Source organism: Lissotriton helveticus, chromosome 2_1 (assembly GCF_964261635.1).
Source record: "Lissotriton helveticus chromosome 2_1, aLisHel1.1, whole genome shotgun sequence".
Taxonomy (NCBI): Eukaryota; Metazoa; Chordata; class Amphibia; order Caudata; family Salamandridae; genus Lissotriton; species Lissotriton helveticus.
The window spans coordinates 1,833,115,349-1,833,259,527 of record NC_136059.1 but is presented as its reverse complement, the minus strand read 5'-3'; the positions used below and the strand labels follow the sequence as shown (position 1 = coordinate 1,833,259,527).

Genomic DNA, 144,179 nt, shown 5'->3' with positions numbered 1-144,179 from the left:
GACCCTACCGGATAGCCAATAAAGAATTCAGGCACCCATGCAAAAAGGAGGGTCTGTTAGGTTTGAACCTACCGTTCTTGCAACACACTTGTTTCATGCTATATTTAATTAGAAGTGTGTGGCTAATAGATGCTATTTGTATTCATGTTATGCAACCCACTGAGTTATCCCCGTAATGTGCAGGCTTCAGTTAGCGAGTGTGACTCCATTTTTGCATTTTGTGATCCCTATTAGGCTGCTTAGATTGTGCCTGAACTCGGCCTCATTACTCGTATTCCTTGTCTCAGCGGAACACTGTATTTCGTTATTATTTTCCATCCTGTTCAAGGCTGTTTCCCGACTTACTAATGAATAGACCATTTTGCCTCCGCATACTTATCCGACTGTATAATTCTGCTCCCACCTTAGGAGACACTTATGCTCAGCACGATAAACTTGAATTGTCAATAACATGTAACCATCTTTCAGGTGGTAGCTCATCTCTCTGTACCCTCTTTGTTCATGTTCGGCCCAGGCCGGTAACTTTCCACTGTGGACGTGGTTGGAGGTTATTGGAAAGATTAATTATGTGTTGTAGACTGTTGGGGGGCCAGTCCCTCTGCAGACATTTTAGGGTGCAGGTCAGGAAAGACTCCTCTGCAGAGTATTACTAATAAAATGTAAGTTTGTATTCTCTAATGTCTGACCGACTCTTCATTCTTGGGAAGGCATAGCAGGTGGTTGTAAGTAACCCGGTGACCCCTAAGGGCCACTTCCATCATCCGCATTCATAATGAGAAAGTTTACTAGCCCCCCATTACCTTCTTATTCTTGCCTCTAGAGAGTTCGCTAATTCTAATCTTGCCTTCTGTAATTGATCTTCTGCTTTGATCAAGGTAGGGGAGTCAAGGGCATTCTCAACCACTCAGAGTGAGGTGTGTATTGAAGATTCGAGAAGGGAGATGTAATTCCTTACTCTCTAATTTTGGGCTGCCGTTTGGCCCAATATGATACCTTTTAAATAGGCTTTATATGTGTCCAAGACCATGTGTAGCAAGGTGGACATTTTATTAAAATATAAAAACTCCCTTATTGCCTCTTTCAATGTCTCTATTAACTGTGAATCTAAAAGAAGTGTTTGATTAAGAGTCCATCTCTGAGTAGCAGGATTACATTCTAACATGACCTCTAAACTTACAGCAGAGTGGTCAGAAAGATGATCCGAGATATGAATTACCTCAGTATTTTTCTTGCTGGTAATAATATCTAACAGAAAAACATCTTTTCTAGATCGGTCCACATATTTTTTGTTATGGAACGTATATCTTCCCCCTGAGCCCCCTCCCCCAAACTTTCCTTCAACCTGCATATATATCCACCAGACCTATGTCATCCATCATCTTGGTCAGCAAATCCCTCACATTAGGAAGATTTGCATTTCCTCTCATGGAGATTGTATCCACCAAGGGGCTATTATTATATTTGAGTCCCAAACTAAAACAATGGGGAGATTAAAATCTAATAGTTGATAGTATAAACCGTGGAGTGAGGTGGGGTCGTCTGAGTTTAGGCCATAATAACCAACCAGGACTATCCAAGCGCCATGAATTTTCACCTTTGAAAGTGCCCACCTTCCTACTGGAACAACCGTGCATTCCCCCAAAATAGCTTCTTAAAAGTAAGTGCCACCCCCTTTACATAACATGCCTTAGAAGTACTAACTGAATGTTCAATCCATCTCTGGCTTTTTAAGATATCGTCCCACTCTTCTAATCGGTGGTTTTCCTGTAAGAGAATGGTATCGCTGTTTGAGAGCCTAAAGTATTCTAAGATTCTTCTCCTTCTCGGGGTGACCCTAAGACCATTGGCATTCCATGTTAAAACCGGAAGGGGTTTACCTTCACCTAAATCCAACATCAATGAAGCTTGGTGGCCTAGGCGGACCTGTGAGAGGCCATATATTTAGCTTACCTGCGTGCTTAACTAATTAGGACTCTTTTTTTTTACCCACGTGCTCCCACACCCAGTGACTAATAGACTTATAATTTTATGTACATTTTTCATACAAGTGACCCTTACAACCCTCCATGTTAGCTTTAGGTATTCTGAAAGACTACCTAGTCAAGCTCATCCTTTGTTCCAAAGGCTTCTAATAATTCCGCTATTTCTGTTGTGCTTTAATTTGATTGACTAATGCTTTAACTTCCTTGGGGTCTCTAAAGTTGTGCATTTTATTGTTCTCCATCACTTTTAGAGAGGCAGAAAATCAGGTATGTGCTGTGGCTCCCGGTTCTCAGAGCGCCTAAATTAATTTACTGAGTTCCCACTGCCTATTGTGTGTGGTTTCGGAGACGTCTGATCTAATGCGCAGTAACCAATCACCCTTCTTATAATAACCTGCTTTAAGAGCGGCTGAAAGAATCTCCTCCTTAAGGGAATAGGTTTTAAAGTTGACCAGAATTCATCTTGGCGTTTTTCTAGCAGCTCCTCTAGTAAATGAACGACCCTCTGTATGTCCTCTTCCATTTTAGATTTATTTAGATCTGGGATAACTTCTTTCAAGAGACCAATTGTGAGTATTTTAGTGTTGTTGCCCTCGAGAACTGCGGGTACACTCAAAATCCTAAGGTTGTTGCTTCTTGCATTATTCTCGAGGGATTCAAGTTTGTCTCTTAATTCCTTATCCCCACCTTTCAGTATTTGTATTACTTTTTGATTTATCTCTATCTCTTTCATTAGTTCTAGGAGAGATGTTTCCAATGTCCTCACTCTGACCATTAGAAAGTCAATCTTTGCTTCAAGGACCTCGCATGTGTCTTGAATGTTTTGCTGGCTTTTCTCAGAGATAGTGAACTTCTCCCTGACCTCAGTTATCAGTGTGAATAACAGTTTCTCAGTCCCTAACTGAGCTGGGACCTTAGGTCTTGGAGTGAGGGTTGTGGGGCTGATGCCGTTATGGGCTCTTGAGCCTTGACCCGGTCACTCCACTACCGCACGGCCCCCGTGTGCCCGGATTCTGCTGCCGCTGCCTGCTTGGACCTCTTGCTGCCGCCTCTCCTTAGGGCCCCTGCTCTTCAGGCTTGCCCTCGCTCTCCAGGCTTGCCCAGGCTTGCCTTCGCTCTCCAGGCTTGCCCAGGCTTGCCCTCCCTCTCCCCCACTCTGCTTTCCCGCTCTTTCCAACCCCCCCTCTGCTCCCCGCCGCTGCTCTCCTGCGGCCCTGCCCCTTCTCCTGTCTCCTGCTCCCCATTCGCCGCCCCGCTCCCGCCTCCCAGCTGCTCCTCCCTCCCACTTCGCTATAAATGGCAGGGAGCGCGCGTACGCGCAGCGGACATGCGCAGCGGGCGCGCCGATTGCGTACCTAAGGCGCGCCAAAGGCAACCCCATTGACACCCGTCAACTCCGGGACCGAGCCCAGCGCCAGAACCCCTGGACCCGCCAGAGCCAGCCAACCCAACTGAGCTACGACGCCGCCACCCTCCACGCACTCAACACCGGCGGATATCCAGCCTGCTACCAAGCCACCTCAAAACGCACCCACGGAGCCTTCAGCTGCCACGTCTGCTACTTCACCTGCACTCGGTCCTGCACCGCGCCAGCCAAAACAGCCGCCAACAACAACCACCTCAAGTGCATCCTGCTCAACACCCGCTACATCCACAGGCATGCAGTCGAACTATGGGACCTCCTGGACAAAACGGCACCAGACGTCGCCTTCTTCTCGGAAACCTGGATGAACGCCTCCTCAGCCCCCGACATCGCCATTGCCATCCCGGACGGCTACAAGATCATCCGGAAGGATCGCGTCAACCAGACCGGAGGAGGTATCGCCATCGCCCACAGAAACACTATCCGCATCACGACCAACACCGACGACACCCTCGCCACCGCAGAGCACCTGCACTTCCAGATTCACACCAACCCCAAGACCACCCTCAGAGGAACCCTCATCTACAGACCCCCGGGACCACGCTCACACTTCAGCGAGGCCATCACAGACTTCATCAGCCCGCTCGCCCTCGCCTCCCCCAACTACATCCTCCTAGGAGACCTCAACTTTCAACTGGAGAACGACCAGGACAACAACACCACCGCCCTACTAGACAACCTCGCCAACCTCGGATTCAAGCAACTGGTCAACACCCCCACCCATTACGCCGGCCACACGCTCGACCCCGTCTTCTCCTCCAGCAACTACATCTCCTTCAGCCACACCACCGAGCTCCACTGGACCGACCACAGCTGCGTACACTTCAACTTCAGGAAAACAACGACCCACCACCGCCCTCAACAAACCCCCCGAAGATGCTGCAGCAAGATCACCACTGACCGACTCACCACCTCCTTGAGCCTAAACCCTCCCACCAACACCACGGACCCCAACGAAGGAGCCCGCAACCTCACACAGTGGATCACCAACTGCGCCGACACCCTTGCTCCACTGAAAAACCCTCCCAGCAACCTCAACAGCAAGAAAGCCGCATGGTTCACCAACGATCTCAAAGACTCCAAGAAATCCTGCCGTGACCTCGAGAAAGCCTGGCGCCACAATCAGTCAAAGGAAAACATGACAGGCCTCAAGAACGCCACCCGCAAACACCACCAGCTGATCCGCACCACCAAAAGGTCATCCTTCAGAGAACGACTGGACAACAACACCCACAACAGCAAGGAACTCTTCAACGTCGTGAAAGAGCTCTCCAACCCCAACGCCAGCAACAACAACATCACGCCTTCTCAAGACCTCTGCAACTCTCTGGCCACCCACCACCGAACCTACACCCCCCACCACCACCCTGTGCGCCTGGACTCAGGTCAGCAAGGAAGATACCACCCACACGATGAACACCATCCACTCGGGCTCCCCAGCCGATCCCTGCCCACACCACATCTTCAACAAGGCCGACTCCATCATCGCACCCAAACTTCGGGACATCATGAACAGCTCCTTCATATCCGCCACCTTCCCGGAGAGCTGGAAGCACGCAGAGATCAGCGCCCTCCTGAAGAAACCCACCGCAGACCCCTCAGACCTCAAGAACTTCCGCCCCGTCTCGCTCCTCCCCTTCCCTGCAAAAGTCATCGAGAAAACCATCAACAAACAGCTGACAGCCTTCCTGGAGATGAACGGCTCCCTCGACCCATTGCAGTCCCGATTCCGAGCAAAACACAGCACCGAGACCGCCCTCATCACGGCCACCGACGACATCCGGACCCTGCTGGACAACGGAGAAACCGCCGCCCTCATCCTGCTCGACCTTTCGGCCGCGTTCGACACGGTCTGCCACCGCACCCTGACAACCCGCCTCCGCCACGCCGGGATCCAAGGAAAGGCCCTGGAATGGATCACCTCCTTCCTCTCCGACAGAATCCAAAGAGTCCGTCTCCCGCCCTTCCTCACAGAAGCCACCAAGATTATCTGCGGCGTACCTCAAGGCTCTTGCTTCAAAGTCTACATGAACCCCCTAGCAGCCATTGCATGCAAGCACAACCTCAACATCATCTCCTACACCGACGACACCCAACTGATCCTCTCCCTCACCAGCGACCCCACCTCCGCCAGAGCCAGCTTCCAGGACGGAATGAAAGACATCGCAGACTGGATGAAGCTCAGCTGCCTGAAACTGAACTCAGACAAGACGGAAGTCCTCATCCTCGGCCCATCCATCTCCGCCTGGGACGACTCCTGGTGGCCTCCTGCTCTGGCCCCCCCACCCAAGCCCACGGACCACGCACGCAACCTGAGCTTCATCCTTGACTCCTCCCTCACGATGGCCAGGCAAGTTAACGCCGTTACCTTCTCCTGCTTCAACACACTCCGCATGCTCCGTAAGATCTTCCGCTGGATCCCCACTGGAACCAGGAAAATGGTCACCCAGGCCCTCGTCACCAGCCGTCTGGACTACGGGAACGCCCTCTACGCTGGGACCACCGCCAAACTACAGAAAAAACTCCAGCGCATCCAGAACGCCTCAGCACGACTCGTATTGGACATCCCTCGACACAGCCACATCTCCGCCCACCTGAGGGACCTGCACTGGCTCCCCGTCAGCAAGAGGATCACGTTCAGACTCCTCACCCACGCACACAAGGCTCTCCACGACTTGGGCCCCGAATACCTCAACAACCGCCTCACGTTCTACACGCCAACCCGCCAGCTCCGCTCCGCCAGCCTCGCCCTCGCCACCGTCCCACGGATCCGCAGAACCAACACCGGCAGAAGATCCTTCACCTACCTGGCGTCCAAGACCTGGAACACCCTCCCCACCCACCTACGACTCACCCAGGACCATCTCTCCTTCAGGAAGCAACTTTAAGACCTGGCTTTTTGAGCAGTAGCAGCCCCCCCCCCCACCCCCAGCGCCTTGAGACCCTAGCGAGTGAGTAGCGCACTTTACAAATGTTCTTGATTGATTGATTGATTGATCCTGTCTCAAGTTGCCCTCTTCCACTAACACTTAGAATCTGTTCTCGGAAGCATGTCTCTTTGAGCCCTAGAGTCTCCATTTTATTACTACTTTTCTGCAAATTAGATGTAAGATCGGCTTCAGGGTGCAACAAGGAGAGTGGGGAGTGGGAGGTGGGAGCAATGACGTCAGTTCTTCTTTCGCTTGGACCTTAAAATAGGAGCGCAGGGAAGGGATAATTTTAACCTGTTCTGCCCTCTTTACCCTCTTTCGCCCTGCCAATTTCACTACTGATTGTGCAGCTGATATATTCTGGGAACAGGTAGAGCCAGGCAGGGAAAGTTTGGCCTCCTCTGCCCTAATTAACCCCTCTGACTAAGCCTTCATGGTGACTAAAAAAATGTTTTTCAGGCGGGTAAGGAGTTAGCTGAGGTGAAATTCCAGAGACCCCCTTCTCCCAGACTCACCAACTCCTTAGCACATATCTATTGCGTGGCTGCACTAGAGAGGACTGAGGAGGTAGATATGCCAGCCCTACCACCAGGCCCTTTATTGTTACCTTTCGCAGATGAGCCTTTTGAACTGACCTATTTATACAGTGATCTTGTGTCTTACAGATCTCCCTCTCAGCTGTCCCCTTCCTTTCGTTCCCTCTCTCAATCTTTCCATCTGTCTGTGTAATAACAACAACCAGCAGTTGGGAAGACTGGGCGGTGGACCCACTTGAGCATTGCCTTGGTCCTGAGGAGTTTGTCTAGCTGACACTAGTAGTAAAAAACACCAATATTCATGTTTAACTACTGTAACTCCAATATCTCCCAGTGGGAAACATTGCGTTACCTTATTATATTTAATAAGTGCTAACGTTTGATTGCAACCAGATAGGGATGTCAATTTATCACTTAAATTAATTGAATTTTTGAATCCTCTTTAATGGTAAGGTAAAATTTTAAGTCACAATTCCGAAAATGTTACTTTTACAAAGTTGGCATTTTCTTGTCCTAACTGTTTGATGCCAGTATCCTGGGTCATATGATTGTGAATAGCGGTGCAGTTGGCCTTTGTGTATTCCTTCCAGACAGTGAGACAAAGGGTGAATAATTGTTGACAGGATGAGCTATTCTACCAGGATAAGTGGGACAGAGCTGCTTCCTGCCCCATTTGCATTTCAAACGGCTGCCTCCAACACACTCACAAAGGAACTTGGCACTAATCTTTTGTCATCTTAGACTATTTAGAGCCTGGGCAGGGGAAGAGATGAAATTACCATAAGCAGATGTCAGGGTAGCACAGACGTTTCCCCCATTTCAATGGATAGCACCAGGTATAAATATTGGACCCTCTGCTCTGAACCACTCTTCAGTACACTCCTGGACCTGTGAAAGAGTCTAAAGGGCTTCCATATACTTCAGAGAGCTGCTGTGCTGCTTAAGGATTGCTTTGTTTCTCAGAGGACTGCCCTGCTGCTACCAGATAACTGCCCTGCTGCTTGAGGTATTCCTTTAACTCAGGACTACCAGAGTGACTCCAAGAGTCAGTTGGCTGACCGCCTGTTCTGAGCTACAGGGACACAACAAGAAGTCTCCCTGCAACTGCCCAGCTGAACTGCTGCAACTGAACCTGCCTCATCACTGCTGGCCTCTGCTAGAGTAAGTCCCTGATCTCCAAAAGGTATATCTCCATTGCCTGGAACAATGTCTTGCATCAGAGTATACTTCTCTCTAAAGAAAAGGAATAATCTGACGTTTTGGGCTCTTCGCGACCGTGGACAGGCCCATTGGTGCCCAGACTCTGCTGCCAGCGATGACCACCAATGCAAAGCTGTAGTGAGAGCACCTCAACGTGCTACAGCAACATCTAGCGATGACTGGAAAACAAGATCTGTCCTTCACACTTCAGCAATGACAGACTGCACTGACAGCCAATACAAAGCTCCAGCAATGACCATCCAAGATGTCCGAATTGATCTTCACACTATAGCAATGACTGTCTGCTAAACCAGTCCTGCTCTCTCTGCTCCTTACGGTCTCCTCCATCGCAAACTAGACTCTTCGTGCCAGAATTTAAGAAGGTAACTTATTCAACAGGACTAACCTTGTCCTTTTATCTGCCCCACATGCCATCATAGTCGGCGTGAAATTGTGACTTTCCCCTGGTCTAGATGACCGCAAGTGGATTTTGTGCTTTTACTTGCGATAATAACCTACAACTTTGAAATGTCATAGCTCTTGGTTTTATTGATAAGATTTTGGTTGCTATGCTCTCATTTTATTTATTAAAGTGTTCTCTATTTTTCTAAATTAGTTTGGGATTTTTTCTAGTGTTGTGTTTTCACTTTATTGCTGTTTATTTGCTGTATAAATATATCCCACATTGCCTATTATTTAAGCCTGGCTGCTTTTGTGCCAATCTACTAGAGGGTTAAGCAAAGGTTAAGCCAGTGACTGTAATGGTTCACCCTTACACGGATTGTGGTTGCTGCTTGAGAAGGGTTTGTACCACCTTAACCAAAAACCCAAAGTTTTAACATATGACAGATATTCCATCTGCTGTATTACAAGTGCATTATAGGCAGGCAACAGCACTTACCGTAATCTAAATACCATGAAACATTTCTTTCTTTATTTTATTTTTTTCATTTAAAATATGTAGCTCAACAAGTAATCTGTGTGCCGGGCCACAGCACAGTCAATAAAAGAGATTCATTTCCAGTAAAAACACAAAATTAGACAGCAAGAAAGACACATGCACTACATGAAAAAAACATATAGAACGGGAAGTTAAATGCGAGTCTAGCAAACATATAGGTCACAGATACATCAGGGAAGGTGGTAAATTCATTAATTATGATAACTACCACTTAATTATTTTCAAGATCACACCACCAACCCACCAGATTTTCAAACATCTAATAAAAAAGTACCCATCTTTTAAGCAATAAATTAATCCCTTCTTTAATCCAAACCAAATTTTTTGCCTTGAAATGTCTTTATTGGATCCTCTCTCTAATATGCATCTCTTTTTTCAAATAAAATAGCTTACTGATATTAAAAACACAGGGGCATATTATCAAGGGGCTTTATCTCCGCTTTTTTGGCTTTAAAAGCCAAGAAAGCGGAGATAAAATTATCTCCCTATTACCAAGCTGTCGCTAACACCAGTTAGCGACAGCTAATAGGAGATAGTGACCATCTTGGGCCCCGCTTTGCATGTCAGTGATATTTATCACTAATGACATGCAAAGTGGGCGTGCCAAGATGTTAGCGACTGAAAACAGTCGCTAACATCGCTATCTCCTATTACCAACTTTTGGAGATATTCGCGCTAAGCGCGAATATCTCCAAAAGCTAACACTTGCCCAGGAGCAGTTCTTAGCCATGTTATCCAATGGGAGGTGGATAACATGGCTAAGAGCATTTGCTCGATAATGCATGAATATCGCTGACTTTTCAGCGATATTCATGCATTGCGGCCGTTTTTTATCGCATTTGCGATAAACCTTGCTAATAGCAAGGTTTATCTGCGATAAAAATCGCCGATTTGCGGCGATAATTTTTGTCTCTAAACAAGTTAGAGACAAAAATGATCTCTATTGGTTGGTAATATGCCCCACAATGCTATGAGTGACATTTTGTTCAAAATTCTAACATAGACCTGCGACTCAGACTGCTGCCTACCCCATCTTGCAAATGAGGTAAGTGGCTCTGCAAGTGTGATTTACCGAGGAATGTAGAAATATATCCAAGGACCACCTTACAACCTCAAGTTATGCAAATTCAAGATACTGAAAAGGCCACTTCCAAATAATATGGCTAAGCAACACAAGTTATCAAATGAGACAGCAGTCACTTAGGGGCATAGTACCAACCAATAGAGATAATTTTTGTCTCTAACTTATTTAGAGACAAAAATTATCGCCGCAAATCGGCGATTTTTATCGCAGATAAACCTTGCTATTAGCAAGGTTTATCTCAAATGCGATAAAAAACGGCCGCAATGCATGAATATCGCTGAAAAGTCAGCGATATTCATGCATTATCGAGCAAATGCTCTTAGCCATGTTATCCACCTCCCATTGGAAAACATGGCTAAGAACTGCTCCTGGGCAAGTGTTAGCTTTTGGAGATATTCGCGTTTAGCGCGAATATCTCCAAAAGTTGGTAATAGGAGATAGCGATGTTAGCGACTGTTTTCAGTCGCTAACATCTTGGCACGCCCACTTTGCATGTCATTAGTGATAAATATCACTGACATGCAAAGCGGGGCCCAAGATGGTCACTATCTCCTATTAGCTGTCGCTAACTGGTGTTAGCGACAGCTTGGTAATAGGGAGATAATTTTATCTCCGCTTTCTTGGCTTTTAAAGCCAAAAAAGCGGAGATAAAGCCCCTTGATAATATGCCCCTTTGTTTTCTGGTACTTGCCTACCAAATCAGCAAAGTGTGTGAAATGGTGATGGATACAATGATAATAATGATCTTATCACAATTAGGCTTGCTGATTTTGCTTCAATATTATTTTATATATTTAGGAACAATAGAAAGGTCTCCTTTGTAAACAAAGAACTATTTAATAATTCACTTTCAGTTATGAATAAACCTTTTCACATGTCCATAACTGTTACACTTTTTAATATTTGGAAGGTCTACTAATAATTAGAAAATGGACATTGTTTGTTTTGTTCTGGGGTTTTTTTGCGATGCCCATCGAACCTAGGGCCATATGTATCAAGCAAATTCGCATTCGCAAAGGCCGAAATTCGTAGAATTTCGACCTTTGCGAATGCGAATTTGCTACATGGTATGTATTAAGCAAAATCTGGTGCAAAATAAGGAATCGCAAAATTTGCGAATTCTTATTTTGCAATTGCATTTAAGGAATTGCAAATTTTGCGATTCCTTAAATGCAATGTATGAAGCTAAAACAAAATTGCTAAATGTCCTTAAGGGATCGCAAATTACCACAACTTCTAGTTCGAGTGCCATGTGACGCACATACATGCCCTTGGGGTATGTATGTGCGCCACATGTGGACCCATGCATATTTCAGGGGTGCAACAGGGTGTCCTTTGGACACCCCTGCACCCTTGAAATTATTCTCAATTTGCGATTAGCAAATTGCGATTCGCAAATTGAGAATAATTTCCCATTCTTTCATATGGGCCTCCTGGCCCATAGAAATGAATGGGAAAGTATTCCTTAATTGCGATTCGCAATTTGCTAATCGTAATTAAGGAATTTTAAGAAATTGCTAAAAAAATACGATTGTGTACATACATACCTATTTGCGATTCTCAAATAGCGATTTCTTTAAATTCGCTATTTGAGAATCACAAATGGGTATCTTGATACATATGGCCCCTAGAGATTAAGGGCCCGATGTAGGTAATCCCAGAATACCGATTCTTAAATACCGAACCATACCGATTCGGTATTTAAGAACTGGCAATCGGGATGTAGGTATTTTTACCGATTCAATTACCAAATCGGTAAAAATCGGTAATTACCGAATCGGTATTTACAGATTCGGTAATTGGCATTGATTCCTATGGGCCTTGAGGCCCATTGGAATCAATGGCAATTACCGAATCAGTAAATACCGATTTGGTAACATTACCGAATTTACAAGGAGGACAGGGTGTCACTTTGACACCCTGTTGCACCCCAGATTCTGGCTTGTGTGCAATGTGACATACATACATGCCCTTAGGGCATGTATGTGTGCCACATGGCACCGGTGTACATGCACAGATGTGCATGTACACAGAAATTCATAATTTACCACCAAATATTATTTGGTGGTAAATTATGAATCGGTAATGGCCTGTGGCACTGTTTAAAGTGCCACCTACATCTTGATTTACCGATTAGGTAACTTTACCGACTCGCTATTTTACCGAATCGGTAAATTTACCAAATCGGTACAATTCCAGCCACCTACATGTCCAATCCCAAATACCGGTCGGTATCGGCCGAAATCGTCCGTTACCGACCGGTATTTGGCGACCTACATCTAAGTGAGGCAAAAATCTGCCTTCCCACCAGGATTGTCATTTTCACTAATGTTGCAAGTGCAGCTGCACTGGGGTCTAGTGGTCAAAACAGTACACAACATCTGAAGTATGGCTGTTGTTTGCTTTCCAGAGGGGCAGGGTGTTCCTGTAGAAACCCATTTCCATTGCCTACTACAGGCTCCAAGGCACCCTTGCCACTCCACAGACTCCAAACACTCTAGTGATCAGACTATTTAGAAGTGTTTTCTCAAATTTGGGAAGCTAGATTTCCATGCTGACAAACTTCCATTCCAAACAGCAGGTTTGGATGGTCCAGGACTAGTAATGAGAAAGCCCTTGATTCAGAATTGGAGGCATTTTTTAGTGACAGGGGGAGAGATGAGGGAAGCAACGCAGAATGGATGTAGGGCCAGTCAGGCCTTTTCTTCCACTGGCATTTCCCCAGTGGGCTGAAGCCCTTGGAGATCGGTTTTGTTAAGGTAGGACCACTCCTGAGGCCTTTGCAGAGCTGGATTGGTAAGGTAGGCACTTGGGCAATGTACCATGGTCCGGTTTCTGAGTTGCAGCTGTGTGCCACTTTTCTGGCCAGCGTGGTAGCCGATTTGGGCTGTCTGTGCTGTCCAGATGCTGCCACCGGGCCAGAGGGGGCCTGAGCAGCCTTCTGGAGGCAGAAGGACCTCTGTTGCCTGCCTTTTACCAACAGGGCAGCGGTGCCATTCTCAGTCTCTTGTTGGGCAGTCCCATTAATATATGCAGATTGAGCAGGAGCAGGTGTGCCTGAGCAGAAGTAGCCTCACTTATATCAGATGTGGTTCACCAGTGCGTACTAATCTGGGCACAAAGAGTGCAGGCAACATTTTTTTTTAGCTCAGTGAAGTTAAGAAAACATGCCTCTTAAACCCCCCCCTCCCCCACCTTCTATTAGGAAAATTTAAAACACTAACAGCCTGATTCATCAAGCTGAATTGCGCTCGCAAAGGGCCAGAATCTGAGAATCTGGCCCTTTGCGAGCGCAATTTTTGCATTTGGGATTCATCATCCCAAATGCAAAAATCGGTAATTGCTAATTCGCTAAATTGCGAGGAATTACATTTAAGGAATCTCTATTTGAGATTCCTTAAATGCAATTCATCAACCATTTTTAAATTGCGAAAATGCAATTTTGGGCCGCTATTTACCGGGAGGTCAGACCTCTCGGTAAATAGCAAAAACTTAGAAAAATGCTTTTAAAAGCAAAGGCTGTAAGGCACTGTTTTGTGGGAAAGCGCAATCCGCAAATGTGGGCCACTTTTTTTTGCATGCCCGGGCCTATTTTTTTATCCCAATCCAGCCCTGGTGCTTTGACACTTTCTGCAGCAGGCACAAAGAGAGGGAGGGAGGGCAGAGGCAGAGAGATAGTGACAAGACAGGGAGAAGAGAAAGCAGAGAGAAGGAGAGAGAGAGAGAGAATGGTTACATCGAAAGAGAGAGGGTGTGCAAGAAGACGAAGGGAGCGGGCTGGATTGGGCATTTTTGCCAGGACTGCTTTTGCTTCCCCAGTAGAGCCCCGGCTAAACTAGCAAAGTTCAAAGAATATATTAGTGGGAGTCTCAGAAAGTATGACGCAAACGTCTGTATCTGTAATCTTCACGCATTAAAGATTGAAGATGCTTGCCTTCCCCCTCACTACATGCTCAATCTTACGCCAGTACATCTCTTTCTTTTATTTTGCAGTTAGGCAAGGAACATCGCGTTTGTATTTGAGCTGTCTCAGGAACACATACGGGTCACTATGCCTCAACGTGTCTGCATTAGGCAGCTTTCTGCCAATTTCATCTCAGAGGTGTTTCATTTTTCTTTGTACTTCCATTTAGTTCAGTCTTGAAGATCTAGCGGGCTTGACAAGCAGGGGAAGGAACAAAACCTCTCAAAGCCATCCTCTGTTCAGCTGCTAAGCAGCAGACATTTTAGACAGAGATCAGTGAGGTGTCTGCTAAATCAAAAGAGCCATGATCAAAATCGAAATGAAGAAAAACAGAGCTGGTGCTACAAGACAGACAGTATAGAAAAGTATAAAATGCCAGCAAAAGGCACAGTCAGTGATTTGCAAAAACACATAAGGATGGTGGATTTCTGCTCAACCCACAATTCCTGGAAACATTTTCTCACTTCACGGGTCAGTGAGAGCCTGCTTGTAATTATTTTTGCCTTTCCTATTTTCAGACGAGCAATGTGATCTGTAAAACTTTCACTGCGATTGCATTGGACTGCTGTAGCCAATGAAAGCGCGTTGGTCAGGTGCTTGTAACTTGCCTTTCCAGTTTTCAGTATCAGCATTAGTCATAAGAGAAAGAAAGGTGGCGCACGACATTTTAATAAATAGATTACGGAATGACAGCTGGGGTTGTAAAGGAAAGAGAAAACGCATTTTTAATTAAGTTGGTTAAAACTTCATCAGAGGTTATGAGCATTTTATGTTGTATACGTTAATTGTTTATTGACACTTGAAAGATCTAATGAATATTATTTTACTTCAAAAGAAGGTAGGACTAAATCAATAACAAAAACATGAGAGAGAGGTTTTGTATACATGCATTTGAATATTTCTAAGTATACAAAGGGCCTCATTTATGAAGCCCTTTGCGCCATGGGAACGTCACTTTTTTGTGACGTTCCGTTGCGCAGGAGCCTGTTGTATATTTACGAGGCAGCACTAAGCCACTTTTTTAGGCTTAATGCTGCCTCGTGAATATTGTCCTCCCCTTTAACACAGTTTTCTTCCTTAAAGGGGCGTGCAATGGGTGTTGCTGGGGGCGTTCCCCGAAACATCCATGACATTTTGACATCGCACCAGATTTACGAGAAATCATAAATCTGAGGCTGTGCAAAAACTTAAGTGAGGCACAACGAGGAGAAATCTCTTTATTTCTCTCTGTTTTTCCTTTTTCTATGTGTGCTGCAATTTCAGGAACACATAGAACAAGCATTGGCATAGCCAATAGGTCTCGCTTTTGGGACCTTATACGTATTTAGTTATGCAGCACAATATCCTTGATGCAACATCAACTGTTGCATGGCTAAACACTTATAAAGTCCCAAATGCGAGGCACATAGGCTATGCCAATGCTTGTTTCTCTGGATGTCCCTTCTCTTTTTTGAAACTCAGGAGCAGCAACATTGTTGTGGTGTTACCAGGGCTGTAAATGGAAGCTTTTTCAATAGTATATACAAGCCAAAGTTGTTGCTTATTTATCAAATAACGACCATTGACAAAGCCAATAGTCCTGACTTGTTGCAGGTATGTTGTTACTTGTTGTATCATATATCTGGATGCAATGACAGAAACAGCAAAATACAAGTCGGGCGGCACACTATGCTAAACACAGATTTTTAGCTTACGTGATTTAAGCCATGCCCTTAAATACATTGGCCACGCACCTTTGAGAGACCCCACAGTTTTTTCATCCCACTTAAAGCCCTGGGTGGACGGACTGATGTTGTAAGTTATATGTTCATGGAGTATTCTGTATGATGTTGTGTACTGTTTTTGTTGACTGTGAATCAGTGCTGGAATTGGGGAAGGAAATACTCTGGGAACCCATAAACTAGGGGTCAAGGAATGGCAAAGGGGGTGGAGGGACAGAATCATGAAAAACAGAGTGAGACTGTCAACTTATACATATATTTTTCAAATATGTGCTGCGAAAAAATTAGCATCTAGGACAAATGCGACAGTACATCTGGTCGCGTTTGCCAGGATGCGCAGAAGTCATCCACAATGTTTTGTTCTTGAAAAGTTGATGTGAAGATTCAAGAACAGCGGGAAATGAAGCACAAGAAAGAAGAGCGCGAGAAACTAGCCTGCCTCGCGCTTGAACGATGCTTCTCGGTATTCTCTCCGCCCAAGAAGCTAATAGTATTACACGTGGAAAGCGCTGGAGAGCTTGGAGCTGCCCCCAGCACACGTTCATATTTCAGCGGTAGGAAATGGGAGCTGCCTGTCGATTCTCGCTGGCAGGGACGTCTCTCCCGTCTGCTGCCAGATAAAGGTGATGGTGACAGACGAGTTCGCAAGAGAATCAATAAAGAAAGCTCTTGATGACCTCGGCAGCAATCGCTCGTCACACCGCGGCCAGAGCAGTGGAATTGACTCTGATGGTGCTAAGGGACCTGGGTCAGAATCGAGTGGCGGAGGATCTGAAGCGCGGTGGCTACATGGCGAGGTGAGGAGGCTGGAGGGCATCGGAGGGGAGCGGAGGACTGGCCAGATCATGTTTGGGTAACAGTAAATCGGAGTAGTGAACTGTAGTGGGGGGACTGAAGTATAGAATTGAGGTGCTTTAAAGTACCTGTAGGCAGGGCACAAGTCCTATAACGAGCTCATGCTGCAGCAGGGGGAGGGGGAAGGAGTCTGTGCGATTCCCTTGTGGGAGCATGCGACAATATGGCGCCGCGCACTCCCGCAAGGAAGGCAATGGAACGCCTGCACATGTTTGGCTGAAAAGCCGAAGTGATAGCAATAGGTCATTTTGCCTATGCAACGCATGCGTGCTGAGTAGGCGAGACCCAAAAAGGAAAAAGCCTCTTATGATTGTTTTTGTACAGAGAAACAATCAGCCCCTCGACATAGGCACCCTTGCACCACAGTGCAAAGGTGCCTGCGTTGGCGCACGGCAGTCCATTGTGCGCTGGCGCATGGGAAAAGGACAGGAATGCGCTGTATCTCATAGATACAACGCATTCCTTCCCTTTTCTTTTGTCTTGATGCAGTGCAGCAGGAAGGCCAGCTGCGCTGCTCTGAAGGAAAAACACATAAATGAGGCCCAAAGTATTATAGTATTTATTTTCACAGTTTAAAGTAAAAGCATAATTCCTATACATTTTTCAGTCGCTGGGCTGGCAGGGGAGTGTATTCCATGTCCCCCTTATGCCATAGGAAGAAGTGGGACAAAGGCAGGCGGCCAGGCAGAGCTCTACTTCCTGCTGCATTTTCCGTCTGGTAATGTTTTCCACCTAGGGATACCACTCCACCCCACATGTAATCAGCACCTTGGAGTTCATGTGGTCCATGATGTTAACATAGTTCAGTGATGTCAACATACTTGTTTGAGACTCTTGCCTTACTCCGTAAACAAATGTGTGGAAGTAACACTATGGAGATACAAGTGACACATTGTACAATATTGGATTGCTCTCTTGTTGCTCTGCCCATTCTCAGGTAAATCAACGTGTGGGCAATGATTCATTCTATCTAAATGCTAAGGGCCTTATTTCTGGCTAAGTCATGCAGTGCTACAGAAAGTCATCTTGCTGCACTGTGTGACAAGGAAAGTGTGGGAATGCTGCATATTTCAGTCAATACAATGCATTTCTGCCTTTTCCTCTGTGCTGGTGCCCTTACAGCGCCAACACAGGTACCCTTGAACGATGGTGCAAAGGTGCTTGCACTGTAAGGAGTATTGTTTTTGTGCAGGAAGGGTCACCTTCCTGCACAAAAACAATCCCCTGAGGCTTTTTCCTCTCTATGTGTGCTGTAAAATGCAGCACACATAGAAAAAGGAAAAATCAAGGAGAAATAAACATATTTCTCCTCGTTATTCCTCACTTGGTAGGTTTTTGGCGCATTTCCAGGTCTATCATCTTTGGTAAATCTGGGAATGCATCAAAATCAATGGGTGGTTGTGCGGCAACACCAACACAATGCCCATGGAAATGGCTTCCTGGTTCAGAGTAATGCAATGCAGCGATTTGAGCTGTGTTGCATTACTCAGGATTTATGAAGCCACTCAGGGCCACGCAAGGTGGCCTTGTGTGTCTTCATAAATCTAATTTTTCATTTATGTCGATCTTGCATTATGTCTTGTGGTGTAAGAGTGATGCAAATGGGCTCGTAAATATGACCCTAAGGCTCTCATTTCTAGCTGTATTGAAGGAGTTTACTTAAGGTACAAACTTCATGAAATTTGAAAAGTAATTGAAATTGATACATAATTAGAATGAAAAACAAGCAAAGTTTCAATTATACAACAATATAGCAAATACCATCTAATAGATGTTTAAGATGCCTGGAACAAGCAATTAGGACATTCAATGTAAAGAAGGCATCAATATGGATGGTCAAGTTGAAGTGTCATAAATAGGCCATTTCTAATTTCCCAATCCTAGACTAAGTGCAGCAAACCTCATAAATAGCAAATTTAAAGAAAGGATAGAGCAGAAAAGAAAGAGAAAAAGGGGTAGAGCCCGAGACCATGTGTCGATAGCATAACGATTATTAAGGATGAAAATACTATTGGAGAGACCTTGTTCAAGGTGTTTACTGAGTTTTAATAAAAGAATCAAGTGGCGTCCAAATATCTGAGAGATTTTGGGATTACCACTCACTAGCACTTGTGACAAATGGGTGCTCCTTAAACAGGTTCCCCAGCCACACCAAGTGTGGTGCTAGATGTGGTTAAATGTTATCAATCCATGTGGATAACCTTTATAGCAATGGTCAGTAACAGGTAAAGGAGTTCCAAGTCTAAATCAGACAGCTAGGTGGAAATGTTGGAAACATTGGAGGCCAGTAAAACTATAGGGAAATTAAACACAATGTTTTCACCTAGTTGAGTCCGACTTTTGTCCCAGTAAGATGTGAGCAGGTCACATTTGAATAACATATGTTCTGAGTCACCACTTTATTTTTTACTAGACCAACATGTATCGGAATCCTGGAGGTGTGCTTTGGAATGCTCAACCAGGATCCAATAAAGATGATGTAATCTGGTTTGGATTAAAGAAGGGATTCATTTATTGCTTAAGAGATGAGAACACATTTTATTCCATGTTTGAAAGTCTGCTGGGTGGTGGTGTGGTCTTGAAAGTAAGTATTCCATTGTGCTTAGATTGGCAGGGGAGGGGGTACATATCACATTATGTATTTTGGAGGCAAGAACCAGATTTTAAAAATATGGCCAGAAAGTCAATGAGAGCCTGTGGGTGTAGAGTAGAGATTGGAGGAACTCGCAGAGATTCACCACGTGAAATTCCGTAGAGTTACCTGAAAAATCTGCGAGATGCTGCAGAGTTCCGTGAGCAGGCCGAAATTGGCATGTTGTGCACCGTGGAGACAGCTTCTTTGCTGCCACTCAAGTACATTTTCTACTAGAGCAGCAGTGTTCTCACCGTGAACAGTTGTGACCATCCGTGTTGAGAAAAGTACCCTCCTAGTGCCCAGAAATGGTGCTAGGGGAGTCAAATCCTTGCTTGTAAACTTACCGCTGTCAAACCACATGCAGGAGAAAACTCTGCCACTTGGAGGTTGACAGAGTTTAGCCGGAACTCCACATTACACGACAATGCAGAGTGGACAAAACTCCACAAACTCCACCTGCAGAGTGGAATTTATCAGCCACCCTTGCGTCCACAGCCCAATTTGGGTCTTTGAGATTTTAAATCTAAGAATTTGTAGAAGTTTATATTGGTTAGGGATAACTTTTGTTGAAGAGATGTGAATGAGAGTGGTTCATTTTCAGAGTAGGGATCACAAACCATGTGAATACCATTAGTGGGCCAGGTATGACTTATTTCTGCAGACAAACCTGAGACTAGTTTTTTGTTATACCATAGTGACAGCTGGGTGGAATTTAAAAAGTCACTATTTAGTTGTTTGCCTTCTAGTTTCAGGGCATTCCCAGTGTCCAGAAAGATATGACTAGATTGTGTCTAGGGTAACAATGTCATTGGAAGAGGCACCGGCAAAGAAGAAGGGTGGCATGAGTGTTGTTCAATAAGTAGCCAAGATGGGCGTCTTGTGAAGCAGAAGAAATGGTAAGTGCCTCGAGTAGCGTAGAATGCTGTTTGATAATTAACGCTGCTGGGAAGTTTGCAGACACCCACCATGAAGTCCAATCTAAGTTACTTAAGGAGAATTCTGGATTTTGCTATCAAAAGGAATTCAGTAGCAAGTTTATCCAGGGAGGAGAAGAATGCTTTAGAGAGTCTTAAACATAGAAGACGCAATTAAAAAGCCTTCAATGACGTTATCATCATTTTCAATTATTCTAATTCCCCCCCATGAGATATGTTTAGGAGACCGGGCTGATATTAAACAGTTGATTGTATTTAGAGTATTTTGTTCATTGAAGTATAGGGTTTCTAAAACATCAGTCTTAAAATATATGCCCAGTTATTATATGCAATTTGAATGCCACAAAATGCCCGATGAACCCATGCAGTACCGTAGGCAATGAACATTAACTTGTAAGATATCTGTCTTCTCTCCATTTAGTGTACAGACAGAATAGCAAACGAAATTCAATATAATATCCGGAATAGCTGGAATGGCTGGGTCAGGATCCTAAGAAAAACTAGAAGGGCAGCTGTTTTAAAGTAAGAAGCTGAAGCCTTTAATGTTGGGTGAGCCATTCAACATGTGTAATAAAGGATCTACGGCAAGTAAGAAAAGAATGGGGGACACTGGACAACCCTGTCTTGGGCCCTGCATCAAGTAAAAAGGCATAGATAAAGAGCCATTAATTTTGTTCCTTGCTATAGGGGCGGCGTACAGTGCCTCAACTTTGTTAGGAAAAGAAGTTCCCAAATTCCCGAAGTAAAACTGCTTCTGAAAAAGGCCAAGAAATCTTATCAAAGGCCCTTTTAGTATCTAGTGCAATTACAGCAGACGCTGAGGAATGGCAGCTTGTGGCTTTTACAATGATGTGACAGAAGGTGTGCACATTGTCCACAGCCAATCTTCCTTTAACAAAGCCAAATTGGGATGAAAGGATCAAGTTAATACTGAGTAGTTCAGGCCATTTGGCGGGGGTTTTTGCATATATTTTCCTTCCATATTGGGAGAAATAGTGCCCTTGCTATCCTTCAGAATAACTTCATTAGTAGCTTCAGCAGCCATGCCAGAAACTTTGCCAGCAGCAGTTCTCTTGCATGAGAAAGAAGACTGTTCAATAAAGCCTTTTTATTGAAAACGCCCGTCTCACTATTTCTCTGCAACTCTGCAGAACGAAGCATGCACGATTGACTGAGTGAAATACTTATCGATTGTTTCCGCGACTCTGAGAGATACATGTTTATGCGTTTGACAGAAACTAATCCATTCTTGTGTATTCAAGAAAGTTTCTAGTGACCTCTGAGCTAGCTGGCACTCACAATTAAGTTTAGTATATTCGATAGAGACCTAGTCGACATAAGTCCTACGTCGAATCTATAGGATATATTATTCCAATGCGCAGAGCCTATTGGGAATATAGGAACTACACTACATGGCAACCAACATTTGGTAAAGCACTAATTTAACGCTAGATAGTAACTCAGTCGTGCTTTTCTCAGAGACCCCTTTTTCCCGTAAAATACTCCAACAGAAGTCTGGAGGGGGTAAAGGGATAATATCCGCCATAACTAAGTAGGACAAAAATCCTATGTATTCGTTTTTGGTTTGTTCAACGTTGAAGGATACAATGTTCTAAAATATTGTGCACCATATCTTTGTTTCCTTGAAACTTGCTGGACTGTTACCATGAGGCACAGGGGCAGACTGATTTGCATATGGCCATGTCTGAACTGGGGTGGTGGAGTGAGCTGAAGAATGATGATGGATTAAACCCAGATCACTTGACTGGGGGTGAGTGTTTGATTTGCTCAAACGCTCCTTCCATCATCCCCTTTGGGAGAGCCACTGGCAGCATGGCTCGCACTAGCCGCGGTCCGGACGCAGACGGGCGCAGACGGGCTTGCCTTACACACAGGGGAGGTGATGTTTTGGGTCCTTATTGGCAGGGGAGATGATGCGTTATTTTTCAGAAATGCGGCCTCAGTTCCTTACTGCAGTGCTGTGTCAATGAAGAGTCAGTGTTGAGGGGTGATGCTTCGAAAATCCAGATGCTCTGTCTCAATGAAGCAGCGTCGATCCAGGCGCTGCATCGATTCTTCAGCAGTGAGGAGTTGCTGCGTTGGATTCAGAGTGCCGGTGACACAGTGCCTGGGACTCATGCTGCAGTAATTCTTCTGACGTGCTGTGAAGCCAAGCTGGGTAGTGCGGTAAAAGCCGTGGTAGATGCTTCAAGCAGGAACCTATCTTCGGTGCAGGTAGCAGTGATACATAATTTTTTTTAAGCGATGCATCGAGAAAACAGGTGCTAAGAGTTGATGCATGAATTTTCTCCTGAAGATCAGAAGGTTACACTTCCAATGGCCCAGCAGTTGGATTTGGCACCACTTAGCTAATCAGGACTCTCAGAAGAAGAGCCCAGGCACTGGAGGTTGAAGACGTTGATGGCCCTGAGATTTCTTTACAGGAGGAAAGCACGAACAAGCCCTTGGAGATCCTTGGAAGTAGGATGTAGAAAGCAAAGTCCACTCCTTTCTCTGGTAGGACAGAGGCAGCAAGCAGTAGGTCAGCACAACAAAGCAACAGGTAGAGTGGCAGTACCTCCTACAGCATCCATGTCTACTTCCTGGCAGAATGTCCTCAGTCCAGAAGTGTTCTCATTTTGGAGTGTCAGAGTTCCAATACATATACCCATTGCTGCCTTTGAAGTAGGCTTACTTCAAAAAGGAAAGTCTTTGTAGGGCACAAAACCCAGCCTTTCCCTGACTTGGCTCCAGTAACACTACAGGGGATGGAGACAGCTTTGGGTGAGGACAGGCATAGCCATATTCAGGTGTCAGTGACAACTCCTTCCAACACTCTAGCTCAGGAAGGCCCATCAGTCTAGTGATGGCCCATCAGCATATGCAAAGCACACCTAAGTTCCCTTTGTGTGACTGTCTAGAGTGGATGTACAACAGCCAAACTCTCAGCCAACCTAGAGATATATTCTACAGACAGGCAGAGGTACAGAATGGTTAAGCAAGAAAATGCCCATTTTCAAAAAAGAGGAATTTTATAACATGCCATTTAAAAAAGAACTTCACCAGTAGATTTATTTTTACATTTTGAGGTCAGAGACCCCAAGTACACTTAAAAGATGTTTCAAGGCAACCCCTATGTTACCCATGGGAGAGTTACTCCTTTAAATAATGAAATATTAAAGTAGAAGTATTTCACTATTAAGACATGTTAAACACACCAGTACATGTCCTACCTTTTAAATATACAGCACCCTGCCCCTGGGGTGGCCATGGGCCTAACTTAGGTGTGACATACATGTAGTAAAAGGGACAGTTTGAGCCTGGCAACTAGGTGCACTTGCCAGGTCGAAATGGCAGTTTACAATTGCACTCACAGACACTGTGGTGGCAGGTCTGAGACATGTTTGCTGGGCTACTAATGTGGGTGGCACAATCAGTGCCGCAGGCCCACTAGTAGCCTTTGATTTACAGGCCTGGGACACCCCTAGTGTACTGTACTAGGGACTTATTAGTAAATCACATATCCCAATCATGGAGAAAACAATCACCAATACAATTTAGACAGAGAGCATATGCACTTTACCACTGGTTAGCAGTGGTAAAGTGCCCAGAGTCCTAAAGCCAACACAAACAGCTCAGAAAAAATAGGAGAAAGAAGGCAGAATGTTTGGGGATAACCCTGAAAACATTGCCATGTCCAACATGTCAGATATGACAATAGGCTCAATAGTTGACTCTCTTGAAGTTTGGAGCAGGAATGAGTCAACTAAAAGGTAGGCAAATCTAGAGAAAGCGTTATGTGGAGAGGAGAAAAAGGAGAAGTCACTGCACGTGGGATTACGTAATCTGCAAACATCTGAGAGATAGTGAGTGAGGTGTATTTGTAGATACATGCAGCTTGTCTGTCTATAGTGGGATCCATAGGTAAATTGAAATCACCCCAATATTATAATAGCATCATTTGGCACAAGGTTTATTTTACCTGACAAAGATTATCAAAATTGAGCGATATCAGCAGTCGGTGCAGAAATATTTATGCACTTATCTTAGAAGAACCACACTGTAGACAAGAGATCAACCATCTTTACTCATCATAATGTTCAGAGGAGATAATCGGCAAATGTGAAGAGCAAGAAATCAGGGTAAGTACCCAATTCGTACTTGCTGTAGAGCAAGTTAAGCCATCAAACCATCTGTGTCTCATAGAAATGGTTTGTTTATAGCCTATTATGGTTTCCTGAAAAGACATTAGGACGCCCACAGGGATTTACAGTAATCATGAATTTTCTTATATTTGACATAGTGATTCAAGCCTTCGGTGTTTAGAGATATTTTTAGGATGGACATATGGAATAGATTTGTACTTGTGGGATGTGTATTAAGGTGAAATCTTATGCACAATAAGCAGCCAAAAGTGCAAATATCAAGCCACATGGATACGAAGGAAAAGAGAAACCTGGTAGTAGATGAATAATATGGAGAGATAGTAAGATGGTATTTGCATCGCAACCAATCCCAGGCAGAGGGACAGAAAAGATAATAAAATAATACAAAACCCACTTAATGGACATAAGTGAGAAAGTCCCTGAGAGACGAGGAAAGGTTGGAATGAATGGGTGACAAGCCGCAAGCGGTAAGGGATCTAGGAACGAAAAAACAGAGATCGACAGAGATCAAAAGACTCCAAGAATCTGGGAGACATCCCAACAGGATAAAGTTACAACAAGTCAACAGTAATACTAGTTGGGTCTTAGCACAAGTTTATTGCAACACTGGAACTGTGAGTCAAACAGAAGTACAACTGTAATAACACATTTTGTAACAGTGATTATTTCACCCGGGATCATATACTCAGAAAAAGTACTGGATTTTTTAAATTTCAGGAGAAGCTAGAGAAGTATGACTGCTTTTTTCATGTAAGTTCCCATTCCAAATCTGAAACTAGCAATGGCCCTTATAAGGTACAGCAATATTGGCAAAGAGGAAGTTCCCCCAAAAAAGGTAGCAGTAAGCCATATTCTAATAAATGACGAAAGGGGCAAGAATTGGATTGCAAGACAATGGCAGGTTTTCAACATGAGGAGTTACAACATGTGGAGCCCAAGGGAGCGATAGAGAAATGCAACCTAGTTCGGTCATGCACAATGCCTGCATATCACGCTCTCATCAGGGCCATGCCAGCAAAACAGGTAGGAGTATTTATAATTAGCTCTCTCGCTCGCCCAGAATTTCATTGGAATTCATTATTGAATTGTTTGCATGCTGACAATTTCTACAGATCGATTGGTGCACCTTAGTGTTCATGAGGCTAAAGTAGGGAATGCCTGGGGAGATATGCAATGCTCAAACTGTTTCAACAGAAGTAACAAATCAAGTGGGGAAGTAGAGAATGGACTAAATAAAAAATGAAATAAGCATTGGCAAAGCCGACAGATCTGGCAGTGCTGTTGTATGGCCTTTTAGGGTACGAGTCAATTTTCCCGATTCATACCCTTATAAAGGTACAATTCACATTGCCGTAATATAGGCATAGAAATCATTCCCTTATTTAGATATAGCCCATGCAGACCAAATACAGGCATAGCTACTTTCACCCGTACCAAAAAGTCATAATGATTTCTTGAAAAATCGGCTTACGCAGTCAGGGACCTTCCCTTGCTTGAATAATAATTTGTCCAAGAACTCATGTACTTTACAAAGAACTACTATTCCCTTGGGATTCTTTCCTGATGTTATTATGCCCAACTTCACGTCAAACTAGACACCTTCAAGATATAAATATGCCTTCACTTGCTCTAGCGAGACACTGTGGTTCGGAGCAGTTCGACTATCTACTTGCCCGACACAGCTCGCTACAGCAAGTGCCGAAGGAAGCCGACTCTCCAGCAGATGCACTGATTAAGAGACTGCCCTTCTTCTGCCGAGAATCCAGCTCCAGTGTTTCCAAGCTCCCCTTGTGGGGTGTTGGGAAATCAAGTCCTGAGACAGAGATACCAGACCTCCTTTATTCTACACAAAGGTATGGAGCTGATTAGAAACTAGAGAAACCTTTGGTAGAATCTTGGCAAAAACAACTAAAACCTATGCTACATAATACTTCGTCCCTCGTACTAGACTTAGGTTAGGTACATTGGGGTAGGCGTATTTTAGAAGCACCAGTTGAGTTTTTTAGTCTATGTTATTTATGTATGTATTTTTAGATGGCTTAGAAACCATACAATGCTATTACAGTATTATTTAATATTACTGTTTACGCTGTACGCATTATACTTTGCAGTCTGCATAACGATTGCAGCAGTTCACCTCTCTTGCATGAGAAAGAAGACTGTTCAATAAAGCCTTTTTATTGAAAACGCCCGTCTCACTATTTCTCTGCAACTCTGTAGAAACGAAGCATGCACGATTGACTGAGTGAAATACTTATCTGTTGTTTTCGCGACTCTGATGGATACATTTCTTATTTTTGGGAAACAAAGTTGTCGTGTTTATGCGGTTGTCAGAAACTAATCCCTTCTTGTGTATTCAAGAAAGTTTCCAGTGACCTCTGAGCTAGCTGGCACTCGCAATTAAGTTTGGTATATTCGATAGAGACCCAGTCGACATAAGTCCTACGTCGAATCTATAGGGTATATTATTCCAATGCGTAGAGCCTATTGGGAATATAGGAACTACACTACAGTGCCTGCCCAGCTATTGGCATTTCCAATTTCTGTTTCCTTTCAATGGGTTTTATCAAAGTGTAACAAAAACCATTCAAGGATGGGCGCCAGTGTATGCATGCAGATGTGCAGGTAGCTATCTTGGAATCATTTTTGTATTAAAGATTTAAAGATGGACAGTACTTGTAGTGTATGTGTGGGATGGGTTCCAATGCAAATGGCAACATAAGTTTGGTAACATTGTCTGAGGAGCTTGCAGGTCTTCACAAAAATAAAACAAGTATTCGCTAAAATAACAGCTTTGACATTTGCATGATGGATGCAGTGAGACACTAGCAAAAGTTACATATTATCCAAGCCCACATTGACAGTGCGGCCAACTTTTGGAAAACATTGAACTCAACACATTTTCATGCGAAGTCCAAATCCTAAAGGTAGGCGTGAATGGAGTCTGCAAGCCTTCACATACTTGTATATATATCAGCTAATTTGCCTGGCCTTTGTTTAATGAAAGTGCACTGATTTAATATGATTTGCTATTTTGTGTGTGTGGGTTATCTATTCAACCATCTACCAGTTAGACATGCTTGAAAGCTAACACAATCAATATTTTAGACCCTTTTGGTTGAAATAAGAAAAGTATCTCTATTGTCTTGTTTGCAAATAATGAAACAATGGGCTGTTCGTTTCATGCCTGTTCAATATTTCCTCAATCATGCTGTCTGTGTGCATAATGTTTATGCCACATTTATGGCTAAAAAGAAAATAATGGTTTGTTTGTGTTTGTTTGTTTTTTTGCCGTTTTTATATAGCGCTAAGTCGCCAGAGAAGTATTGGAGCGCGTTATATGAGCACCAGTTACATTACACATGTAACACAGTTATATGTTGTTAATAATCCTGCACGACTCACCCTTTCTGTTGACTTTTTACTGTGTTGGGGGGGGGGCAGCATAAAGCAACCACAGTCTATGGGGGTAAAAAATAAACTCATACGCATTAATGAAAAACAATTACAAACAGTAACAAAATGAATAAAATGAAAGTGTTTCACTCAACACATTTTAGAAGCTTGGAACGGTAAACCTTGCATTGATTACCCTTTTAGGAAAAAAAGGATTCATGCTTTCTTGCTCATCACTTTTTGACATCTCAATTTCGAGTATCAGAAATTCTGCTGTAATTCAATGGAGTACTATGGAGAACCAGGAACCGCTAGCAGGTCACACTAAAATTGTGAGCCAGGCCCTGGTCACTAGTAGTTTTTAAATCTGTGAAACACATACTATGACTAAATTGTCACTAAAATATACTGGGAACCATATGACAATGTTAATGCACATTAATTAAGATAACATGATCAAATGTTCACTTCAGGTGCTACTCAAAGGCAACTTGAACTGCATTGATTTAATACTTATCTCCGACAATGGAATGAATGTGACATCCGGGTAACATGCCAACACCGACAGGCACTCCATTAACAGACCACTGCACTGCTTCCCACACAAATGTGTAAATTGCAAGTGGCAACATAAAATACAATTTACTATAACTGAGATAGAAGTACAAATGTGTTTCATCAAACTATTTCTATAGCTTGTGGAACTTTTTACCAAACTGTATGAATTCCATTTTTCTTTTTAGAAAGCATTACATTTTCAGTATCTTGTCTACTTTCTTGAGGAAGTCTTCTGTGTTAGACAGTGGGAGCATGGTTAGCATGTGGTTGACCATCGGTGTGAGCATCATTTTTATGGCTTCTACCCTTCCCCACCATGTTGTGTATTTGGGGGACCACCCATCTACTTTATCCGTAATCTTCTGGATTGTTGATTGCTCATTGTGTTCCAGTGTCGTTCTTAGATCTCTCTCAAAGAGGATGCCTAGATACTTTATGGGTTTCTGCTGCCATGATAGGCCTGACGTCCCTAGTACCGTTCTTGTTGTGTGGATGTTTAAGGGTTTACACTCTGATTTATCTTTGTTAAGTTTGTACCCCGAGACCTGGGCGTATTTTTCGATGGTGTCCGTCAGTGCTTTAATGGATCTCTCTGGGTCTTCTGTCAATATTAGTACGTCGTCTGCGTATGCCGCTAGCTTGAAGGTTTCCCCCCCTATTGGTATCCCCTGAACAACTTCTTGTGGAGAGGGAAAAAGGCCAGAATAAGCCTACACAAGCTGAGACTCTCAAAAGAGCAGGGCGGTCTGAACATAACAAACTTCAAATGATTCCAGGTAGCGTGTATAGCCAGGCAGGGGCTACATTGGCTGGACCCTAGACAGGAATACACCCCAGCTTGGCTAACACTCGAGAGAGGGCTACTAAAAGGCATGAACCCCATCACCCTACTCACCGCCACCCGACACCCAGCAGTCAAGGACAACCCCATCCTGAGGAACACGAAAACAGCTCTCCTGAAGGTAGACAAACTACTGACAACAAGTATCAAGGGAAGTCAATTTGACTCCATCTGGCACAACCCCACTGTAAGATACAGGGATAAGGTTCTAGACATGCGCGAATGGTACGGCCATGGTATCTCCACTGCCCGAGACCTTCAGGAACAGGGCGCAGACATAACATTTGACACCCTAAAGGAAGCACACAACTTACACAGCATAGAACTCTACAACTTCCTGAAAATCAAAGTGGCAATAAGGAAGGCAAACCTTAACAGCCGGACACCATTGCTCATACAACTTGCAGCCAGTCTCAACACACTAGGACACCAAGTAGCACACCTATACAAAGCCCTCCGCCCCAAAAACACAAAACTCAACGATAAGATCACAAATTTCTGGGGAGCCTTAGCAGGGAAGGAACTAAGTGAGGACGAGAAAGCAGAACTATGGAGATCTACCTCTAGGAAAAAGATAACGGCAATGCTGAACCAAACCAAATGTTGGCTAGTGCACAAGGCATACTGGACACCGGCCCGTCTGGCCTCCTTGGGAATCCGAGGGAGTGATGCATGCTGGAATTGTGACAAAGGGAAGGGAGACTTAGAACACCTTCTGTTCAGCTGCCCTAAGATTAGGGATTTCTGGGGAAGAATTGGTACAATCATCAATGAGATCACAGGAGTAGCCATACAAATAGACTTCCCAAGTCTAGCCCTAGGTTTTGCATCCTCTTCCATCACAACGCCAGAGGATCGTGACCTCATTGACCTACTGTTAACAGCCGCAGTCAAAATAGTCCTAAGTAATTGGAAGGACACGTCGAAAGCTGCGCCCAAGGCATGGCTCAACTGGGTCACGTTCCTAAGGGGGGCAGACAACATCACAGCGAAACACTCGCCGAAAACTCACAGGCAGTCAAACATGTGGGGACCCCTAGACCTCTTCCTATCATCGCACAAACCACCATAGACGCAGAACTCAGACAACGACGAGGGGCACACTGGGCACATCCACGCGCTAACAGAAAGTGAACCAGCTTGCAAGGCGCTTCACCTCTTTCACTTCTGACTTCTATCCTTCTCTGTTCCCTCTATGGTCCGGGGCACGACAGGAAACCAGCTTAGCATCGAGAAGGGGGGCAGCAGGATACAACGACAAGCAAGGCTTGGGAAGCTGACATCCAAACTTTTCGAACTTGACTGTCGAACTATCGGACCACCTCAAGACACGGAAGACCAGCGGATCACTTCCCCCCCCCCCCCCCCCGCGTCCCCTTTTTTTTTTCTTCCTTCCTTTTCCCTTCTTCCTCCACTCATGTATATTCCGTGCTCCATGTAAATATATATTTTTTATACACAATAAAGAAATACAGAAATCAAAAAAAAAGAAAGCATTACATTTTCTCAAAATCAGATTTCAGCATTGAATGGCATCTTTAATAACTATTACAAAGAGATGTTTAATTATTTTTCTAGGTAATGCTATTCCTGAGATATAATATTGAGATTTTAATCTGTATTCTGTGTTTCTAAATAAGACAGCTCGGCATGCCACCATGAAAAATAGCTTTAAAGTGCTAGTCACTGTAAGGACATGACATTAAATTTCTACATGTTTTACGTAGGGGGCAGATTTAGAAGAAGTGACACATAGCTGCGTTAAAGTAGTGATTTGTCAGTTTTCTTGCGCCTGCGGGAGAAAATCTTGCGCCACCATGGATGCACCATATTTACAATATGGCACACAATGAAGCAGGGTTTTTTGGTGCATTGCTGGAGTTGTCATGAAAGCTGATGCAACTCAAGCAATGTGTCAAAATTAGAGGCGATGCATCAAGTTTTAACTGAAGCACCGACTACTGAATGGGTACCAATGTGTTGGAGTGTAAAAAGGTGACAAAGTCACTTCGCACTCAAACATATTGGTTCTGGATGTGATGTATACAAGTGGGCAATGTGTCAACTTGTATGTGTGACATCAACACATAATGTCACACGTTGTGACATTACGTGCATATACTTACCTAAGGTGGCCCACTTTCCTCTAGGGATGTATGATGTTACAACTCATACTTTTACAACGCATGCCATTACAACGAATTTTTTACAACGCAAAAACTTTTACAACGCATGTATTTACAACGCATGTTTTTACAACGCAGGTACCTTTACAACGCATACCATTACAACGTAAGTATTGGTAAGTATATATTATTCTTTTTTTATTTAAAATAATTGAAAATAATATAATTTAATTTAATTTAATTTAATTTAATTTAATTTAATTTAATTTAATTTAATTTAATTTAATTTAATTTAATTTAATGTTATTGTATTTAATTGATTTAATTTAAATTTAATTTTATTTTATTTTTACCTTCTACCCCTGTACCCCAAAAACCCAAAACTGACCCTGAACCCTAAAAATACCCCTGTACCCCAAAAACCCAAAACTGACTCTGAACCCTAAAAATTCCCCTTTACCCAAAAACCCAAAACTGACCCTGAACCCTAAAAATACCCCTGTACCCCAAAAACCCCAAACTGACCCTGAACCCTAAAAATACCCCTTTACCCAAAAACCCCAAACTGACCCTGAACCCTAAAAATACCCCTTTACCCAAAAACTGAAAACTGACCCTGAACCCTAAAAATACCCCTTTACCCAAAAACTGAAAACTGACCCTGAACCCTAAAAATACCCCTTTACCCAAAAACTGAAAACTGACCCTGAACCCTAAAAATACCCCTTTACCCAAAAACTAAAAACTGACCCTGAACCCTAAAAATACCCCTTTACCCAAAAACTTAAAACTGACCCTGAACCCTAAAAATACCCCTTTACCCAAAAACTGAAAACTGACCCTGAACCCTAAAAATACCCCTTTACCCAAAAACTGAAAACTGACCCTGAACCCTAAAAATACCCCTTTACCCAAAAACTAAAAACTGACCCTGAACCCTAAAAATGCCCCTTTACCCAAAAACTGAAAACTGACCCTGAACCCTAAAAATACCCCTTAAAAAACCCAAACATATAAAATGTAAAATATAATTATATACTTACCAATACTTACGTTGTAATGGTATGCGTTGTAAAGGTACCTGCGTTGTAAAAACATGAGTTGTAAATACATGCGTTGTAATGGTTTTGCGTTGTAAAAGTTTCGTTGTAATGGTAGTGCGTTGTAAAAGTTGCGTTGTAATGGTTGTTTCCCTCCTCAAGTGGCCCATATTGCAATCAAGTCACTACAGCTGGTGTGGTCCCTTGGGCACAGCCAGCGCATCATCCCCACACCTGGGTTTGGCAGCGGTAGGGATTGTAATGCATTGGCAGCGCAGTTAAAGGCTGCACCATAAAAATAAAAGGTTGTAAATACCATTGCGGCATTTTCAAGGTAGCTGTTTCCGACGGAACGCCTATCTTGCAGGAATTAAAATCTGAGGTGGGGCAGGCGATTTTCACACAGGTGAAAACCGACGTAACCTGTAGAAAAGTGACGCATTTGCATTCATGTAAATGTGGATCAGATGCAGCGCCGGCATTGCGTCAAAAAAAGTGAGACAATGGCGGTGCAAGGAGGCGCAAAGGGCTTGTAAATCTGCCCCAAAGTATTTAAAAGGGAGTTTTTTACCTGTCAAGTTTTTCAAGGGTTTATTTATAGAGGCTTATCTGCTTGAACTACAGTTTTTACACAGCTCCAGTCAGGCTACACAAAGTAGGTCTGAAGCCATGTTTGAACTACCACTGTAGTGGATTGCACAATAGGTGATGCAGTCCTCTAGTGACGTTTAACTTACATGCTTTGGGTACCCCTTGTGCCATATACTAGAGACTTAGAGGTTAGTTAAATATACCAATTAAGAGTAGGTCAATTCAACCATGTTTAAAGGGGAGCACGGGTAGTTTACTACTGGTTAGAAGGGGTAAAGTGCACAGATTTCTAATGCCAGCAAAGATCAAGTCCAGCAAAAGGGAAAAGATCCAGGGTGATCACGCAAAATGCTGATTTCCTACACTTTCACTCACCCACTTTTTTATCAGAAGACTCATAAAGCAAGTTTTCATCTGTCTGCATGGACACTGAGATTCCCATTGCCTTTGTTTTCACAGGACAGCAGTGTTTTTGACATTTCTTTTATAGGGAACTTGGATAGCATTCCTTAAATGTTTTAAGACATCCGGATGTCCCAGCATGAGGCTGGGGCTAGACATAGTACAAGTAGAAAAGAGACAAAAGTAAAAAGCATCCATGACAAAAACAGTGACTCTCTTGGAACAAATTAGTGTCAATTAAGATCAACATTTATGAACTGTGAGGTTAGTGTTTAAAAAAAGTAAAAGCATGGACTTATCAAACAATAAATTAGTACCTTTAAAAACAGATATTTATGAATCATATCAAGTGTAGTTTGTATATATACCCAGTAGCCAATGACTTCTGTCAAAGGAAAAAGTACTGATTCAAGTGGCAGAACTACTCAGACTAGGGCAGCCATCTTGGTTTGGGCACTCTAATGAAAAGGGAGTAATGATGTTGTTTGCTCCTGAACGACCAAGCCCTGCATAGGAGGCTACGTGTGGAGGCTGCGATACAGTCTTTCCTCCAGTCATGCAACACAAGAAACTATTGGTATTACAAATGCTTTGGGGGAAAATGACAGCTTGGCACAGAAAACAAGGAGCTGAAAGTCGGTGTACATTGTGTCTGACATCCTGTGCTTAGGAGGGCATATATAGGATACATCCGATATCTCCAAGATCTGGAGGAAGCGCATTATGGTGCCCACGGCTACCTCTCCTTCTCCCACTCTCTTGGGTCCCTGCAGACCAAAAGGAGATCGGATAATGGGGGTTCATGTTCTACCACCATCAGCCTGTTTCCCTTACTTACCCCAGGTCCGTAGAAACCCACAGCAGACAGGGAATTTCTCTCTGTGATGGGTACAGCAGTGAGAGAGTCAGTCACAGGCCACCACCTCTCTCTGCTCTCTCGATGAGAGCAGAGAGAATGGGCTGGGAAAGTGTCCGATGGCCAAGAGCGAAATGACTAGTTTGGCAGATACACTTATAATTTGGGTGTTTGATACCCTCGATTCTTATGGCTCGTGTGTCCATGAAAGAAATACATCAGATTCTCTTATTTGTTTGCATATCCAATAAATAGTTCAAAATATTTCTTCAAAATATGCCTTTTGGTAGCTCTTGGTTTTCACCTGGGATGGAACGTGTTCACCGAGTGACCACGCTGAAGAACTATGTATTGAAAGAATAACAATTAAACAACTTCTCAAAATATATGAGAGTCATGTGTTTCATGGACACAAGGGCAGTAAAAATTAGGGACCTCAAACACACTATGTAGTTCTGCAGGTGAAATCAGAAAAGATAGAAAAAATACACCATAAAACAAACTGGAATCTACTATAACAATGAGCATTTAAACAATGCCATAACCCAGTCATAAACTAAATAACATATGGTGAAACCAAGGGTCATAGGGAATTATTTAAAGACCAACCCAGGATGAAATCCCCAAACACACAATCTACTTACAAAAAACAAACTGGGGGTCTAGAAGGGAGCTAATTAGTGATCCCTAGGTACACTAAACTCCTATAAAAGTGAGCAAGTGTGTAAGGTACTAGATCAAGCTTACTACCTATAACAAAGATGGAAATACAACCTCACAGTCATATGACCCACTGCGATTGCTTGAACAGACCCATACAGAGCAAAATAGGATTTCCATCAACAAAGTGTGTAGATCAAATGTTTATCATTTGGTCATCCTAATGGGGCTGGCATGTCTCTTGATCAGTAAGACCATGCCATGCCTTAAACTCATCCGGGTCAAACCCTCAATCGCCGTGATGACCATAGAACTATGATCTAGATGGGAACAGTGCAGTGCAAAAAGGAAAAAGTGGTGTATTTAAAAAAGGATAGAGAAACAATAAGAACAAACTTTAATCAGCATTGTTCTCTCCCTTATTAAAAACAAGCAAGTGAAGCAGTTTAACCAAATAGCTGCATGTCAAAAGGCCAACATGTTTCAGCCAAACTGGACTAATTCCAATGGCTTTCGTCAGGGCCACAGTTCTAAATACTTGCTACTGCATTTCAAAGGTGCAACAAAAAAAGGATATCAGTATGCAAACAAAGATTAGTTTTCCTCTGTATCAACTTGGTGTATCATCCATCCGCATTTTACAGAGAATATGCCTCACCTCTCCTGGAAACCTTGCTCAGGAATAGAAGGAGGTCCCGCTCTGTCCGTCGCGACCCCTTTGCGCTCATCTGAACTCAGTGGGAGGCCCAGTCATAACCTGCAACCTACTTAAAGAAAGGAGAAATGTAGATGGTGAAACAATGCCAACTATATGCCATATTTGCATATTTTTAAAGTAGAGAGGAGAGATGGCTCAGTGACTTGAATGCACATGTTTGACATTTCCAGGTGACCTGGACAAGTTAAAATCCTGAGAAGTCCAGCTTAGCTTTCCATCCTGTTGTGGTTGGTAATCTGAGTATCATTACATTGGTTAACAGTAACACCTCTTATTTGAAAAATCTTAAATTGGCTGTACGATTTAACATAAAATATAGTTACTAATATTTTCATAAATAAATAAATGTTATTTTTTAGCATACTTTATGATAGGGAGACTGTTTAGTCAGGATGGATATCTTCATCTTTTAAATTATAGGGAACAATACAAAAATGTTTCTTAAACTTGGAAAAAGTCAGTAAAAATATATTTATTTTTAAATATTAATTTTAATTATTTGTAGGAATTTATTCTAAATGTAAATCAAGCTAAAATGTTGCAGTATTATTAACATATTTTACTACGTTTGTAATTAATTTAAATATTTGACATTAAATTAAAATTATTTTCTGAAGATTAAATTAAAAAATAAATTTCCACCTAAAATAAAATATTTATTTTACTATGCATTAATAGTTATTAAAAGTGATGCATAATTTTAATTATAATTTATTTAATTATATATTAATAAAAAATGTTGTTACAGGACTGTTTATCTTCAAAAAGATTATTAATATATGTTAAAATTAGATAATACATAACTACTGTTTCTTATTATTTTAACAATAAATGTTATTTATTTATAAATTATCTACTTGAAATAATTTAACATTATTTTCTGTGGTCTTCTCATTTAAGTGCCTATCTCCATATTTTTCATGGAAGGATGTTCCACAGTGGCTGGCCGTGAGTGGTGCTGGCTTCTAGGCTTACTACTGTTTCTTTTTTGGCTGTAGTAGCTTATACTCATAAGTTTGGCCCCACTCACTTTTTCCAGGGATAGAGACATTTAGATCTACACTTTTTGGCTAACTCTCACATTTGGATTTTGTGAATAGTCAAAAATCAGTAAAGTTACTCTAAAGTTTAAGAGTATACTGCATGTGTAAATTACTCACAAGTGTAAGTTAACTTTGTGAATAGCCCTGAAAGTACTGTACTTTTGATTTAAATATTCAAATGGGAGCGAGAATGGGGACAGGCATATAGTGGATGAATTGCACAATGTGCTACTAGGAAACCTGATCTAAATCCTGGCTTCCCAGTTTGACCACATTGTGTGATCCTGGGCAGTTACTTTACTTCATTGAGACTCCTTTTCCTTAAATGTCACCTGCTATTTCTTGTGATACGTGCAGAATCCAAATGTAACATGTTGGTACTAAAGTGCTCTGTTGCCATGTTGATTCAGCAGGTGTGGCTGGGGCCGGACAGTGAGCTGAGTCACAGCACACTAGAGTGGGATAACAGTCCTGGGAGCATAACCAAATAAAAGTGCCTTGAATGCTGTTGTGAGCCTATGTGTGTTCATGCATGTCTGAGTGTGTGTATATGCCCCCACCCCTCGGCCACAGGTCCACAAGCAGTGGGACACTTGGAGGGGGGTAGAAGGAGAAGGCAAGATGGAAGTTGCTCCTTTGCATGATTTCAGGAGCCCCCTGGCTGGGCTTTTCACAGTCTGTCACCCATAATATCCATTTTCTTTAACAAGATTACTAAGATAAGAAGCACCATCAAAATTCCCTTCCAGTGACTTCTGCCGCAGTGCTCACATTCCAACTTAAGTATTATTGATTCCTCAGGTGGGATTGAATCATCGACAAACACACCATTAGGCTTAAAAGATCAAATAGTCTCCCTATTCCTGCCTGTATTGGATGATTTGGGGAGTGCCCTCAGGGAAGATTTGAAAACATGACAACAGAGACCGTGTCACAAATTGTGAGGGCCTGAGGAGAACGTGGGTAGCCTTCAAAGTATTTTGTGTGTGCGTGCTTGTTGCAAGACACTATTGACAAGGCATAACTAATGGTGCATGCATGATTGGGTATTGTCTTTCCATTACTATATATGTGTCTAAGATCTCATGAGCATACAATATAGGAGAGGATAGCAGGCTGCCATACCTCCATTTATGTGTATGTGGGAGCTCTCTCCACACACATTCCTTCCACACTGTGTCCACCAAAGCCACTTAAAGTTTGTCTTTACTTGGTCGTTTAAACTTCACATTCTGGATGTGATCAGAGATAAAGGAACATATGGGAGAGGACATGTTTAGCAGGTTTTTGGGAAATGAGAGTTAGAGAACCACTTTATTTTATTTATTTTTTATTTTGAAAGTTTTATATAGCGCGAACAAGATCTTTGCAGATATCAGAGCGCTTTACAAAGCAGGGAATACCAAACCAGAGAGTGAATACGTGAGGGAGCATAATAGTACAGGTAAATCAATAATGCAAGTAAATAGTCAGGTAAGTGAAACAATAATACAGGTACAACACATATTCGTAGGGATCTAGCAGAATAATTCAGGAAAAACACATAGTCGTCGGGATCGAGCTGGGTAATATAGGTCGGTGCAGATACTTTACAGATCCAAGTTAAAAGCTCAAGTGTATTTGGCCATGAGAAGAGCTTTTACTTCTTTCTTAAAAAGTGTGATTGAGGGGATGAGCCTTGTTTCAGGAGGGAGTGAGTTCCAGATCCTGGGTGCCATTCCTGAGAAAGAGCGCTTATACGTTTTTTCCTTCCTGAATCTTCGAGGTTTTAGCAGCAGATTGTTTGTGCCTCTAGTGTATCTAGAGCCACCAGAGATTGACAGCTTCTGATTGAGGTATCCGGGAGAGCTGTACACATTGCTTGGGAGAGAGGACATGTGTGTATGATGTGGTGTTCTCTCTTCTTGCAGTGTTACTGGCACATTTTCATTTTTCACAAAGTATGTTAAGAGTCATGTCTAGCATGACACTTTTTATTATTATTCTCTGGTGGCAATAGCCATTACTGGTAAGAAGAAAATGTTGAGGGTTTGTGCACCTGTTGCAAAATGCATTCGGGCACGTGGTTAGTGCTTTCTTTTGAATTAATCTAATGAAACCAATACCATTGAGATTATTTGAAACAAACTGTAATGCTTTTTAATGACACTGTCAAGCTACAGAACATTGAAAAAAGTGCTATATTAAAAAAAGTTATTGGTTGCTGTTTGTTCAGTTCCTCACCAGGATGTGGTTTGTTTCAACTAAGGCAAATGTGTTTCTACAAAAGGGAAACAATTATTTAAATACAGATTAAAACTGGTGATGTATTTGACTGTAATCACACTGGTGTGAAAGCAGTGCTGCACTGACTACACATGAACCTCAATTTACAGAGGATCAATAATATTTCTTCTATATAGCATTTTGTAGTAAACATTTGATATTTCTAAACATACTTCTTACTAATAAACACATTTATGAAAATATGAATCTCCCATTCCAACTCCTACAAACTGTATAGAAAATCTCTGAAGCAGGTGCTCGGCATGTGCCAAGCTTAAAAGACTTATTGAGCTGAGTTCCAGAGTCCTGGCCCCAGATATACTTGTGGGGCATTCACTACCTGTTCGACCAAGCATCCCTGGCTTGGTTCCCCCTAACTTTTTGCCTTCAGACGTCTGGTTTTTGCAGACTTCATTTTGAATGGCCTTAGGACTCTGCACACTTTACAACTGCTAACCAGTGCTAAAGTGGGTGTGCTCTCTTTTCAAAACATGCTAGCTTTGACTTATACCTAATTAGCATATTTAATTTACTTATAGGTCCCTGATAAAGTGCACTACATATTCCCAGGGCTAGTATATCAAAGACTACGAGTGGGCTTGCAGCCACCCACCTAACTAGTCCTTTAAACATGTCTCAGACCTGCCATTGCAGAGCCTGTGTGTGCAGTTTTTACCTACCATGTCGACCTGCAAAATAAATCATTTGTTAGGCCCAAACCTTCCTTTATAACCCCTAAGGTAGGTCCTGGATAGCCCAGAGGTCAGCATGCAATGTGTTTAAAAAGTAGGACAAGTACATTTAAGTAGTACATGTCCTGGAAGTGAAAAAGTCTTACACTGGTTTTCACTACCACAAGCCTATCTCTCCCGTAGGATAACATTGGAGTTGCCTTATTACATTTTAAAAGTGTAGTTTCCAAATGGGAAGAGATCACTGGTTCATTTTTGGTATATTTGGAATCTTAATGTAAGATCCTAATTTATGGTGGAGTAAGATTTTAAATTAAAATTCTGAAAATGCCACTTTTAGAAAGTTGGCATTTTCTTGACTTAGCAAATTAGTGCCTTCAGCTTGTCTCTGATCTCATATCGGTGTAGGTGGCAGTTGGGCTTTATGTATTCCTCCTAGACAGCCACACAAGTTGGAAGATTAGGTATGACTAGATGGGCCATCACTGGCAGGATGGAAGGGAGGAGCTGGGTCCAGCCTCACTTATACCTGATTAGGCTGTGTCCTGTCTCCACACAAAGGGTTGCACACCCACTGAAGTTAGTCTAGAGCTAGGGAAGGGAAGATAGAACATCTGTGAAATTCAAAGTCATTCCTCCAGAAGCTTCTCCCAACTTCAAAGGCGCAACTGTGTATAAAAGAAGGACCTAAGACACCACCATTTCAGTACACTTCTGAACCTGTGGATACTCTGCCAGGAAGAAGGACTGCTGTGCTCCTGAAGAACTGCTACATTGCTGGATGGCGCTCTGATGGACTCCTGCTTTACTGACCTGCGGCCCTCTTGCCTGGGTGAGAAGGACTGGACCTTCATCTCTTGAATACAGAATCCAGAATGACTCCAAGGGCTACTTGTCTGGCCTCCTGATCTGAAGCCTCAGGGAAATAACATGCTTCCTACAACCTTGAATCAGCACCTGGACACTGACATCTGTGATTCTACCCTGCCAATGGTGCCACCCCAGTCTAGAGCATTGGAAGTGGGCTTGCGTTGTTTTACCAGTGTCTGTGGATCCAGCAGAATCGATGCATCTCCTCTGCTGCGTGGCGCAACCCTGAGCAGAACTGATTCATATATATTTTTTTATAGAGTTTTATATAGCGCGAATTTGACCCGAATCGGATATCAGACGCTTTACATAGCACCAGTTGCATTACATGAGGACACATTCATTTTTGTTAGACACAGGGAGAATATGTGATTTGCCCAGAATCACAGGATATTCAGCGTCATTGCCGAGACTCGAACCCCGTTCCCCAGATTCGAGGCCGACTGCCCTAGTCGTTAGGCCAACTCCTCTACCCATATATGCTTCTGCCTGGATTGGACCCATCGCAAAGACCCACATTACCACTATGACCCACGATACCTTTGGAACCACCACTGAGTGATGCATCCTCAGCAGAGGCCCTCACTTCCCACATCAAAGGCAACCTCAACCACGACACCGGACTCCGAATCACAGCTTCACAAGTTTTTGGAACCAACGCATCGCCTTGACAGCATGCCGCATTCTCTGCGCCGGACTTTGAATCGCAAGACCCTATGATAGCATCTTTAATGACGATGCAGGCCCACGCATTACAGCCTCACCACATCTCAGAACCGATGCAAGGCTTTGACTGTGCAACTCATCTTCACTGTGGATCCTTGCAACGCTCCGCAAACCGGCATTTGAGTTACATAGTTCAGCTGGCCTAACGGGGTTCATGTAGCACTGCTTAACTCAAATATCACTAGCCACTGATGCACACCAAGAAAATTGTGATGTCATTATTGGCGTTCTTCATAGCCATGCCCCAGGCCATGCTCGAGCCACCTCTCTAGGCCAATCATACTAAATTTAGAGAGTACCCACAATGTTTTCTCACTTAAAATACTTTCTAATGTTTGAGCGAGAAAGAAGAGCAATGGTTAAAGATATATACTTTTTTAATAGTATTTATCATATTTTACGTGGTGTTTGTTTCACGATTTTTATGCTTGCTAATTATTGTGCTCTGGCATTTAGAGCTAAAGCAGACCCTTGCTGTTTTGCCCACCTCTCGGCGAAATACTGTGAATGAGGGAATGAAACATAAATGCCAGATTTTAGAGAGAAAGTGTGGAGGTAATGGTGCTGTGAAGAGCATGCTGACAAGCAGTGAAGTAATGCAAATGATGGGACCCCGTGCAGAATGTGATGAAGGCCTACTAAGTCTCCCATATCTTGCACATATACATTCGTTTTTGGCTGAAATGGGGCCCCTTGAAGTAAGGGGGTCTTTGAAATGTTACCTAACCCACCAAACAAAATGCAGGCAGTTGGGAGGGAAGTGGGCTTTTTAAGATTGTATGAGTTGAAAATTTGGGGAATGTCTAGAGAAAACAGGGGTGCTAGAGGTCTAATGGTGAGATTTAAGGGAGCACTGCCGATTGAATGATTGTATTGTGTTGTAATTGCATTTATATTATACTTACTACCCCTGACGAGGCTTCAGAGCGCTTTTTCGGCGAGTAGCACGCTACTCTGGAACCCATGAAGGAATAGTATTGAATTAGTATTGTGAAATATGAAAGTAATTTGAGTGGTGGATATGTTAGTCAGTTATTTGGATTGAGATGGGTAGAAGAGAGAAAAAGGTTTGCATTTATATATCGCTTGTTACCCCTGATGGGGTGTTGAAGCACTATTTTGGTGAGTAGCACACTACTCTGGAACCCATAAAGGATGAGTGGTGATTTAGTATAGTGAAATATAACATTTGAAAAGTGGGCATGTTAGTCTGTTATTTTGATTGAAAATGATAGTGGCGGGATAGAAGAGTGAAGGACTTAGCTTTCTTTTTAAAGTGCTTAGCAGTAGGAGGAGGCTTGGGATGAGGAAAAAGGGATGTGGAGTGGAGAGGTAAGAGTTGAGAAAGGCTTGTTTTGGGGATTGGTATAGTAAAAGAGGTGTCAGATGATGCAAGAAGGGCTACAGTAGTGGAGAGTCTAGAAAGGGTTATTTTTGGGATCATATTTGTGGTATGGGGTTTGGGATGAATGAGAGAGTAGATGTAGAAGATAGATTGATAGAGGTATAGGGTGAGAATAGGGTAGTGCATTGGAAAGAGTAATAGAAAGAGGTTTGAGATGAGTCATAGAGTTGAGGTAGAAGATATATTGAGCAAGGCATAGGGTGAGAAATAGGGTAGTGCATTGGATATGCAGAATTAGTAGAAAGTAATAAATCAATAGATTCATAAATTCACGGAAAGTATATAGATGCATAAACAAAGTACCTATATGTAGATTAAAGATATTAATATAGGTATACAGTGAGAAATGGGGTAGTGCATTAAATATGCTTTTTTTAGGAGAAAAGTAATAAATATATAGATCCAAGTACATGGAAGTTATATAGATGCATGAAGGAAGTAAGTATATGTAGATTAAAGATGCATTAGATAAACTCTGGTTTTCAAGTGCTGTTGTACTTAAAAAAAAAAAAAAATTCTAAACATAATTATTCTACATGCTTATTCAAAGCAATACACATATATAGGTACATATCTATAGTACAAACAAAATGCTTAACAACAGAGTGATATGCTGTATATTTCTGTTTGCGTGTGGTACTTATGTGGGGAAGGGCCAATTCTTCAGTAGTTTTCTGAAGATAAGGTGGTTGTCTGTGGATCTTATGTTGGGGTTAAAGAGCGCCATAGTTTGGCTGCTTGAATAGAGAAGGACGATGGTTTTTTACTTGTGTGTTGGGATTTTGAGGCGAGGTGCCACTCTAGAGTGGAGGTTCCTTGGTTGAATGTGCTTGGTGATTTTATTCCTGATGAAGAGTGGTCCCATTCCATGTATCGCTTTGTGGGTGATACACAGAAGCTTGAACATGGATCTTCTGGCAACTGGTACCCAATACAGGGCTTTCAAGGCACGGGAGATGTGGTATCGCGGTTTGATATGCAAGAGTAGTCTGGCAGCCGAGTTCTGAATCCGTTGTAGTCTTTTCATGGTCATTAAAGCTGATCTGTGATAGAGGCTATTATCATAATCGGGTTTGGACAGAACAAGGGAGATGGTAGCTAGGACCTTGTGTGGAAATCCCAAATGGGGGAAGATTTGTTGCAGGGTTTTTATAGTACCAAAGCTTGTTCTTGCTAGTTTGTCCACTTGGGCATTCATTGATAGCTTGGAGTCCATAGTCATTCCGAGGTGTCTTACTTTCTTCAATACTTTAGGCGGTGATCCCAGTTCATCAGGCCAGGCGGTAAGCGGGTCATTGTGTTTCCAATCGCCAAACGTGAGTATTTGCATTTTGGAAGCATTCAATTTGAGATGGCTCCAAGTCATCCACTGCTCTGAGACAATTGAAAACTGGTGAGTTTTTGAATGTCTTTGAGGCATTCCAGTTGAAGGAGTATTTGTGTATCATCTGCATAGTTATAGCAAGTAAGGTGAAAATGATTAGTCAGTACTAGTAATGACTTCATGTAGATGTTGAAAAGCATGAGCGAGATGATAGAGTCGTGAGGGACCTCTGCTTTTGTGGAGTATGGTTTGGACGAGAAAGGTGGGGTATGGATGACATTAGTTCTGTTTCAAAGGTAGGACGTGATCCAGTCTAGAGCAGTCCCCTCTATGCCGGGGTTATAGAGTCTTCATATCAGAGTGTTATGGTCAACGGTGTCAAAGGTAACTGAGAGGTCCAAGAGGAGAAGCGCAGCAACCCCGTTGCAATCAACTGTGTCCTTCAGGTCAGCCCAGATGGCAAGGAGGGCAGATTCTGTGCCTCTTCCCGAACTGAATCTTGTTTGGAATTCAGAAAGTATGGCATTCTCTTTAATGAATTGTGATATCTGGGTGAACGCTGCTCTTTTGTTTCAGTTTGCCCAGGAATGGTCCATTTGTAATGGGTCTGTAGTTGTCAGGGTTCAGCAGGTCCAAATTTGTTTTCTTCACTAAAGTGGAGAGGTGTGGCGCCAGGGTGACTGAGGCTGGACACTGGGGATCATGGTTTGATCCCCGGCTCCGGCAGCAGGAGTCTGCCCAGCACCATTCGACTCTGGGCAATAGCTCTTTTAATCTTCCCAGGGCCGAGATACCCCTTTGGGGGTGATTCATGCGCTATTCAAGTACTGGATTTTGTTTTTTTAGTTCCTCTGGAAATATTCTGGTAGTTAAGGAATCTTTGATGATTCTTCTTACTGGAGTGGCAGCAGAGGTTGTTAGAGGAATTGTCTTGAAAGTTTGTGGTGGACACGTGTCAGAAGGGCTGGTGGCAGGCCTGCTTGCTTTGACGAGGTGCATAAATTCATTGTGTGAAATGTGCTGGAAGGAGTGGAGTGGCGTGGCAGGGTTAGAGTATTCTTGGATTGTTGTTTAGTAAAAGGGTTAGTGTTGGTGCTTTGTCTCTGTTTTAAATATGAGTCCAACGTGTCTGCTTTGTTCGTGTAATGATTTTCCAGTTTGTCTGTGAAATCTTGAGCGATGGGATGAGTTCCTTCTAGGCAATTTGGTTTATAAAATTCATTGAGTATTTTATAGAATTCTTCATTTGCACATTTAGCATTTTTAATTCTGTCTGAATAGTAAATTTTCTTTGCTTTTTTGATAGCCGACTTGTATAATCTGTTAATTTTCTGCAGACGAAGTTTGTCTTGTTTGCCGTTTGTTTTGAGCCAGGCACATTGTAGCTTTCTAATTTGTGTTTTATGTCTTTTATTTCTGTATTTATCCAAGGTGCTTGTTTTTTTTTATTCTGTTGTGTGGTTCTGAGTGGTATCAGGATATCAGGATATCAAAAGCTTCCTGTAGCCACTCATATAGTTTTTTAAAAGAATGCATTGTTTATAGATCTGTACTGGATGTTAGTTGTGTTTCTAAGTCTTCCAAATTGAGTTTGTTCCACGGTCGATAGGTGGATGCATGTAAGGTGGTTTTAAATGAGTCGCTTAGTGTTGGTTTATGTTGGAAAGCAAGCAAATTATGGTCTGGCCATGTGATTGGAGTTATAGTTTGAAAGGTAACTAATTTGGTATTAGCAAAAATGACATCTAGGATGTGTCCAGTGTTGTGAGTGGGTTTGTGGATGATCTGATGCAGGTTCAGTGTGTCTAGGCCAGTTATTATTGTTTTTGGATGGGGCACAAAATGCATAGGTTGAAGTGTGTCTGGGAATGTCGCCTTGATAGGTGGACATCTGTAAAGGAGCAGGGACTTACAGGAGGAAGACAGTGTAGGTTTGCATCTGGTGAAAAGAACCTCACAATTCTTTATGGAGATGTCATCAACTTTAGTGATATGTAATGTTTGCCTGAACACAACAGCTAGGCCACCTCCTTTTTTGCCTATACAATTGTGGGTGATTGTTTGATAGCGTAGAGGAACGGCTTCATGCAGGACTGGAGCCATATCATCTCCCAACCATGATTCAGTTATGTATAGTGTGTCTGATTTTGCGTCAGTGAGAAGGTCATAGATGTGATGATTGTTTATAGAGAGCGATTGAGCATTTATTAGTAGACAGTTTAGAGAATGTGCTTTGGTGACAGTGAGACTTTGTTTTGTAGAAGAGTGATCAGTATTGTGTGGGTTTGTAGCAGGTGCGTTTTTAGTGCTAGTGTTAGCTGTAATAGGATAGCAATTGTGTAGCTGTTCTGTAACATGGTCCATCGCCCAGCAGGTTAAGAAGGCATTTTGATGGGTCTGTGTGCATAGGTGGTAGAGACGGTGTTTGAGAGTAAGTTAGTATGCTGTGTTATTTTTGTGTTGTGACCTTATTGTGCAGCAGACATGGAGAAGCAAGGTGGTGATGGGTGGCACGTTGCTTATATTATTTGCGTGTTTTTAGGGTGGAAGGTGTATGAGTTGGGGGTGGTGGTGCAGCATGTGGGTCATGTAGTAAGGTTCTAAATTGTCCAAAGGATGAGAGGTGGTTAGAAGAGAGTTAGGTGTGGTGGAAGAGAGAAAGCTTGGCATTGTAGTTTGTTCATTTGTGTAGTTTGAAAGGTGGGTGTATGATTGTATTTTGTGACAGTATTATCAGGTGTTGTGCTTGAGAGATTTTGCCATGCTGGTGTGCATGATATGTTTTGTTTTTGAGTAGGAGTGAAAATAGGTGAATGAATGAATGAATGAATAAAGTATTTAATAAAGCGCACGGTGGCCTAACGGCTTCCTGGCGCTGGGGACCTGTTCAGAGCTCAGCAGAGGGAACCCAAGGAGGTTTAGGAGGGGAATGCCTGAGAGAAAAGAAAAGTTTTAAGAGCTTTTCGGAAGTGGGTGTAGATGGGAATGGAACGGATAGAGAGAGGGAGACTGTTCCAGAACTGGGGGGCCAGGACTGAAAACCGGGTGCCCCCCGCTCTGGATTTACAGAAGCGAGGGATGTGGAGAAGAGAAAGAGAAGAAGAGCGGAGAGTGCGGGCCGGGGCATGAGAAGAAACAAGAGAAGTGATGAACAGGGGCGCAGAACGGAAATGAGCCCGAAAAGCTAAACAGGCCAGTTTGAAAAAAGATCTAAAGTGAACTGGAAGCCAATGAAGTGATTTGAGAACCGGGGTGATGTGAGAAGATTTGGGGAGGGAAAGGATAAGACGAGCAGCTTGATTTTGAATGGCCTGTAGGCGGCGGGATTCGTAAGCCGGTATGCCCACGTACAGGCCATTCCCATAGTCAAGGCGGGAGATGACCAGGGCCATGACTATGGATTTAAGTGCATCTGTGGAGAAAAAGCGTGAAATTTTCCGGATTAAGCAAAGAGAGAGAAAGCAAGAAGACACGACGGAGCTGATCTGACTATGCATGGATAAGTCATGGCTGACTTTAATACCAAGAGTGCGAACAGAAGAGGCGGGCACCGGGGGGGGGCCAAAAGAGAGGGGCCAATGTGCAGGGGACCAAGGGTTGGAGGGGCCACCCGTGAGAACAAGTTCCGTCTTGTCTGGATTGAGCTTCAGATGGTTAGCGCTCATCCAGTCAGAGATGAAAACTAGAGTGGAGCAGAACTTGGGAAGAGAGTCAGGGGAAGAGGAGAGATCAAAGACGAGCTGGAGGTCATCTGCGTAGTTGTACACCGAGACCCCCAGCTCAAGGAGAGAGGTGATAAGGGGGTAAATGTAAAGATTGAAAAGGAGGGGGGAGAGAGAGGAACCTTGGGGAACACCGCAAGTGACAGGGCGGGGGGGGGCAGAAAAACCGGGGAGATGGACTGCCTGGGACCTGTCCCGCAGGAAGGACGCCAGCCAGGAGAAGGCCGCGCCCCGGATGCCCGCTGCGCTGACACGGTCGAGAAGGATGGAATGGTCAACCGTGTCAAACGCAGCGGACAGATCGAGAAGGACCAGGGCTTGGGGGAGTTTCGGCCTTCCCCTTGAGCTCGTCCAAGACTGCGAGGACCACCATCTCCGTGGAATGGCCCGGGCGGAATCCCGCCTGGTGGGATGCAAGGAGGCCGTTCTCCTCTATGTAAGTAGAGAGGCAGGAAGTGACATGAGCTTCAAGGATCTTGCCGAGGTAGGGAAGAAGAGAAATGGGGCGGAAATTGGAAGGAAGAGAGGGATCTAGGCCAGTTTTTTTTAGGATGGGAAGAACTATAGCGGACTTGAAGGAAGAAGGGACGGATCCAAAAGCCAAAGAGGAATTAAGAAGAGCAAGAGGGGGGGCAGGACAGTTGGTGAAAAGAGTTTTGAGAATGCGTGCTGGCGCGCAATCCGCAGGAGAACCGGACTTGGTTTTGACCAAAAGTTGTAAAAATAAATTGGTGGAGATGGGAGGGAAAAGGGCGAAAGGGGAAGAGGGACAGATAGGGGAGCAGTTGGGACGGGGTTGGGGCACTGTGGGAATGTTGGCTTTAATCTTCACGATCTTGTCGATAAAAAAGTCGTTAAGTGAAGAACAGAGGGACTGTGAGGGAACTAAACTAGGAGTGGAGTGATCGGAGGTGGCAAGATTGTGGACCAAGGAGAAGATTTCACGGGGTTTGTTAGCCGCGAGAGCTACTCTCTCGGTGAAGTATGCGGTTTTAGCCGCTAGGATCGCTTTCTTATATTTGGTGAGGAGTGATTTGTATTTGACGCGCAAAGAGGGGCAGTAGGTCCGTCTCCAGTGGCGTTTAGACCACCTAAGATCGAGTTTAAGTGTTTTAAGTTCTGGGGAGAACCATTTGTGCGCGTCATATGGACGGACCGCCTTGATCTTTCTAAGCGGGGCGACTAGATCGCACGAAGAGGAGAGCCATGTGTTGATAGCGTTAACCTGGGATTCAAGAGCGAGATTAGTGAGGTTAGGGGCAGAGGAGGCCAAAGTGAGCGAGAGGGAGTCAAGGTCGGTCCGATTCCAATTGCGAGCTAAGATGTTTTTCGGACGGGGAGACTTATCAACCGCTCCCAGATGGATAGAGAAGGAGATGTTAAAATGATCCGACCACACGCATGGGGATATGAGGGGGGGTGAAACAATGGGACGTGAGGACCAAATTTGGTCCAAGATATGACCCTGGGTGTGAGTAGGGACTGAGACGTGAGAAGTGAGGTTTAGACATTGAAGAGTGCCCGAAAAGTCTTTGGAAGGGAGGTCTTCCATGGGGTCGCCCGGCCAATAATTAAAATCGCCGAGCAGAAGGACGGAGGTGCTGATGTATTTGTTTGTATAGTATTGTTTGTGAGCAGAAGTTGTAAGGAAAATGGGGTGGTAATGTGTTTGTGAATAGAGTGTATGTTGAGCGTAAGAGGGGATAAACTAGAGTTAAGACTGTTTGTCTTAGACTTGATTGCTGCAAGAAGTAATATGTGTGGTGCTGTGGAGTGTAAGTGCTGTGTTGTGTTATTGTGGTAGAAAGAAGAGGTGGGTGTTGGTTGGACAAATGATGGAAGGCTGAGCATAGGTTTGTGAGTGATAAAAGGGAGTCTTTTAGGAGTAATTAGAGTGGGGAGTGTGTGTCTGGATGGGTTATAATTAAGTATGGTATGGATTTTGGTTGTGTTAGTGATGAGTGGATTGGTTAGTGGTATAAAATAGAGTTGTGTACTGTTTGTAGGTGAAGGTGGAAATATGTGGTAGCTGGGATAGAAGGGTTTATAGGTGTGGTTTATGTGGGTTTGTAGTGTGTACTGGTGTATTGATTTGTGCATGGGTTGATTTATTGTAAATGTGTGGAGTACATTTGGTGTGAGTGTGTTACTCTGATCATGGGTGGGGTGGGGTGGGGTGGGGTGTGTGCTGATGAATGTGAAAATAGACAGCATTTCTGGTCCTGGTCCTGACCAGTCTCAAACAGGCACTCACCTTTGTCCTCTCTACCCTTAGCCTCGATGCCCGGGCTGAGACACCCTAAACCCTGGCCTTTTATAGCTCTAGTAATCATGTGACCCCTTCAGCCAATGGGCACTATAGACCTAACCCTAACCAGTCACAACACTAGCCCTAATATCTAGAACCAATTGGAGACCAAGACCTTACAGCCAACCATGTCCCTAGTTCAAGCACACAATCAGACTGGATAAAGGCAGAGAGAATAGAACAGGCGACTGGGTGAATACTCAACAAGTAAATGAACTGTAAGAGGGCGGTACTAATAGGCAATCCACTGTTCAGCAGGCATTTTCCCAGGAGTGCAAGGTCAGAGCATTTTGCACCAATGCAAAATGCCCCATGGAAAGAAGGAAATGCTGGTGTGTTTGGGTGGGAGCATCTATCTGCAAGATTTATCAGCTGGGGTCTGCTGGGACGAGATAAGTAAGGAGGCAGATAGGTAAAGGAAGGCCTCGGGTAAAATAGAAGAGACAGCAGTGGTAAAATCTGATGATAGAGTTATTATGTATCCAATTCGCCATATACTGAGGTATAGAGTTGCCTCACAGAACTGCTGCTAATAAAATAAGCAAGTCAGGACTGCCGACTTTGAAACTGTGTAACCAAGTTTGAGTCTCAACATCTGCTCAAATCCTATTATTGAGGACAAATCATTTACTCTCCCTGTGCCTAAAACAAGACAAAAATGAATGTGACCTTCGTTAATGTAACTGGTGGTCATGTAAAGTGCTCCAATAATTTCGGGCTGAGTCTGCACTACATAAAAACTGCAAACAAAACATGGAGAAGGAGCAGGAAGTGCCAATGCAGAAACCTTTCACAAAATAGTGCCAATTTAGGAGCATAGTCATGCTTTTGATGGAGCAAGGGTTCGCACCTGAAGGGACTTGTTCGTATTCATGAACCTCAAATAACGTTAATAAAGTAACCAACATGTTTGTCTTACTAATTTTGCATATTTTACATCAACATTGGGTGTCCGAGTGAAGCTTGCTTATGTGTTTACTAATCCTAATACGCTTGCATCTAATATGGCTGCTGCTATGCGACGGTTTCTATTGCGCATGCGTCTGTCATACTCACGTGACATGACGTATTCTTTGCTTTGGAGAGAAACTTTTCGCTTCTGCGCACTAGTGTTAATATGGCTGCTCTATGTTCTCACATGCGAGAAGCTTGCACTGCTGCTTTCGCCAAGCTGTTCGTTCTGCTTAATCCTAATGCTATAGTTAAAATTAAGATAATGGGTATAGAGTAGAAATACATGGTATACAGTGTATTCATTTATTCTGTGTTCTAAAACTGTTTCTTTTCCATTTCATGTCGCACTTTGAAAACTGGCCTGGCTTATAACGCTGTACTCCATATTTGTTGAAACTGCGACTGCGCGAAAATCTCAAGTCTCTGGAACAGTGACCTTTGGACTATGGCCAAGGAACTGACTGACTAGAAGATGTTCATTGGAACGAGGACTTGTGAACCCAAATGTATACAATGTTAAACAATGTATTTGCCAATAGAACATCCATTGTTGGGTGGAATAAAACCTCATGAGAACCTGAATTTGATGGGCGGGAACATAAATTTGAGATGGTAAAAGTCTCAAATTTGGTGTGGTGTGACGACCTCTCCTCCTCTTTTGTCCAATCGAAATTGGGGATCCCCTTACACTTGCAACATTGCGGGGTGGTACACTGACCTGGAAAATAGTATAATTAGTGTAGGTTTACCCAGAGAAATTGTCCGACTTGTCCGAATAGCTGACCTGTCACTGACCCAACGCACTCAATAGGTGATCGATAACAGAGGTGCAGCAGAGCACTCTGTCAGAAGATTCGCTGACCCAATCGGGGTCCGGGAAGCTGAGGTGCTGGCAGAGCACTTTGTCGGTGAAATCGATAACCCAATCGGGGTTCTGACTGTTAGCCGCAGCGAGGGAGTAGCGCAGGCGTTGCAACTGAACTGCGGGTGCTGGTCTTAACCTTTGGTGGTCCGGTCCTGATCCAATCTGGTTTATCCTGTCCTGATTCTGATCTGCACCTGCCAGCCTACTGGCAACTGCAACTTTTGGGGTTTCTGTCCTTAACTGACCCATGACCAGGGTTGGTCTTAACACCATTCTAGGTAAATATAAATCTGTGTGGGTATCGTCATTATATTTCTGTGTGTCCTTCTCTTTACCTTCCTTAAACCGATTAAAGCTTTGATTGCATATGCTCCTTTTCTTACCCTTCCCTTTGTAATGATCAATTTGTCATTTGATTTAATAGTGTGTTCCATTTTCTTACCTTCCCTATAGTCATATGCTCAAATTGTTTTCGTGATTGCATATTATGTTCCCTCTTCATACCCATCCTTTGATAATTGCTTAAAACTTAGCATGTTCCTCCTTTTTCCCACCCGTAGACAAATTGTGTAAGTCTGTTTTAATTTTAAATAGCATGTTCCTTGTTCTTACCTTCCCTTTAAATTGCTAAATGATTGGCATAATATATCTTTTGCATAGCTATACATTATTTCTGATTTTCGTTATTGAGAGTCTAATCGTGTTCAATCTGTGGATCATGACCATTTATGAAGTTTAGATAAAGAGTTTAAAACTTTCCTGAGTATGTGGTTATTATATGAGTGCATATGTTATTTGCTACCTAATTTGAACTAACTCCCTGATCCAATAGGTTAGAGGTACCAGTGACAAGGATTGGTAAGTCAATGGCATAGGACCTAGTAGGTAAAATATCTGGTAGTTAGAGCGTAGGTTACCTGATTTAAGAAATGTGTAATTGATTATGGGCCCAGGTGAGTATGGGAAATTTATAGTCGGGTGACCTGCGCGCTCTATCACTTTCTCCAATCAAAATAATGGTGCTGTGATGTAAAGGCTGATTTGCTGCCGCCCAAAAGGGTCACAAATACTTACATACTGCAATAACGGTAATAACACAGGGGAACACGTCCACGCCACCCATCAAGCCCTTTTATCACTCAGATAGCTCTTAAAGTGCTCTATGTCAGGGGTGAGAGACACAAATGGGAGGTATTTACTGTGCATTAAAGCAGGGTACAAGTCCTCAAAAAAAGAAGCAGGAAGACTAACCAAGTTAGGCAGTAGGCATGTGACATCATGGGACATGACATCACAGCGCGCGCCATCACCACATGTGACATAACAGCACATGACATCACCCTTGGCACCACCAGATGTGGATCCCAACCCATGACCTCACAGGAAGTGACATCACAAGAAGTGACATGAGGTCTTAAAATCTCAGACTTATGTTTAGTAGTTCCACCATACACACATTTGAGCGCATTATGAGATTTGACAAGTGAGACTTGCATCAGGGTTGTGCCAAAAAACAGTGGCACAGCCCTGTTGCAAAATCTGGGCCTTGACTTACACATTCATTTTTTTTTAACTCAGCCACTAACAAAATTGAAAGCAAGGAGAAATGTGGCAGTAAATCTGTTCTGCTTAATTTACTACAAAGTCTGCATTTTGAAATATCTTAAGGAGTTCAGGAATCTGCTGCAGAGATCCTTGTCTGCCCAGTGAATCTCAGGGAATAATAATAATGATAAGATAACTCTGGAGATTAACATATTGCTGGAGAGATTTGTGTTTTATCTAGTAACAGTTTTTTTTAATCCAAGTAGCTTTGAGGGTTAATATGTCTCCTGCAATGCACATCATTGAACATGCAGATGGACGATTTAAATTTTATGTAGCTAGGTATGTGGGTTTAAGAAAACAGGCCTTTCCGGAGGATCCTCCATGCTTTTTTCTTCAGTGCTGGTGTTTTTTTACTCTGAAAATGCACTGGAGCCTGTTAGCCAGGCCCCAGTGCCTCTGTGTTCTCCCTTAAAAATGATGTGTGTGAATTGGCAACCCTAATTGGCCCGGACTTTAACCCCCTTATAAGTTCCTGGTAAGTGGTACCAGTGGTACCCATAGCATTGGAGTTAAATGGTCTCCAGGACCTGAAGCACTGATTGTGCCACCCTGAGTGACCCAAGCAAACAGATGACATCGGGGCTTCCATTGAAGACTGCAGAAGCAGTCAAACTGCTCCAACTTAACTGTGCTCTCAGATTTCAGATTTTAATGTCTTTATTTCGATAATAAAATCATAAAAGACAAATTAAACACGTTAACAAATACAATTCATAAAAATCTCCACAGTTTTACAAAATCATTAAGAACGGAGTGTATCTATATATTAAATAGGGTATGTAAAAATATGGCAAAATATCCCTCGGTTAAGACATTATTAAACTATGTTTTCGAAAAACCAGACATTATAAAGATTTCATCAGCAAGATAAAAACAGCCAATACGTTGGAAACACAATTTACACATGATACATTATAGACGGGAGACAGTTGCAATCCTTCTAGCTCTTATTGCCCAAGCCCACCCTAAAAACTTGGCAAGACATATCACAATCAGGTTAGAAGTGTTTGTTTTTAGGGCCCATATAGCTTCCGAGGCTTTCCTGCAGGACAGATGTTTAAAAATGGGTTTTAACCATTTTGAACGGGGTGCACGATATTGGGGACAAGCAAACAAAAAATGACCCTCAGTTTCCCTACAACCTGAACAAAATATACATATGTTAGAAAATGATTTATCCCAGGATGTGGTAAAGGAATTCAGGGGTAGGGACCCCACCCGAAATTGATGGTAAAGCTTTTTGTCCATTGGTCTGGTGATAAGGTCCCAGTATGTTTCACGGGCAGAGTCCTGTTTAAAGCTTAGAAAACGACCCGTCAAGTTCACCAAACTGGAAGCTTGGACCAGGTACATACGGGTTGAGGCCCAAAATAAACACTTAAATTCCTTCTTTGATGGAAAGTTGTTAATACCTGGGGAAACCCATAAATGACTAAGCCCCATTTCACACAGGCTAATTTTCACTGAGCGAAGCCACGGGATGCGTTCCGAGCCCCCCATAGCTTTTACCTCGGCTAGCTCCTTTGCGAAAAGCTCCAAGTCCTCGGATGTCCATATTCGCCTCCACAATGACACTACTCTAAATCTGGCCGTGTCGGTTATTGGTGGACAGCCCATGTCGTGACAGAGTGGGATCAGTGGGGATGATTGGGGCAGCCCCACCAGATTACGTAGGAACCTACACTGAATTCTATATAGTCTAGTGAGGTCCTTATGGCCCCAGAGCTCTGCCCCATAAAGTGTAGCTGTGTTGATTTTGACATCATAAATTTGGAGGGCAGGGGCTACCCTTTTTGTGATAGTTTTCTTTTGCTCGCGCAAAAGGCAGCCAGTCATTTGGGCGAGTTTTAATTGTTGGGTCTCTATTTGTGGGTCCCAAGACAGGCGAGAATCCAAGGTGACCCCCAGGTACGTCATTTTATCGACTTGTTCCAGGTTGGCCCCGTTCAGTTGAACACTACTACGTATAGGTTTTTTCCTAGAAAAAACCATGAACTTGGTTTTCCCCACATTGATTAGGAGACCATTGTTATTACAAAATTCCTCAAAATGATTTAAAGCCTGCTGTAACCCTCCCCTGGTCTTAGACAAGAGGAGGGTGTCATCGGCGAAAATCAACATTGGGAATTTCGTTCCCGCCAGGGATGGTGCATCGGTGTTGATCAATTTAAAAAATTTGACAACCTGGTCTATATAGAGTAGGAAGAGGGTAGGGGCAAGAACGCACCCCTGGCGCACTCCTCGTGATACCGGAAATGCGTCTGTGGTTTGCCCCTTGGCCCCCCATCTCACCCTCGCAAAATTGTCTTGGTGTAATCTGATGATCATTTCGACCAAGTCCCCCGGCATACCAAGGTCCCTCAATACCTGCCATAGTTTCCCCCTCGGCACAAGGTCAAAAGCCGATTTCAAATCTATGAAAGCGGCATAGATGGTACCCCCGCCAAGTAAAACGACTTTCCAGAAAATCATGCAAAGCCGTAAAACCTGGTCAATAGTACTTATGCCATATCTGAATCCCGCCTGTAGAGGAGACAGTATTCCCTCCGATTCCATCCACCCATGTACCCTTGCCAGGAGAATGCGAGCAAATACCTTCTGGAAACAATCAATTAAGCTGATCGGGCGGTAGTTCCCTGGGATAGATTTATCGCCCTTTTTATGTATTGGGAGAATCTCCGCCCCCTTCCAAGTCTGTGGGATGCGTGCACCTCTGGCTATAGCATTTGCAATGCGGGTTAAGTAGGGTACCCAGAGGCCTGTATTTGCTTTAAAAAGATCTACTGGAATTGCATCCAGTCCTGGGGCCTTCCCCCGCTTCGTTAACCCTAATGCAATCTCAGTTTCCCATCAGTGGCATAGTCACAGTATTATTTTAAATATATGTCAGTCACCCCTCATGTAGGCCTCCTGCATCCAGGAGGCTGGGAGTATTATATGAAAGGTGTGGACATATAAGTGCAAGCTTATATATCCCTAAAGCAGCCTTTTGCTATTAAGGTCTACTATATGTGTTCAGGGGCCAAAGGATAATATGGGCTGGCACTCTGGAACCCGAGGTTGCCAGCTTTATTATGCTCCCACTGAAAAGTTTTATTTTTGGTATTGAATGACTTGTCTCATCAAACCTGACATGATTCCATGTCGGATTTGATGTGACATGCACTCATGTGGCTATCTTAGAGGTTGCCTCCCTGGTTGCACTTACCTTTCCTGGGCCCTGGCTGACAGCCTGCAGCTACTGCCGTCAAGACACGAATCTGACCCCCTGCCAGGAGTAGCGCATACCCCCAGGAGTAAGAACTAAAGGCCTGCCTAGGTGGGATGTGTCACCTCCCTACCTGGCAGGATGGCTAGTGAAGTGGCACATCAAGACGGTGAGATTCAAAGCTTCCATCGCCTCTGATATGCAACCAGTCTACCTTCCAAAGGAGGAAATAGCCAGCCCCCAGGCACATTTTCACCCAGGCATGCTGGAAAAATAGGTGGGCAGGAGGTGTACATGCTCGGAAGGCTAACCACGCCCCTAGAGTGGCCTATCTGGTCTGTAGAACCATTGATGGTATCTGACGTTTTTAAAAGAGGCAGAATAAAGGGTTCTGGGTCAAAAAGGTGGCACTCACACCCAAATGTGGTTACCTCAGCTGCACATTGCTCGCTGGCACTAGTAGCCCCTGGCCTACTTGCACCAACTCCTCTAACACCCCTAAATGTAGGATTTAAGGAGCACCCGTGGCACCAGAACCTCAGGACCAAGGACAAAGAAGAGACTTGTGACTGTGACTTCAAGACCGGCACAAAGCAAAGGCATGATAAACTGCACCTGAGGCAACCACCTTGCAACTGTACTACCATGACTTGTCCTGGACCGTGGATAAGCTCCAAAGGAATGAGGAACTTCTTTGCAAGCCAAATGCAACTCCAGAGCTTTGTTGGACTAGAGGTACTAGTTCCCTGCAGCCTAAATCTCACTCCCAAAAACAAAGAATCAATGGCCATCAGACCTGCTGAGGGATTGTCCAAAAGTAAATGATCTAGTACTTTGTGGGAAATGTAGTTCTGTCCTCCAGCTAGATTCAGGTAGCTGTCGTTTTCCCCTCTCCTCCAAGACGTCAAAGTAACTCAAGGCTGAGCTTACCGCTGCCAAGGCTTGTTGGGGGCCGGTCTGACTACCACTACCTTTGTTTGACACTGTGCCTCGTGGGAACTCCGCAGCACCTTCAACCTGTCACCGCTCCGGCCCTGTTTTTGAGATTTTGCATCCGTTTCCACACCAGTACCGTCTAAGCGGTAAAACCAGGAAACTCGCAGCTTCCGTTTCAGCATCAGGGACAGCCAGGACAACTCTGCACCTGGGCCCTACAAGCAGTGCTTTAAATGGGCCGGTACTCACCGGTACTGAGTACCGGCACTTCTTAGTTTTATCACTCTGAGTACCGGCACTTCTCTAGTGCTGAGGAGAGTACCGGTACTCATGAAGCCCTGGTGCTGGTGCTGGCGGCCTGCGTCTGACGGCCAAGGCACATCTGTACACCTAAGCCGAGCCCCCGTTGAACTATTCAGCTTGTGCTCATCTGCATACCTCTGGTTGTTCTCCACCATGCTGTGTTGCAAACACAGAAATCGAGGCAGCCCGGTGACCGAAAGCTGTGGGAGGTAACCAGGTTCAAATGGCTTTAATTCCACCTTATTCTTTTGTGTAAGTGTCTGCTATTGTTTGTCTGCTTGCCTGTGATTGTTTTTGTGTGAGAGAAACACGAGAGACGGGGAGAGAATAGACACACTCTTTGAAGGCTTATTAAATGAAATATGTGGAATCCTTGTGTATGCACGTCTGCTTGTTTCTTTCTGTTATTTACAACAAGGGGTGGTGATGGACAGAGTCTCTGAATTAAGCAGAGTACTCTCACCCAGTCAAGAGATCAGGGCTAGATCCAACACCGTTTTTTAGCTCATTGCACCATCCCAGTTTCAGAACCTGGCTGTATGCAAATTAGTCTGTCCCTGGCCCAGTGCATCATGGGAACAGGGCAGACCAGACTACAAAAGCCAATTCTTACACTGGGAAGGAAACAAGCTTCCGGGGACCGGTTTCTGCCATTTCAGGCGTCTTCGGCCCGGTTTGCTTGAATCCTGATGGTGCAATGAGCAAGGGACTCACATCTGAGTATACCCTTCCACGCTTAGGGTGGACAAAATTATTTACAACAAGGGGTGGTGATGGACAGAGTCTCTGAATTAAGCAGAGTACTCTCACCCAGTCAAGAGATCAGGGCTAGATCCAACACCGTTTTTTAGCTCATTGCACCATCCCAGTTTCAGAACCTGGCTGTATGCAAATTAGTCTGTCCCTGGCCCAGTGCATCATGGGAACAGGGCAGACCAGACTACAAAAGCCAATTCTTGCAAATTCGTTTTATTCATTTATTTCGGTACTTACCTCTAATGTTCCATATCCCGCATTATACAAACCCCCACCCTGACCCTCCCCTGCTTGACGTCACCGCCCCAGTATAAAGCCCTGCACCGTCCGTGCCTGTCTTTGTGCAAGAGTTAAATGCACTGATCTTTTTTCCTTTAAAAACCCATAAATCCAGTTATACTTTTCTGATTGTCTTTGCTTTGGCATCTAGAATTATATAAAAATCTGCTCTATTTCTATAAATTGGTGTCTGATTTCTTTTGAATCATGTCAGTTACTTATCGGCCATGTTGCTACTCTGAAATGCTTAACACAGGCACCTCTAGTAGAGCCTGACTTCTCTGTGCTGTAGCAGGGTTTCTGTTCTCCCACAGAACTGTGCACAGAGGATTGGAACCTCAGTGAATTAGGGTGACCCAAAACTCACCTTAGTACCCAACAAACCCCTTACCGAGCTAGCTACAGTGTCTCATTGGTCATAACAAACTCCCAATGTTTAGACAAACCAGAACATGAGCTTACAATACCTCAGGTTACGTGGAACACATGAGCACTCTTTCGTTATACAATCATTTCAAACCAGAACGTGGAGTCAAGAAGAACACGTGAACATTTGAAATATTTATTTACTAATGTCGTCTTCTCAGGTGCAGTATCTTAGATAATACAAGGAAACATATTATCAAAAGCAAAGTTATCAGCATAGCTACTAGTCCATAAAAAGCAAATGGTGACAGCATGTTAACATGCTGTAAATGAATAAGGGTTAACAACACTTATTTCTCACCCTCCCTAACTCACATATTATATTAATAGCTAAGAAGGTCTCTTTGGGTTGAATTAGGGCGGGCCCATACCTCAGGATCCTAGAATGAAGAGATCACATCAGCATACAACCAGGCGCGCAACACCCATTGGGCTCACGGGGCTTCAGCCCCCCCCGTCGTGTGTGTCAGCCCAGGCTGACACAGTTTCACGGGTTGGGGCTGGCGAGCATCTAATTGCAGCCGCACCCGAGTAGTTAACAGGTCTTTAAAAGACCATTTACTTGTAAATGAGGCTTTTGAGAAAGAAACCAGACGCAGACCTGCTTACATAGTGCAGCTCTCTTACAATTAGGAAATGACGTGGGTTAGGCACGCTCTGCCATAAAAGTGGACTTGTACATTTGGTGAGCTAAACGCACAGTGACGATTTCCTCCTTGAATATGCAGCATATCTTGGTAAATATTTGATGGCGCTTTGGTTTCACTATAGTAGAAGGGCTGACATAGTTTCCTTCGGTAACTGTTTTGTCTTTGGGGCATTTTAATTGAAAGACGTGGGGGATAGGACCATAGATATAAGGTGTAAATAAATGACGGTATAATCTGTGCTTTGCCTGCCAAAACATGACATGCGCGCAGGAATGTAAAACTTGCAATCTTAGTGGCTGTACTAGATGAGGCAAAGCCTTTGCATTCATATTATATGTGAAGTGTTTGGAGCCTTAACCATGACATGATATTGGAAGTAAGAATAGCTCTTGTTTGCAGTTAGAGTGCTACAACGTGGGAATTATGGAATGTATTTCTTATTTATTTTTTAATTTCCTGCAGCATGAACCAGGCCGTTAGGTATCAGAGCTCTACTACTATTTACACAAGATGACATCATTGTGCCTTGGGGGCCTGTTTCTTGCCGTTGTTGTGCCCAGGCAGTTAAGTGTTCGAAAATAAAACTGCAACATCAAGGCCGCTATTAGATGTCTGGATACAGAACGTCACAGGCAGGAGCGGGTGAATTACCACCAGCATCACCAGAAGTGACACAACATATCTGAGGAGGGTCTGTAGCAGTGAGACATTATTCACTCAGATGATGGGGTCCATGTCCTGTACCACAGTTGTGCACATCCAAGTTCACGAGGAGTGGACACGCTAGCAGTGGATAGTAACATTTCTGAGTCTTCCACGCAGTGCTCAAACATTTCCCGCTCTGACAACATGGAGGGACTGCTCTTCTATAGCACACACTGCATATTAAGTCACATCTCGGCCATTCTTATTTGTATAATAAAATATTTAAGAAAACATTGGCTGAGAGAAGCGACGTATTGATCTGTTAAAGGTTTCCGTAGTGCGCCCTGATGGGTTCGGCCTGGCTCGCTGACTGGTCTGTGTGATGTATTCACAAGGCCCCGTGGCAGCAGAAGGAGCCTCGTATGTCACCTGAACATAATATAAGGACATTGGCATTGAAAGAGATCTCTCCTTGAGGAGAAATTGACAAGTTAGCAGGGCTTATACATTGCCTTGCTTCTTCTCCCTATTGCTACGACTATCTACAGCACTCCAATGCCTTACTAAATAAATGCACAAAACAGAAGAGCTTTACAATGAACTAAACAAGGATTTCGTGATATGATGTTCTCCTTTCTCATAAGGGGTCAGGTCATTCCATATTGTGATTGAATGTGGTATCTCTCGCTGCTTGAATCCTGCCTACCTATCAGGCCACTTCTCACACAGGCACTTCTACAAAGGGGACTCTTTGTGCGGGTCTTATGTGGGGCCGTAACACCAAAATATGTGTTTTTAGTGCCTTCTTAAAGCAAGTCAAGTTGGACGGATATCTCAGCAATTCTCTGAGAGAGTTCCAGATCATACTGACCGAGTTGATTGGCACTGTCACTCTCCTCAGAGCGTTGCAACACTGCTTACTGAAGTAGCTGTGGGCGCTTTATATATGGTCTCAATCAATCAATCAGATAGATGGGCCTGGGGCAGAAAAATCTCTGAAGCCTTAATTTTAAAGTTGACTTGTGGGACTTTCAAAAACAATTTATCCTGATTTACTAGATTTTTTATGTTACAGTCGAGTGAGATTCTGCTGGATAGATAGAGGAGGACCAAGTACATATATTCATCCTACAGCAGTGTATACATGTATACATCCAGCAGTCAAGTTTGAATAGGATTCCATCTTATAACTGGTAACCAGTGAAGGGATTTAGAGCTGCTGCTGTACCATGATCGCTTCTACCCAACGCTGAGACAGGTGAGACACTCTGGGCCATCTGCAACCGATTGAGCCGTGAAGCTGGAGGGCCATTGTAGATGCAGTTATATTAATACAGTCTCAAGTTAATAACAGCCCCCGCAACTTCAAGGCAGAAGAGAGTGAGTGCATGACGTGTCTCACCTTTGCTTGTTGGTAGCAGCAACTCTTAATTACAAGCCCTTGCTTACCTAGAGGCATGATCTGCGTCACATTTTGGCCTTAGATACTGTCTCTGTCTTTTGCACACTGACTGTTTGGGGAACTTGCGAAGAGGGTGGCTCTCTCCTTGGTTCCAATTAGGATTATAAATGTCTGGGGATAGATGGAGTTCACAAAGAATTCACAGCTTTAATGTTCCTTAGTACTAATATACTACATATTTAGGTGCTTTTATTACACAGAATGCAGTAGTATACGAACCCATATTTCACAGGGATTGCCATTGAATATAGATTTCATCATCAAAATGATATCCCCCAAACCACTCTGCGGAGCTTTACATTGTGAAGAATATTGAGAGTGTGGCTTGGAGGACCACATTATGCAGCAAGGTTATCTAATTTGTGTCTAACAAATTGCAATTTAGGTGGCACATTATATATATATATATATTTTTAAAATTTTAGAGTTTTATATAGCACAAACTAGACCCGAGACATCGAGTATCAGAGCGCTTTACATGAGCACCAGTTTTGTTACAGATGTACACATTCATTTTTGTTAGGCACTGGGAAATTAAGTGATTTGCCCAGAATCACAGGATGTTGAGCATCGTTGCCGAGACTCGAACCCGGTTCCCCAGGTCCAAGGTCCACCGCTCTAGCCGCAAGGCTACATCATCATTAGCTAGAAGCAACATTCTTTGTTAATTCTAAAGAATAGGTAGTAAAATGATATGGCAACTGTGGTAAATCTATACTTATGTGGTAAACCCTGAAGCCATTGTATCACATAAATCCGAAGTCCCTCACCATTGCCCACTGTTATATCAACAATTTATTCATGCAAGTATATAAAACCTAAACATTTTAAAAAGGGTTTTCAAGCTAACTACCCAACACAAAGATGTAATATAAAACTACATAACACTAATGTGTAATATGTAGCCATCTCTGGGCTCTCTCCAGGCGGGCAACGCCCATTGGTCTCAAAGGGCGCCAGCCCCTCCCCCCTGTCGTGTGTGTCAGCCCTGCTGAGACAGCGTCCCGGGCACAAACACAGCCACACCCGAGTACTACACATGTCTTTAAAAGACCATTTGCTTGTTAATGAGGCTTTGTTGTTTTTTCACCCCTTTTTAGAGAGCCCCTGCATCTCCACTCTGCATACTGCTGGAAGAATTAGCCCCACCCGAAATTTTTTCTTAGCCCCCCCCGAAATTTGTCTCTAGTTGCGCCTCTGCATACAACAGCTCTCTCTGCATGCGAACAGCATCAAGTGTGTTATGTGTGCCTCAAGCAAAGCAATATAAAACCCGCCTTAAAGCCAAAGTTGGCAGAAGCTGCACTTATGTTATGTCTATGAAGGCGCGAAGATCAGACCTCATAACAATTCAGTATCTTGTTGTTCCTGAAGCTTCAGCACTCTCTGTACAGACATAGTTTATTGAGCAAAGCTGATATCAGAGTAATAACATATTATTCTCAAGTAAATCACAACGAACTACTAGGTTGAAAGCTAAATCAACAATTAAGTGTTGTGTGCAGAAGTAGCAAAAGGAAAAATGGCGTTTAAACATGTAATGTGCCTATGCTAACTTAACGCATTATAAAGATACATAGTAGCTATATGACAGTGCCACACTACCAGGACTGAGCTAGGGATTTATTAGTGTGAATCCATATGTCCTATTTAGGGTAGCATGAAGGTATTGCATAGTGAACCAGCTTCACTACATAATACCCCACTTTCCTACAGTGGGTTACTGCTTTTTAACACAAAGATCCTTTTGTTACTTGTAGTTCCTAAATTGTAATCCTCCTAATTTAGAATAGTAATCTATGAAGAAGTCCTACACCTTGTAACCCTGCCCTATGTAACACATCCTGTACATTGATTACACACATATGGTTCATTGTCAATGTAGAATGTGAATGTGTTAAGTAGAGTGCTCTGGCACCGTTCATTGGGACGATTAGCACTATAAAAGAAAACAAAATGAAGGTATTTCAATTGTTATTTGTGTAAATACTGGGAGAGACCAACACATCTGACCATCTTAGAGTATATCCATTTGTATCTCCTCCTTGTGTGACTTTACATCTTGTACATTTGCAATTTTTTTCTGTTTGTATCCTCTATGTAACGCATGTAATCCTAAATCCTTATGTTTTTCAACTGGTCCTTATGTAAAGCACTCTGACACCTTCGGGTAAAGTTCGCGCTATATAAAATCGCATAAAAAAATAAATAAATAAATAAATAAATCTGACATTCTTACAATACATGCATATCTCTTACATACAGGAAATGAAATAAGTCAAAACATGCCTTGCTTAAGTACCTGCGAATTGATAAGAAACTTACACTGCGACGACTTTAGCATATTTTAGTGGTGCTCAACTTGTTGGCAGGGTGAACGGCGTCCACCCTGTGGAATTGGTGGGTGAACGCCCCCATCTACCCGCGTGCACCCCCGACTTGCGCCCTGTATTAAAGACTATTATGAAGGCAACCTAAAAAAATATCAATATGCGATGTTAAAACGGGGACCGTATAAGCAAGCATACATGTCTGACAGCCAGCAACTTGAGAACTCTGCAGAATACAACAAAAACCACTCTTCTACACTAGGACACGGCGGTTTCGCCAGTTTATCACCCTGACTTTAAATGCTTTATTTGTGTTACATTTGTTTATGACCATAAAGCAACGGGAGATGTAATGTAATCCCTTTCAGTTTACTTTCAAAATTAGGTGTCCAGTTCTCCTTTCTGAAGAGAGCCCCGGGCGGAGAGCGTTCTGTATTGAGGCGCATAAGGCGTCTGATGTGGTTAGAGGAATAGAGTGGCGGCCTGCATAGCTGATTCGTCGCGCCTCCCTGGGGGTCATGCTCGGCCTTCCTCTGTCGTACCCAGGAGCTATCAGAGGCAGGAGAGCGCGGCCTCCCGTGGGGAGGACGAGGACAAGCAGTGCTGGTGGTAACCCCTTCATTTTAATGAAAGAGAGCGGCTGGCTGCAGGCTTGGAGCGAGAGATGACACAGAGACCGTCTCTGCAGGGGCTCCGGGAGCCCTCGGGTCATTATTCAGCCTCAGTGCCGTTTATCGACCTTTGACCCCACGAACCCTGACCTCCAGGATCACATGCTGTTAGTCACTCTTTCTAAACCTCCCTGCGCGCACCCTGGTCTCTCTGAACCCCCGCGCGCAGAGAGCCTCTTCCATCTCCTAGAATCTTCGACACATAAACTGTTTAGATAGGCAGTGCAAACAGTGGCATCCCTGGTTTGTGTCAGAGAGTCGCGAGCAGACCCTCCGGGGAGCCCTCCTAACCCCTCCTTCCCTGGTATAACCCACCAGGCCCCGGCTGCATCGACCCCAAGTGCAGCGCCTCCTCGGCTGCTGCTGCGACGCCCAGCGCCTCTTATTTACAACTGTAATCGCGCCATTGATCCCCGTAATCTTTCCCTTAGTGAGAGTGGATATTAATTCTCTCGCAGGCAGGATCTCCTTTTTTGTTAACCCAGATAATTAAAATTAAGCCAAGTAATGGCACTCCAGAGAGTCGGAGAGGCGGCCCAGCTTCACAGGAGGCTGCAAGGAGCAGGAAGCGAGTGTGCCACGAGGTGCCGCGAAGATTTATTGACGACCCCGCGACACATATGGAGGAATTACGATGCCTGCTTAATTAAAAGAGTTTACAATCTAAAATGAGAGCGTGCAATATTGGGAGTACTTCAGGACGTGTGACAGTGCGAGGACACCCGAACTAACTTGTTTCAACGTGCATATGGTGTTCACTGCCCACGGCGAGGTGCGGGGCTACTTTTCCATTTTTTTTAATTTTTTTTTAAATAAGCGCGTCATGTTTTGACTGTGAATGCCACACAAGCAACTAGAGCATTTTCCTTCGTCGAGATGAGCGCCAAATAAAGCTCGTTTAAAGCTTGCTGGGTGGCAAGGGTAACACATTTTCACTTTAAAGACAAGAAAGTATAAGCTTTGGTCGCGTTTGGGAGGTCTGTGTGAGTGTGTTTTGGTGAAAGTAGGAGCAGAAATTGCTGATTGGACTGTATGTTCATTTACAGAGGCGACCGCAGGAAGAAAGTGTTCTTTAAACAAAAATGTGTTTGTGCAGTGTGTCTTTGCCTGCAAGCATCCGTGTATACAACTCTGTATACTTATATACATATATGTGTTTATAAATATATAACTGCGTGAATGTACTTGCGTGTGCATCTCTGTAAGAATATTTACATATATGTGCAAATCTGTATGTAGCTCTGTGTGTGCATATATGTCTCTGCAACTATTTATCTGTATGTATGTACAAATGTATGTATCCATGCATACAATTGTGCACTGCTATAATTTAGCTCTACATGTGTGTACCTGCGTCCCTTAAAGTGTGCGATTGCCTGTGTGTATCTTTTTGTGAGCATGTGGGCTTCAGTTTGAATTGTTGCATTGCTCTATCTGGGTGTTGCTGTGTGCACCAGTGGAGCGGACGTCACTTTGAAGTAGTGCTTCTCTGTGTGCGTGTTTTTTTTTTGCAGAGTTTTATATAGCGCGAACTAGAACCGAACCGAACCCAATCAGTTATCAGAGCGCTTTACATAGCACCAGTTACGTTACATGAGGAGACACTTTCATATTAGGCACGGGGAGATTAAGTGATTTGCCCAGAATCACAGGGTGTTTTTGGCGTCGTTACCGTTACCGAGACTCGAACCAAGTTCCCCAGGTCCGAGGTCGAGCGCCTTAGCCGTTAGGCCAAACCCTCTGTTGTTTGTGCTGCTCCGGTGTTTTAATGTGGGTGTGTGGGGGCAGATGTGGAACACGGCTAACTTCCTCGTGCTTCACCAGGTGGCAGCGCCCCAGAGCCCACCGCGCTCACTGTAAACACATAGATGGGCACAGCTCGCGAATCAAGGTGCCAGCCGCCTGGCATGATATCACAGCCGGATGTTACGAATGATACAGCTCGCATTCGGATGTTTAATTCATGTTGCATTACTTTGCTCAGAGCATCGCAAAAAGATCCATAAATCATTTTCTGGTCCTTGTTTTGTCTACGTGCAATTTGTCGTGTTGAATTAGAGGGCTGCCTCTGATCGTCGGGCCTCTTAATTCGCGGGTTTCAGTTTAACAAGTCGCTCGGGCTGGCTGTTGGAAGTTCACACCGTGGGCTGCGGGTCACAAACCCATGGGGCGCCGGGGGCGCGCGCAGGGAAGGGCAGGGCTGTGGTCGCTGCACTGGGAGGTACTGAAGCCATGTGATTGGCAGACGTTGCTCTGGGATGTGCCCTGTCAGGCATGGGGTGTGCACTGGAAGTTGGTATAGTCACTATTCGCGCAGGGACGTGCACTGGAAGGCCTGTGCTGTGCGTTGGCTGTTTGCAATGTGCAGTACGTGGTGTGCACACTTGGCCCAGTGCTGTGCACTGGTGCTGTGCACTGGAAGCACTTCACTGGAAGGTCTGGGGTGTGCCCAATCTGCCCAGGAACGTGCAATGAAAGCCGTTATGGACGCTAAGAGTCCTTGGAAATGAAGTGGCAGCCCTGGGACTGGCAGTCCTGGGATGTGCCCATCACAGAAGCCCCGATATGGGCGCGGACAGTCCTGGGATATGAAGTGCCTGTCCTGTGATGGGCAGCCTGTGGTGTGCCCATCACAGAAGCCCTGTTATAGGCGCTGACATTCTTTGCATGTACATGGCACCCCTGAGACATGCGCTGGCACCCCTGTAATGTGCACTGGCCTTCGGCCTGCGATGGGCACCTGCATGTTCACAGACAACCTTGAAAAGTGCAGTGGCACCCCTCAGCTGTTCTTCGGCAGCCCTGGCTATGCACGATGTGCACGGCGCTTGCTTAGTACCGGAGAATTTGGCATGCTGGGTGCTGCGGCGCTACTGGCGTGCCCTCGGTGCCCTGCCATGCCCCGGCGACTGCACTGCAATAAGAGTTGCTATCTCAGTTCCGCTCCTGCTGCAGAGAGAGCAGCTTTGGAGACCCGAAGATCCATTTCTTCATCCGAGTGAGCAGGCTGCAGCTGGCAGAGCACGCGGCGTTTAAAGATGCATCAAGGCCACCGGGGCCACGAAGAGCTGCCTGATGGGAAAGGCCGGCTCCTCTGCTGCAAATGAAACCGCCATTCTATACGCGAACTGCAGTTAATTAATTAATATTCAGTCCAATTATATCTGCGTTGCGGTGCTTTTCTTTTGTGTTTGTCTAGTGCGGGACAGAAACGAAACCCGGGCAGTTATGAAAAGGGTTTTCATGCCCTGTCAGATAGTGTGAGGAAAAAGTGGTCAATGGGCAGAAAAGGGGCAACAGGGCTTCTGTAGGAAGGCCATTGAATGCAAACAATTCGGGGCGTGCACTAGGAGTAGGCTGCATGACATGTTTGGGTGCACAGAACTGGGTTTGACAGTCAATCACTGTCCTTGCACAAGAAAAGGACATTTCCAAAAATTGTAAATTAGGGTGGAGTTTGAATGCGTGCCATATTTTCCTCTCCTCGGTGCAAACGTGGGGTGCAATAGTCAGAGATGTCAGGAAAGTACGACTGTGATTCCTTCCCCTTCAAGCCAGTGGGCGGTAATACATTCTCCCAGCAGACCGCACACCGTACGCCCTCCGTAGGAGGAGGACGTGAAAAAAATAAAAATAAATGCCATGTACGGATGACTAATAGCAGCACCCACAGTCAAAAGTACACTTTGCACACGCCATATGCAGATAAACAAATGCGCGCCGTTGGCACCTCACGCCCAATTCGCATTCACACTGAAAGACAAGGAAGGTGGCATTTGCATGTCAAACGAGCAGGCGCTGCCAACTACACACACTGTACGGGGACACAACGAGCAAAATTGACAGTCGTGTGGAGGAAAGAAACAACGGGATCACGATCGTGATCATCATTAAAACACGTTTTAATTGGAAAAGCATGACCATCCTGCTTTCAGGATGCTGCTTTTTTCTAGGCGAGAAAAAATACACTGGCCCATGTTGATTTTTCACATCCCCTTCAGAAAGGGGTGTGTGAATAGGGTAGTTTCATCCACATCAGAGTCCGGCATGTTTTCCTTAGTCATTTAAAAGACCACCCCAGGTGTTAATGAGTGGAGCCCTTGAGGTCCTCGGGACGGTTGTGTCGTCATAAGAAGAGCATTTGTTGCCGGACTGGTGCCCTGCAGGGGTTGGCCCCCTCCCCCAATTCTGCATCTACGTTCGAACGACAGCTTTCCCTGACGAGGGGTCAGTGCGCTTCATGGCGCAGCCCGCGAGTCACACGGACAACTATTAGGGTGAGTGCACGATACCAGAATAGACGCAGCCGAACCCGCTCTGCTCCGCCCCAGTAGCTCTGGGGTCTATGGAGGGGAACAAACGAGCAAAGAGAAAACAAATCACATCAAAGCCGACCTCGCAGAGCAATCAGAGAAAAAACGACACTAGATTTATAGAGACAGTCAAGCGTGACTCCTCGCTGTGCCATGGGTCCTTGAAAAGAGGAGAAAAAAATCATCTGACCACAGGTACATATTAGATCGTCTGGAGAAACAACGCGAACGTCCCACAAATAATGCGCCGAGTCTTGAACCATGCACCCGCTCCGTCCAGCGTGCCCTACTGCATCTTGAAAGCTGCTGTGTGATTTAGACCCCCATTTCTCGGGAGTACTCGGGGACTCCTACAGAAAATAAAGGTTTTTCACACGCGTTTTCGTCCGACCTGAAATGCGCCTGGAAGACGCTAGGGGGAGCTTGCAGCCAACAATTGGAAGCAAGCTTGCAGCCAGTGAATAATGAGCGGTTGGCGGGCACCGCTCGGAGATCATACCCAGGCACGGCTTCCACCTCAGCCAGCCACCATATCCGTCTGCTGACCCGTCTGCAGAGGTCTGTGCCATTCACCTCTAGCTAAGCGTTGTGTACAGATGCAATCAGTATGAATGTCTGGAAACTCGAGAGATCAACGTCTGATCTCATTACACATTAAATGCTTTACACCCGATTGTTTCTATGGCGCGTTTAGCAAACTAGAAAAGCAAACCTGCGCCACTCGAACAATCAGTGACACGAACAGTCTTACTTCCTACGCGTGTCTAATTTATGTTTACATGTTATGCGTTTTAAGGAAGGGGTCTAGCCAGAGTGACGTGGGCAGTGGACATATTTTTTATGCAAAGTATCACACATTAGGGCGTATGGTAATTCAATAAAACAATTCAATATTTAAAAATCGCTAGCATTTTTTATTATTACTAGGATGTGGCTGTTTAACATGAAGCAGCGCCGGCGGCGGGCCGCTGGGCACGGGTTCTCCGACGTGCTGTGTGACCTACTGCCAGACCTGTGCGCTGATTTATATGAAGTGTCTTCCAGGCTGGACGTGCTGTGCTCGGGCAGAGCCTCGCCTCCTGCTCAGCGCAGCAGCTGAGGGCCATTTTCTGCTGCTTCTTCCTCGGCTGTCAGATAGGTCCGCCCAGAGTACGGAGATGGAGTTTTAATAAAGTGCGGCTCGGCCGGCGAGACGCGGGCAGACAGGGAGCGCCGCCGCGTACGTGCCAGAGGAGCGGCGGCGCGGGCCAGGGCTTTGCCCAGCTAGAGATGTCCCTCTGAACGCCCCACGTTCAGCACATACATGCACACATATATTCACAGACCGAGGGTGGAGGCGTATTTTGTTTGCTGCTCCGTGGCTGGCAGTGGAGGGTTAAAGGCTGTGGGGGTGCGGGGGAGGGTCGATGAAGCATGTTGCGTGGGTAGGGAGGGGCGCAGGGGCTGGAAGGTGAGCTGGCACGAACACATGGGCAGTGCGTGGAGGGCACGGATCCAGCTCACACGGACCGACTGGACAGCTCCTAGCCGCCCTATGAGCGAAAACGGGACCTACAGAGGCAGTCGCAGTGAAGCAAACCACCCCCGCGACGACTGCCCACACAGCTCCAGTGGCAGGCTGCGAATACATTATAGGCTCTTAATGTAAAGAACTATAAAAGGGCTGCGACTGCTGTGAGGGCCGCCCTCCCGCTGTTCAGGTGAGCGGGGAGCTCGACGCATGCTCGGCTCCCCGGGTCCCGACACCACACACTGCGGTCCTAGGCGGGCTCCGGCGCCGGGGCGCAGACTGGCGCGCCGGTGCAGCTCCGGAGGGAGCACCTCGGCTTTCACGGCGGAATCCCTCAGCCAACTTCTTGAATCAGAACCCTGGCCAGCTCCCGGCCGGCCCGCCCACCCCTTGACGTTGGAGAGCGGCTCTCTGAGTGGCGGTGTCCACCCCTGGCTCCGCCCCCGAGGGCGGCACCGCCCCCCATTGGCCGCTCGGAAGAGGGCGCTGCGCAAAAACAGCTGAGCCGCGCGCACGCAGCCCACAAGCTGCCAGCCGCCGCCGGAGCCGCGCAGTCGGGACAGGAGCACTGAGAGCAGCCAGCCACAACGGGACAGTGAGCATAAAGAGGCGGACCGCCAGCTACGGACACTGACGGGAGGGTGCAGGGATCAGCAGCATTGCCACAGCCTCCCCGGAGCACAGCACCCACCCTGACCCGCCGCAGCACCTATCCCCTCCCAGCAGGCTTCCCCGGCTTCAGCGTCGTCTCACCTAGCAGGGCAGTGCCTTTCTGAAACCTGGTCACGGGCACCTGCTTCTCCGTATCTGGGATTTGGCTCTTTCATTTTCATGCACATACTTCTCCACAAGCTTTGGAATAAACTGAAACGGATTCATGGACGTTTGAAAACACATTGGGTTTTAAATTGCATTGGATTATTGCAAAATGCATTGGACTAAACATGGACTGGACTGAAAAAAATGAACAAAAACGTGTTTTTAAACATATAACAATTTGAGAACTGGGCATGAAGGTGGATTTAGTCTGGATGGTCGTGACTTGGCTGCCCTGTGTGCGAAGGATGCTGTACGCTTCCCATTGCCTTCCTCTGCTGCGCGAAGTGATGCGGGTCCCACAGCAGGACCAGTGAAGCCCCCCCACCCCCCAGTCCCGTTCTCTGCTCTGCCCTCCCGTGCTCCGGAGATGCCTCTCTTCCCCTCACTCCTCTCCATCCTGCTGCTGCTGTGCGTGGGCTCGGTTCGCCCCCAGCTGCACTACACCGTGCAGGAGGAGCAGCCACCGGGCACCTTCGTGGGGAACATCGCCGAGGACCTGGGTCTGGACGTCACCAAGCTGTCCGCGCGGCGCTTCCAGGAAGTGCCCGCCTCGCGCTCGCCCTACCTGACGCTGGACCTGGAGACCGGCGTGCTGCACGTGGCCGAGCCCATGGACCGCGAGCGCATCTGCCGCCAGAGCGCCTCGTGCCTGCTGCACCTGGAGGTCTTCCTCGAGGGCCCGCTCGAGCTCTTCCGCGTGGAGGTGGAGGTGCTCGACCTCAACGACCACGCGCCCGCCTTCCCGCGCGCCGACCTGCAGCTGGAGATCTCGGAGAGCGCGGCCCCAGGGGCGCGCTTCCCGCTCGAGAGCGCGCAGGACCCGGACGCCGGCACCAACGGGCTGCGCACCTACGAGCTCACGCCCAATGCGTACTTCACGCTGGACGTCCAGACCCAAGGCGGGGGCGGGGCGGCGGTGCCCGGGGGCGGGGCGTCCGAAGGCGGGAAGTTCGCCGAGCTGGTGCTGGTGCAGCCCCTTGACCGCGAATCGCAGGCTTTGCACCGCTACGTGCTCACCGCGGTGGACGGGGGCACGCCCCCGCGCACTGGCACCGCCCTGCTTAGCATCCGCGTCCTTGACTCCAATGACAACGCGCCCGCCTTCGCCCAGCCCGTCTACGCGGTGTCCCTCCCCGAGAACGCGCCCCCTGGCACCCTGGTGCTCCAGCTCAACGCCTCCGACCCGGACGAGGGCCCCAACGGCGAGGTGTCCTACGCCTTCAGCGGCCACGGGCCGGCCAGGGCCCGCGAGCTCTTCACCCTGGACGCCACCACGGGGCGGCTGGAGGTCGCCGGGGTGCTGGACTTCGAGGAGAGTGCCACCCAGCAGGTGTACGTGCAAGCACGCGACCTGGGCCCCAACGCCGTGCCCGCGCACTGCAAAGTGCTGGTGCGCCTGGTGGACGTGAACGACAACACGCCCGAAGTGACTTTCAGCACCGTGAAGGAGGCGGTGAGCGAGGCGGCGGCGCCGGGCACCGTGGTCGCCCTCTTCAGCGTGTCCGACCGCGACTCGGAAGAGAACGGGCAAGTTCACTGCGAGCTCCTGCCAGCCGACCCCCCGGCGCCCTTCCGCCTCAAGTCCTCCTTCAAGAACTACTACACCATAGTGACCGACGGGGCGCTGGACCGCGAGGCCGCGCGAGACTACACTCTGACTGTCCTGGCCCGCGATCGTGGCACCCCCTCCCTGAGTGCCACCAGTTCCATTCGTGTGCGTGTGGCAGACGTGAATGACAACGCCCCGCGGTTCTCACGCACCACCTACGATGTGTATGTGACCGAGAACAACGTGCCCGGAGCCTACATCTTTGCTGTCAGCGCAGCAGACGCAGACGAGGAGCGCAATGCGGAGCTGAGATACACCATCCTGGAGTGTGACATCCAGGGCATGTCTGTGTCCACCTACGTGTCCATCAATCCGGAGAACGGCTTCCTGTATGCACTGCGAAGCTTTGACTACGAGCAGCTGCGGCGCTTCAGTTTTGCCGTGGAAGCACGTGATGCTGGAGTCCCACCACTTAGTGCCAACGCGACCGTCTCCATCATCATACTGGACCAGAACGACAACGCCCCCGCTATCACTTTTCCACCTCCCGGTTCTGCACAAGGACCTGCGCAGCACCAACACTCAGGCCCTGGGCCCCGCGCTAATGGCTCTTGGGCAAGAGAGGCCCTGCTGCCACGGACTGCTGAGCCTGGGTACCTTGTGGCACGGGTGGAGGCTACAGATGCAGACGAGGGTGAGAATGCAAGGTTGACATACAGCATCTTGAGTGGCAATGAACATAGCATCTTCCGCATGGACTGGCGAAATGGTGAACTGCGTACTGCCCGTAGGGTGCCTGCACAGGCCAAGGCTCTCACGGCCTATGAGCTGCTGGTGGAGGTGCGGGACCACGGCCAGCCACCACTCAACTCAACTGCTTGGCTTCGTGTGGCGCTTGTGGATGGTTCTGTGGCAAGGACAGGCATTGGCGAGCAGCGGCCTAGTCGTGGTGCTGCTGCCGAGAGCTCACTGGACCTGACTTTGATTCTGATCATCGCCCTGGGCTCTGTGTCCTTTGTCTTCCTTCTGGCCATGATCCTGTTGGCTGTGCGCTGCCAGAAGGAGAAGAAGCTGAACCTGTACAGTTGCTTGGCTGCTGATGGCTGCCCGTGCTGCTGCTGCCCACCTGGCCGCCGGGCTCGGGCACGCAAGAAGAAACTGAGCAAGTCGGACATCATGCTGGTGCAGAGCTCGGCCTCTGCACTGCCAAGCGCACCGCCGGGAGGCCCACCTCCAGAGGACACCGGCTCCTTCGGCTCTCACCACCATAACCAGAACTACTGCTACCAGGTCTGCCTGACCCCCGAGTCTGCGAAGACTGACCTCATGTTCCTCAAGCCCTGCAGTCCCACTCGTGGCGGGGAGTCCGAGCTGAGCCCCTGTGGAGGGGCCCTTGTGACCGGCTACAGCGACCAGCAGCCTGACATTATCTCCAATGGCAGCATCTTGTCGGGAGAGGTGAGGTGATAGTGGGCTTAAGGGGGCTAACTCAGGGCATTAATGGTTAAATGGACATCCTGTCTCCTTTAGGAAGAACAGAGTGGCTAGCTCCTGCATGTAAATGTGTCATTAACCTAGACAGAAAGCAGCAGAGGGCTGAACCTCCTGCATTGAATGTACTGAATGGCAAAAATAATAATAATTTAAAAAATGTACTGAATGGAGTATTAAGTGCCACACAACCCCACTCATCTACATGAGTGGGGGTGTGTGGCAGGGGGTAACCTGCAACCACCCTCATCCATTGGAGCCTGCATCAGGGTGGATCATGGGACCATAGCTCATACATGAGCATTATGGGCACAGGGGGATCTGTTTCATGCACATGAGATTCAGTAATGGGGATGGAATCTTGAACAGAAGCCGGGAGCTTCTATGTTGAGTTGGGTTTGTTGAATAGCACCTCTTGTTTGGTGATGTACTGAAGAAGGCTGTGGTGGGGGGGGGGGGGGGCTGGGGGGCAAGCGATGGGCCTGTCAGGGACTTCAATCTCCTGCCTGATGAGTGACTGAAGGAGGTCACGGGCGCTTGAGAAAATGTAGTGAAAGGATCCAGTCGTCCAATGGAGGCACATTTCAGGTTTTTTTTAAGGAGAGCGGCAAGGTTTTTTTTTTTTCGCCAGCAGTGGCAATTAGTCATGGCACACTGACTTCAGTGACGCGCCAGACGCTTTGAATGTGTATTCAGAGGGGCTTGGACCTTGTGTATAAGTGAGAGAGACAGGCTTGTGGGGTGTATCAGACTATGTGGGGTTCAGGTGCACTCCAAGCACGGGTGGGGCATCCCTGTGAAGAAGGGTCGGGGCATCTGCTCACCTTTGGAGCCGGCTGGGGGTGGCGCGGGTCGAGTCTGAGCGCCCGGGGGCTCTGGTTTTATCAAAGGGGACAGCAAGAAGGTGGGGTCGTCAGGCAACAATTAGAAGCCCACCTGCCTCCGCAGGAGTTCTTGGGGGATCTGAGAGCAGGAGTGTAACCCTTCGGAGCAGTGTGACCCCGGGGATTTTGTTCCCCCTTTCCGTGGGGGGCGGGGTGGCATCGCTGCGCACTGATTACAAATACATGCTCTCTGTCTCCGGCTAAGCCTTTTTAAATGACTTAAGCGTTTTACGTTTTGTTTCCTCCTGAAAGCAGATGTCCCTGATCCCCTGTTATCTGCAAATCCCCCGCAGCTTATTTACTGCATCCCGAGCTTACGTTCCCGCTCCCCTCACGCAGAGCCGCTGTCCAGCACGACCTCCCCCTCAGCCTCCCCCAAGGTTGCCAGACTAGCTCGCCCTCCTGTGAAATACACACCCCCGAGCATCCCCGCCTGCAATGGGCCCCAGCACTGGCTGGACCTCGAGTTCAGGAGCATTGAATCCCTGCACAGAACCCAGCAGTTGGTGGCACGACGAGAAAACAAATCTGCAGCTAAACGCCTACATGGCGTGCATGCAAATGAAGTCTGCTTGGCACCAGCCACTGTGGCACTGATGCTGGAGGCGAAGCTACCTGTGAGCAGAGCTTGCCAGCCAAGATCGCTCCCCTTTTTAAGCACCCCCACCCGCTGCTTCCCTTTCTTTACATGTAGACATTTGTCCACGTATGTTCATACATATATGTATATTCCCAATAACATACTACTTGGGGCAATAGTGCTAATAACCGCACATCCTCGCTTTTAGTACCACGGTATAAAAAATCTGGCTTGAGAAAACAGTTTATTGCCATATAGATTGCATTTTACAGCTTCACCCGGGGAATCCGCTGTGTTAGTAGCCTTTTCAATTCTGTTTTACTTCAGAGCACAAATGTAATCCATCCTTCTTTTGGCTAAATATGTTTAAAACAAATCTATATGAAAAACTGCAGGATATAAACCATACATGCAATTACAGAGTGTAATATGCTGTTTATTACCATTATTGATGAGCGGGAGGGCTGTCATTACCAATTCCGTGCTTCATCTCTCGTGAGTCATGGCCCTTTCCCAAGCTCAACCGTGAATATATATACATATAGGATTATCTAGAAAAGACGTGTGCTAAAACTTAATGGTACCGACTGCAACACTCCTTGCCAGCAACTTCACTCCCTGCCAGAAATCTCACCACCATGTGTGTGTGGAAATATATGTATATGTGTAAAAAAAAAAAAATATATATATATATATATATATATATATATATATATATATATATATATATATATACACACATGCCCGCACTGCCTCTTTTCACAGTTTCACTTGTTCTGTGGTTCTCCCTATTTGACACCTTTCACTGCCTTTATTTTTTCCAGCTCTGCTAATCTCTGTGTTCTCGTGCACGCGCCTCTGCCTTTTTTCTACCTTCTCATCTCCCTATCTGCTCCCATCTCGCTGTCTTTGAACCCCCCTCACCCTTTTAACCTTTTCCATGGTTGTCTCCCCTTTCTCTCTATTTTCCCATCCTCTTTTCCCCTCTCTCTATTTGCCTCCCACATAATCCCTTTCACTTCCTGTCTGACCACCCTTTTCATCTCCCTTCCTCTGCCTTTTGATTGCTCTCTGCATCAGCTCTTTTACTTCTTAAAATAATGAATGGATTTACACAGTGCACCACAACAGAAAAGACTGTCTGTTTGTCACTGTCTCTGCTTCATTCAGTACACCAATGCGTTGGTGAAAAACGATGGCATTGGCACAGAAGGCGTTGCACCATAAACCACACACGGTGTCCACTCCATGTTCTACACACCGACCCTTCCCATATAGGTTTTTGAATGGTCACAATAGACGATAAAAATATGAAACAGGCCTTTAATCAACAGGTTGGGATAATGCCTTCCTTTCAGTAGACACACTGCATGCGTGCCTAGAATGCACAAAGGAGTGTATTTTAAAATGGTGCACTCAACACATCTAGTCGAACTATCATGAAAGATTCGCACAACCCTGCATCAGTTGGCGATCAAAAGTAGTGAGTGTGCCTGAAAACGGCCATCTTTTAACCTACCTGGGTAAAAAGACATTTTTTTTTGTAGGAGATTGCACACAGACCTACCAGTTTCTGGCATAAACAACCCAGACCTCCTTTAAAAATACAACACATCCGGCTACAAGCCAGTACATGCCTCAAAAGACCACCCTTTCCTTTTCCAGGTTGCTGGTTCTAACGTTTCTTGCTCCACCTACATATCTTTGTTGTTTTCTTTTTTTTACCTAGAATAAACATCAGCGGACAGAGCTCAGTTATCTGGTTGACAGGCCGAGGCGTGTGAACAGGTACGGACCCCACTGTTTCTGCTCTTCTTGAAACATCTTTTGCATTCCCTGTAAAGCATGCTGATAAAATGTCGGTAGCCCGAGCCGCTATTAACGCTTCCACCAGAAATGTCAACTGTAATCTGACATATACCATGGGCATCTGCTATGCTTGTATTGGGCACTTGCTTAATATACGATGCATTTTATTGACGTGTAGTTAAATATTTGCGAAATATATTTCATAAAAGGGTACTGAGTTGGGTTTGATAAAGGTCCAGTTTCCCTTCCATTTCAAGAGCGTACAGGCAGACTGCACGCACCATGTGCAAGACACGCCAGAGCTGCTTGCCTTGACTGCTGCAGCTCTGACTCAAAGAGCTGCTTGCCCTGCCTGCCTGCTTGCATCCCAGGGTTGCAGGCAGGCTGGTGGTGCACAGAGCTGGTGTGAATGCAGCACCCTCTGCGGCCATGGGATGGCAGAAGATGGTTTTGTGAACGTCTCTTTCATAAGGCGGGTTTTCATAATTCCCATATTTTATGTTTCCAGCTCTGCATTCCAGGAAGCAGACATAGTAAGCTCTAAGGACAGTGGTCATGGAGACAGCGAGCAAGGAGACAGTGATCACGACGCCACTAATCGAGGTCAATCCTCTGGTAAGCCTTCTTGAAAGGGATGACTTCAAGAACAAGTCATCGATCGCCATGAACAGGTGCCAAATGCTGAACCCTGGGGGTGGGGGGGGGGGCGCATTGGGGCCTGCGCTACTGTGCGTGCTGGACAGGCCTGGCCACACAAGTGGAAGTCCAGGGGGTATTTTATTCTGTTAGGCCATGACACCTCCAATTATTTCAATACTGTAAGGCACACACGTAGAAGGAAGTCCAGAGGGTTTTTGTATTCTGTTATTTAGGCCATGACACCTCGAATTATTTCAATACTGTAAGCACACACGTGGAAGGAAGTCCAGGTTTTTTTTTGTATTCTGTTAGGCCATGACACCTCGAATTATTTCAATACTGTAAGGCAGGTGTGTCTAGTCGAAGTCCATGCCTGATTTCCAGATTAGCCTCATGCGTTAGATTTACATGATCAATAATGATCAATAACAATGTCATCTTGTGGTGAAGTTGTAGGCTTAGGAATAAGGAGATCTGGGTTTACATCCTGGTTCCCACTTGTGTAAACTGTGTGTTCCTGGGAAAATCAATATATGTTCTTGTGCCGATCTCTGTTATCTGCCAAAAACGGAGAGGAGTCAAGTGTGAATCATTTTGCAATTTACTGATTGTAAGAAGATTCATTGCCTAGTTGGTGGCAATTGAATTTGCTTTGCACAATTGTACAAATGCACCTTCCATCAATCTTAAATCTATCAGATGTTGTAAAGGGTGGTTGTCTTTTTGGTGCAAATAGAGAATGATTTGAATGTTATGATCCACGTAGGCTATCTTTGTTTTTTTAGGGTGGGGGGTTGTAAAATGTTATTATGCAAGGGTGTTGATTCCGTTTTTTTACACACAGTAACGAGTATGTAACTCGCTTCTGGGTTATAGCATGCTTCTGTGCTATACCACGAGGCGAGTTCTCCTGTTTCCTGCGGTGAGCTGCTTTTACGACACTAGTAATCGTCTCATGAGTAGATTCCTTCAAAACACTATTTGAAACCATCCAAAATTATGAGACTGCCAAACTAAATTAGCAATTTCCCATTAAATGAAAAGTGAAAGAAAGGGCGCCCCAGCGCCCCTCCCCCAATAGAAATGAGTGCACTTTCACCATCTCGAGCCCACTTTCCCTGAAAATGCGAAGAGGATTAGCGGTGGGGTTTCCTCCTTGGGAATCTGCGAGGCGCCGAGCCGTGGAAATGCCTCTGCTATAGAAAGCGATGCTGCAGCTGCCTGCGGGCGCCTCACCTCTTGCCCTCTGGGTCGGGCTGAGCCCCAGTAATCCCCAGCAGTGTCCTGGCCGGCTGCGGACGTTGCTCTAGATACACCCGGCCCCTGCTCGGGGCTTGTCTGCGCCCTCGTGCATTGTGCGCCCTGGCATTGAAGGACCCTTGCGAGTCATTAATATGCAGCCCTAATGAGAGCTCGGCCGAGCCAAGAGTCCCGAGGGCCGCTCCTTGCGAACAGAGCGCCTATTTTCTGCCTGGGAACCCCTCAAGTCAGGGCTCGGCAGAAGTTTGGGCCTGAACACAGCGCCTTTCATTGCGCCCTCCTTGAGGGGCTGGGGGCATTGTTCCCTCAAGAAGCTGCGCATTTAGCCTCTCGCCGACCTGCGCGCTTTCAGGGGCGCTGACACAGTAATGGGCATTTCGGGAACTTAAGGAAGCCATTCTTGTCCCGAGGACGCATCTCATTTACGCGGGCTCCCCATTCCGCCAGGCGCGCTCTTATCTCGACGTAGAATTTCAATCAGATTAGTCCATCAGCATAATGAATCACAATAATGAAACAAGCAGAGCTTAATTAACATGTGCACGAGGTGCAGGATTCGCCGAGGCTGCTGGAAGCAGAGGTAGAGGCACATTCCATTCTGGCTGACTGATTACCGTGTCTGCAAGCGCCAAGTAGCGAAGAGCGCGCAGCAAGCGCGCAATCTCATCATTTACGTGTGCTGACTGATCTTCGAATGTGTAGACAGCAGAGAGCGCGCAGCAAGCGCGCAAGCTCATCTGTTATCTTTGCTGACTGATCTTCGAATGTGTAGACAGCAGAGAGCGCGCAGCAAGCGCGCAAGCCCATCTGTTACCTTTGCCGACTGATCGTCGAATGTGCAGGCAGCAGAGAGCGCACAGAAAACGCGCGATCATATCTCTTATATGTCTGTGTTGACTGATTGCCCGATCTGCAACCACCAAGCAGCAGACATCGCGCAGTAATCGCACAAGCATGTCCCTTATGTGTGCTGACTGATGCCGTATCTGCGTCCAGCAGGCAGCAGAACGTGCATAGCAAGCGAACAGGCATATATGTCTTATGTGAGCTGACTGATCACGTATCTTCAGGCAGCAGCAGGCGCACAATTATATCTCTTGAGCTGACTGATGGTCGGATCTACAGGCAGAAGAGAGCGCGCAGCAAGCCCCAGTCATATCTCTTGTGTGTGCTGACTGATATCCGTATATGCTGGCAGCAGAAACCAAGCACACACTCATATGATTATATGTGCTGACTGCGGTATCTGCAGCCAGCAGAGGGTACATAGCAAGCGAACATGCACATATCTTATGTGTGCAGATTAACCTCCGTATCTGCGACCAGCAGGCAGCAGAGAGTGCTTAGCAAGCGAACAGGCATATCTCTTGTGTGTGCTGCCTGATCGCTGTATCTGCAGACAGCAGAGAGCGCGCAGATAGTGGCAGGCATACCCCTAATGTGAGTTGGATATAGCTCAGCCTGCAGCAGGAACTGAACTATGAGGGTCACATCTGAAGCAGGCGCAGCCGTGGACGGTTTCCTCTGCTCTTCACCCCTCACCTCCCCGACATCCCCACGTAATCGCACCTAGGACACATCTTTGGATTGATTTGTTTTCAACTTGGAAATAAATGTCTACACTATTAAACCATAGTCACAGTGTCTTTTAACTCATCACTAAAACTGAACTGTGCATGTGGACAGCATTGTATGCACCTAAGGGTCAAAGTAGGAGGCCCTGGCCTGAGGGCGGGATTGGGTGCAAACTGTCAGTTCAGTCATCCTCGGGTGCAATTTGTGGCTGTTTAAAGTGGCTCTGGAATTATTCAACTGTACACGAGTTTGCTGTCCTAATACTGTCGATGGTTAGTGCTTTATGGTTGTTAAAGTGACACACTTGAATAGTGTCCCTTAGTTAAAATATATATATTGCCCAGGACGTTTACTCCTCAAAAAAGGCTTTATTGACGAGTCAAACCAGTTCTGAGTATTTCTATAGTTTGATGTATCTTCACTTTCTATGCAGAATCAGCAGAGAAAGCGACTGTCCCTGCCTAACAGATGTTATTTAATAGCTAGTCACATAATGTTCGAAATTGTGTACAAGATGCGAGCGGTGTATCATTCGGTTGTATCATCCGCATTATTGCGCTCTTCTATGTTTATTTTTTAATTTAGCTGTTTAAGTTATATGCAGAAAGCGACCAATATTTGCCAGTGTTGGCATGAAGGTGTATGGAATCACGCCAGCCCTGCCTGTATGCGCAACAGCAACGCTGAGCCGATTCCTTGCACTCAGCTTGTTGTTTCCTGGTGTTCTTTGGCATCTAAAGGGCGCTTGAGGGTGGCCCCAGCCTCCTCGGACTGAAAGGGGGGCGCGGGGGCGGGGGGCATAGCTTCGCGCCGAGTTCCATGCCCGGAAAGGGTCTCGTTCGCCCTTCCTTTGCCTCGAGCTCTCCTTCGCCCTCCCCTGCCCCAGCCTCGCGCTCTCTTTCGCCCTGCCTTTGCCTCGCGCTCTCCTACGCCCTGCCTTTGCCTCGCGCTCTCTTTCGCCCTCTCGCGCTCTCCTTCGCCCTGCCTCGCGCTCTTTCGCCCTCTCGTCCCCCCTGCATGTGCCTCGCGCTCTCCTTCGCCCTGCATGTTCCTCGCGCTGTCGTTTTCCCTGGCTCGCGCTCTCGTTCGCCCGGCCTATGCCTCGCGCTCTCCTTCGCCCTGCCTCGCGCCCTCCTTGGCTCTGCCTCTACCTCGAGCTCTTGTCCCCCTGCCTGTGCCTCGCGCCAGAAGCTGCGCGCGCGCACGCACCCTCGCCGCTCGCTTTTAAATTCTAGTCCACGACCAACCGTCGGCTCCTTCCTGCTCTCGAAATTCATTTGCTCAGCGGACCAATATTTAATTACAAGTTATTAGTATTCATTTCTTACCAGATGATGGAACATAAATTACATTTCCCTCCCTGGCCAGGGGACCAGAACTGCAGCCCTGTTTTTCATCTGGCGCGTTCCCCTTCGATTGACAGAAACATTGGTGCTGTGTGTTTCTGCAGCTTCCGTCTGGACTTCTGCAGCCTCGCACAACAAACCCAGGCCGATGCCAAGTGCACTGCCTGGTGTTTCTGCATTTACACACTGTTACACAGACTCTTGTCTTCACTGTTTGTGTTTGGACATTGCTCTATTTTTTGGGATTGCCTTGTAGAGTTTGTACTCCTCCCAATGATTTTCTTCCAGTCCTACCAGTTTCTTTTTTATTTATTTGAACAAAAAGAAACTGGTAGGACTGGAGGCAAATCGTTGGGAGGAGTACATAACCTGGCTTGCTTATTATGTAAGATTGTGTGTATATAAGCAGATACTGCAATCCATGTCCTTTTCTGACGATTTCTCAAATCTTATTGCTATTAGAGACTAGAAATGTATTTAATTATTCTCAAATATGTTTTCAATGAAAGACAAACTAACCTTTGCTCACGATTTTGTGAAAAAAGGGAGACTGTAACACAAATAGTACTAGAGACGTAAAACGTATATCTTTTTAAGCAGACCCCCCAAAAGACTGACTTCCTTTCCATATTTGCCCAGATTTCGGTTTTCAAACCCTCGGTAAGGAGCACGTTTTATTTGAGGAGACATTATTTTCTATTGAACAGGTCTTGTCAGAGGCATTTAGTGTTGGGCGGTAGGAGCCTTGCAGAGCACGCTGCCCCCTGTCCCCTTTGAGTGACAGGCACCCGGTGATAGGCAGTGCCATCAATTTGTGGATTGTGAACTGTCTAATGAGTGCCCGCGAAATATCTAATTTGATATATGGAGCACGCATTTAAATAATCATTTGTGCATGGAGATGGTTTGCTGTCCACGGCATATTTTATTTACTGTAGACATTTTAAGGAATTATTCTTGTGTTAATATATAAAATTGTGTCGGTGATGTCAGGACAGATGAGTGGGTCGTGATTTCTTTTCCCTTCTTATGATTGAATCCCCAGGCTGCATAATCTATGGCTTCGTCCCCAGTTGTCAGTGTCAGTTCGAAGACTGTCAGTACAGTCACACTCGTCCTCGGAGTTCTTAGTAGCATCAAGCGCTGCGAGACGGTAGCCCACAGCTGGCCGGAACCAATGTTTTCTGACAGACTAGTCATTAACGTGTTTGTCAATATTGTCGGCAAGCAAGTGACGTCAAATGGCCCATTGCAGCTCATTCAAACCTATGCCATAAAAGCAATTTACAATAGCAGGCATACTAGCATGCATGTAGCAAGACCCTCCTTTTTATTGGCATGTATGTATGTGTGTCAGAGAACACGGGGACTCTGCCTCTTTTGCATTCTGTGGTTTTCAGGTCAGCAGTAGGAATGTTAATGTAGAACATGTAGATGCCTCAAGATATGATTATTACTCATCACGACTAACAGGGAGCATTATTGATTACTGGTTAAGCTTGAGGTCCTTATGAACACACCATTTCCCCCTGTTTTTATTCAATTGGTATTATATGGACTGATTTTGCTGGGCCTCTGTCAGTGCCTACGGTCTAAGATTCTGGGTCTACCAGTTATCAAGGTTAATACTCGCCACCTTCGTGTGGCTAGCGTGTGTTTGCACCATTGTTTCCTAGGATATAGTCCCTGCCAAGATCATATTCTGTAGACACCTTCTTAAAAAGGGATCAGCATATTCAAGGGGGAAATCATTTCTTTTGCTGCACTGATGATCAAGGGAGTGCCAGAACAATAAAATACCCTGAATATTTCTGAGTGAGTGGGTGTGGTGAATGAACCCCTCATTCGGGATATTGTGTCCACTGAGGGTAGGGAATTCTGAAACTGCACTCCTTCCTTTTCTCCATCTTTCTTTCCGCCTTTTGTCCTTCCTTCTAACCATCCTCCTTTCTGTCTGTTTATAACTCGTTTCCTTCCTTCTTGATCTCATTTTGGTACCTTTTCCATCCACCCACCCGTCCATGCATTTATCCAGCCATCCATCCATCCATTATACCTTCCTTCTTTCTTTCAGCCTCTCACTCTATTTTCTCCTCCAGCCAGCCATTCATTCTCCTCCCCAGTCACCTTCTATACACCCATGATCCACCCTTAATGTTATAAACCCCTCCATCCTGCTCTCCAGTCATCCAACTCTGCATCCATCTCGCTATCCGTCGATGTTCTCTACGTCTTTCCTCCCGATCAACTCTGCGTTCATCCATCCACCCTCGCTCAATCTTTCTGGACATACCTCCTTCTCTCCACCCCTCCCTCCCTCCTTTCCTTCCACGGCCAGAGGTCATACTACAGAGCTTTTTAGAAGCCAAATCTCCATTCAGTCAAAGGAGCCATAAACAATGTAAGGCTTTCACATTACAGAGGGTTTGCCCAGTGACACCGCCCCCTCAAGCCAGAGGCTGCAGTGGGGGGTAATGAAGCCCCAGATGATGTACAGAGTATCGAGATTTTGACCTTTTTTTCAAATTGAGTTTAATGAGAGGGTTTTACTTCCAAGCAGATTAGCCCCTGAGGTTAGTACGTGTGCACGTAAAGGAATATGCAGGTATGATAACCTACATGTCTAGAGGAACGCAGACAACGTATGGACTGTTTTAGGTTTAAAAGAATTGATGCGAAAAGGCAGAAATTGAGTTTTGCTTTATGAGAGAGGATCATTCTGGTTTAGAATAAAACAATTGTGACTTCAACGTAAAGCAAATAACGTGTCTTTTCATTTTTCAAACCACTCACCCTGATGGAATACTGCTTATATATGCATATAGAGAAGCTGATATGTATCAGCTTGGATCCTGCTCAATTCAAGCACGAGGATCACAACATTAGCAGTCAAAATGAACATTTGCTTGCTATACGTTTGATTTCGGTCATGTCCATCACTGCCTTGTGACACACTTTCTTTACAATACTGACTGCAGATGGCCGCTGATGTTAAAGCTTCTGTCTCTTTCTCCCGGTCGCAGGCACTGATCTTTTTTCTAACTGCACAGAGGAGTGCAAAGCGCTGGGCCACTCGGATCGCTGCTGGATGCCTTCCTTCGTCCCTTCCGACGGACGCCAGGCTGCAGACTACCGCACCAACCTCCACGTGCCCGGCATGGACTCAGTTCCGGACACGGAGGTGTTTGAAGCACCGGAAGTGCAGCCGGGGGGCGAGAGGTCCTTTTCCACCTTTGGCAAAGAGAAGGCCCTGCTTGGAGTCGTCAATGGCGGCGGGAGCACACTCGAAAGGAAAGAGAGGAAGGAGTTGGACGGCCTGCTATCCGGCACCAGAGCGCCTTACAAACCCCCATATTTGAGTAAGTTGTCGTATTTGCCATTATTGTAGTGCATGCGCACAGAGCCACCAGCGGATCCAAGCAGCCAGGAGCTCTTCAGGTTTAATGTTTGGAGAGAGGCCAGAAGTCTTTTTAGCCGTAGACTGCTCACATTATTGAAAGGATACTTAATGAGTTTGTTTTTGTGGCTTCTCAGATGGTACTTGAAAAATCAATCTTGGAACCTGCTTGTTGTTTTGAATCACTTGAAAGGGTAATACATTTTCCCCTTTTGGTAAATGAAATGTCTGGCTGCGTCTGCAGGGGATGTTTCTTTGTCAGACACAACTGCACTTGTTTTTGTCACTTATTGCTGATCGCATTCCAATTTAGAGAAATGAGCAGCTTTTACGCAAGTGTGCCCGGAACTACGGTGCCTCGGGTATTATCCGCAGTACATCGTGATTCTGCATTTCTCCTTGTAGGTTTCACTTGTGTTTCTTTATTCCAGAGTAGCCCTTAGCTGACATCAGGTGAAAGTGCCATTGTCCTTCAGTCAATGGAGTGGTATGCATTCTGTGTAATAATTTGGATGTAGGTCATGAGATTGGAGATTGTAGGGCATAGTAAACCATATTTGGATTATGAAAGAGGAGTAACTTGGGGTTCAGCAGAACCAGGGTCTCATTTATTTTTTCAACAAGAGCGTTTGCCTCCTTTGCTTTGAGATTTCATCAGGACCAGGGACTTTCTTATTTGAAGCAAAATATTTTGTTTTCCCCATTCTTTTAATGTGAGCATACTGGTTTACTCTGATTAGGCTCATGTCATAACAGGAGATTTGGATTTTTATTTTTTGCATAACTGAAGATATTTTTCATTGTAAAATGCTATTTTAGTGCTGTTTTAGGTGTGATCGAAACTTGTGGCTGTAAGTGATGGATAACCTTGTAATGGATCTGTGCCATTGTAAAATAGGATAGTTAAACAATTCTTCTATTTTTCCTTACAACTAGTTCAAATTACTTTATTTTTATGGCATTCTGTCTGGTTAAGGGACCAGCAAAGCTGTTGGTGTCTCTCTTTAGAAAACAAAATGGTGTATATACACTGAGGTGGTAGATTATTGCATTTGTCCAGTTTAGTTTAGCTAAATATTCAAACATTAGGTTTCTTTTTACAGATATTGAATCATTTGGGACATTTTTGTTACATTAAAGAAGGCAGAGTCCGGTCATTCACGTCTTAACCAACACAATTCTGCTATAGTTCGGATTCTGTGATATTAAATTGCACCATACATATTGCAGTAGTCAGACAAACCCAACTGTGCAATCCACTTGACATGTAACCTCTCAAGGGATGATTCCCCCTAAATACATTAGACTCTAGCCCACAATATGTAAATGAGCCCTAATACTAGTGGTCCATGCCATGGACCTCACCCTTCACTGATTGTGGCAGTCTGAGCTGCTCTTCTGAGACTTCTAGATCTCATGGCTTTCTTCAACTCGACCACCATCTTGCTAACAAGAAACAGCATACGAGGATCAGTCCTGTTCCTGCCCTCTGATTTCATTTTCATTCAGAATAGTATCCAGAATTTATTCCAGGACCCATAACTACCTAAGCACAGCTCTGCCAAGGTAGTAAAGACTTTTTTTGTGGCGGTATTGGTTGTTTCAGGGCACCTCAAAGCAGAACCTCTCTGTGTATTTGAATACTCTGTTAGTATTAAAAGGTGGTTGGAAGTCTCATAGGGTAACCTCACATTTTCTTCCTTGTCTTTCCTTTCTTCTAATGGTTGTTTACTCAGGATTTAGTTTATTTGTTTCGTGTGGCCAGATCGATTGATGGATTCTGTTTCATAATGCAACAAATCGCATGTTTTCTTGGTTTATTGAAACACTCAGTACTCTATGGGTTGATACCCATTCTGTTGTTGCTTATAGATTTTACTAAACTATTAACATTATTCAGTCATATCCGTTCAGTTAGTATGTTTCCTTACTTACAAAGATTTCAAAGATGCAATGTTGATCCAGGATAGAAATCACACATTAGACAGCAGAGGGTTTCCCTAATGGCTATGCTGATCAACTATGTCAGCACCTATACATTTGTTTTAAAATACATTTAGTAGATGTGGCTGTAAGCAGTTTTTTTTACATAGTTTTAATTCATCCACAATGAAAATTGATTTTTTAAATGAAAAATGTATTGCACGTTGGAAAAAGTCCTTCTAAAAAATTTAAACCGTTACCTTTATGTTTTTGGACAAGCCCATGTTAGAGCAATGGACACAAGTTGTATATGGAATCAGTGAAAAATAAATGTGTACATGGGTTCTCCACCTGTGTAATCCACCTCCACCTCCAGCAGTGCTGTGCTTCGTCCTTCCACATGATCTTCTCCCAGTCTTTCCCAGTGGATGCTCAGATGCCATTGCAAGAGTGCCCACATGGAGCTCTGGGCTGAGTGTCACTTGTTGCCGAAGGGCACAGGCACTTCCAAGTGCTAAGCTACTGACATGCGCCGTCCACACAGGGATGGGACTCTGCTGCTGCTCCACCTGTGTAGACTGTAGAGCATCCAGTCTTGCTTATGTCGAACTACTTATCCTCATTTCACACTGTGAGGATGTGCACACACTTCATCTCTGTCACATATAAATGCCAATATTACCATTTCTGTACCCTGTAGGATGCTCTGCGGAGCACAGTAACTAAGGTTAGGTCTCTAGACCCCTAAGAGGGTAGATTTCTTTATAAGCACTGTTTCATTAAATTGTCTGGGGTGTATATGAGACAAGGTGTTTATAACAGCACCAGACATGAGAGTGCATGGTGTGGGGTCGGGGGCGATGGATCTCTCAGCTCTTGCGCTCATGATGTTTCATAAAAAGGCTATTGAGCATGAAAAGTACGGTTTTCAAAGGGCTACATCTTCACAATGCAAATACATCATGTGCTCCCACGCATGGAATAGGAAAACATAATGTTTAGGGATTCATAATGTTTTGGTGTATTTGGTCATTCCAAGTGTTTGAAGTGGGGTCAGTTATTCAGTTGCTTTCTCACAAAGAGTGGACTAGCTGCAGTGAAGCGCCAGTACTTAAGCATGAAATGTGTAGCAGCCCTGCTGAGAAATGGTGTCATTAACTATTAAAAGGTTAGGAGTGTTCTGAAAAGTGACTTCTCTGTCCATTAAAGGCGTGTCAGTTTGCTGAGCAGTGCTGCCACTGCCCCATTTAAAGTATTGTACATCTACAAAGACATGCTGCTAGTCTAGATTAAGAGGTTATGAGATCTGCTGAGAAGGGTCTGTTCTGTCCACTATGTCAGGCCTGCTTAGAAATGCCCGCAGTACCCCCAATACGGACGCCTATGGCAATCCGCTGGGAAGTGATAGCTCTTCCCCATTAAATGTATTACAGGCCTGCTGAGAAGTATTGGCAGTGTTCCATTAAAAGTTTTGCAGTCATGATGAGAAAGACCACCTATTTCAATTGCTAATACAGCGACTCCGGCACTTTACTAGAAGTCTAATAAAAGGTGTCACAATACTGCTTGGAATTCTGGGTACTGTCCATTAACGGTATCACAGTCCTACAGAGTAGTGTTGGTACAGTGCATGAATAATATAGCATTTCTACTGAGAAATGTTGCATATTAAGCGTGGTAGCCCTTTCATTGTATGTCAGGGCTGATGCAAAGTTCATCCTTGCAGCTTACATTCGTTCTGCATGGCCTATTGGCCCTCTCCGAGACTCACTCCCGGTTTATAGCAGTGAGTTGCTGCCTTTTTTCTTTTATTCATATCAAGTATTATGGACCTGGCAGTAAGTGAGCACAAATCTCTATAAATAAGCATGGTTCCATTTTAAAACACTGTATACTTCACATGTTTATGTGTGGTCTTGGTGTAAATTTGTACACAGGTAACCTTGCACATCTTAGTTGTTATGCGTTGCATAGTGGGGAAACTTTGGTTTAAGAGCAGTTAGGACTGAGCAGTGTTCCATTTCAAGACAGGGTTCTTATTTATCAATCTTATTTTTTTTCTAATAAAAGAACATTATGTTAAACAATGTAGTTTTTGAACTGTTAAGTATATCAATCATTTAAAGGGTGCTCTGACTACTTCAGATTTAAAGTTTCTTTTTCTTCCAGATTTGTTTTCTTTTCCTAGTACTCATTAAATGAACATTCGCCATCCATAACCTATTTCTGCGGGCTAATGTGCCTGTTAGATTGATTTGTTACTTTGTGGCCACAGAAACGAATCCTGGTGGGGCCTACTCGGCCTTTCATCCAGATCAATAAATGGATTGCCATTGTGTTGGGCAGTTGGGCCGCCCATTAAAGTCGAAACAGCTGAATGAAAATTAAATGCTGCCTTGTAGCTTTTATATACCAGTGGTGCATGATTATTTACAGCAGTATAAATTGAATCAATAAGAGATTGCTGCTCTCCGGCTGTGGGCTTTGTAGAAGCCAGTCATTTTATGTTACTGTTACCATTGTTTTTGCTCTGCACCAAAAAAGGTAGCAATTCTGGTTGCCCTTGAGCTGCATTCAGGTATTACAGTGATTAAGTTCTAGTGTAAACATTTTTTAATCCTTTTTTTCTCAATGAAGTGTTCCAAGGAAGCCACATTGTTCACCCTGAGCTGCATGTAACAGTTTAATCTGCCCGTGGCAAGACTTTCTGCGAGAAATGTCCTGGTAAACATCTTCAAACAATAGATACTCAATAACTAGTTGTGGTATGTCCATTGATTTACAACGTTTGTGTGTCAGTTTTCCAGGGCTTCCACAGTCTAGGTAAATGTCATTATAATGCTGTTTTCAAACCTCAAGTTAATTTAGCTAGTAGTTTACTGATGCTTAGCTCTTTTCTGTTCAAAATCTAATTCCAGAGTTTGTTTCTGATGTCAGTGTGAGAACTTCTGTTACAAACCTAAAAATGGTCTGTACAGGCATTAGTGCTGCCTCAACTTCTTTTGTGTAGTCGAGTTTTGATGTCCTCTCTGTTAAATAGAAATAAATGTAAACATTTATGACCAAGAAAAAAAGAGACCCAATGAAGGACTCAGCGTCTTTCTAGACACAAAACGATGAGGAAAGCCCAGCCCAAAAGGCAGATTTAGTATTGCAAACAAGACAAATATGCTACATTCCGACCAAATTTCATAATCTATTCCAAGTTGACGAGGGATTTTCTCATACCAACAATCACTTCAAACAAGTAGTGTCAGTCAGGACAACTCCAACAAATTCATATGCTGTTTTTTTAACAGATCGTCATTTAAAAATCTCTTAGAAGTGAATATTGCTTCCAGTCTGTCAGCTAGGACTGCTCACTACCATTATAACAATTCCACCCTGTCCATCCACATTGGTTGGTAATGTAAACAAACTCTCCCAAATAGTATTCCTCCACTAAATACATACAACCAATGAAAGAGTACTAAAAATTCATTATTATTACATGAACACTCTCCTCGAATTGTTTTTGGCAGAAAACACTTCTAGTCCTCTTCATGTGCTGAAATATTATTCATAGCTCAAGATTTTGTGTTCATTCTCCTAGACGTCTGTATTATGTTTTAGGAGATTCAGAGCTTCAGATGTTTAAATATATAAAGATTATTTTACTTTAAACATGATGGCAATAGTGGATTATCAGTTGTCACATTTATTATGCTGAAAAGCTGTTCCTCTTGTTTCTAGTATGTACTAGTAATGTGTCATAAGCCCAGGCAATAATTGTGTCACAAAGGATTCAATCATCCTGATGAGTCATGAGTCTCAATGCCCAATTAAACCTTGGAGACCCTGTGATAGTGCCCTGGCAAGATGACAGGCTTGTCAAACAAAGAAGCTGTCAATCTATGTTGTGTGGTAGAGACACTCCCTTACATGGTAGTCTTTTCAAGGAATTAGAACATCAGAATGTAGAGAGCTTCACTGTCCACAATCTGTTGCTCAGGGCCAATAATAGCTACACAAGGAATTTTGCACCAAAATACCAATTTGTGTCTTACTTGTTCTTCCTTTTTTTATTAATTTAAAGCATACTGCCTTCAGTGGGTGGAATGTTTAATAGCCTTTCTCCCTTGGGCTGTACCAGTTGTTAAATGTTCTAAATCAAACTTTACCATGTGTTTTCTGAGACATTTATTTGACAAAATTCAACTGGATGAACACAGCATTCACTAACATTAAGTATGTAGTCAGTAAGCTGAAACTTGATGCACTGACCCCAAACCATCGCCTTGGCATAGCCAGGGATCCACAATATCAACTCACACTGGAATGATGGGAATTCTCATATTTGCATACACATATTTCTGTGCAAATAAAGGTGCAATTCACAGTGATTAAGTAGCCACATATTCCCTTTTATAATACTAAATAGAGCAGGACACACTAAAAGTATTACGCTTCGGTGAAAATGTCACAATTACGTTATTTGCACTCTTTGACATTTTTATGCCAAACAGATTAAGTGTATATCTGTGGTTGGGAGGAAGGGGGTGTAAACTGAAAACCACGATTCTAGAAGACTTCACCCCCATTTATATGATAGTCAAAGAGAATGACCTAACATCTTCCTTTTGACGTATTGCCTGGATTTCTTCTACTTTTTTGGGGGATGAGGTACTTTCCTATGTTTTTTTAGATTAAAATTGTGTGTGGTCAAATTGTTTCTCAGGATAAAAAGGAGAAGAATTAAAAAAAAATCAGATGTGAAATTGCTCATGACTTTGTTGTCAGGTCAGCATTTAAAAGAATGTTGACCTATTAATAGTTTGCAGCTTGCTTATTGCTTTGAACATGCTGCATCCATTTGAGAAGAGAGCAAGAAATAATACAAGGACAGAGGTCTGTTTCAGGTTCCTCAAGGGGATAGCCAGAGTAGAAGTAACATGCTTTTCTGTACTGAACAAGTTATTCTTAAATGTGGGGTCCATGTGAAGGACGAAAGCATGAAACTGCCTGACAAACCCTGGGATGGAGATAACAATTAGGCTCAGATTCAGAATGCACATCAGATTCAGGTAAAATTTATAGAAAGGATAAAAGTACTGACGATCATTTGTGCCTGAAGCAAATGGGTGGTAATATGAGCCACGTGTGAAGAGCAGGAGTGGACCTTCAGGTGCACATACGTGTATTATTAGGGCAGAGACGGGAATGTGCTACAAGGATGCTGCTGGTGTTCTTGATCCATCAACGGATGTAATATTTCTTTTCTCGCTTGTGGTTACTTACTGTCAAGCACTGCAACATCTTCTTGGCACTACTCCCTCAGGCAGAGAAGTGGTGATCATGCAGACACGAAAAGGGAACTCTGGGGCTTGTCAGATTCTAAATGGCACACATTCCCAGTAAAACAAAGACGCATCAGCTGCCCTCGCCATCACCAGCTCAGCTTCGGTAATTGCGTTGATAATTTGGCACTGGTGATGGACTTAAGGCACAGATATACTTGGGAAAATTGTTTGATTTGCAAACTAGTTTTGCTGACTTTAAGCAGTCACTTATATTCAGGTCTACTTTTATAGATTGACCCTTTCCTCCAGGCCATCACACACAATGTTTCTAGTCCTGGACTTTTGTGTGACAGCCTAATGCACTATGGGTATTGTAGTACTATTTTGCTTCCATTGAACTAAAGTTGGTGAAATGTTCAGGACTAGAGACAGAATCTATAATGACACCCCAATTATTCACTTTTTGCGCCTTGACTCTAAATGCCACCACACATTGCTCAGGAGGTGCCCCACACTTGTTTTTCCCCATGAGACCATCATTAAAAAGATTAATACATTCATCTCTACTGTTTTTAGACAAATTTGAAAACTGAACTTTTCTGAATTCTATTAAAATTGTGGAATATTTTGTGTCATGATCCGGTTGTCATATTCCCTTGAAAATGTCATTGAGAATGCTGTATTGGTTATTTCATCACTTATTGAACATTACTGAACAGAATATGAAAGTCCTCAGTATTTAACAGCCTCCTACTAAACACATGCTGTCTTTGAGCGTCACTTAGCCTCAGTTGACCTCAGTGGTATGACTGCTAATTATACCTTGACTGGTCCCTTTGTGGAGATACCTATTATCTCTTCCCCCTGTTACACCACTGAACAAGCATGAGGAACATTCTCTCTGTTGTATTCCCTCCTTCAAGAATGTTTGAATCACAGTAGTGAAGACTTCATATTCTAAGTAGTTACTTTAACATCAGCTCTCTAAATGAGCCACCAATTACACTTATTGTATAAAGTGTCTAATAGAACATTAGAATAAGGAGTCCCTAGACTTCTTTAATCCCAGGTGAAAGTAATGTTCTGTCTGACATTATGGCTAAATACACATATCTCAAAATATCCACTTAGACAAAATTTCCAAAAACTGGTTTACATTTTTGAGGCATTACGTGCAAATAAAATCAAAACAGACACATTCTTTGTTAAAGTCAAAAGCACGAGACCCAGTGTGAGTGTGTGTTGCACTCACCAGCACACCAGTTGGTTGTAGGGGAGGGAGCGTAGGTTGTGTTTCATAACTCGAACAGCTGCAAAGGCTTGTTCTGCAAAGAGCGTTTGAGCCTCAAGCTCACTTGTGTTCAGTGGTCTGTAGCGTAGGTAATCTGTACATTATTGTGGCAGATGTACCTGACAACCTCTAGCAGCTGGGGTGTAAAGTTACACCAGGGTCAAGACTTTTCCTTGGAAAGCCTTGAAGTGGAACTAATTCCCACTCGAAAAATTGTTGTTGTTCAGTACCACAACAGCCTGGTTGCCTCTGGTTGACCCTTAGTTCTTCATTCAACCGAAAGTGACCTAGGAAGCTCCTTAAAAGTGTTACAATACCCAGGTTGGTACCTTTAATTGTGAATAAAGCCACATGATTTTCTCCTAAAACACACTTCTTTTCGAAGCCCCTCCCATCCAGGGAATTCCTAAATTATTGCCGATAGCTGCTAAAGCCTACATTATAAATTGCCTCTTTGTATCCTGTATTTAGAGTTTTGTTTCCTGAATTGTTGCATCTTTTTGCTCTTTTTTTTATTGCTGAGTATCCATATTGTGAGTACACAGCAGGTACGAGTTTGTTATGAAACAAAAGGGCACAGACTCTCATTTTGAAATGCCACTGATCACAACTGAAAGTCTGAAACATGATTATTTTCCATACGATCGGCCATAGGTTCCCTCCTGTTTTCACGTAAGTGTAGACTGAAATCTACACTTAGAGGAGAACTCATGCACTTAGGTGCACAAAGGTTTATGAATAGGACTGGAAATGCTGAATGTTATTAAATATATACAATAAGGAATTACAAATTGCATATTAATCAGAGAGCTGCTAAATTATTTCTACAAAAACACTAAAATATTACCAAATGCAATAACATTATTTAAAGAGAAAACTAAGCCTTTGAAATTAAGTTGGAATACCTTTTTAAAAAAGTACCTATCAAATATACACAAATGAAACAAGATGACATAAAAACATAACTTACATTTACAGCATATTTTCTAGAGTCACAGTAACTTAAATAAGCGTAGAATTTGCCACTTTTCTTACGTAGAACAGAGTGCACATTCCTTCTGCCTTCTTTACCTTTCTCAAGATGACTTCAAAACACGGGGATGATTTCAGTCAGATATTTTGAGGCAGAAAAGTGAGTGAGCTCTTCTTCGCTTATGTTTGGCTAGAAGGCGGCCAGTGAAGTATTTGCTATGGCATTAAGGTTCCAACGATGGATTTTTAGCACTTGCTAGCATTATGCAGCAGAGCATCCTTCTGATCTATTTCCATGTCACGTCATTACACACTCGTAGATTGCATTGGGTACTCGGTGGTTTCGTAGCTTTGTCTCCTGAGATTATAACACAAGGCTTGTAATATCTGTTTTGGCACACCGGGCAGGACTGGCCTTTTATTCAGGCCGTTGCCGATGGCTTGGAGACACTGGAGGCCGGGTTTAAAAGCCCAGGGCTGCTGGTGCCTCTGTCAGATAGTACAGAGGTTTATGTTGCAGCAGGTACAGGAGTTTTTCAAGAGTTAGAGAAAGCAAGCAAGGTGGAGAGTAAGAGATCAGAGAGAGAAGAGAGAAAGTAGGGAAGGAGTAAAAGAAAGAGAATGGATGGATGGAAAGAGAGAGGAGCATTTTTGTCATGTCTGCTTTTGGTCCCACACCCAAGCTCTGATGGCACAATCACTGCTTGTTTGTGGTAGACAAGGCATTCAACCCGTTCTAGACCAGAAAAATGCGATTTACGGCAAAGCACTATCTCTTTGTGCATCTCATAGTACATATAGGTATTGTGATGTAAAATATTAGTGTGTTGCTCCAGGTACGTACTCCTCTCCACCGTCACGTATTGGTATCCAGAATCAGGTATCACCTAGACAACACTGAAACACAGTACCGTTCTGTGTACAGCATCTCTTGTTTTGAGAAGTTCCTGCTGTAATAAAAATCTTCTCTGTAAATCTCTCTAGTGCAAGTGGAACATAGTTTATCTCGGGAGTAGGACCATCATTTCTTTCATTAAAGTCAGTGTTAAGATGCACGTATTTAGAGGCTTTATTTTTGACTTTTTCTTGTTTTTTGCATTAAACATCAGCTGCCATGCTGATGAATAACTTCTGCAAAGAAGACTCCTGGGTAGAAAATACTTGTAGACTTTGTTGACATATTCAGTGTGCTATTTAAAAAAAAGCTTCTGTGCATATAATTATTCTGTCTAATTTGTCAGAACGTATCTATGCTTTCTTGCATTTTTAAATCGTTTACTGTGCTCATAAGTATATGTTGTCTGTCTCCGTTATGTAAGTCTTGAATGCATTTTCTGAAGAACTGCTGTATCTAAATAGTGGGGCACGTTAAAATGCAGGATATAATGGGATGTCCCTGCTAAGGAAAGTGTCATTGTGTTCTGTGGAGCTGTGCTCGTTTCAATGGTTGCTTTATATTTGTGTGTATTAGTTGGGAAATACTAATGGCAAGTTAGCAAAATCACTCTTTCCAGGAATCAACCGCATACTTGTTGCCTTAAAAAAAAAGTGCTGGTCCACTGAAAGCCATGGGAGCGATGACCTGCTTCTGTCCTGATTTAACTTCAGTGATTCAGAGAGGGTCTGGTGTAGATTGTGGCATAGAGTGGAATGGTGACGTGTGGAGTAGAGTGTTGTGGCATAGAGTGGTGTGTATTGTAGTGACATAGAGTGGAGTCACGTAGAGTGGCGTACAGTGTAGTGGTGTAGACTAGAGTGGATGTGGGGAAATTGCTAGGTGCAATGTTTTACATAGCTAAGGACAGTGGTGATGAAATATTGTCACTGGATCTATTAATGCCAGTGCCAACGGGCATAGCACATGGTATCTCTTGAACATATATATAGCAATCTATACACTCATTTTGGAACTTGTCAGGTCATTTGTAGAATTATAGTTTAGCACAGAAAAATAAGATCACACTATTGTCACTTTCTTTTCATTTCCTTTTTCTAATGGTTGTCTACAGCAGCAGTGCTGCGGTTCTGCTTTGGATATATTCTCATGAATAGGCGATTGGGTACCAATAGTGACTCAATATCCATATTTAGATATGGATGAAGCTGGTCTCCGCTATATAGCTAATAGCAACAAATGACTGTCCCATATTAGACATCACTAGCGCAGAGCGGCCGAAGAGGCTCCCCATTGATGCACATTGCTTCTATCAGGTCCTTTTCCCTCCCTCACCCTGTATCACTCCGCTTTTAAATACTCAGTTTCCATATTTTCAATCCCAGACCTTCACTCTTCCCTCACCTACTCCTTCCTGCACCTGCCCAGCTCCCTTCTATGCAATGCAGCCGCAGGGTTTACATTTTCCTGCTGCCATTTATGTACTCGTGTACTAGAACAAAGCTGATAACAGTTTGGCAGTGCCCAAAACTGACAGGCAGATAATCTACTACTGCGCTATGGTTAACCACTTGTATCATACATGGATGGGATGCAGAAGAAGAAGCCAGGTAAGTGAGTAGGAGGTAAAAAGAAATAGGGTACATGTTTTGGGTAGTAAAATTGGGGAGAAATAACAGGGGCACAGAGATACGAGTAGCACATCTTAGAAAGAACCACAGTAACATATGTGTCACATAAAGACACGAGGAGCTCAGGGAGAGAGGATGGCCACAAAAGCAGAAAGATTAGTGAGTGACCAGAAATGCACATAGCCCAAGGAGCACAAAAGTAGCAATGGTAAAGTGGCAGAATAAATATAGAGTGACAGGAAATGCATTGAGAAACTAGCATTTGCAAAGCCAATAAGTCTCGCCCATGCAAGAGCTATTGGCTTTGCCAATATGTTTTAGCCATGTTGTACACCAGTATGGCATAGAGGAGAGTGGTGTGGCATAGAGTGGAATGGCAAAGAGTGGACTAGAATGTCTTGGCATAGAGTGGAGTCACGTGGAGTGGCATACAGTGTAGTAGCGTAGAGTAGAGTGGACAGGTGTAGAGTGCATTGGCATAGAATGTTTGCAGAGTATAGTGGCATAGAGTGCAGTAGCATAGAATTCAGTAGCATAGAATGTAGTATCGTAGAATGCAGTGGCATAGATTAGAGTGTTGCATAGTAGAGAGAGGGGCACAGAGTGCAGTGGGGTAGAGTGCAGTGGTGCAGAGTGGATTGGTGACATGGAGTACAGTGGCGTAGAGAGCAGTGATGCAGAATAGAGTGGCATATAGTGCAGTGGGGTAGAGTGGTGCAGAGTAGAGTGGCATAGAGTGGTGCAGAGTAGAGTATAGTGCCATAGAGTGCAATGGCATAGGGTGCAGCAGCGTAAAGTGTAGTTCTGTATAGTGCAGTGGCGTGGAGTGGAGTCATGCAGAGTGCAGTGGTGTAGAGTACATTGGCACAGCATGCAGTAGGGCAGAAGAGAGTGGGGTAGAGTTCAGTGGCGTAGAGTGCAGTGTTGCGGAGTAGATTGTCATAGATTGCAGTGGTGTAGAGTGGCATAGAGTGCAGTGACTCAGAGTAGAGTGGTGCATTGTAAAGTGGCATAGAATGCAGTGGTGTTCAGTAAAGTGGTGTAGAGTAGAGTGCAGTGGCATAGAGTAGAATGCCATAGAATGCAGTGACATAAGTAGAGCGGTGCTGAGTGAAGTGGCATACAGTGGAGTGGCGTGCCATAGATTAGAATGGACTGGTGCAGAGTGATTTGTCATACAGTGTTGCAGAGTATAGTGGCATAGAGTACAGCGGCATAGAATTCAACGGCATACAATGCAACATCGTAGAATTTAGTGGCATAGATTACAGTGGTGCATAAGAGTGCTGTTGAGTAGGTACAGTGGTGTAGAGTAGAGTGGCACAGAATGCAGTGGCGAAGAGTAGAGTAGGGTGGAGAAAAGAGGTATAGAGTACAGTGGCACAGAGTGGTGCAGAGTAGAGTGCTGTAGAGTGCAGTGGTGTTGGATGGTGCAGAGTAGAGTATAGTGGCATAGGGTGGAGTGTCATTAAGTGTTGTGGCATCGAGTGGAGTACTTCAAAGTGCAGTGGGGTAAATTGCAGAGTAGAGTGACATAGAGTTTAGTGATGGAGAGTGCAGTGTTGCAGATTAGAGTGTCGAAGAGTGCAGTGATGTAGAGTGGTAGAGAGTGCTTTGGCACAGAGTGCACTGGTGTAGAGTAGAGTGGTGTAGAGAGCAGTGGCTTAGACTACAGTGGTGCAAAGTAGAGTGTACTACCATGAAGTACATTGGTGTAGATTGTTGTGGGGTAGAGTGTAATGACTTGGAGTGGAGAAGAGCGGTGCAGGGTAGAATGCAGTAGCGTAGAGTAGAGTGGCATAGACTAATGGCGTAAAGTAGTGTTGAGTGGCATGTCATAGAGTGCAGTGATGTACAGTAGATTAGAGTGACGTACGGTGGATTGGACTAGAGTGCAGGGGGTGTAGAGTGTATTGGTTTAGAGTAGACTGCATTAGCGTAGATTGTATTGACATAGAGTGCAGTGGTGTAGAGTGCAGTGTTGCAGAGTGGGATAGAGTGCAATGTGGCAGAGAATGGTGGAGTAACCTAGATTGGGGTGGTGTAGAGTAGAGTGGCATAGAGCAGTAACCTAGATTGGGATGGTGTAGAGTAGAGTGACATAGAGTGCATTAATGTAAAGTAGAGTTGTGCAGATTAAAGTAGAGAGGCGCAGAGTGCAGTGGCGTAGAGTAACGTGGTGCAGAATGGAGTAGAGTGCTGGTGTGTGATGTAAAGTGGAGTAATGCAGAGTAGAGTGGCGTAGAGGGTAGTATGTATGGTGTGATAACACAATGCTCATACAGACAACTTATTTGCAATTGAAATGACCATTACATTTGCATAGGCATACAGTTTTACTAATAAAACTATACAGCTCACAAACAATAATGCATGGAAATTGCATTATGTATTGTATTGATTTGCTTTGATCATATTAAAGTATTTTCTTCCAACACACTTCAGAATTAACAGAAAATGTGCTTCATTTGTGATTTGCTAATTCTGATATATTCTGAAATACTTGCACAGTGCATTTAAATGTTGTTTCCGCCACCCTAGCATGCAGCAAGATTGTCACATAAAGTCAGAGAAAGAAAAGTAAACATTAAGCTCCCTAGAAAGACATAGAAAGACATACCCTAACATTTGACCTACCTGTGTCTTTGAATGCACAACAAATGTGACAAGATAAGAACAAGATTTACAGGCCTGTTTTAAACAAAGGAGCACTCATGGAAAAATACAATGAAAGGTAGTGTGAAAAAGGCTTTGCTCGAGAGGGACAAACTGAACCTGGATAGCCTAGAACAAATAAAGCCTGAACATATAAAGCCAGAAAATGAGAGTTACTAACCACAAAGCCAATGGTAAGCAACAGGTGTAATGCTTCTCCTCCCCCCCCCCCGGAAGCTTTCTAAATGACCCCAAGATATCTTTAGCAAACCAGACAGTTGTGCTGTCTGGTAGGCTTTGACCTAAAAATAAACAAAAGGACACAGGAAAAGCACAGAAATATGGGGCCACAGAAGCAGATGGGTTGCTGAAAGAAAATGAGCCACTCAGTGATACATCGGCTTTTAAATCACAGTGGAGTTGCAGAGAGATAGCAGTGGCCTGCAAGGGCACCCCAACACATAAAAATAAGGAGCACTGGAGAGCAAAAAGAAACAGAAAGAACACAGGCACTAAAGTAGCAAATACATTCTGAAGAAATAGGCAGCAGTGATCAGAGAAATGTGAGGAATATAACAACAGGACATAGAGAATAGGAAGAGAAATTGAGTTAAAACAGGCACATACTACGGGAAGGGGCATGGAAGTTGGACTGTTACAGACAGAAGCACAGAGAGATAGAAGGAGTACTAAGGCAGGTATGGCACTCTATGCAAGTTTATCTCGGTGTCATACCCTTCAAGAATACTTACATCCTCATTTTAAACTAGTAATTATGAATACTGAGGGGTGGGTCCAATATTTCAAATAATGGAACATTTAAATATTTTTAAGATGAGTGGTATGGTATTAACACCTTAGGAGCTTCGTAAATAAATCTCCCCAGTGCTGCGCTGTCCATTATCCAGTGCTGAACTGGACGTCCAGCGGTCGCACGCAGCACTGGGGAGGTAGTGCCCTTGACGACCGTTGGCCGACGGCAGCACTTAAAGGGTTAATGACAAACTTTCTAGTTTCCGGGGTTTTTTATGTCATTGTTATTTCTATTGTCATTGCTATTTCTTTGATCCATGCTTGACATATTACATAGCTGGCAGAAGCAAAAGTGGTCAAAATTCTCAATTGAGCATTTTGCAGAAAGTGCCCAGTGAGACTGATGCTGGGATTCCACTATTGAGTAATCATTGGATGTGCTGTCCAAAGAACTCCTTGAGTTACTTAAATACATTCTTTAATTTGATAGAATAAGGTGGAGTTTGGACCTAGTTGGTTCAGGATATTTAGACGGCATCAGAAAGGGTAATTGAGTGACTTAAGCAGCTGGTGAGGGCCACTCAGAGTGATCTTAAAGCAGACAAAATCATGTCAGCTAGATAGAGTCACACAAGACAATAGGCATCTTGCGGCCATTACATTTTGAAAGAGTATCCAGACACAAATAGCTGTAGAGAAAGTTGCACCGCCTGAGGAAAGGGAACGATTAAAAAAGGATATTAGTATAAAAGAGTGTGAAGCAGACTTAAAAGAACTTTATGAAATATAGGGAAAACAAGCATTAGTAAATCCAACAGGCCTCTCTTTTCTGAGCTATTACCCGGGTCAAAGTTGTTGCCCCTGTTACACAGCAGTGTCGCATGGCTGAAAGTAAATAGAAAAAGTAATATGACACAGCATAGCACTTAAAAACAAAATGAAGGATGGCAGTGCAGGAGGCATCTTGATGGGAGGTATGGTGTGCAACACAGAAGGTTTAGATGCCTCCTGACCTGTCCTCCTACCAGCAAAAAACGTGTTATGATGCAGCCAGCGTTGTCTGCATCCTAGCTTTTTTTAAAGCATTCAGCCATGTTGCACAGGTGATACCTATTGACTTGCCAATGCTTGTTTGCTGTAGGTGCCCTTTTAAGGAATGGGGATTATTATGAGGTGTATATGATCCAATGATACAAAATGCACTGGGTGGTTTGATTGAATGGGTCCCATAATAGATGATGGCACATTGTTAAGGAAGGAAGGACTATACATTGGAAGTCTGGATTAACTGTGCCTCCTTTAACATGGTTATTGCTGCCCTGCATTGGAGGGTGGGAAGGAACAATAATGCTGGTGGGCGGGAGCAAGCAACCACATGGGACAACAGCCAAGTAACAATGCTGGATGAGAGGATGGGAGGGGGCAAGCAATATTAGGGGCAAGGGCAAGCAAAACAATGAGATGGGAGGGTGATGCAACAAATCAGACAAGCAACAATGCGGGATGGGAAAGTGTAAGCAACAGCACAGGATGAGGGGGTAGGAGGGGACATGGGATGTGGGAGGGGCACGTAACAATGGGACAAGCAAAACAAAGCAGGAAGGGTGGGAGTGGGAATGAACAACGCAGGCAAGCAACAATACTTGGTCGGAGGAGGCAAGTGGAGCGGGACTGGAGGAGGGTTGGCTTACCAATACAGGCACTCCTGTGGAGTGCTGCAACTGAAGGAAAAAATCAGCTCTGGAAGTGCAAGCAGTGGGAGGTCACTGGGCAAGGAAGCCATACTTGGGCCATGCTCTAGGTGAGAGACAAACACATGAGGATGTGAGGCCAGTATGCTCTGACCAATGTGAAGCAAGAAAATGAGTGATGATGATGTCAATCAATGGCAAGCAGTAGGTAGTTTGTAACCCCCTGTAAGTAAACAAAATGTCTCACAAGTGGCAGCTCATGTGCTGATTCATGCGAGACCTAATGATGCTTGGCAAAATCTGGGCCAAAGTGCATGATGTAATTTGGATTTTCATGTTTTCTGAAATTTAGTATGGGCTGCAACTTAAGGCAAAGGCAAAAGGCCATGCAAGACACAATACTTGTAGAGATAAATGATTTCAAGAGTGTTAGAACGAAATAAAAACGTATGTTTGTGGTGAATTATTTGCCAATCCAATAGAGATCGAACAAACCATAAATTTGCTGTAATCTTTACGTCCAACAGGACTTGGTAGCCTGTCAAGTGCTGCCTATAAATGCAGGCACGTGGATGTGCTCATATGCTTGTTCTTGCATTGGGCTATTGGCTTTTAGAATTCTAAACCAGACGATTTGAAAAATGCATCTTCGAAAAAAGCCACCACGTATTGATTTAATTGCATTGATGGAAAAAAGTAAAGCACCGTGCTACATTACTGTAGACTAATTTTAGATTGATATGAAAAGAAAGGGATCCTTAATAGTTAAAAATGTGGGCTGTAAGTTGGGAATTTTGCCTAGATGTTCTACTATGTTGAGACACCACCCTGTTATTACCCCTGCATATATGCTAGCACAGCCTTTGTCAAGATTAATATGAGATTTTTATGACTCATATGGTAAAAGTGGGGTAGTCCCCGGGGCCTATTAAGTTACATTTAGACACTTGGGTTTGTCGAGGTGTGGGAAATTAAGGAATACTAACCTAGCAACTATACACTCAAAGGAGCAGAAGCAAGGTTGTAGTGTCCCATTTACTTTTTAGTGTGCATTTGGTGGTTATAGAAGCATTCCTAGGAAGGGATAAAGATAAATGCTGTCTACGTCAGAGCAACACCTTCCAGTGGCGTAGGAAGGGGGTTGCGGTGGGTGCGGGCCGCCCCGGGTGTCATCACTGAGGAAGGTGACAAAATGGCAAAAATGTGTGTTTTAAACACATATTTTTGCCATTTTGGGTGACAAGAAATTTTCCGCACCGGGTAACACCTGACCTTCTTTCTGCCTTGATACAGTGTTGTTTCTTGCCCTAAACTGCTTATCTACTAGCTGCAGTAGCACTGAAATTCACATATTTATTTATTTTGAGAGTTTTATACAGCGCGAACAAGATCTTTGCAGATATCAGAGCGCTTTACAAGTAAAAAATACAAAGTAAAAATACAAAGTAAAGAAGCGAATATACAAAGTAATATATGAGGTAGTTAGGTACAAGGTGCTAGTTACATAGGTAGGTCAAAGGACATGAGGTAGGTCACAGGTGTGGTAGTGTAGGTACACTGAGTATAGACAAACAGTTGTGTCAATAGCATAAAGTGCCATAGCAAGGAGCATATGCTTGCTTAAGCGTGTTTAGAGTATTTAGAGTTTAAAGGTGGGCCTAGTTGAGGTGGGTGTGTGCAGGATGTATAGTCCCACAGGTGCGACAGTAGCAGGGAGGTAAGGATCGTTGAGGTGGAGAGGGTGAAGTGTGCAAAATCAACCAGGTGCGTCAACAATGTAACAATATACATAATCAACCAGGTGCATCAAACATTATAACAAAATACAAAGAGTGAGCGTATACAATTACATAATTCGATAATACAGGGTACAATAGGCCATGGACGGGGAGGGCTTACAGAGCAGATTCATGAGTGATACGTAGTAATAGGTCATGTGTATTTTGCCATGAGGATCGCTTTAACTTCATTCTTAAAGATTGTGTTGGAGGAGATGAGCCTTGTTTCAGGAGGGAGTGAGTTCCAAATCCTGGGTGCCATTCCTGAAAAGGAGCGTTTATACGTTTTTTCCTTCCGAAATCTTCGAGGTTTCAGCAAAAGATTGCTTGTGCTCCTAGTAGTTCGGGAGCCACCCGAAATTGTCAACTTTTGAGTGAGGTAGGCGGGTGAATTCAGATGCACAGCCTTGTGTGTCATGCATGCGATTTTCAGTTGGATTCTGGCTTCAAAAGGTAGCCAGTTCAGTGATTTAAAGTCCGGGGAGATATGCGAGTGTTTTTTTGAGCCTGTGACGAGTCTCGCTGCGGCGTTAAGGGACGCTCTTAGGGGTGCCGTAGTAGTTAGGGGGAGCCCGCAGAGGGCGGTGCTACCGTATTCTATGTGCGGGATGACTATAGATTGTACTGCAGTTTGGAAGTCTTTGGCAGGAAGGAAGGGTTTAAGTTTTCTCAGGGTATTGATTTGGAAGTTCGCTCCTTTGGTTGCCTTGCTGATGTGCTGCTGCATGTTGAGATTGGTGTCAATTGTTATGCCTAAAGATTTTGCTGAGTCTACTACGATGGGCTGTACATTTAGAGCCGTTAATTGCTTAAGCCATGTTTGAGCCGTGGATATTTTAGCGGGAGGTGAGATCAGGAGGAACTCGGTCTTCAGAGCATTGAGTTTGAGGTGATTCTCTGCAAGCCAGGATTGGGTGTTTCTGATCGTGGTGTTCAGCAGCATGATGTCCTTGGGAGATTGTAATTTGAGATAAAGTTGGGTGTCGTCGGCATACATGTGAAAGTGCACATTAGAAGCCTGTAGCAACGTGGTGAGAGGTTCCATAACTAGGTTGAACAGTGTTGGGGAGAGGGAGGATCCTTGAGGGACGCCTAGCGATACCGGTACCGGAGAGGACAGCAGGTTGTTGCTTTTGATTCTTTGTGTCCGGTTGTGTAGAAATGAGGTGAACCACTTTAGCACAGTCCCAGATATGCCCATTCTTGTGTTTAACAGTTCGAGTAAGTTCTCATGTTTAACTGTATCGAATGCTGAGGAGAGATCCAGAAGGATGAGGAGACAGGTATCGTTTTGGTCTAGGATTTGGAGGGCATCGTCCACTATGTGAGTCATGGCAGTTTCGGTACTGTGCCCTGCTCGGAAGCCTGACTGATGAGCGTTTAGGAGATCAAACTTATCTATGTGTTTAGTCAGTTGTAGTTGAACGCATTTTTCCAACAGTTTAGCGAGAGTAGGAATGTTTGTAATAGGGCGGTAATTGTTTAGATCAGTGGGGTCTGCTGTTGGTTTTTTTAGTAGCGGTGTGACTTGCCCTACTTTGAGGGCGTTGGGGATGGATCCTTGTTGAAGAGAGCTATTGATAATCTTAGACCAGAGTGGGAGAAGCCAAGGGGAAAAGTCTTTTACAGCGTTAGCAGGAAGGGGGTCAGAGAGGTGATTGGAAGGTTTCAGTGCGCTGAGCAGTCTGCCAATTTCTTCTACGGAGTAAGTGTCAAAGGATGACCAAGTAGCATTGTTCTTTGGTTGAGGTATTTGCTGAGAGTCGGGGGTTGGAGTACAGGATAGCGTCATTGAGGAGATCGCTTCTTATTCTCTCAGTTTTTTGGATAAAGAAGGCAGAGAAGTCTTCGCAGGAAGGAGTAATGTCCATGGAGCTGATTGTCTGGGGATGCTCTTTGGATTGTGTTCTGACTAACTCAAACAGTTTTCTTGGACGGTTTTTAGCTTGGGCGAGCTGGAGGCTGAAGAAGTCTCTTTTTGAGCGTTTTATTTTCCTGAAGTAGGCGTTTCTCTGTTTCTTTAGACTTTTTAGGTGCACTGCAGAAGGGGCTGACCTCCAGGTGCGCTCTGCCATTCGCATCGCCCGTCTATCCTCATTGAGGCTTCCGTCATACCATGGGTTGGAAGTCTTCTTGGACGAGACTCTTTTCAGTTGCATGGGCGCCACCTCATCGATTATTGTGGACATAGTATTGAGGTAGTAGTCAGTCAGAAGTTGAACGTCTGTATCGCCGGGAGGGGGAAGTAGCCGATTGCAGCTGTTAGGTGGTAGGGAGTTTGGGTTGAGTTTCTTCAAGTCTCTTTTCCACACTTTGTGCTTAGGGGGTTGAACTGAGTTAAGTCTGGTTTTTTCCTTGATGATGAAGGAGACAATATGGTGATCTGACCAGTCACAAGGTTGGATTGACTCCAGTTGAATAGCGCCCTCTTTGGAGATGATAAGGTCAAGGGTAGAACCTCTCTTATGGGTCGGGCTATTGCATATTATACTTAAATAAAGCAAAAATAATGGTTTCCCGCTGGACGAAGAGGAAGATCTAACTGAAAATCATTAATATATATCTTGTAGATTTTTGCACATATTTTAGATTGTTATTTGATATCTTCCTGAAGTGGATTCCAAAATAAGAGCAGCTTTGTGGACCATCACTGACCTTTCTCGTTTCAATATTCTGTATTGTGATCTCTTATTCAAGCCACTAATTCATGCTATAAGATGTCAAATATATATCCTGTGCTTAGGGATATTGCTATGATATAGCTTAACGATGTTGGAGGAGCAGCATTGGACATCAATACTAATATTGTGACAAAGCATGTGTACATATAGAGACAGGGCCTCATTTATGAGAAATGACGCATCGCTGTGTGAAAGCAGCCATGGATGGGTCACTTCTCAGTGCGCACTCCTTGCGACATACCTGATGCGTCATATTTAATGTATGACGCATCATGTCGCAAGGAGTTACAGATACGTCAGTATTTCTTACGTATCTGTAAACGCAAAAGTGACGCATTGCTGGAGTGTGTCACAAAAGTGACGCAATTCCAGCAATGCGTCCTTAAAGGGCCTGCGTCAGTCTTACGCCTGCTGAGAGGCAGGCGCATGATTTTGATGCAACAGCGTCCTAGAAGTGACGCAGTGAAATCTCATAGATTTCACTGTGTCACTTCTACTAGGTCACTTCTACTAGGCTTGTTGCGGGGGAACGCCCCCCCTGCATACATTATACCTGACGCAGGTATAATGTAGCGCAGGGGTTTACAAAGTGACGCATCTGCTTAGACGCATCTGCTTAGATGCGTCACTTTGTAAATAGTGCGCAACAGGAGGCATGTTTTACGCAGCCGATGCATCACAAACAGTGACGCATCGGAAGCGCAAAAGTGACGCATGGCCTCATAATTGAGGCCTACAGTGTGTACATGGTGTAGTGGCATACGGTGCACTAGAGGTTGAAGTGCTCTTGGCTTCATGTGCTGTACACTTCCATTTATCTTCGATTCATAAGTGGTGATTCATGCAGAGAAGTATGACTGTGGCTTGAAATGTCAGGTATGGGATTAGAGGATGTGGGGGAAATTGGTAGGTGTGACAAGAACGATGCTCAAGTTATAAGTTAATAGCTTATTTTGAGCCCCCTGCTATGTAAATGCTCTGTAATGTGCTATTTACCTCAATGTTATCCACTTGATATGCTTTGTCCAGAATACATACATTTCAAATTTGGCCACGGGAAAATGTGGGTTATATTAAGTGCTTGGGGAGTGGTATTTACAACGTTTCAATGTTTAGCTGAATTAAACATTTCTGACCCATACATTTAAGAAGCAATATGTAATTAGGCCTCTGAGAAATATTTATTATACCTTTGCGAAATTCTGCTAACTTCACCGCTGCAACTTTTTCACAATATTGCACATTCTTTTCAGCGAGAGACTAGGCTGAGCATGAAATGTTTTGCATTAGGCATGTTCTAGTATTTTTTTTGTGTGAATCTGTTTTTATTTTTCATAGAAGGAACAAAGTTAGGGTCCAGATACACACAGCGCAAGGCCCACAACCCTATAAAGGGCCGGCCGCGCAATTCAATAGAGCCTCGAGGGATTTTGGAAGGCTTAGTGGAACAGCTTATACACGGTATGTCTCCTACAACCCTTGTTGCGCCGGCCGCGTGATGCATGTATCGTAGGGTGACCAGAATTTTAAAGCCAAAAACCGGGACATTTCACAAAAATAGAAGAAGGACTACAATTTTACTTCAAGCGATGAGAGCGCTCCTCAGCAGAGAATTACAGAAGAGACAGTAAGAACATACATAAAATAAAAATTTTAAGCCCAGTAGCTTGCCTGTTAATTAAATTGCTTTCTTGAAACAACTGCTAAGTATCCCTGCTTTGTAAAACATAAAAAATACCTCCCACCGTTTTCAGTTGACCCTCTCCAAAAATGGGGACATGAGCTAAATTTCTTGAAATTTGCTGGGACAGCTGGTTAAAAACAGGGACCGTCCTGGCAAAACGGGGACGCCTGGTCACCCTAATGTATCGTAGCAGTAAATTACAATCGTGGATGAGGTTCAAGACCCTTAATTAACGTGGACAATAACATAACAGAGAGAAGAACAGAAGGTGTAGGTAAGAGGACTACGGAAAGGAGGTAGTGAGGAGCAAACAGATAGACAGCTATAAAGGGGTAAAAGAATTAAGAGTGGGAAGGGTCCCTACATCAGGGGAGCTATGTTGAAGCGATGATGATGTGGAGTGTGCGGGCGAGCGGGGGAAGAGCATAGGGAGCCAGTGTTGTATATTAGTCGGGCCATGGGTGGGTACACGTGTCATGCGGGACTACGAGCAGAGTCATTATGGCTGTGTAAGTAGTCTGTCAAGGTCAGACAGGGTTATAGCATCCTCAAATAGGCGTAGGGCCCGGAGCTTCGGAGGTAGGAGACGTACATGCTCTACTTTACAGAGGTATGTAACTAATGGATACCATATGGAAATGAAGCGGGTATCACGGAGCTGCAATCGCGCTGTGAAGTTTTACATAGTCACTACATGCCATCGGTGCCTAAACCAGGCAGCAATTGGGGGGGGGGGGGTCTCAGCTTTCTTCCAATATAGCGCTATGAGTTGCTTAGCGGCACCGTGCATATGAAGAGCTATGCAATAGTCACCACGGGTAAGCGCTTTTAAGTTGTCGGGCTTAAGGCCTAAAAGGACCATGGCTGTGGTTTCATGCAGAGGGGAGCCCAGTACCTCCTTAATTCTAATATTTATTTTTAAATTATTATTGTTTACATGACGTTTTATATAAATAGAATTATTGTGTGGTAAGTAAAGTTGACAAGAAGGGCTAAGGAACACAATAAATACAGAACGGCAAAAGGCAAAGAGAGATAGAAGATATTTAAGAGATAACAAGCTAGCACAGAGAGGAATATGGAAAAGCATGCAGCAGAAAAGGTACACAGTTAAGAGGAATACATAGGATGTAAAAGTACAGCGAGAGGATTATAGAGGATTGTAGAGACACAAACAGCAACAGATACAGAAGGACAGCACAGGCAGATATGAAGGGGACAGAGGAAACGGTAACACACTGTTAGCCAGATACTTTTTCTAGTGTGTACGCAGTGTGCTGGTCTGCCTACTCACATTCATTCCTGCATGAGTTTTATGCTGCCACACATTACACAGGGACCGATGGGTCGGTACTTTCAGATGGACAATGCTGTTGAAGACAGCCTGGGTGCAAGACCCTACTGGGAGGGGATATATAATGCATGAGGGACAGAGTTATTGGAAGCACAATTGATGCACAGTTGCTATATTGGAGTTTCACATTTTCAAACTACAGGTTTTACATTCCACGGAAACACTAAAAGTAGAATGGAATGACGCTTAATCAAAGAACATCAACAAATGGCTGCGGAAGAAGAGAGAGAAAAGAGCGGCCATTGGCCCCATTAAGAGAGGTATGGTGGACACAATCGGCAGCTGGAATGAAAATGGCCAGCAGGTACATAGGGAGGCAGTCAACACAAAGAGGAGTAGGGGCCGAAGGGAGCCAAGGGGCTCAAAACGGTATTAGGGTGGCACGGAAGAGATATTGAGGCAAGAACGGTGCTAAAAGAGGGGAAGAGGGCAGGGAGAAACAAAGACGAGTGGAGGAGACAATGAACTTCCGCAATATGAAGTTAGCCTACTTCATGGTGCTTGAAAATAAGTGAAGTAAAACTCTCGTTTGTCCATACATCCTGCCAAGAATGGAGCATTATAGCATTAAACCTGAAAAAAGGATTTAGGGGTTTTGATTCATAATTTTTTCAATCTATGGGTGGCAAATGTGTGCCATATAGTCAATGAAAAAAGTGCATTTTGCTTGTGACCTAATTCACATGGTGCACTCCCCTTCACACAGGCGGTCCAGATCGTCACATGATTTTCACAAAGGGACATGAATGGTGGAGGGGTATGGGAAATCAATTTGTGTGTGGAAAAAACATGCACATCTCAACATTTGAAAGAGATGCAATAGCTTCTACATCCTTTTTGGCCATTCCAGCCACTACTTTAATCAGGACCTGCCACTTCACAACCATATGAAATGGAGCAGTACACATGGGTCCAAATATGTTCCCTAACTGCATTCAACATTCTCAGACACCAGCATTTATTCAGGGCATACACTTTGGTGCACATGACGCCATTCCTACCCATAAACTATTGGGTAGAAATTAAGTCCATTCCATTCTCATGAAAAACACTTTAAGACAGTCCACAGAAAACATTCCCCTCAACCACATGTTAAGATAGGTCAAGATTATTTTTGATCTCAGACTGACCCAGTACATTCATCTCAGGAGTTAATGTACAATAAAGTATTGTGCTTATAACACACTGGGAAGTGTGCATTGACTGCCAGCCCAGCCTCCCTCTACAATGAGGTCTCCTTTATGAACAGGGAACCTTATGCCTTGAAGAAGGCCTGTTGCACATCAGCAGTACGACAATGAATAGTTACAGGCCTATATATGTTGAGTTATGTGTTTTACTGGAAATAAAGCATTTCAATAACATTATAAACATAAAACATATTTGAAACATGGGCATAGATGTTTACTTTACTAACATGAGATTTGAAGTCCTGATTACTATAACCTAACATGTAGAAAGTCAAGAGCTTCATTTGACAGAACTCTATCTTCTTTAAGCTTCTAGAACATCGAGAGAGCCATCCCCTAATAAGGTAGGCATTGAAGTCTTGCTTCTACTAGCCTGAAATATTTGCTTTTGAACTCAAATGTACACGAAGAGGGTCAGGGTCATACTCTCTTAATCTTTGCTGTTGTGTGTGCTACTTTGTTCCCAAGTACACGCAAATGGAAATGTTAATCACAGGCATTTAGGATTTTTGGAGAGTTGTGTCCCAAAAGTAAAGATTGTGTGTCAGGACATTCTATATTTAAGCGGAGTGTTCTACTTCGGGAAGGGTATTTTGGATCTATTTATGGACTTCGATAAAAAAACAAGATGTGCGCTTGTAAAGAAAGAACAACATCTAAGGATGCATTAATAGCACTTTGGCATGAAACAGATAATAGGCTGTTCGCAAACACTGTGCAGGCTAACTATGGGCCTTGAGTCGCCATTTAAAAGCCAATTTTAACGGAAGATCCTACATTAATACACCATGCAAATTCATTAAAATATGTTATTGAAGAAAATAATCATTATTTCTTTAAAATTATACTTTCAAAGGCGCCCATGCCAACAGGCTTCTCCATGTAACCAGCGATTCTGCAGTTATGTACATTTGTTGAACTAAATTGCAGGTGCAATTCAGGAAAGGTCTCAAATCCCATTTATTTAAGAAGGTTTATATTGCGCCAGCCAGACGCAGAGGAGCAAGAGAGCGCTTTGATAGGTATCGTAGTTTGACAGCTTTGATTGGTCGTAATCTGTTCTTAATGGGAATGGAAATACCAGAATTAATAGCATGGAAAATGTTATCTTGTGTTGCGATAGACATGCTATTAGTTCCTATTTCCAGCAACCTCTAGTGTAGCAGTTGGCTATCATTAGAATTTGAGCCCTAATCTTACCCTGAGTAGAGAGGAGAGTACTGTGGGTGGAATGTTTATGCATGATACAGACTGCATACCGGTTTTATGGCTAAAGTGGACTTGAACATCTACATGTCCTACCTTCTTGCAGAAGCAATTCCCAAGAGTTGAGTAAAGGGAGATTCCTAATAACTGTTCTGTAACCATAATGCTCGGTATTTTGGTTGTCTTGTTGATCTCTTGAAATCACTGTAAAAGTTAAAGGTTATACACAAGAGAAAAGGATGTCTCCTTGAGTATATTTCCTCCTTTTGTGAAGTACTTCTAGCCACAGTTCCTCCTCCATTCTGTAGAGGCATCTACTTTTGTGAAGTCCTGGCTTAGTAATACATTGACACCACTAGAGGAAAACTATTGGTGTGAGGTACATAATGAAAAGAAAGTGACACTTCATGAAGAAGCTCATGGCATGATTTATACACTTTCTTTGTCAAAGAACAATGAAGCATGTGTATGGACAATGAAGCATTCAGTTCCACGCTAAGTACATTTTGCAATGCCATCTTGAAATGGGATTTAGTCCAATGGGTAAAATCTCATTATGGTTCTATTCCCATCTCTGTGGCAAGGAATCGTGCTACAAGCAGAGTCGCACATGAAAGAAAGATGCAATGCATGTAATGATAGATCTTGCTAGTGTTTTTTCCCACGCACGTTTGTGTTTACCCCATTTAACCCGACTCAAGTCCACCACCCTGGCCCTCTCTTAACTCTGTGTGTACTCTTCTGTCCCCACTCCCCATGATGCTGAGTACCTGTTCCCCCATGCCCATCATGCTCATTTGAACCATATTGCCTGCAATATGTCTCACTTGCTGCCTAGTGATCCGGCTGCATCACTGCACTGTCGGCATATAACTGACAGTATTAGCTTCAAGCATGGCCAACCACCATGTAGATTAGTTATACTCGGGACAATGGCGTGCATTGTGGACCTGCACTACTGGGAATTGTGAGTGCAGGCAACAGAGGAGGAGAACATCAGAGACCAATGCCGAGCATGTGCTGATGTAAACTGGAAGTAGGTGCTTGGATAGCGTGACCAGATTTTCATATTAAAAAACTGGGACAAGAACAGACATAGACATAGGACAACATTTCCTATTAGGTCTCAGGGCATCAAATATATATATATATCACAGCTCCCAAGTCCGCAATATACCTACTGGACTCTGGACGAGTGCCTCCATGTCATGTTTGGTGGGTCCACTTTACATATCATGCTCCAAATCTCCAGAAGGAAAATACGGGGCACTAGCAGGGCAAATGTATCATCATTTTAATGCAAGCAGATGCGTTTCGGCATTGTCCTTTCTCAATGCTAGTTTAAAATGCATCAACACAGCAGCTGATGCCTATTAAATACAACAGGTGTACTCCCATTGGAAGATTGTTCGTAATACTCGAGGAAGGACGGCTGCTGTTCTGATTGTAATTCAATGGTTTTGGCAGCCATGTCTGGTAGGTTTGAGTTTCATATGACTTCATATGAATATGTCAGCCTGCCATTTCAGTGCTAAAATCAGTTAAGTCCCCCAGAATGGTAACTTTGTTGGGCTATATGATGGATTTTTAGTTTTGGCCCTAGCCAGTAGTCAACTTTAGCCTATCGCACTTAAATGTAGTACAAAACTTGTGCTAGGCAATGGGATGATTAACAGGTTTTGAGCACATGCTACTTTGATCTATGTGTCACCTGCAGATCACAAGTATGAACGCTAGCAACACAACAAGCGGACACAATGAGCTCTGTCGTGTTGAGGAACAATACTTGCCGACTTATGAAATGGGTGTACCAAGTGCTATATTAACAAACATATAATTGGTGTTAGATTCATACATTAAATACACGTCATGTTTGAGCAGAGAATGTAGGTTTGATTTGAACTTGAAGCAGATATTGAAAGTTTATGTTTAGAAGAGGGTGGCTACTTCTGTTTGATCGGCTAAATGGTTCTAAATGCTTGTCGTAATAATTGCTAGCAAAATCGAAACCTTATGGAGAACACAATCAGAGCCACTATGGTGAATATGAGAAGGATTGACAAGGGTCTAGTGGTTATTGTTTGCCTCCATATTCTGTTTATTTCTGGTCTGTTCTGAGAATGTATATCCAAGAGATTCTTCATCTGGCAGCACAGCAGTAATTCATGCATTTGGAGTGTTTGTTAATGTCGCTAGGTACAGAGGGGTGCCTGATGCAGCTCATCTCAGGAGATTTCATTGAAGTAGCTTGCTTTTCCCATGAGCAGACTTTAAAAGCTCCCAGGTTACATCAATCTCTTTTGCCAGCAAGGAGGTCACATATATAATTTAAGTATACCTGAGGTTATCCGTCCACATTTTTTTCTCTGATCTCACCCTGTGCAAGTGAGCAACAAGTCATCTAATTATATGCATGAGCAAACCCATGGACGGGGATACATATGAAGGTAATATCTGCGAATGCGCGAATTTATGAGTTTTCACTACCTTTTTGAGAATACTTTTTCCCAACATCAATAAATAAAAAAAAAATGATCAGAATTTTAGAGCTGTTCCTAGGAATCACAACTCTCATGAATAATCCTGGAATATTTCGTGAGTTCCAAAACGGTCGAAAATACAGATTAGAAGTTCCTCTACTGGAGTATTTTCTTTGAGATTTTGGCTCACTATCGCTAAATTAGTAACAAATGTAAGCAATCAGATGAACAGTTTTTTGTTCATAGAAGTGCTTCCTGGAATTCCATCCACCATATGAAGACAAGTTTTAATATTTTTTAGGGGCGAAGGCGACAGTAATGGATACTTCACTTGAGATGGTTTTCTCAAACAGTTGAATTGTTTAATTTACCGTTCTCTTTAGGTTTTGAAATTCTTTTCCACAGACTTGTAATTGCCCACAAGGCAGGTGCTTTTATGTGTATAGAACAGTCCTCCTGGAACACCCTATACACCCAAAACTAAAAAAACAAAACAATAATTTCGGATGGTAAAAGATATGGGTAAATGAATAAAACACTCAGACACTGGTTGTGATTGTGACTCTAATGAACCACGGGGTACGCTCCCGGGCCCATTTATTTACCAAGTCATGATGTCATGGCAGCCACCATGGCTGCTGATAAACACAGAGTTCAAATATCAAACCCCCCATGGCAATATCCATAGTTGAGATGGCCCATCCCCAACATAACAACAGACAGGTGATAGGAAATGGTTATTTTTAAAAGGAAAGAATAATGCTAGGGAGGGGCCATGTTTGGTTTGAGCAGATTAGATAACTCCAGTACTTAGTTAAGAAATCCCATCACATTCCTATGTAGACTTACCATTTGCAGCTTATCGCTGATGTCCTTTATTCATCCAAATGGATTCCCTGAAGGAAAAAAGGCATGTGCAGTGTACATGTGAGACAGGACCAGGGTAAGTGTTCAATAGTCACCAGACCTAAGCCTTCTTTAAGGTATATTTTTTTCCAAAAACCTGATTTTTGCCCACTACCTTGTTTTAAGGTAAAATATTATATGGAGAAAGAATGTGGAAATAACAAATTTTTTCTCTGCAGAACATGTTACTTCAAACAGCAGCTAAGAGTTTGCAACACATTTGTGACCATATCATGAAAAACAAATAGTTGTGCCTAATTTACATTTCACAGTACACAATTTGTAGGCAGTATTTTTATAGTAATCTAAACAATACATTCGTAGGATTCATTACAGTTTGTATAGGCTTTCCAATGTCTTTTGGAGTGTGGTTTGTGCTTGGAACGCAATTAAGTTTGTGTTCTGACAATACACCTTAGGTTGGATCTGCCTCCTTCTTAGTTGACCTAAGAATCACTGCTACTATCTTTTTCTACGTTTTTCTTGATATGTTGTAACTTGATCAGATAGCCCAGAATTTTCATTAGGATGTGGTTGGGAAACAGAAGATGGCAAGTCTGTTCTGACAGGTGGTACCATTAGAAAGTGTTTATTATTAGGAAAGGTGGTGATACACCGTCTTGATTCCTTTTAGGCAACAGGTTTGCTCTTTGAAGCAGAGTTCATACACATGCTGATAATAGTGGTGTAGCAGCACATCATAGCTAGTTATTAAATATATAATCAATTTTAGGTACTGTGCATAACCTTTTAGTAATACTACCAAGGATTTGTTCTGGTTCCATCCACAAAACCACCGCAAAGTCACTACGTGTATTAAACTGAAAAAGTATACAGTATCCTTGCATTGTATGTAATTTTACAGTGATCTCCTAAAATTCTGTTAAGGATATGTTTTCATCACGGAAGTTCTAATTGGTATTATCTTTTTAATGTGATAAATTAATATCTTGGAAAGAGATAAAGACTGTACGATAAAATACATTTATGTGTGTAAATTAAATACATTTGCAAACTCAGGGAAGCAAGTGTTACAAATAATACCTAAGGCTCCGAGTTCTAGCATGTACTTAATAGAAGATAATATGGATTTAGTTAATAGCACATACAATCACAAATTCACAGATGCCCAATATTTCATTAGAATGCTATAATTCCAAAACATTTTCTTTTTACTGTATTATATAGACATTGACTGGAGGATTAAAGTGAAAAACTATTCCAGGGTTGCCATGTCACGGACTTCTAAGCAAAGAGAGGCACCTAACCAAAGGTGGGCTGATGCATGTACCCAATTTATGCAAATATGTAATTCTTATAAACACTGATCGGAAAGTGATACATAGATTTTATTACTTCGTAATTGTCTGATACATGAGCTAATTTGTAATTAGCAATACTGTGCTCGTTACCATCTCCAATATAAATGAGTAATGGCATTACACCACATATTCAATTTCCTAGATTCAAAACACTCCTGCAGTTTTAGTTTTAGAAATGTGTTATTCCAGTTACCTTCTCACATCTCTTAAACCTTGCTACTGTACCCTCATGTCTGCCTGATGTGGCTCCCCTATTTATAGACATGCAATTTCATCTGTTAGCTATTACCTCTCTGTGTCCTGTGTCCCCCATTCAACTGTATCAGGCCACCTCTGCCTCATGCTCGATTGTCTACCTCCAAAATACAGTAGCGGCCAATGTGTGGCTAGAGAGGAGGGCAGGAGAGGCATTGGGGGACAGATTGACGGATGACAGAAACAAATAAAATAAATGTTAGAAAAACACTTTCCTGCCGCATCACCGCATCGCGCCCCTCTCCACTGCAGGCACAGGTTCCCAGAGATCACTGCGGCAGTCCTAACTGCTTTCATGCTGCTGAAAGCAATGTCAGGATTTGCCTGAGCGCTGATGACTTGTGTTCCCCGTTAGACTGTGAGCCTATGCCTGCTCTCTCCAACCCGGCAGTGCAACTCATGTTGGAGAGAGCTTCCGTGCGCTTGACGGTATGGCTGACCTCAGACCGTCATGCGCACGGAATAGCAGTGCAAAACACTCCTCTACCAGACAATCATCCCCTTGGCTCCGCCCTCAAGCCTTGGCTCCAGAGCAAAAATATAAGAATAATAAACAAGGGTTTATTATTGCTTTATTTTCATTTATTTGCTGCTGGCAGGTAGGGCGTTGTTCCTCCACCATAGCGGAGGAGCAGCTCCTGCCAGAATATTGTGGTATAAGAATATCAAGGGACAAAATATTGAAAGGAAAGTGCATACATGGAAGCATGCATTTACAATTTGTAACTCCACATCGCTTACCTTGAAGATATATGTACCACACAGGTACCTTATGTGGAGTTAAGTATAGAAAATGTAGACTTTCTTACCTGTCAATATATATATTTTTTATAAAATGTATGCCTGGTTATTTTGTCCTATGAATATATTTAGTGTGCACAGCTCATGTTCATTATGGAATGAATGAATTCTTTATATTATCTACACCCCTGTCTTCACTATCAAATGCATTGCTTTTTATAAGCATGCAAATGTTTACAATTGTAACAATAGAATTCCCGACATTAAACCCACCTTCTCCATCTTGACCGGTGACCTTCCTGAGAAGTTTCATGAAAAGCTCCACTATAACTTCAATCCTTTTCTTTCGAAGCAACAAAGTGATGTCTCCTCTGAATAAATTGCTGTGCTGCCTTCGACGGAATTTTCCAATTTGTAATGTTACTTAACTGTATTGAACTATGGAGCGTAGAATGCATGTGCGTGCTTTCGAAACAGTTCCCAATTTACTCTGACTGTTGGTGATTGAAAAATCGAAGGAGAAGCTGACAATACAGCAAAAGGTCACAAAACTTTCGGAATAAACATTTCTGCAACCAAAATGTTTTCATTTTATTCAGACCGATTGTCGCAGCACTAGAAATATCTTGCATAGAGAAACAGTAAGCTTGCTTATTTTATTTCTCACACTCTTCCTTGCATTGTTTCACTTTATTTTGTTCTATTTCTCCTTTCCTTTGAACCTGCTGCTTTGTATTCCTCTCTCATTTCACTTTTGTGGTGATTGCGTTTCCATTTTATTTGTGTGCTAATATGTTAGGCTACTTACTGCATTTATAAATGCGAGCTTGCATATTATCTCTTTTTCAGCTGGCCGCATAGTTTTCTCATCTATTAGACACCCAGAAAAAAACATTTTTCCTTTGTAAATGCGTACAAAAAATATTGTTTGTGATTGGTTAGCAACATCCCAAGGTCAGTACAAAAGCCATAAAGAAGATGAACCCTTATTGGATCTAGTAGTGTCCGTGGAATATCAATTGTGAAGTACGGAACAAAGTTGAAAAATATGGAGGTGTCCTTAAGAATGTAACCCCCAGATGCATCAACAACCCATTTTGCGATTCCTTAATAGCGGAAAATACCGATTCGCTATTAAGGAATAGCAAAATGGAATGCATCAAAGAAATCACAAAAAAAATTGCGATTTCTTAGAATTCCTTAATTGCGACTTGCAAATTGCAACTCACAATTAAGGAATACCTCCCCATTCATTCCTATGGGCCTAGAGGCCTAGAGGCCCATAGGAATGAATAGGAAGACAATCTCAATTTGCGAATTGCAATTAGCGAATCGCAAATTGAGATTGCGATTTCAAGGGTGCAGGGGTGTCCAAAGGACACCCTGTTGCACCCCTGAAATTGATCTGTGCACATATGTTGCGCACACACATGCCCTCACATGTGTGCGCAACATGAAACTTTGAAAAATGCACTTTAGTGCATTTTTCAAAGTTTTTGCAAATTACCATGAAGTTGTACTTCATGGTAATTTGCGTGCCCTATTAGCGAATTCACTATTTTTAAAACTTTCATGCATTGCATTTAAGGAATCTCAATTTGAGATTCCTTAAATGCAAATAATCGAAATTTAGCGATTTATCAATTTGCGATTTTTGCATTTGGGATGATGCATCCCAAATGCAAAAATACCGGTCGCAAAGGGGCAGATTCTGAGAATTCTAAATATTCTAAATATTCTGTAGAATGGGCATCCTGCCGCACTCACCTAGAGAGCCAGGTGCATAAAGGTGCATAATCCAGTTGCTTGACGCAAAACAAGCACTGGCTAAACAATATCTGTCTTTAAAGTGGTAATGCATGAAAAGACAGACATGCACTAATGCAGTTTGAAGGCATTAACACTTTAAGGTCAGTATTATTGACTTTGCCAGTGGATGTTTAAATTGTGATGCAGCCTGACGCTAGTTGAGGAGTCTCAGCATGGCTGTGTGTGCACTGATAACTCAGTTTTGCTGAACTTTAAAATGACTAACTCTACTAATAGAATTTGTAGCACAGGGTCTTTTGATGCACTGCCTGAGCTTGCAGGTCTTGGAGCCAGATATCACAGATTCAAGTGAATTAGCATCGGACTGGCTTATTGGGCAATCAGGAAATTCCCGCTGGGCTGCTCTGACAGATCAATGTGTGGGCAGGTAATTAGCAGTTTGGGGGTCTTTTTTAAGGCTAGATGTGCTGGTGTTTACTGATGATTTCCCTAATATCACCACACACATTGCCTGCAGCAAGCACAAATGCATGCAGTATTTCATACCTTGCAAAGTACACGTACAGGGTGTTTTTAATAGTTCACAACTGGCCTGATTTGGAAATGTGGGCCACTTTTTTAGCTAACTTGTTTGCCAATAGAGGCCACTTTTCGGTGCCTGTAAATGTGAATGATGTCCTTGACTCTGCATTCAACACATAGATTTGCTGGTTAAGATGTATTAATGATACACACAAATAACCACATAATTAATAAAAAATAAAAAACATAAGTAATTCATTTGAATAAAAAAGTTTAGCCTGAAAATGTATAATGAGAGAAACATTCATACTTAGCCACCCTTCCAACAGTGGCTTCCAGCATGGTGCCACTGTTGGAGCTGAAAGCTACATCATATCTATGAGATACCTCTACCCTTCAACCCGTGAAGTCCCTTTCACAATGTAGTCATGGAGAAGGGGAATAGAGATTGTTCAATGCCACAAGCTTTCTGACATTTTTTGCTCACAGTTCCTCCACTCCGCTAGCTATCATGTTCACATAACCTTTGTGTGTAGTGGGTACTCAATGTAATATTCAAATGTGAAATGTTGTGGCTAGGTCATACACTGCTCGAATATCATTACAAAAAAAAAAAAGAATTCTCTTGTGACCAAAATGCCATGTTCATTTACTGTTCTCGAAACTTCTCTAGATCAAGTAAGATTTCAATATTTCTTACTTTTCTTGATGAGAGGATCTATTTGATTAAGATTAGGCTCTTGAAGCAGCGGCAAGTAAACTATTTCAGTTTAGTTAACTTTTCTCACTGTTCATAACTGCTGCACATATCTGTAGCAGTTGTTTATGATCTGGCTTGATAGTGCAGCTGAGGATAGACAATTCTGTGTGCAGTACTAGATAGGGGGGTTGACTCTGCCCACATGTTGTGAGCCAGGAGTACATGTTTTGATTGGGCAGAAGTTGTTTGCTTCCAAAGAAAAGTCCCGCCTTGTACGCAGTTGTGTTAATTTTTTTGTTTATTTATCCAGTTGCCTGAGCTTGATCTTTCAGGGGCACACACATGACATTACACTTCCATTAGAGTGTTTTAGATAACTAGATAACTCATTATGTTTTGCACCTCCAGCAGGACAGATGGGAGGTGGGTAGTCATTAACCTACATGTATGTTTAGGCCTGGCTTGATAGTACAACTCTCGCCTAGGATTTTAACTTACACAAGTATTATTCTACAGTTCTTTGCTTCTATGCAAAATGATATCCATTAACATGCTATTTATTTGAAAAGCTTCACATTACCACACTACATTCCTTTAAAGCCAGACCTATTGCCATTGCCAATGCTTGTTCTTTAAAGTAACGTCCATGCTCAATGCATAATGTTATGTTTTTGCCACCTGCCATGCCATACATTTTGGCAATCTGTTACTACATCTGGCACTCTCGTATTCCTACATGGTATGCACTTTTATTAGCAGCGAACACGTGTTATCTCTGACACAGATCTTAATTGTTTTCTGCCTGTCTTGCTTCTTTAAACATAAACGAAGATGAAGTGCGAGCACACTCTTTTTAGGTATTAGTATGATCTATTTATCAGCACCTCATCCTCATCATGAAGTGTGTTACGTAAAGAGATATAAATCACTGTAGATGATGCACATGTATGGGTGTCTTGCTTCACAACATTTTTTCTCTTCTGTTTGTAGTGTACCGAAGGTAGATGGAGGTCCTCTTATTTCTTGAAGTGCTATGCTACTTCTAGAAGTGATATCTTCCTCATGTGTGATAGTAAACGCAGACATAGGAGGAAGAGTTAGTGCAGACGTTCAGGCAGCACGGCAGAGAAACTCTGAGCTACAGCTGCCATTCCTTGTTTCCATATTGCTCTCTGAAGAGCATGCACTTACATGGTATGTAGCACTTGCACTACAGAAAGTGCAAATTTGATTTAAAAAAAGGAATGCATAAGTCCATCCTACATAAGTACACATTTGTGCACAGGATGTGGGTTATAGGATAAGTCACAGATTATTTGGATTGATATCTTAAGCTTTATCAGGAATTTATTTTGAATTCGACCTGTCAAAGAGATCTTTTGATTTTATTTGGAATGCCAGAACCTTCCCTACTTAAACTGTCACACAAATTATGCAGAAAAAAGGTAATTTGCTTAATCTTTACTGCTGTTGATGATACTTTTCCCAATTTAATATTTGGAAATCATTTTTAAGCTACATTTAATCCTTACATACACTTGCTTACTTTACATATCAATCAATGTGTACAGTCCCCACCACACTTTTTTCTACCTACTAAAGCAAGTAAGCTTTTCACACTTTAGCCCTCATTATGAGAGAAACAGGGCTGCGCCCATCAAGTCTGCTCCTCTGGAGTTACATATATCTGTTTATTTTTATGAGGTGCTGTTAACAGAGGTTAAACTTGGAACCCTGAGGTTCAAATGATAAGACAATAATTACTGTAGAAATTGGCATTTATGGTCCGATTCCTCCAGCAATTGTTCACCCCCGCTCCCCATGAAGTTCTACAAGATCATTTTTACTGCTTTAAGCTGTCAAAATAGCCCAATGAAAAATAACCAATCTGTTATACTCCAATGGATCTTAGAATTTCCAATGGGCCTTGTAATTGCCCTGAGCATTTTGAGGTTATTGACATTGAGGCCTTTTTGTTTTTAATGCTCTATCATTCCTTTTCTCTGTGCTGTAATTATTTGCCTTAATTTCAGTATTGACCTCTTTAACTGGTGTGGCAGTTTAGATTATAGGTTAATGACTGTCTCACTACTGCAGTGGTGGTGATAACTTGAAGTGGCTAACAGAATAAATACCTTTAGTTAAATTGCATTGTCTTTGCATCCTAGCTGCTAAGTTCAGAAACAGAGGTATTTTTAAAAGCAATTGTGTTAATTAAAGATATCTTAATTTCAACATTTCCTTTCTTAATCAGCTGAAGCTCCAGTCTTCCATAATCCTCATGGTATAAACCCATATGGTAAAATCATGGTATGAGGAGCTTATTACAACACTATTGAGGTTTTAATACCAAACAACAATAATACGTACTACACAATATCAACTACCACTATCTCTTCAATGTAAGTATATATGGACATGTGTAGATTAGGTATTCTTAGCTCCGCATCTTCGTACTTTGATAAGTAAGTGGTTGTCGATAATGTGGAGGCTATATTGTTGCAGGTAAGTATATTTTTACCTCAGTATTCAGACATGTAAACAGTAAGAGGATGCTCAATGCACAACCACAGGTTTGCTTGAGTGGTCAAGGTGATCTTGATATTTCAGTTGTAGCTCTTACTTGTTCCTATTTGTTTACATTGCATGTTCTGATGTGGGTTATGTAGACTTGAATCTCATAGAAATCTAAGCTGCTCGATTGCATCCATTGTCATGAATAGATGTGTAAATAGATTTGACTGGTACAGTAATGTTTTGCTGTAGACAGAGATCCCTCCCCCAACAACCAAATTAGTGAATGAGGACCAAAAAACGAGAAGAAAAAACTCCAGAGTTAATGTGTACCTTTCTAGCATGTATTTTACACAGGCTTGTAAAATACACGTAACTTCAACTGTGTTGCTGAAAGAAAAAAAAATGCTAACATATACAAATTCAGCCAATCAGATGGATTTGGTAGCACATTTATAATTAGGTTGCTTTAATTTGGACTGTTTTGTGACAGATCCGTTTGGTGACATATGAGCATAACCTTTTATAATTTGTAGGATGTTATTTTGCTGACAACACTCTTTATTTTTTCCCCACAGCGCGGAAAAGGATATGCTAGTCAAATGAGCAGGACTTTCGAGAAGCAGCATGATTTGCACAAAAGGCGACCAACAAAAGCATCAACTTTTCAACTTCATTATCTTGGCCAACCAGTTTTGTCTAACTTGAAGGATTAGTGTGCTGTTGGAGACATCACGGCCAACGATTGGACCTAATTGCTCTCAGCAGGCCTGAGAAATGAGTTGAAATATGTGTGGAACTAAGGAAACTTAAGAGGCCAACGAACTTGCCTCCCCGATCAGTGTGTGCCTGTTTACAGCACTATATATCGTTCTCCAAAATGTCACTGAGCCCTTTCGATGTTTATATTCACCACAAGAAGCCAACCGTTCAGATGGAAGAACTATGTGCATTCTGAATGCAATATCACTGTTTTAAACCTGACTGTTTTTATATAATTTTTGTGTGATCAAGTGTTTCCCAAACTATTCAAACTTTACAAGAGATTGTGGTCATGTTCCGTTCACCTGTGGGTCATAAACATGTTGTTAATCTGCAGACCCACAAAATATCAAAGACATTCTGTAGTTTATACACCGTGTTCAAAGTGTTTACTGTACTATTTCAAAGCTTCTAAATAAATATAAATATATATATATTATATATTATATATAATTTTCCGAAAAGGTGTACAACTTAGTTGATTTTATATATTGATGCCTACAGCCCACACCACACACTCAAGTAACAAAATAAACAGGAGCACCCAGGATATCCTTGGCAAATAGCAGAGCGTCATTAATGCCCATTTTCCATTCAGGGTCAGTTTGTTTTTGTCCTTGTATTAGAAGGAAGTCGAAGCTGTATAAACTACAACAATTTGTTTAATAGTTGTACAGATTTTTCAATGCCAAAGATGCAGCTCTCAATACTACCAGATTAAGCACTATGTACTATCAAGGAATCTTACAGTCTCCATTATTTTGACTCTTTCTGTGGATTTTAGTTCACGATGGCATTCACGTTTTTTTAAAAATGATCTACGAACTCACCTGCTTATGTTGTTCAAAACAACACTGGGTATGTGTACAGTTTGCAATGTAAGATATATAACTGAAGAGTACTATTTTAAAAAATGCCCCAGAACATATAACTTAAACGTACCTTTCTTTAGCATAGTTTTGTGGAAACTTAAATATATAATATATCTTCTAATCCTGGCTAGAAATGTTTTTGATAGTGGAGCGATCATATGGTATAATGTTTTCCAATCCATTTTTTTTACACAAAGGAAGTTTCAGCTTAGCAACATGGCACATTATTAAACACTTCAATATTACCTGTGTCTATGAAAATATTTTTTCCATGGTTTTAAAATGTAAGTAAAATAGCTGCTCTACAAAAAGAGAAAGTTATCCATATAGACAACGTACAGTTTAACTTTACATTTATGTAAACAGAATGTTAGGCATCACTGAAAACATATTAAAGCTGGTGAATTTTTATTTTATTTTTTCATAATTCAAAGTGTGTTTTGAAGTATCTTCTGTCTTCACATTTTATTCCTGGCAAAAAAGAATATGGTCCTAAATATTTGATACGTAATGAATTTCAGGCAGCTGTGTTCTGCCCACGTTTGAGAAGAATTCCATCTTCACTTGTCTGCTGACCATCTTTCATACAACAATTTGTCTTGTATTGAATGTAGATTCTACCACCCACAGAAGATCTCGGAACCGCTGCTAGCATGTACATTTTCAAATTTCACATCAGTCTTGATTTCGCTGCAGAATATCCTTTTTGGTGAAATCCTTCCACTGGTTAAAGTGAGGATCCCCAGGAATTTCAAAAGCAGTTGCGGTTTTGCAGATTCTCACTCCTTTGGAATAAAAAGAATAGCTGTCCTGATGATGTTGTACAAGATGCTGAGACCCATCACTGAACGTCCAAGACTCTCATTATTCCTTCCATCAAATGGAGACTTTTATGATTCTACTGCCTTAGCAAACTCGAGTTCTTTAATATCAGAAGGATGCGTTGCTCACAAAGTATTTTTTCATATTTAAATTGATATTTTGAAGTTGTTACATTACAGATATGTTGGCTATCGCACAGATGTTCACACACTAATTTAAACATGTACTTACATTGTAATATTGCTGCACTGTTTTTTGCATTAGTCTGGAAAAGTTCAAGTAAGTTTTTATAGCAAGCAAAAGTTCAATGTGGTCTTAACCCATATTTTTTAATTGTAATTGTAAGCGAAATTTATATAGCACACTGTCACGCACCAGGTATCCTGGCGATGCGAGTTACCAATATGTCAATGTGCCAAAAAAACGGCTATCCCCATGTCTAGAAGGGCAAGGAAAGAAGAGGGGGAAGGAAACGGATCTGAAGAAATTAATATCACAAACAATGTCTTGATGGTTACTCCTCTCTAGGGAACGACCACGTTTTCAGCTTCTTCCTAAATTGAAGTAGAACCTGAATTTGTCTTATATTGGGGGGGGGGGCATTTCACAGCCGGGAGGCTGCAGAGCTGAAAGCTCTGCCACCTGTCCTAGATCATTTTAATCACGTGGTGTTCACCAGATTTGTTGTATTTTAATTTCTCATGTTTCTAGTGTTTAATTTTTCGCCTAGGTTTACATTCAGTGAGATGGAGGCATATGGTACTTAACAATTGAAATACAAAGGACCTTTGTTATTTTCAATGTCAAACAGTTATCAAGTGTAACAGTGAGTAATACATAATGGACATACCTCAGCATGCATTCTCCCATCCCTACCCGCACACCCTTTCGGATTTATTTCCAGAAGTCCTGTTCTTTTAAAGAATATTGTGGTTGAATTGACCTCATAGCATGCACCAGTAGGAGAACTTACATCATTTGCATATTTTATCTGGTTTAATTGAACTAGGTCCAAGTGGAAGTTAATTTAATGATAGTTTACACACCTGTCTTCCATTGGAGGTCTGGGATATTGTCAGTGGCAGAGCAATTGTGCTAAATGCAAGCAAGGGCATTGGGGCTCACTGCTTCCCAGTTAGTAAATACAGTATACCTAAATCCGTTGCAGGAGACCTATTTGCCATTGCACCTACTGCTCTAGTGATAACTGCATGGACAGATTTTCTTCTTGAGCTGGCTTTCTGATGTGGGAATGTGCTCATTGACTGGAGTTCATGACACAAAGGGTGTTTCGGGTTTGTCATTATTGCTTTTCACTGTGGGCTATCCATAGTGCACATCGGAAGATAAGTGCCATACAACTATAGTTATGCAGTATCCGACTGCAAGGTATCTGATGAGCAGTCTTACCTACCCCATTTGAGCAGAAGCTGGGAGGGTTCCACCAAGGGGTTGTGGGAAAATAACACTGGGCTGTGCCTTAATTATTCTGTAGGAGGCTGGCCCTAAAAAAAAGCATAACATCAAAAAGTGTTAATTAGTGCATGTAGAACATGGAAAGTGCCTGGTGTCCTGATCCCTTACTCTGATACTTCATTGATGCTAAAAGTTGTTGCATGGTAGCCAAACCAACTCTAGAAATCTCAAAATGAAGGTGTAGGACTTGGTCCTACCATGGCAATGAAACCTCTCCATGGATGCCAATGCTTCTTTCATTGGTAATTGGCTATATTGAATGGATTACTGAGTTCTTCAGGTTACTGACTCATATCCACGAGTGTGATACATTGAGTATCAGGGGTGTGGTGTCACAATGTCAACATTTAAAAATCGACGTGCATCTATATTGACCCAAGAGTATTGATTAGTACTGTATAATCATGGTTAGTAGATGTAATTATAATTGCATTCATATAGCGCTTACTACCCCTGATGAGGCGCCAAAACGCTTTTTCTGCAAGTAGCACGCTACTCCGGAACCCATAAAGGATTAGTGGTGAATTAGTATAGTGAAATATGAAAGTAATTTGAGTGGTGGATAGGTTAGTTAATTATTTTGATTCAGAAGGATAGTGGAGGGATAGAAGAGGTAAAATGGTTTGCATTCATATATCGCTTGTTACCACTGATGGGCTGTTGGAGCGCTTTTTTGGTGAGTAGCATGCTACTCAGGAACCCATAAAGGATTAGTGTTGATAACTGACAATTACCAGTATAATTACTATTATGGAGTCGTGAATAGCATCTGTGTAATTTGCATTTGCATCCGAGGGGTGGCTTGGAGTTGCTTTACCACTGTTGTCTGAAGTCAGCAGTCACCTAGAAGCTGTTTACTTCGAATTCAACCAAACACAGGGCAGTGAGGCAAGTTGGTGTGCTGTGTTTTGCATGAATAGAACAGAGCTGAAAATCTTCATGTCTACTAACTTCAGCTCTCTCCCTGCCCTGGCACAGTTGAGGCTGCCTAGCACCAACGCAGGCGCGGAAACAGGCACTTGTGGAATTAAAAAGAATAAATCTATACTTCCTTATATATATGCTTACCTTGATGACACAGTTGTAGCCACTATTGTGGAGTCTGTATTATTGATCTTGATATTGCGATACACAGGCAGATCATATATGACATGTAAACTGTTGCAACTTGAGGCAATATGAAGTGAGGCAGGGAATTTAGGCATTCACTGTACGGGCTTTGTTATGTCAAAATAAGGGATTGCTTTGTGCAATGGACTGATAAAATAGATTGAGACCAAAGTGAACACAGCAAATCATTCACAGTTAATGCTATGATTTATCTTGAGTGGTATTGCTAACGCGGGATTACTGGTTACTAGTTACCTTACCAGATCCCAAACCAAGTCGACTGGATCATTGGTACCTGTCATTGAGTAAAAGGTAATCTAACATTAAGTCAATCAATTAAGAACTTACACCACTCTAAATGACCACTGACCAGGATTAAGTTTCAAAGATTTAATATAAAGTCAAAGATAACTGAAGATACAAACTTCTCAAAATGAGATTCAGAAGATAAATTGGTATCACTATGAACATGAACTTTTTGAATAGTCTGAGTCTGAAAAACAGAATAATGAGTACAAATTCAAATAACATGAGCGTTGCCAAAATGGATACAAGTTGCAACCTCAAAGTCATTACAGAAAGAAAATTCAGGTTAGTCTGTCCCTACACTACACTAAGTGACATCCCTACTTAACAAGATCTATACCCCTCTAGGTGTCAGCCGTGGTGACTTCCTAAGAAGATCACACACTTTTCTTTGTCTCTTCTCTGATAGTGGGTCTCTCCTGATCAGCCTATCTGCCTACCCATCCGCTTCCTTAGGCTCCCAAAATCATCTGCTCTACCCTCCTCCCGGGTCGCTTTCCCTAATACCAAATCACATTTCCAATAGAAACGCCCCTTGGGACGCCCCTCACGTGGTACATCTTTGCGCGGTAAACTCCATGATGGTACTCTTCAAGACCCTCGTTAAAGTTGACCTTGGTTCCCAGGCTTCTTCTCCAGTGCGCCGATACCCCCTGAAATTCCTGGAAACTCCTACAGGCCTGCGCCAAGCGCCACTGAACAAAGCCCCTTTCATTCTAGCTGATTAGGACCCTCGCACCTGCATACAGTCCGTCCTGCAGTGGGCCTCAAATTCCAGACTCCACCATATCTATAGGTCGTAAAGCACACGCGAAGCTCTGTGCTAGACACCTCTCGACTTCTCTTCTAACGAGCACATGGCACATCAAAAGGAGATGACATTATCAGTTCAGGCCTACTTGATTTACACGAAGCGGGTCCCTGCACTCTAAAACATTAACTTGATTTAAACAGCATTCTTAACTAGCATACGTTTCTAAAACAACACATCTATAAAGCATATATTTCAAACTTAATTCGATAATACATTTTTGGAAGAACCATGTTAACCCCATCTCACATTATTTTAGCAGCACGTTTAGATTTGCTGTGAATTGCCCTAAGGCCTACACAATATACTGGTTTTCAGAGTTCTATTCAACTCTAACATGATTCCTTTAACATGAGAACATGAGGTTTTCATATTCATCCTAAACATTTCTACATTAATCTCACACTATTACGATTATTGTCACTCTACTTAAACATTCTATACACTTCACTACTGAATATAAGATACTCTGTGTATTTCACTTCTAAATATAAAACACTCGTGTTCAGCGCATGTTTAAACTAACTACGTGCTTGTAAATATGGTGCACTTATACATTTTTCAGACTTGTGCTCTCTCAATCCCCCCTTTGATGACCTTCAGGGGTCATCACCATCAGGACATCATCACAAAAATGTAGAACCCTTCAAAGTGAAGTCGTGTCAGTGCCACCTCTTTTCATTGTCTCTAATGCTTTTAGACTCCTGTATTGAGTGTCCTGCATCGCTGTCAACTTTTCCTCCTGTTTCCTCATAGATCTCTGCAACCTATTTGCTCTATACCACTGATACAAACGCACCAATCCCCACAAAGTGATTACACAAATCACAATTATGATGATGGGTTTCAGTATGTACCAAACAATACCCTTTCCTAAGTTGGCAAACCAACCTCCAACTTTACCCATTCCATGACCTACTTTTTCCCACACGTTTATCTTTGTCAGATCCTCAATTTCGTAGTGTATGGCAGTGATGTTTCGTATATACTTCTCTAGAGGTTTTGAATTGTCTGGAATGTAAGTGCAACATTCCTGGACCTTCAAAGCCTTACAGACTCCTCCCTCTTTAGCTAACAGAACATCTAAAGCAAGTCGGTTCTGAAGAACCATTGCCCTAATCGATTGCATCTCACCTTCCACCAGCATCAATGATCTAGCAGTACTGGCAGATAGCCTATCTACGACTGTAGCTAACCTCCTAATCTTAATGTCATTCAGTATCACTCCTAGGATAGGGAATGCAGCACCGAATACATCCCCAATTACTTCTGCTGCACCCAGCCCTCTCTTCCCTCTAGTTGGTATTCCTTTCTTCGTCGTTTCTAAATTCTCAACATGATATATTTTAGGGAAGACAATAGCCAGATAGCATGATCCGTACCAATTATCTGGTAGCTTTACATAGGCATTTCTTCCACATACAAAATATACATTTGGAATTGCTTGCATCTCTTTCAGGAAATCCTTGGAGTAGTACTCCAATTGAAAAGCATGTTCACAACTGACTTGAACTACATACAGATTCTCATAATAGGAGTAACTCCTGTGAATGCACAGTTTCCCCCATTTCTCCTTGTCTAAAGCAATTGGACCAAAGCTACCCTTTCTTTGATGTATCCTTTCCTCCTTGGTCCAATCTGTTTCCCATTGTCCTGAGGCCTTTAGAATCTTCTGCCTCCTGTATCTAGTATCTACCTGCCCTATAAACTTTTTCTCAATTTCTGACACTTGACAAGTCAGATTATTTCTTCGAGCATGTGAAGTATCTAACGTTTTCCATGGAATAAACCATTTGTGTAATCTGTCTTCGCTTTTGTAATAGTCCCACTTGTTCAAATGCTTGTAATTTGGGACCTCTGGCAATGTCGAGTCGAAATTCGAGAAATAATACTCAAATCCTTCTCGTCCATAAAATATGCTCAACAACAAACTGCATGTGATTCCATATGTCAATGGAAGATGATGGTATCTGATACCCTCATCCACAGAAGCTGGTAACTGCATACAAACGTAGCAGTTCTTCGCCTCCATGACATCAATGTACTCGTAGAGTAATTTTGCATAAGCATTTGACCTGAAATTTCCCTGTGACTCATCTGTGTGTAACCTTTTTATTTCTGCATCTAACAACTCTTTGTCTTTATCATTGATGTTTCCCTTATCATTAACAATAGTGGTTCTCGGTGTTGACACTCCCTTGACCTCCTTGACTGCAGTTGCATCTCTCTCGTGTCCCACTATGTATGAGACAGTAACCACTAAAACTATCAGGGAAATCACCACTCCCAACAGTGTGCCAACTATACATTTTGCCCTGCGGTTCGGGTTGCCAGCCTCCATGTTCTCAAACAGTGTAGCTCTTGACGTTCTTCCAGCATTCGCTTCTTCTTCTCTCTGAACAAAAGTCTTTCTTTTACACAATGTCTCTCTTAGGAACACTTGGAAGCTGACAATTTACTCCGCAAACAATTTAAAGTCCGGTAGAAACAGACAACCCTAGCCCTTCTCCATCCGCTAAAAGGAAACCCCTACCATTTTTCTTCTTCCACTCGGCGCTAGGTTATCTTGCAATAATTTTACAAATTCTTTTCAAGAGTCTTATATCCGTCTGAAGTTATGTATGGCTCAAGGAGTGACACTACGTCTTCATAAATGTCCATCCGAAGAAACATTCCCTCAAGTTCTGGGCAATTCTTGCAACAACATGGAAAGTCAACTGTTTCTAGGATTATTCTCCGTATTTCGCTCTGGACAAGTGGACGGACGAAATTGAGAGTTAACGTTTTTTCAATTTCTACTCCTGGTACTATCAGTTCTACATCCACGGTTACAAAGGGGTCCGTTCTAATCAGGATCACTTTCTTCACCTTTCCAGTTCTGCGCCCCTTTGAAGACATTCGCAATGTGGAGTTAGTCCAACACAATGAGCATTCCAAGAGCTTCCACTACTCGCTCAAGCATTTCCAACCGAAGGAGAGTTCCCTCCAACACTGGATATCGTGAACAGCAAACTGGAAATTCGACTGTTTCTAAAATCAATTTTCTTATTCCGCTTAGGAGAGGAGGATAGACGATGTTGAGTGTCAGCAACCTTTCAGTCTCCGCCCCCGGTAGCAGGAACAGTATTTGTACTGTGATTATCGGATCAGTTCTGATCAGGTTCACTTCCCTGACCCTCCCGGTTCTGTGCCCCACCGACATCTGCAACGAGGTAGGTCCAATCAGGAGTAGAGTATCTTCTACTAGGCACTCGCACCCTCCTTGACCTTCTAGGGCCCTCCTCGGTTTGATCCTGGGTATCTTCTTCCTGATCCGAGTCTTCGGATATAGGAACAAGTGTTTCTTCCTGGGCCGACCTCAAACTTAGCCTCCTGTCTCTTCCCGGCCAAGTGGCAGCCTCACACCTTGTTCTCCTATATCTCGTCCTCACACTCGGTTCTTGATCACTCTGGTACTGATCTGTGTCTGTTTCGTATTCACTGCTGCTCTCTCCTTCAGTTGCGTCTTCAGTCTCACTGCCGTCCTGCCTTCGCTCTTCGTCTGGATCCGATGCGTTCCCAACTTCTTCCGACACCCCCTCAGCTACTTCGATCCCTTCTTGCGACTCTTCTTCCACTTCTGGGCTTTCGTCTGGGATAGGAGCTGTTTCTTCTAGAGGTGCTGGAACTCTTCGAGTATGGGATGCATGGATCCAATTTGGCAGCCCCCCGCACTTCACCGCGGTGTTCGTGATCAGGATTACCTGAAAGGGCCCACGCCAGCGAACATCTAGGCAGTTCTTCCGGACGTGCTTTTTGACCAACACCCAGTCCCCTGGGTTCAGGTCATGACACAGGTTCCTCGATGCTGGAACTTCAGCCGCATGCACCTGAAGGGACACAGAATGGATGGCGTCAGACAATCCTTTACAATAATCCAAGATCAGATCATCTGTAATATTCAATAGGGCAGCAGTTGGAACGGGAAGTCTCATGGCCCTCACCATCAGAATCTCGTGTGGAGAGAGACCTGTCCTCCTGTCAGGGGAGCTGCGCATGCTCATAAGCACTAAGGGAAGAGCATCGGGCCAACTCAAAGATGTGGATGCCACTACTTTAGCCAATCTATTCTTCAAAGTGCCGTTCACTTGTTCCACAATTCCTGAAGCTTCTGGTCGATAGCTACAATGCAGTTTTTGATCGATCTTTAATGTGGAGCACAACATCTTCACTATTTCGCTGTTAAAATGTTTTCCTCTGTCCGATTCCAGAGAGGCAGGCACCCCGAAGCGCGGTATCAACTCCCTGAGCAACAATTTAGCCACTGTGAGTGTATCGCACCTACGTGTAGGGTACGCTTCAACCCATCTGGAAAATACGCATACAATCACCAACACATACCGAAGGCGATTAACTCTTGGCATTTCGATGAAATCTAGTTGCATTCTATTGAAAGGCCCCCCCGACCTCCCAATGTGACTCAGGGTGACTGGTGTTCGTTTGCCTACGTTCAGTTGTTGGCAGGTAACACATCGCTTACATACTGATTCTGCTGCTATTCTAAATTTAGGGCAATACCAAGTTTGCCTAAACACTCTCATCATAGCATCCCTTCCTAGATGTACTGGACCATGTATTTCTCTCGCCATGGGATTTGCTAATTCTTCAGGTAACACAGCCCTCCCATCTGCTGAAACCCAAAAATCCATTTCACTTCGCACGCAACCTGCTATTTCCCATGCCTTTTCCTCTGTTTCAGGTGCGTTCTCCTGCATCATTCTTAAATCCTCCCAAGTGTCTACAGTTTCTGACATCATACTTAATTCTGTCTTTTCTTCAGCACCATCTATTTCCACTTTTGAAAAAGAATAATCTTGTTCCGCACAATAGCGTGCGACTTCATCAGCGTATCTGTTGCCTTGTGACACAAAATCTGTATTCTTAGTATGAGCTACACACTTTACTATTGCAATGTCAACTGGACCTTGTAATGCTTCTAACAACAATCGCACAAATTCTCCATTTCGAATGGGCGAACCAGAGGAGGTCATGTAACCTCTCTGAGACCACAACTGCCCGAAATCATGAACCACACCGAAACCATATTGGCTGTCAGTGTATATGGTGACTCTCTTTCCATTTCCTGCTATGCAGGCACGAGTTAGGGCAATAATTTCTGCTACCTGTGCGGAATGTACTCCTTCCAGGCAAGCGGCTTCTACAACTCCAGTAATGGTACAAACAGCATAAGCTGCTCTCAACCGACCAGTATCGTCTCTTAAACATGAGCCATCAACAAAATAAATTTCATCGGGGTCAGACAACGGCTCATCCACAATATCTGGTCTGGGTTTCGTGCATAGTTCAGTCACATCAAGGCAATCGTGGTCTTCACATCCTTCGCCTTCTATTACAGTAGGTAATGGCATTAAAGTAGCAGGATTCAAGACAGAGCATCTCCTGAGTGTCACGTTCTCCGCGGCAAGAATAACTTGCTCGTAGCGCGTGAGCCTGCTATTAGTCAGATGCTGCGTCTTCGTCCTGGTCATTAACAATTCAACTGAATGTGGTACATATACCACCACTGGATGTCCCATCACGATACTCTCGCTCCTTTCAATGGTGACACCCGTTGCAGCAACGGATTTGAGACATCCGGGCAACGCTGCGGCTACTGGATCTAATGTAGCCGAAAAATATGCGACTGGTCTACGGGCATTTCCGTGGGTCTGTGCCAAGACTGACAAAGCACATCCCTCTCTCTCACAACAATAGAGTGAAAATGATTTCTCGTAATCAGGCATTCCCAGAGCCGGAGCACGACACAAATCGTCTCTCAGCTGCAAGAATGCCACCAAGCATTCTTCGTCCCATGGTACCGGATCACTCACCTCCTTGTGCGTCAGTTTTTGTAAGGGCTTTGCTTTCAGTGAAAAGTTAACTATCCACTGTCGGCAGTAACCCACCATTCCTAGGAACATTCTAACTTCCCTCTGTGTTGTAGGCGCATTCATCTTCATTATCGCCTCAATCCTCTCTGGTGACACCTTACGTTTTCCTTTCTCTAACCGGTGTCCCAAATACTGTACTTCTGTCAGACAATACTGCAACTTGCTCGGAGATACCTTATGTCCATTTTCGGCTAAATGGTTCAATAAGGCAATTGAGTCTATTTTACAGGCTTCCTCTGTCTCTGACGCAACAAGTAGGTCATCTATGTACTGGACCAGAACCGAGTTCTGGGGCAGTACTAGATTTTCGAGATTCTTCTTCAACAACTGGTTGAAGATGGATGGGCTGTCTGTGAATCCTTGTGGGATTCGACACCATGTTAAAACGCGATCTTCCATTTTAAAAGCGAAAAGATATCTGCTCTCTTCATCCAATGGGATTGAAAAGAAGGCCTGGCAAAGATCTATCACTGTAAACCATTCTGCTTGACATGGTATTTGAAACAGTATCACTGATGGATTCGGTACCACGGGACAACATGAAACAACTATGTTGTTAATTTTTCGTAAATCCTGCACTATCCTGAATTTCCCACTAGGTTTCTGCAAACCCATAATCGGGGAGTTACAAGGACTACCCACGATTTCTTTCAGTATTCCCTGTTGTATCATTGACTCGATCACAGGTTTTATCCCTGCAATCGTTTCCTGGGACAATTTGTATTGAGGCGTTCTTGGAAACTCGGCATTTGGTTTTACTAGTATTTTTACCGGTTCTACCCCTTTAATCAATCCTATTTCTTCTCCTGTGAAATCCCATACCTCTGACGCCACTGCATCTCGTAAGTCTTGGGGAAGATCTTCTACTGTCAGAGTAGGATATAGTTCTACACAGGATTTTGAATTGGCCACCTTAAAGGTAGCATCATCGTCGGTAGTCTGTACCTCCAGGTGTGGCGCCGCGGCCAGGGCGACTGACGCTGGAATCTGGGGACCACGGTTCGATCCCCGGCTCCGGCGGCAGGTTAGCCCAGCACCATGTGACTCTGGGCAATAGCTCGCTTAATCTTCCCGACGGCCCCCCAGCGCCTAGAGACCCTTACGGGTGATTGTGCGCTTTACAAATGTGGACTTTACTTTACTCCTTGCGGGGTGCAGTATATGGTGCAGTTCAATTTGCACAACAAATCCCTTCCTAACAGACATACCGGACTCGAGTCACAAACCACAAACTGATGTTCGTTCATATGGTTTCCTATCTTCACAGACACTGGTTCTGTCAATGGACTAGTCAGCCTTTTATTTGCGACTCCTACCACCTGAATTGTTTCCTCTGACATCGGCAAATCTGGAACCACCGCTGATCTTAGAGTCGATCGAGTAGCTCCAGTATCCACTAGAAACGTTGTAGGACACCCTGCCACTTCTGCCTCAACAAACGGCCCTCTTTGATCCACTTCTAAGACTGCCCCGAGGGTGCAGTCCTCCTCACTACTCACACGCTGTCCTGTCAATGGATCAATGTAATAACACTTCTCTTCCTCGATGAAGAGAGGCATTTGTTTAAAGACCTTTCCCCCTGTCGCTACCTTCGGTGGCTGTGGGAACTGGGCCCGTGGAGCCGAAGTCCCCCCTTTGGCCACCTTGCTTCCTGGAACTGTCACCTTTGGAGCTGGAACTTCTTGAACCTGCTCCTCTACTTCTAGCTCTCCATTTTCAGGGTTAAAGGGACACTCGCGTCGCCAATGTCCCACCTGGTGACACAAATGGCACTTTGTCGTTTTCTTTAAAGTGGCAAAGTCTATCCTAGGTCTCTGCCCTTCTTCATTATCTTTGTTCTGACTGTTTGGTTTTCGTCCCATCCCCTGCTTCTGCTGGCCACCCTTCCCAGCGGACTGCATTTGCACCACCATCAATTTCTCCTTTAGATTCTTGGCTTTAGAATCTATCTCGTCACTACAGTATCTTGCATAACGTAAAATCTCATCTAGTGGTTTGTTCTGCCAACAGATTAAATGTTGCTGTATCATCAAACAAATATCAGGTCTCAACCCCAAGACAAACTTTGACACAAACTGCCCTATATCTTTGGTATCCATTACATCTAGTCCACTGTATTGCTTGAATGTTTTCAATAATCTCTCATAAAACTCGTGAACTGTCTCCTTGGGTTCCTGCCTCGTTCGGTCTATTTTCACCCAATCTATATCCTGCGGTGGTACCTTATCTTTCAGCCATGCTATTACCCTTTCATACTTTCGCATGACAATCTCGGACGGTCCATTAGTCCGAGCATCCCTCACTGGTTCAGTATTTGGCCATTCAACACTAGTCTTGCACGGGGTCCACAAATCAGATGGGACCACGATGTCAAACAACGTGTTCAAGTCAATCCACAATACTTTTGAGATTTTTACAAACCTTTCTACCTGCTTATACCACTCAACTGGATTGTCCCTTAACTTCGGAAATGAGTTGGTAAATGCAGCTAAGTCTCCTCTACTCCAGGGCACATGTACATAATTTCCGTTTGATATTTCTCGCAAAGGGAATGCCTCCATATGCATTACCCTTCCCTCGGGGGTCATCACATTTGTACTTCGTCTAACTGTGCCCTTTTTTGACCACCTTTCTTCCCATTTGTCCAATTCTCTCCACACCCTTATCCCTGATACCAGCTCTCTTATGTGTGTTTTTAATCCAGTAGTTCTCTTCTCATCTAGGTCCTGGTCTGCGTACTGTAATCTGTGGTTACTCTGCAATGCCCTTGTCCTAGATAAATCCACGGCATACCTGTCTGCCAAATCAGTCAGTTTCTCATGAAACGCTCTAGCTTTCCTAGTAATATCCTTTGCCATGAACAATAACTCATCCTGTTCATACAATTCTATCCTTTCCAAAGGCAATGTTCCATCTATTATCTCATCAACATCTGATTTTAAACCAGTAACATCGAGTCTCTTTGCCTTAATTTCAGCTTTCAAGACACTAAATTTAGTTCCTCCATCCGCATCTCTCCCATCCCAGCTCCGAGATCTACGTTTAGGTACTGGTGAGTTATAGGGAGTCCTCCCCTGTTCCCATCTCTCTAGGTCCCATGCCTTTCCATCTTCTCGAGGTGGGTGGTGAAACACTCCTTCACGCCTCATAGCCCCTCTCTCCCCATCCTGGCTAGTTTCGCGGGATGCATGGTAAGATATTCCATTACTCCCTCTTTCTTCACTACTTCCCTGTGATTCCTGATTATTCGAGGCGTGGCGGGACCTATCACTGTTCTCCTTTCTCCAATGTTGAACGTCTTCTCCGAGTACATGATGAAGGCACCTAAATCTATTCTGAAAAGCCTGTACCATTTGGTCTCTACCTTTCTCCCAGAGATGGGACATCTCCTCACACTCTACACTCCTACTATTTTGCTCCTGCTGTTCTCTCTCATCCGTAGGACGTGTAACTCCTCTATTCTCCTGACTTTGGCCTTCCCGCCCCTGACTGCTTTCGCTGGCCCCACAATGAGATACAGTCCCGTTACCTCTGCTTTCCCATTCTGGTTCTGTTCTTGACCTATTACTCGGGGTTACTGCGGACCCATCCCATTCCCTCAAATCAGCTCTTAATTCTGTATAGGACTTTGGCCGCGGTCCCCTTAGGTCCATCGGTCCTCTCTGACCTCCCTGTCCTGTGTTGGGGCCTACAGATGTATCTAATGGGGTGTTCCACGTTACCGAACCTGGCAATTGCTTCCATGCATTTGTCACGTTATTCCTCCTTTCCATCTCGATCCTTTCTCTATCCAATTGCCTCTGTTCTTCCTCTCTATCTCTCTCTGGGTTATAGATTGATACTATAGGTCCTATGGTAACAGGCACTGGAAGAGCGTCTGGCAACCCAAAGGACTCAACTCTTTCGGTGGCTGGCGTTTCTGCACCACAAACCTTCCCACTACACTCTGTACTGTACTAGGTTGAGGTGTCTCCCCACCTTTGGTAGGTGTCCATTCCGATATAGGGAGTGGCGTATACCCCTCTATGGCATTCCCATCTTCCCTTGCGAGCCCCCTATCTTCTATCACCCCCACTCTCGGAGGTGGTCTGTCCATTAACAATCTGTTTATCAGATTGTCTTCCGACTCGCTTTCCTCGTCTTCCTCCATGAGGCTTCCTCCTCCTGCCACCTCCCTCATCGGATACATTTTTTCCACCTCAATAACCTGTACCCTCCACCGCTTTGCTTCCTCATCCCATTTAGAATCTCGCACTGCTCTTACCGATCGCGTCAGTCTTTGTTGACGCCTGTTCAAATTTCTGTCGTGTGCAGCCCTAATCCATGCATTAAGGGCCTCAAACTGTGTTGGTCTGGGCGAGGGTTTCAATGAGGACATGGTTGCTTTTAGCCGATGTAACACCTCTAACTTAAACGTCCCGTACTTCGGGAACTGCATTTCCTCATTCCCTTCCGTAAGCTTATTCCAAGCCCCAATCCATAATATGGTATGCAACCCCACATTCGTTGCCATATAATGAGCTGGTGTACCCTCCGGCGGAGCCTCTTCCCCATAATAATGTTCACTTCGTTTTCGTTTAAAAATCCCTTTTAAACACTTAAAACACTTCATGATTTCGCTCTTTCTCCGCGTTCGTTTACTTCCTGATGATATTCCACCAATCTCAGCCCCGTTCTCACTAACTGGCCTATCCGTGCGCGACTTTCCTCCGACGTCACTCTAGCCGCCCAACCAGAGCGCGGCTCTAGCTAACGTCACACCAACCGCTCAATCACAGCGCGGCTCTAGCCGACGTCACCCGTCCCCCTTCGCAGCAGTTCCCTTCCTTTCTCAGCTCGTCTCCTCGGTCATGCACGCGTCCCATTCATACTCTGAAAAATGATTACTTCCGTCCAAGCGATCACCTTTCTTGACTGTACGCCCACAGTCTTTCTGTAGTTGTCACCTTAACTTGACGAAATGTCTTTCCGTTTACTTCCAGACAATCGCCTTCACTGATAGGTTACTCACACACAGTAACTTCCGACCAGCGTCCGTTACTCATACGCTCACTCTTACACTCCCCCTATCTCGGTTCCACGGCGGTCAATGGTACCTCGTGACCTCCGTACTATGGTCGACAACTACTCTGGATGTTCGATACACCCAAAACCACTTAAGCTCTGGCCTGAACTTAAGATTTCACCAGTTCACCCGTTTACCAGGTAACCAGTTTACCAGGTTGCGCGCGCTCACAACCTTCTCTCATTCACACTACAGGCATTCAACTCCGCAAGACATTACAATACAAATACAACACAAAACACCGCAATCTGTTCACGCATGACCCTTGTTATACTCACTCTCCTCCGATACTGCTGCTTTTCTTGCACCGTCTGCACCTTTCGGCACACGATTCTTCCGCTGCTCGTCTCTCGACGTCTAGGGGCCTTGGGGTAAACTAACCTATCTAGATTACCTTCCTCAAGAAGATAACCATCCTACTCTGCTACCAACTGCTAACGCGGGATTACTGGTTACTAGTTACCTTACCAGATCCCAAACCAAGTCGACTGGATCGTTGGTACCTGTCATTGAGTAAAAGGTAATCTAACATTAAGTCAATCAATTAAGAACTTACACCACTCTAAATGACCACTGACCAGGATTAAGTTTCAAAGATTTAATATAAAGTCAAAGATAACTGAAGATACAAACTTCTCAAAATGAGATTCAGAAGATAAATTGGTATCACTATGAACATGAACTTTTTGAATAGTCTGAGTCTGAAAAACAGAATAATGAGTACAAATTCAAATAACATGAGCGTTGCCAAAATGGATACAAGTTGCAACCTCAAAGTCATTACAGAAAGAAAATTCAGGTTAGTCTGTCCCTACACTACACTAAGTGACATCCCTACTTAACAAGATCTATACCCCTCTAGGTGTCAGCCGTGGTGACTTCCTAAGAAGATCACACACTTTTCTTTGTTTCTTCTCTGATAGTGGGTCTCTCCTGATCAGCCTATCTGCCTACCCATCCGCTTCCTTAGGCTCCCAAAATCATCTGCTCTACCCTCCTCCCGGGTCTCTTTCCCTAATACCAAATCACATTTCCAATAGAAACGCCCCTTGGGACGCCCCTCACGTGGTACATCTTTGCGCGGTAAACTCCATGATGGTACTCTTCAAGACCCTCGTTAAAGTTGACCTTGGTTGCCAGGCTTCTTCTCCAGTGCGCCGATACCCCCTGAAATTCCTGGAAACTCCTACAGGCCTGCGCCAAGCGCCACTGAACAAAGCCCCTCTCATTCTAGCTGATTAGGACCCTCGCACCTGCATACAGTCCGTCCTGCAGTGGGCCTCAAATTCCAGACTCCACCATATCTATAGGTCGTAAAGCACACGCGAAGCTCTGTGCTAGACACCTCTCGACTTCTCTTCTAACGAGCACATGGCACATCAAAAGGAGATGACATTATCAGTTCAGGCCTACTTGATTTACACGAAGCGGGTCCCTGCACTCTAAAACATTAACTTGATTTAAACAGCATTCTTAACTAGCATACGTTTCTAAAACAACACATCTATAAAGCATATATTTCAAACTTAATTCGATAATACATTTTTGGAAGAACCATGTTAACCCCATCTCACATTATTTTAGCAGCACGTTTAGATTTGCTGTGAATTGCCCTAAGGCCTACACAATATACTGGTTTTCAGAGTTCTATTCAACTCTAACATGATTCCTTTAACATGAGAACATGAGGTTTTCATATTCATCCTAAACATTTCTACATTAATCTCACACTATTACGATTATTGTCACTCTACTTAAACATTCTATACACTTCACTACTGAATATAAGATACTCTGTGTATTTCACTTCTAAATATAAAACACTCGTGTTCAGCGCATGTTTAAACTAACTACGTGCTTGTAAATATGGTGCACTTATACATTTTTCAGACTTGTGCTCTCTCAATCCCCCCTTTGATGACCTTCAGGGGTCATCACCATCAGGACATCATCACAAAAATGTAGAACCCTTCAAAGTGAAGTCGTGGCAGTGCCACCTCTTTTCATTGTCTCTAATGCTTTTAGACTCCTGTATTGAGTGTCCTGCATCGCTGTCAACTTTTCCTCCTGTTTCCTCATAGATCTCTGCAACCTATTTGCTCTATACCACTGATACAAACGCACCAATCCCCACAAAGTGATTACACAAATCACAATTATGATGATGGGTTTCAGTATGTACCAAACTATACCCTTTCCTAAGTTGGCAAACCAACCTCCAACTTTACCCATTCCATGACCTACTTTTTCCCACACGTTTATCTTTGTCAGATCCTCAATTTCGTAGTGTATGGCAGTGATGTTTCGTATATACTTCTCTAGAGGTTTTGAATTGTCTGGAATGTAAGTGCAACATTCCTGGACCTTCAAAGCCTTACAGACTCCTCCCTCTTTAGCTAACAGAACATCTAAAGCAAGTCGGTTCTGAAGAACCATTGCCCTAATCGATTGCATCTCACCTTCCACCAGCATCAATGATCTAGCAGTACTGGCAGATAGCCTATCTACGACTGTAGCTAACCTCCTAATCTTAATGTCATTCAGTATCACTCCTAGGATAGGGAATGCAGCACCGAATACATCCCCAATTACTTCTGCTGCACCCAGCCCTCTCTTCCCTCTAGTTGGTATT

The 144,179-nt window shown here is 43.8% G+C and overlaps 1 protein-coding gene across 2 annotated transcripts; it reads left to right on the top strand.

Moving 5' to 3' along the window:
* The first annotated feature begins 71,392 nt into the window (after nt 1–71,392).
* PCDH10 (protocadherin 10) lies at nt 71,393–126,272 on the top strand. Of its 2 annotated transcripts, XM_078676764.1 has the most exons (6): nt 71,393–74,677; nt 77,904–77,962; nt 78,492–78,598; nt 85,827–86,162; nt 117,758–117,842; nt 124,972–126,272. In XM_078676764.1, exons 1-6 carry the CDS (start codon nt 72,038–72,040, stop codon nt 124,997–124,999), a joined length of 3,255 nt encoding a protein of 1,084 aa, XP_078532890.1. In that variant the 5' UTR covers nt 71,393–72,037; the 3' UTR covers nt 125,000–126,272. The 2 variants fall into 2 exon arrangements, with proteins under 2 accessions (XP_078532890.1, XP_078532891.1); XM_078676765.1 differs by lacking the exon at nt 117,758–117,842.
* Nucleotides 126,273–144,179: the final 17,907 nt, after the last annotated feature.

Excerpts from the sequence above, each read along its gene's own strand:
- PCDH10 (XM_078676764.1), top strand. The coding sequence starts at position 72,038 with ATGCCTCTCTTCCCCTCACTCCTCTCCATCCTGCTGCTGCTGTGCGTG. Across the intron at positions 78,599-85,826 it reads TAATCGAGGTCAATCCTCTG|GCACTGATCTTTTTTCTAAC; the intron begins GTAAGCCTTCTT and ends TCCCGGTCGCAG. Across the intron at positions 117,843-124,971 it reads AGAGAGGCACCTAACCAAAG|CGCGGAAAAGGATATGCTAG; the intron begins GTGGGCTGATGC and ends TTTTCCCCACAG.